General features: G+C 41.4%; 2 protein-coding genes across 3 annotated transcripts; both read left to right on the forward strand.

The window, feature by feature from the left end:
• Window positions 1-39,425: 39,425 nt before the first annotated feature.
• On the forward strand, window positions 39,426-74,081 carry ARL8B (ARF like GTPase 8B). The gene is made up of 7 exons (XM_083353205.1): window positions 39,426-39,732; window positions 61,903-61,983; window positions 63,295-63,368; window positions 67,950-68,043; window positions 68,847-68,914; window positions 69,769-69,839; window positions 71,465-74,081. Exons 1-7 carry the CDS (start codon window positions 39,610-39,612, stop codon window positions 71,512-71,514), a joined length of 561 nt encoding a protein of 186 aa, XP_083209331.1. The 5' UTR covers window positions 39,426-39,609; the 3' UTR covers window positions 71,515-74,081.
• Window positions 74,082-91,653: 17,572 nt separating this feature from the next.
• EDEM1 (ER degradation enhancing alpha-mannosidase like protein 1) lies at window positions 91,654-115,627 on the forward strand. 2 transcript variants are annotated; one of them, XR_014491159.1, is made up of 13 exons: window positions 91,654-92,222; window positions 96,917-96,989; window positions 99,422-99,525; window positions 100,915-101,086; window positions 101,527-101,710; window positions 103,306-103,480; window positions 105,697-105,817; window positions 106,997-107,167; window positions 108,087-108,160; window positions 109,223-109,319; window positions 110,609-110,794; window positions 112,314-112,495; window positions 113,237-115,627. XR_014491159.1 is itself a non-coding variant. In XM_083352219.1 (12 exons), the coding sequence occupies exons 1-12, from the start codon at window positions 91,753-91,755 to the stop codon at window positions 112,401-112,403; spliced, it is 1,917 nt and encodes a 638-aa protein (XP_083208345.1). In that variant the 5' UTR covers window positions 91,654-91,752; the 3' UTR covers window positions 112,404-115,627. The 2 variants fall into 2 exon arrangements, 1 of the variants encoding a protein (XP_083208345.1); XM_083352219.1 differs by having other exon boundaries at window positions 112,314-115,627.
• The last annotated feature ends 28,552 nt before the right edge of the window (window positions 115,628-144,179 follow it).

The raw sequence follows: 144,179 nt of genomic DNA on the forward strand, positions 1-144,179 counted from the left end.
ACTACTGCTAAAGCAATGGTAAAGTCTGATGCTTGCTGCTTGTAAGCTACTGTAGGTTATTTCTGCATTGGAAATTGTTCCACAATGAAACAGGATGTTGAAAAAACTGGCATTGATTGACTCTTCTGCTTTGTAGTCAATCTATTTCAATTAGCTTTTGCCAGTCTGGAACCATTGGGAATGAGCTGAGACACCACTCTAATCATCTGTTGGCACATCATTTAAAGGTCACCAAATGGTATGATACTATTTTTCCCCTCTTCCTCTTTGATGTACAAGTGCTTGGGAAAACAAAACAACCATTAAAAAAAGGTGAGATGCTAGATAGAAGGCCCATGAGGCATTTTAAGATGCCCTAATATGCTAGAAACCAAAAAAGGAAAAGTGTCCTTTAATATGTCCATAACCAATTCTGTCACCAGCATCCTACCATGAATGTGTAGGATTTAGTATCTACATACAACAGGTGGAAAAATGAGGAGTCAGTACCTGAAATTATAGCTTCCACAACTTTTATTGTAACAGGCAATGGGAAGAATTGTGGATGATTCAACACAGACTTCATGGAGAAGATCATTTACTTTTCGCTTGAGAAATTATATATCGGGTGATCTGAAACAGACTTCTGTCTGTGAGTCAGGGTGAATAGGTAATTGTTGTGCAAGGCATCTCCTTGGGTGAAAGCTTTGAGTTTGGGTGCCAAATCAGGCTTATCCACCTCTTTCAGTTCATCTGACACCACTTGCTGTTAGGCTGCATTGTCTTCTAAGTCACGTGGGCTATTGATGGGTTGCTGTGAATCAAAATGTACAAGGTAGCACATTTCACCAGAAGTTGCAATATATGGAAATGATTGTTCTTACCCTGAAAAGGCAAGGGGCTGAGCAGGATTACTGTTGTAATGCAAAGGCATTTGGGGATGAAACCACAGTGCCCTGACATGTTCTGGTGGTACAATGAGTTGCCAAAGTTGATTGAATTCCTGTTTTATTTGGAACAGAAGATGAAAACCATCTTAGTTATATAGGCTTTAATTATTCACAAGTAAGCTCTGCCACAAAATCCCTATTGGGAAAGGAGATGAAGAACTCCTCATGATGCATGTAAATTGTGCTAAGCTGCTAACATCTCTGGTACCCAAAATGTGTTGTACAATAGTTTCCACTGAGGAGTGGACATCCTTCTTTGTCTGATTTACAACACATATGACTTTCATTGTAGAAATTTGAAAGAAAATGATGGCTAGACCTATGGTCTAAGCAAGATAAAATACTGACCCAAGTTAACCCAACAGTAACAAAGAAAATTTCAATCCTCCAAAGAATCTTGGACATATAAGAAAACAGTCCCATTTCTACAGACCTTTTGGCTCTCTGTTAATGAACCAGATGTTTGGGGATAAATACAATAATTATTACATATTTAAAACTTGAAATTTTAAAATTGGGTTTGGAATTCAAGGTGCAGCTGTTACTGAAACCCTAAGAAGTGGGGGGTAATAAGGTTAGGGGGTCATTTGGGAAGTGTTACAAAGATTAGTGCCTGTTTTTAGGTTCAAGATGTATAATATAGTATTTTACACTTTGATAAACAAAAATTGTAGCACATCTGCTGAAATATTCCTACACAGTTATTCACTTTGATTCTTCTCCTCCTCCTCTAGGAAATTCCACATGAATCCAAATGATTCTTCCTCCATTTTACTGCTGTAATAATTCTGTACAAGAGGATAAGAGGATAAATAGCTGTTGGGGCAAAGTGAACTTCAAGCTGCAGAAGGAAATGTTATTATCCAAATCAAAGACCAAAACCTCAGTATTTATATGTACATATCAACCTAAATCATACATACATGTTTAGAATAACATTCTAAACCAAACCAAGCCTTTGCCACTATCTAAAGTCATGGCATGTTCTTGAAATTCAGACCTGCATAAATAAGTATTAGTGGGGATGGGCTTGGGCTTGTGTCAAAGAGAGAAATAACAAAACACATGGCATGGCATTGTGAGGCAAACTTGACCCTTTCCATTTGTGCATGTGACATCATGACACTGATACAAAAAGACAGAGGGTGGGTAATGATGTCATGATTAACATTTTGGCATCATTGTGGATAGTTCTGAACATCAATCTCTACATACTGTTTGATCTCCAAATAACGTCAACCCTACAGTAGCTTTTAGAGGGAGGTGAAAGATGGGGTTAAAAACAGGGCTGTTTCTGCCACAGTATCTTTACCTTTCTGTCTTACTTTTTCATACATGGCACAAAAGAGCAAACAAAATTGATAGGAGGATTAGCCTTTCCTATCCCTACACTTGACTATGAGCTAGCAGTGTGCAGCAGCAGGCAAAAAAGCTAGTAGAATCCTGGGTTGTATAAACAGAGGCATAGAATCAAGATCACACAAAGTATTAGTACCATTTTATAAAACCCTAGTAAGACCACACCGGGAATACTGCAGACAGTTTTGGTCACCATGTCACAAAAAAGACATTGAGAGTTTGGAAAAAGTCCAGAGAAGAGCAACTAAGATGATCAAAAGGCCTGGAGACTAAAACATACAAAGAACAGCTGCAGGACTTGGGTATGGCTAGTCTAAAGAAAAGGAGAAATAGGGGAGACATGATAGCAGTGTTCCAGTATTTGAGGGGCTGCCACAAAAAAGAGGGGGTCACATTATTCTCCAAAGGCCCAGAGGGCAGGACAAGAAACAATGGTTGGAAACTGATCAAAGAGAGAAGCAACCTGGAACTAAGGAAAAACTTCCTGACAGTGAGGACAATTAACCAGTGGAACAGCTTGCCTCCAGAAATCGTGTGTGCTCCATCACTGGAGATTTTTAGGAAGAGGCTAGACAGTCATTTGTCTGAGATGGTATAGGTTCTCCCGCTTGAGCAGGGGGCTGGAATAGAAGACCTCCAAGGTCACTTCCAGCTCTACTCTACTCTACTCTACTCTACTCTACTCTACTCTACTCTACTCTACTCTACTCTACTCTACTCTACTCTATTCTTCCATCTGGCTTCTGTACATCTATTTTTGAACTTGGTTTAGATGTTAACACTAGCCAGCAACTACAACAGTATTACTGTGTTTTCTGGCCTAACATTGATGGTCTCCTATCAGTGATTAATGATAAACATGGCTTAGCCTGCTGCAGGAGCATAGTAAACGAATAGATGGCTCATTTCTGAGTTATTGGAAGCAGCATATATGCTCATGAAATATGTATAGAAAATGAGTTGTGCAGACCACTTTTTGCATGCCACCTTTACATCCCTTGGCTTACCAGGTTATAAAAGAACTGTTTAAAGGTCTCTACACATCTCTTGCATTGATGTTATACTCAGCTCCTGAACTTAATTTGCTCCGTTTTTAATTAAAATGCTAAAATTACACTCACAATAAGATTGGCTCCAGTTATTATACTATAAGGAGAGCATTTGGAAATAATACATTCCAACTTGAAAGGCATTTGTTGGGTGAATAACCAGTAATGGCAGCAAATATTTGGGGCTGAATTTAATTTTTTTTGCTATAAAGTGGATTGGGTCAGAGAGTTTATAAAACCTTCCCATTTTCATTCTTGTTCCTGCAAAACTACTCTTCTGCTGCTTTTATGTCCCAAAAAGGAAGTAATTTTTGCTGAATGAAATAGTGTTTGACAAAACAAAAGAGAAAACAGGCAAAATAATGATTTTATTTACTTATTTGCTTTCATCTACTCATGATGCAAATTATTTGCATCCATTAATTCTCATGGCAAAATTAGAACAATCCACAGTAAGGTATATCAGTCCCACAGTATATCTGTGAGGGCTCTTTAAAGATCTTATTTATTTCCAAATCATGAATAATAAAGTCATTAAAAAATGTTAAAAGTTTAGAAGTGAATGTTTGTTCATGCATACATATTTTTAGATTTTTCTTAAAAGCAGATGTGGGAGTAAAGTCCATATCCCAGAAGAAAGAAGTTCAATTGTATTGATGCCACTGTACCGAATGCCATGGGTCTACTTGTTTCTAGCTGAGCTTCCTTTCAAGTAGACATCTACATAATAAATCCATGAAGATGAATTATCATATTGCTCATAGATGCCATTGAGGGAGGAATGAAAATATATCAGAACTATGTTTTCAAAGGGACGTGGTGGCTCAGTGGGTTAGGACGCTGAACTTGTCGATCAGAAGGTCGTCAGTTTGGCGGGTCAAATCCCGAGTGCCGCGTAACAGAGTGAGTGTCTGTTACTTGTCCCAGCTTCTGCCAACCTACCAGTTCGAAAGCACGTAAAAACGCAAGTAGAAAAATAGAGACCACTACGGTGGGAAGGTAACCGCGTTCCTTGTGCCTTTGGCGTCTAGTCATGCCGGCCACATGACCACGGAGATGTCCTCGGACAAGCGCTGGCTCTTTGGCTTTGAAACGGAGATGAGCACCGGCCCCTAGAGTTGGAAACGACTAGCACGCATGTGCGGGGGAACCTTTACCTTTACCTTTATGTTTTCAAAACCTTATTTTCCTTGTACAATTCAACAGGATACCATAATGGATGGTATCAAAGCCACCAAGAAGGACAGAATAACAGAGTTGGAAGGGACCTTTGAGGTCTTCTAGTCCAACCCCTTGCTCAGGCAGGAAACCCTATACCATTTCAGACAAATGGCTGTCCACTCTCTTCTTTAAAACTTCCAGTGTTGGAGCATTCACAGCTTCTGTAGGCAGGTTCTTCCATTGATTAATTGTTCTAGCTGTCAGGAAATTTCTCCTTAGTTCTAGGTTGCTTCTCTCCTTGAGAGAAGCATAAGAGAAGAGGAAATGTGTGGAAATGTCCACTGAACAATGTTCCTGCTACTTCTCCATTTAATATACTGACTTTTTGAAGAACCAGAAACTTAAAAAAAAAGTTTTAGCTAGGCCAAACAGAACACTGACCACTGCCATTGGTGCATTTTCACAACTGACGGGAACAAAAACCCTCACAAGATCATGCACACATTTCCCTCTTTTTCTCCTTCAAAACAATAGGAGGTGGCAATAAATTCTGCCAGAGATTTTTTGCATACATCTCACCCTCTTTTCAAAAGTGAAATGATCCTTCCTTTCATTGGAAATGTGTCTGATCACGACACATGCATGTTTTATCTCATGAGACAAACAGCAATGTCAGGAAGTAGTATTCGATTTCAGTTTGGAAATAGCATGGGGTAAAATGTCATCCGATAAGGGAAGGGCCAGGGGAGGGTTTCCCATAGTCGCTTTGAATGTTGATAAAACAAATTAAAGCCACATTTAACCCTGTGTTAGATCCCATCATAGATTAGTTGTGATTGGTGTGAATAAGATTTGACTTAGTTTGCAGGCTGTTTAATCAAGGAGAAAATATTCATGGGTTCTTGGGAGTTCATTTTAATGACCGTGGGAGCTGTTGTTTTCTTTTTTAAAAAAAAAAAAGCTTATTGCAGAAAAACCTGACCAATTTACAAAATAAGAACAATGATGAAGTTGCTCAAAACCTATTACTTGACCTTCAACCACAGAGAAAATGGATTTCATAAGTAACGGCTTCACTGGAAAGGGCGGTGAAGTAAAATAACCAGAAGCATAAAAGGGATGCTAAAAACTTTTGCTTCTCATGTTTTTTCTTGAATCTTGCTGTAGGAAAAATTGTGAATGTGGCATTTTATGGATTGAGGAGAGTGAATGGTGAATCAGTGCTGGTCTGGTGCTGCAGGTGCCCTCTCTGACTTGAAAGCTGGGGGATGAGGGTAGGTGTAGGTGTAGAAGCAGCCACCTGACATTTACTTCTGGATGAGTATGTGCATCCCTATGGGAATTGTGGGAACAGGTGCAGAAAGTGGAGTCGTGTATGTAGACGTTTGGATTCCTGGGAGTGGGTGGGAGTTTTCTTGGAGGAGTGCTGGCTTGGGGAGCTGGAGTTGCTCAGTGCCAAGGGCATCCCAGTAACCCAGGCTAGCTCAGATGGGTTAGTAATTGGTAGATGTTACCTCTTGGTCCAGTGATCACCCAATCCAAATTGGGCAGGGGTAGGTATTGGGATATGGGAGCAGATAGAAATATTGCAGAAGGAGATATGGTGGGAGACAAGAGATGGGCTGTTCATGGCAATCAAAGATTCTAGTACCAATTATGCATCATTGCTCCTTTTCTCTGCCCCAAAGCCTGCACATTGTACCTTCAGAGGCCAGGTTTTCAGGAATGCCAGGTCAGCTTCTAATAATACCTTCCTCCCCCATAATCTAATCAAGGATGAGGTGACCTATCTTGTGAGTAATATCAAGATAGATGCATAGGGAAGGATTGCCCTCTTAGAAAAATGTCCTTCTGGATTTTGAGTGTGCAAGGTCAGAGATGGTAGATAGTTATTTACGTAGGATATTCCTGTAATTTTCAGCTGCCCCACAGATAACATAAGGGACACTGTTAAGTTAGGCTCTAGGGATCAATTAAGATGATTGCTATTGTATCAGTCTCCCTGCTGTGTAGCAGCTTCCCTGCCTGAGGATCTTGACTCCTTGCCTGGAGTGGTGGTGGAAGTTCCCATGCTTTTCACCCTGGAGAACTTCAATCTGATTTAAATCTGCTCTCTGACCTTGGGAGACCATGATAGTGATGGATCTGACTCAACATCACTGAAAGCCTGATTCATAGTAATGGACACACACTGGATCTGGTTTTCTGTTGGGACAATGGTGATGCAGTCTGGACTTGCAAGAGATTATCATCACTGCTTCACATGGTCAGACCATTTTCTGATTGCCTTAGAATGGCCCAAAACACAGTGGCTCAGTGGTTTAAAAGGTGCCAGAGAAGGTCTATACCCCAGCAGTTCAAGCTCTCCACATTATCGAGTGAGCTCCCGTCACTTGCCTCAGCTCCTGCCAACCTAGCAGTTCGAAAGCATGTAAATGCAAGTAGATAAATTGGAACCACTTTGGTGGGAAAGTAACAGTGCTCCTTGTTTCGATCGCAGAAGAAGGTGATAGTTTTCATATCTCTTTATCACTTTCAAACGGTCATCCATATTTTTATGGATCAGATATGATAGCCCTAATTAGAGTTTCCTCAACATTTTGCAAGCCTGGAACTGTTGTTGTTGTTAGTTGCGAAGTCGTGTCCGACCCATCGCGACCCTATGGACAATGTTCCTCCAGGCCTTCCTGTCCTCTACCATCTTCTGGAGTCCATCTAAGCTCACGCCTACTGCTTCAGTGACTCCATCCAGCCACCTCATTCTCTGTCATCCCCTTCTTCTATTGCCCTCAATCTTTCCCAGCATTAGGCTCTTCTCCAGTGAGTCCTTCCTTCTCATTAGGTGGCCAAAGTATTTGAGTTTTAGCTTCAGGATCTGGCCTTCTAAAGAGCAGTCAGGGTTGATCTCCTCTAGGACTGACCGGTTTGATCGCCTTGCAGTCCAAGGAACTCGCAGGAGTCTTCTCCAGCACCATAGTTCAAAGGCTTCAATTCTTTGGCGCTCAGCCTTTCTTATGGTCCAGCTTTCACTGCCATACATTGCAACTGGGAAGACCATAGCCTTGACTATACGGATTTTTGTTGACAGGGTGATGTCTCTGCTTTTTAGTGTGCTGTCTAGATTTGCCATGGCTTTCCTCCCAAGGAGCAAGCGTCTTTTAATTTCTTGGCTACAGTCCCCATCTGCAGTGATCTTGGAGCCAAGGAAAATAAAATCTGTCACTACCTCCATTTCTTCCCCATCTATTTGCCAGGAATTGAGAGGGCCAGATGCCATGATCTTGGTTTTCTTAATGTTTAGTTTCAACCCAAGTTTTGCACTCTCCTTCTTCACCCGCAACACCAGGCTCTTTAGTTCTTCTTCACTTTCTGCCATTAGAGTGGTATCATCTGTTGATGTTTCTTCCGGCAATCTTAATTCCAACTTTTGATTCATCTAGCCCTGCCTTTCTCATGATGTGCTCTGCATATAAGTTAAATAGGCAAGGCGACAGTATACAGCCTTGCCGGACTCCTTTTGAACCAATCAGTGGTTCCGTGTCCAGTTCTCACTGTTGCTTCTTGGCCCGCATATAGATTTCTCAAGAGACAAATAAGATGGTCTGGTATGCCCATCTCTTTAAGGACTTGCCACAGTTTGTTATGATCCACAAGCCTGGAACTACTGAGAGAATAAGTGAGATCTGGTTTCTTTGTTGCTAATCTAAGTTAGGTACAGTAGCTATTCAAGTTTATTTTTCCCCCTGCTTGCCTTTGCAGACGTACAAAGCAGAAAAGTCTCAGAGACGTCTCAAAAATTTCAAAATGGCATAAATTATATGCCTTTTAGACCTGCAATCCTATGGAACCATTTTACCAAACTTGGTTTATGTGAGCATCACATCAGCATGCAATAAAATCTACAGAAAAGATTGAGATCTTTTTATAACCAGCCTTGTTTAAAAAATGAAAAACTCCCACTTTGATAAATGCAATCTGATCTCCAGACTTTGGTTTCCTGAGCCAGGCAGAGCCAGGAGAGCCATGGATGACATCATGTATTAAGGTTGAGCAATCAATTTTTGTACTGTTCACCAAGACTTTAAGCATTGTGATTGATGATTTGCATTGGTGGAGATAGAGAGACTGATTAGGGAATAGATTTGACAAGACATTCATTGTATATGGCAGACTAAATCAGTCAAAGGAAAGAAAAACCACCAAACCAAACACCAAATCCAATTCCAATGAATGTCTGGCAACCCTGACGAAGTGTGGTGAGTCTAATTGGCAGTATGTTCTGACAAGCAGGCAGGATTAGCAAGTGTAGCTGTTATGCTCACAATTCTTGCATGCAAGCACACACAATGATTCTTTAACTCTGTGTTTATATGGTACCAGCTTCCAATTGCTCTCCTTGGTATGCTGCGGGGCACAGAACTCAGCCAACTGTTGGATAATCAGAAAGTTATCTTTGATGATTGGTTGGACTCTGTTGTTACAGATTTCAATCTAGAATAAGCCAGTTATTTTGTTCTAGAACTTGAACCTGATTTCAGCAATATATAAATATAATGAAGAAATAAAGAAATAAATAGGGATGGAGAATAATAGTAGTTAGGGTCCTGGCCTAGAAACCAGGAGACTGTGAGTTCTACTCCCACCTTAGGCACAAGAAACTGGCTGGATGGCCTTGGCCCAGTTACTCTTTCTCAGTCCAAATTACCTCACAGGATTTTTAGTATGAGGAAAATAGGAAGGGGTCTTAAATACGTTTACTGCCTTGAGTTACAGGGAAAAGTAATAAAGGCAGGATAAAAAAATCAAATAATATGACAAACAAGCTATATCCCAATACAATACATATCTCCTGATTTTTTAATAGAAAGCATTGACTGAGGTGCCTAGCTCAGGAAAGCCATTTCTTAAATTATTCCAAAGTTTACAGGCAAAAAAAATCATATGGTAGGTATGGACATGCTACTTTTTGCCTTTATTTCAAAAGCTCCCTCCAAGTGATTAGTTTCAGGCTTTTAACAAGAGTTGGTGAGACTGTTATTCCTTAGCAGCATGCTGGGTGCGATAACAGGGACTAAGATAAATGAAAACAGAAAGGAGTGGCAAAGAGAAAGAGAGACAAAAGTGCAAAGAAGTGACCCTCAGTTACTTTTGTCTTAAGCCTTATCCACAGCTGGTACCATCTATTGCCAGTGCAGAGCTTTTGGGGGATTACAGTGATAATCAGGGAAAGGGATTCCCACACTTCTGCCGACAGAAGTTTCACCTGAGCAAACCCTATTATACCTTTTAATAATAATAATAATAATAACAACAACAACAACAACAACAACAACAACAACATAATAATAATAATAATAATAATAATAATAATAATAATAATAATAATAATAATAATAATAATAACAACAAAATACAAAGACCTACAAATAGAAATAAAAAGACTGTGGCAAAGGCAAGTAAGGGTAGTACCAATAGTATTAGGCGCCTTGGGTGCAATCCCAAAACAACTGGAGCACCACTTGAACACCATTGGCATTGACAAATTCGCCATTAGTCAATTGCAAAAGGCGGCCTTACTAGGAACTGCTTCCATCCTGCGATGATATCTGTAATACCATCAAACATCCACATCTGCCTATCCCAGGTCCTTGGTAAGGACTTGATAGGTAGACAAAAATGCCAAATCCAGTCTGAACATCTGGCTGACTGTGCGATGATTAATAATAATAATAATAATAATAATAATAATAATAATAATAATAATAATAATAATAATAATAAGAAGAAGAAGAAGAAGAAGAAGAAGAAGAAGAAGAAGAATCTATACACATCCAAGTAATTTATACAAATTTTCAAAGCAACTATTAAATTATATAAATATCCTCCAAGCCAGGACTGACTTGGACAGTATCAACTGGATGTAACTTCTATATTTTTGTAATTGACACTGTTGTTCATAAATATTGAACTTTAACTTCTTGCATGGTGAACTATGGGAATGAGGTTCAGTAAAAGACAAAAAGTAGATGTGGATTTGGGAGACCTGTCAACTCAAAATGTGCTTTTTTAAAATCTAGGAAATATCATTGTTTCACAAAACATACAAAGTATTCTCTGGTGGATAAACAGTGGATTATAATAATCTTCAGATAGATTTATTTGTCATCTAGAGAAGTTCAGTATTCTTGTTTGATTGACCAGAATTTGGAATGCGCTGTGCAATTACAGCTGTGCTAAGTTTGTCTTGCACTGTAGACATAAATTCCTTTACTACAATTGGAATAAAATTATGGAAATTATTGTTTCAGGAAGCTCAGCTTAATTCACGTTGCAGATATATATCTCTGGTGTATACACTTTCTGAATGGTAAGACAAAATTGAACTCTTTAAGAGTATTTCTAAGCAGCTTCACCATTGACTGGATTATCAACTGTATTATATGATCACTATTGGCAAATGAGGATTGTCTCATTTTAAAGGTCACCTGCTCTCAGGTACTTGTTTAATTTGGAAAGTATACATTGTGACCTCCAGGGAAGAAATAGTAAACTGACTACCATTTCACTAAAAGTGGAATTGAAAATTGCAATGGAATAAAGACCTGGCAAGTAGAATCTTTCCTTATAATTTGTCTCTGGACAAGGAGAGGTTTTGAGATTGCCCACAAGTGCTCCATACAGTTGCTCCTTGGGCAGAAACCACAAGATAGCGATCTGGTAGGTTTAGAGATGAGGAAAATGAGAAAAATAACCATTTTGCAGAAACTATGATTAGTGCCTTCAAAAAGAATACTGAGTTTGCATATTTCCTTTTATAAGTACCTTTATAAATTTCTTGTTAACTCCTTTATAGCTATTAGATTTTGCATCAACAGATTTTATAGCACCATATGAATTTTCTTCAATTCTTAATAAAAGTAGTTTTAAAGGACTTAATTTGATTCTGAAATAAACAGCAAAGGGATGATTAGAACTTTGGTTTTGGAAAATTGCAATTTGACTAGAGGTCCAGATGGATATGAAATAAGATTTTTAGAATTAAAAACGTCTCCACTGAATTTTCTTGTGAGAATTTGCCAGAGACCATTTGAATTCCTTCCTTCCTTCCTTGTGGGAAGCTTGCAGAGAGAAAGTCAGTGGGGAAATCAGCAGTAATTTGCAAGTCCAAGGCCAGCAGGCAAGTGAGTGACTGCTACCAGGTGGGAGAGGGAGCAAGGGATTGCTCAAGTGGCTGGGAAACTGTTATGGAACATGAAAATGACAATCATGGGAGTTAAGTAGTGGCCTAGAAGTGTTGAAGAAGGAACTAAACATCAAGATTGTTAAAAGTAAAAGAATGTAAAATTGGTTTACATGGTCAAGGTAAATATATTGTTATCACTGGTAACCTTTAATGACTTTGCTGATCAGGATTAAATGATTTGTTTTTAGATAAGATATGAGATATGTGTTGTATTTTAAAGAAAGGTGACAAGTTAATAAAATAGTTTATACTTGTGATAAAGTGGGAAGTCATTTCTGTATATATTTCTTTACTTTTTCTTAACTATATTCTTTATTTTCTTTTCTATTTTTTTCTGGACTATTTTTTCATCTTAATTGCAATTTTAATAATATTACTATTAAAAAAGAAGCATACAGCTGCATTGCAATAATATATAGAAAGGTAGAAAATGGGATTGTTTCCAAGTGACCCAAACAAATAAAACATAGCCCACCTGAAACTGAAGTGATCAGTCATGCTTTAATGAATAAGCTTCCTATTTATTTAAACTAATTTATTTCCATTCAAAACAAGCTTGCAGTGATTAAATCATCTTTATTTGAGAAAGCTAACATTGTAGCAAGGGGATACCTATATATGTGTGTGTAAAAGAATCCTATCCCCTTTTCTCATCTGGGTCATACCATCTCTTTCCCAGAGGCATTAATTTTAAAAATAATATCCTGGGTCTGGGTTGGAACTGCTCAAAGGCTCCCTGCTCTGTTCATTCATCATTTGTTACCAGCTATTGACCAGAGTTGTTGGCTTTGGATTATTACGTGAGCTGGGAGATAAGATTTGTTCAGGCACATGCTGGCTGCATTAGGCAGCACAGGAGGCCCCAGATCACGAGGAAACCACGTTTCCTACAGCGGTGGCCTGATTAGTTTTTGAGCCACTCTGAGGGAAGAGGCTGTTTTCATGAGATCACAGCTCCATCTGCTGGATGATGGGGGAGACAGAGAAGGAGAGCCCCAGAAACCATAATGTAGCATCAGGAACTCAATGGGAAAGGCAGGAATTAGAGAGGTGTAAATGTTTTTCAAGGTCTCTCATTTAATGGACAAAGAATAAACTTTTCATGTTGGTAACCTTCACCTAACATTTAACGCATGTCTGACCTGTCTTTTAAGACTGTGTCTTTCCCATTTAATAGGTAAGATACAATCCTATCAGTATTAAAAAGTTCACAGTGACATAGCATTACAGTTAAACACATATCAAACACATCTCAGAATGAATCAGTATATATATACGCATTGGAAATAACTGATATATGCCATTCCATTAAAAGCTAAACTGAAACCAACCTAGCTGGAGATCTAATCACACCACTGAGAAACCATATCTCAGTATTCCCCAGCTAACAGATAAATGCTCTGACTGGTTTAAAAAACAAGACTTATCAAAATACAGTAAACATATTTTAAAATCTACAGACAATATATAAGTCGGAGGTGTAAAAGCTCTTAGGCTGCTTTTCTTGTCTAAGTGTAAAACCTTTTATCTACACTGAATTTTATTTTGTTAGATAGGATGGAGTGTTCAAGTCTGTCAAGCTCTTTTTGAATCTGGAGCTTGTCTAAAATGAGCACCTGTCCAGCCTAGACGAGTTCGAATCACCAGGACCAGATGGATTACATCCCAAGGTTCTCAAGGAACTGGCAGATGTGATCTCAGAACCACTGAACTATATTTTTCAAAGATCCTGGAGCACTGGGGAACTACCAGAGGACTGGAAAAGAGCTGATGTAGTTCCCATCTTCAAAAAAGGAAAATAAAAATGGATCCAGGAAGTTACAAAACTATCAGCCTGAGCTCAATACCTTGGAAGATTCTGGAAAAGATAATGAAACAACGAATCAGCGAACACTTAGATGCAAACAAAGTCATTCCAAAAAGCCAACATAGGTTTGTCAAAAACAGGTCATTCCAGTCAAATCTTATTGCATTCTTTGACCAAGTGACCAAATTAGCGGATTAGAGGAATGCTGTGGATATAATTTACTTGGATCTTAGTAAGGCATTTGATAAAGTAGATCACAACCTACTACTTGATAAGATAGAAAAATGTGGGTTAGATAGCATCACCACCAGATGGATTCGTAGCTGGCTGACAGGCCGTATTCAGTGTGTGGTCCTCAATGGAACTGCATCTACATGGAGGGAAGTGTGTAATGGGGTGCCCCAAGGCTCTGTTCTGGGCCCAGTGCTCTTCAAAATCTTCATCAACGATTTGGATGAGAGGATAGATGGGGAACTCATCAAATTTGCAGACGACACCAAGCCGGCAGGAATAGCCAACACTCCATAAGACAGGCTTAAGACACAGGAGAATCTGGACAGACTTGAACACTGGGCACTATCAAAATGAAATTCAGTGGTGAAAAAAACCAAATGTACAGGTATAGTATAGGGACAAGAAAAACCAAATGTACAGGTATAGTATAGGTGGTACCTTGCTCAATAGTAGTAACTGTGAAAGGGATCTTGGAGTCCTAGTGGACAATCACTTAAATATGAGCCAGCAGTGTGCTGTAGCTGCTAAAAAAGTCAACACAGTGCTAGGCTGCAATTACAGAGGGATAGAATCAAAATCACATGAAGTATTAATAGCACTTTACAATGACTTGGTAAGGTGATACTTGGAATACTGCATCCAGTTTTGGTCACCACGATGTAAAAAAGATGTTGAGACTCTAGAAAGAGTACAGTGAAGAGCAACAAAGATGATCAGGGGACTGGAGGCTAAAACATATAAGGAATGGTTGCTGGAATTGGGTATCTCTAGTTTAATGAAGAGAAGGATGAGTGTTCCAATATCTCAGGGGCTGCCACAAAGAAGAGGGAGTCAAGCTATTCTCCAAAGTGCCTGAAGGCAGGACAAGAAGCAACAGATGGAAACTAACCAAGGAGAGAAGCAACCTAGACCTAAGAGAAACTTCCTGACAGAACAATTAACCAGTGGAACAACCTGCCTCCAGAAGCGGTGAATGCTCCAACACTGGAAATTTTTTAGAAGAGACTGGACAGCCATTTGTCTGAAATGGTATAGGGTTTCCTGCCTGAGCAGGGAGTTGGACTATATGACCTTCAAGGTCTTTTCAAACTTTATTATTATTATTATTATTATTATTATTATTATTATTATTATTATTATTAAAAATAGCTTATCTAAAGCTATCTTAAACTTGTCTAAAGCTTGTCTAAGTGGGCTAAAACATTTTGAGTTCAAAATGTCTCATGGTTGAAACAGATGTTTGAGGTTTTCAACTTGAATAGGGCTGTTTCAAACTTAGAATACTCACAGATCAAACAGTTTTCAACCCAAAACAACTGTTTTAAATTCATTTTAAATCCACTGAAATCTGAGGTCATCTCAGATGTGAAACCTATAACTGCCTCCCAACCACTTCATTTTTCAATATGTCAGGGCTGAAAGTTAGGTTAGTAATAATTATTTCTCAATCATATATGTTGTGGATACCAGGTACATGATACATTTAATATAAATTATCAAGGTGTAAAACATATATATGGCCCCACAAACAAGTAGCCAGGCTTTGAACTGCCATGTCAGCAATGGATAATCTTGAATAGGATTTGCACCTCACATGGTATCTGCTGGGACTCTCTGTATAAATGGGGCATAATATTCTCCCCTCAGTGTGACTGAGGGGGTCCCATGTCAAACTATAGATCACATCGTGACCAGCCATAGGCTGAAAACATATACCTATCCATTATATGATTTTTTCTAATATAAATGATGCTGCGCTTCAATGATTAGATGGCCTAGACATTGGTGTTTGAACATAGATTTTTTTAACATTTATATTTTATTTTGTTTTATAAATCCAGATGAAATGTTAACATATATTGCTAGTATTTGGTTGTTGTTAAGTTGTTAAGTGAATCACTGCACTTGTTAAGTTAGTAACACGGATGTTAAGTGAATCTGGCTTCCTCATTGACTTTGCTTATCAGAGGATCACTAAAAGTGATCACATGACCCCAGGATACTGCAACTGTTATAAATACATGCCAGTTGCCAAGCATGTGATCATAGGGCTGATACAATGGTCTTAAGTGTGAAAAACAGTCATAACTTTGTAACTTCGAACCGTCACTAAACAAACGGAAGCAAATGGAGGACTACCTGTACCATCAAGATAGTGTCAACTCTTGGTGACCACAAAGATAGATCTGCCTCCAGCCTGGTCCTTCAGAACTTCCAATGGTGCACTCAACGCCACTGTAATCTGAGAATTACTGCATTAATAGATTCCAGGCAAATGATGGCAAGATATAGAAACATAGAAAACTATATTTAAACCAAATTATATTGGTAGCCCAGGATTGTCAGCACTAAGTGACACTTGTTCCCTAAGAAAGGTGGGGTGGGAAGGAGAGAAACAGGACCTGCTCCATTTGCTTGCAGAGCAGTATCCCACCACAGAGTTATAACAGTGGTGCAATGTGTAACTCAGGGGTCTTCAAACTTGGCCCTTTTATTACTTGTGGACTTCAACTCCCAGAATTCCTCAGCCAGCGTGCCTGGCTGAGGAATTCTGGGAGTTGAAGTCCACAAGTCATAAAAGGGCCAAGTTTGAAGACCCCTGGTGTAACTTGAGGCTGTGGCCTAGTTTTAGAAATGGTCTCTTCACTGTGAGTGACTCAGTATTTACAGCATATTTCAGGCATATTAATAGTCCACAATGAACTAGAATGAAAACTAAATAGAGAAATATAAATGTGTTATATCATTTATAGTTCTTGGGGCCCATAAGACACTAATTTGTTGAAGCGGGTCTGTGTCTAGTCATTACCAGAAATAAGAGATTAAGAAATTTTATTTCTTTGAGTTATATTATGGACAAAAGAAGGATACAATAGTCTGAGGAGCTGAACGCAAGATTGACATGTAGATTATATTTCTGTATTCTGTAACACATTAATATTATAAGAATGAAAAAACTGTGGGTCAGGGAGGTATTGTATTTTAATTACAAATATATTATTAATTATTATTTATAATAATTATTTATAATGAATAATCACAGACTGCAGTAGCTGCTTTAGTCTTCTGCTAAAAGGAAATATAGCACTTGAAAAAATGCATTTAGTAACCATGGAAAATTAAATTAATGTAATTGTCTTCAGAGTCACAGTTTCATATATAAATACTATATAAAAATTATGTTGCAGGCAGCTAAAGATAATTCTGTAAAGTATCTGTGAATCCAGCAATTTCCTTAAAACAAAACTGAACATTTTGTCAAACCTAGAACAGAGGTACCATCTGGTGGCCACAAGGAGAAGTTGTTTTAAATGATTAGAAATACAGAAAATGATTGCACTTTGCTCAGAGAACCAGAGGTGAAGCCAGTGTGGGAAAGGACTTTGTCATATTTTTGGATAGATGTATAAATTTACATTAGGATGAAACTCTGGAGAAAGCTGTTTCTTTGTTTGGAAATGGCTGAGGTTGGGATGGCTGAATGTTTCAGAAAGAGTGCTAACAACCAGATGACTGCAAGGAATATAAATCCTCGCATCCTCCAGCATCCAGTCAGAGCTGAAGAAGCTTCTTGGATGAGAAACAAAACGTCTTGAAAGAAAAACAAGAAAGTCCAGTTGCCTTGTGGGAGAAAAAAACCCACTTTGGGACAAGTGATGGCTGCACAATGCAATTGGGAAAAAAGGCAGGAAAATTCGTGTTCTGGCCAACAACTTCCTTTCTGTATGTTTTGTTCATTGCTTTCACACGGAGAAAGAAATACCTGTAGTCGTGTGAGAAGAGTGGTTAAAACCCAACAGCACTATCAGTTGAGGAGGGAGAGAGAAATCCCATCAGCAAACGGCAAGAATCTCAATGAAAAAGTAATTGCTTACTCTGCAGCTTCATGAAAATGCTGGAGCAGTAGCCAAGCAGCCAACCAAAATTGTTAAGACTCATGCAAGCTCCATATTATTGTGGGAACAAAGGATGGTGCCATAGGTTTTAGATGCCATAGCTTCAGGTCACTAGAGTTGAGTATGGCAATACATTAGGTGAATTTAGGCTAGTTATTACCTTTTAGCCAACTTATCTCACAGGAGTTTTGTTATGAGATAATATGCCCCAATACACAGAGAGAGGACTAAAATATTTTTTTTAAAAAAGATATGTTTTCAAAAGACAAGTCCATGTTAGATAACTTGTGCCACCAGCTTATAAAGAAACCTTCAGTAAGAGTTCTCTTTTCTAAATTATTACAGCTGTGATTGTTTTAATATTCTAGTCACCTCATGATGAGATGGGTGGCAAACAAATTTAATAAATAAATAAATATTTACCAACTTCCTTGACAAAGTTTTCCTTTAAAGAAAAAAAAGCATTTAAAGAAGCATAAAAATATCCATAGGAATGGTGATTTTTTAAAAAACATTTTTTCCAAATAGCCTACCCTATTTGCATACCCTATGCAACTCAATTGTGAACCAATGGCTATCACACAATGGCAGTCACACAATTGTCATAACCTACATGATAGCAGCATTTATGAGATGATTATAATTCAGATATGAAATTGTCACTTATATGATTTACATTCATTGTTATGATCATTATTTCATAAACAGGACAATTTGTCTCTTTTTAAAAAAATCATTATGGGGAGAATATTCAACTTGGGATAAATAGCAAGCTACAAAACTTTATTAAAATCAGTTAACAATGAATCCGTTTACAGTTAAAATAGTGTTGGCCATAACCTTAGATTTCTAGCATAATTTGTGAACATAATTTATTAGCATAATTTATCCTGCAACTTTATATTAGACTGATAAAATAATAAAAATGCAAGCTCCTAATCAAAATTGCTCTCTCATTTTAAAGTTGTGACTCAAATCTTTTTTAGAGCAGAATAATTCTTGTTTGCAACTCACGAGTTAATCTGATCACTTATTTTGGAAAAGTAATTTCAAATAGAGATGCTAACTTGAGACCAAGTTCCAGTGAATTTAGTAAACTTTGTTTCTGAACAGATTTGTATAGACGTGTGCTAAATAGCTAGTCATGTATACTTATTTGTATCCATGCCCCACTTTGACTACTAACTCATAAATATTCATACAATTGCATTTTATTTTTTATTTTAGTTTACTTTAGTTTAAAAAAACTTCTTGGTAATTCTTTTTCAACTGTTGGGAAATATGTTCAAAAATGATGCTTTGAGCATTGCTAGAAACTTAAAAACAGCTTGGATCTGCAACCATAGACAACATTTATCCTGAAATTCACTCATGCATATTTAGAAGTCTAAATCAAACTTTGGTTAACTTTAAGTAAATGACAAGCAACTTGCTGCTAAAGTTTAATCCAGGGCAGTGTTTTTTCAAAACTAGGCAACTTTAAGATTTGTGGACTTCAAGTCCCAGACCAGCATATCTTGGCTCAGAGATGAGAAAGTACTCTGCACAATTTAAAGTCTGAAAAACATTGATCTACAAGATGCCACCAGGGTTTTTGTTTTGTTGTTGTTCAGTATGTGTATTTGCCTGAGCTGCTCCTCTATATAGAAATGGGCATTTTCTGACTTCTGAGGGACTTTTTTTATGGCTTTTGCAATCCCTTCAAACTGCCATTGCTTAAAACTATTGGCTTTAATATAGTGAAAAACACAGAAAAGACAGAAAACTCCTAGTCCTCATTTACCCCGTCCCTGAAATTAAAGAATGTCTATGTCTTCTATGGTTGAATATATACACACTGTACTATACTTTGAAGAATGAGCCAGAATTGTTAGGTACAATTTTAATTTATTAATTTGTATCCTGCCTTTATTATTTTTAGAAGTAACTCCAGGTGGAGAACATATCCAATACACCTTCCTCCTCCTATTTGACTGACAACAACAACTCTGTGAGGTGAGTTGGGTTGAGATAGAGTGACTGGCCCGAAGTCACCCAGCCAGCTTTCATAGTAAACCCAGCAATTGAATTCACAAGTTTCAACAAGCTTTCAACCCTGGTGCTTTAACCACTAGACGAAACTGGCTCTCATGTGTCACAGAAAGATATAGGCCATGTTTTATAAATAATGCTAGATTTGCACAATAGGATGAGTCTCAATAAGGACAAAACTGCTTTCTGGTAATTAAGTTAATGTGTAAAACTACAGAAAATAAAAATGAAATAATTTCCCCTGTAGGGTGGTGGAATCATGGAACCCCAAGGACAGGGGTAGGTAACCTTGGCTCTTTTATGACTCGTGGACTTCAACTCCCAGAATTCCTGAGTTGAAGTCCACAAGTCATAAAAGAGCCAAGGTTGCCTACCCCTGCTCTAGGATGTCAGAAATTAACAACTTCACCTCTCTAATGTAAAAGGTAAGGTGTACAGGTAGACCTTACTTACCCACTGCTTCGGTTAGTGACTGTTGGAAATTACAATGGTGAAAAAGCAAGGTTTGCTACCAGTCTTTACATTTATGAGTGTTGTGTGATCATCACTGGGCACTCTGCAACTAGTCCATATTTACAACTGTTGCAGCATCCCACGGTCATGTGATTGTCATATGTGTGCTTCCCAACTGGCTTGCCACAAGCAGAGTTAATGGAGAACACAGAAGTGAAATTGCAAGTTGCAATTTATAATTGCAACTGATTCATCTATTGATTGTGGTATTGTAAGTCCATCGCAGTCATGTGATTTTTCTTCTTAGCAACCATACCTCTTAGTGATGAAGTTGCCGATCTTAATCACACACTGCAAGTCAAGTCAATTTTGATGTTTCTTCTTGTTGTTCTTTGCATTAATCCCATCATATCACAAGGTTCATCCCCACTTTATCAGAAAAAAATATGAGCTATAAATACATGGGTCTGCTGGAGTCCATGGTTCTCACTAATTGTCCAATGACCACTACTATTGCTCCTGTATTATATATGTAAACATTCCTTTAATCAATGTATATATATGTTAACAGTACAAATAAGAAGGCATCGCCTAGCATATAAGGTAAAACCGCCTGACAGAAATACACGCGGGAACTTTGACAGCTGTCAAAGTTCCTCGCACCACGCAGGCGCCACCACTGACAGCTCGCGGCTGTCAAACGCCGGACTACGAAGAAGCCTGAGCTGTCAAAGCACCCACCGTACAGCGCAGGCGCAACCACTGACAGCTCGCGGCTGTCAAAACACCAAGACACGCGGAAGCCGGAGCTGTCAACAAAAGACGACGCGGATTGGTCCCTGCCTGACAGGGCGCCAAAATGAACACCGCTGATTGGTCCTCGCTACCAGCTGCCGGCTATAAAAGCCGGACAAGTTATTCTATGTTTGCCTTGCTCTTAATAAACCTGTTGTTGAACTAGCCTGTCGTCCCGAGTGGTCCTTCGGCTACTTCACTGGCGACGAGGATGGGATTGCTCCGGAGCTGAAGTCACAGCCGAGGAAGAGAGTTCCCGGCAAGAGCTGTCACGGTAGTTTTAACTTCCATCGGAGCAACCCAGGACCGGACGACATGGCAAACTTCGGCCGTGTGAGGGAGTTTGATACCCGCCATCCCGAGAGATGGCAATCACACCTCGGCCAAGTCGAGGGATTTCTCCTCGTCAGTAAAATCACTGACGACCGAGCAAAGGCCGCCGCTCTGCTGTACATCAGCGGGCCCCCGGTGTACGACGCAGCCGTCGGGCTGTTCAGCCCAGTGCCCATCACGGAAGTCTCCTACGCTGACCTGGTGGACCAGCTGAACAAGTACTACATGCCAGCGCGTTCAGAACTGTACTGGCGGGTGCAATTCGCACAAAAGAAACAACGGCAGGACGAGCCCGCCAACGAATTCATTGCCGGGGTCAGACACGCCGCGCGGAACTGCTCCTTCCCCGACCTGGAAGACCGCATCAGAGACCAGGTGGTGATCGGTCTGAGGGACGAGAAGCTACAGAAGAAACTGACGTCCAAACCCGACATGAACCTGGCAGAGCTGACCAGGGAGATCATGGCATATGAACACAGCCACAAGAAGAAGCCGACGAACACGACCCCAGAGACCCCCGCGACCGTCTACCAGGAAAGCGCAACCTTCAGCGACAGCGGAGAGTCAGTAGACTTCACCGATGGAGAAGCCCTACAGCGCAGGATGGAGCACCGGCAGCCGAGGAGGGGAAAAACGTCGGACCGCCGCGGATCCAGGAACCCACCACCGCCACCACCGCGTTACGAGCCACGGGCCGCCTGTGCCAGCTGCGGGGGCAACCATGCCCGAGGAAGCTGCCGTTTTAGGAACGCGAAATGCCACAACTGCGGGAAGACTGGCCACATCAAGCCGGTGTGCCGCAGCAAGGGCCGGGACAACATCAATGAGGTGGAGGCAAACCCCCCAGGTAGGCCGGCTGCCCAGGCCAGCAGAGAAACCCCACCAGGCCCCCTGGTAGAGACAATTGACAGGGTAAACAGCATAAGCTCCAAAGTTAAGATCTGGGTCAGAATTCAGGGGGTGCCCTGCCACATGGAGGTAGATTCTGGGTCAGCAGTCTCATTAATTTCGCTGACAACCTATCAGGAAATCTGTCAGAAAGGCCGAAGACAAATTCCCCTGAAACAAACTCAGGTACACCTTGCAGACTTCCAGAAAACCCCTATTCCGTTGGAAGGGAAAGCCAAGGTCCTGGTGCAGTATAAGGGGTTCAAGGGTCCCCTGGAGGTTTTAGTTACGCCAGGGAACCGTACCAACTTGATAGGGCTAAACTGGTTCACTCCACTAGGCATCGCCTTAACGGGGGTTAATACCATTCAAACACCTAGCCTAGAAGCCGTTTGCGAAAGGTACGCCGACGTTTTCGATGGCACTTTAGGGAAATATACAGGTTCCCCCATTTCCCTGCAACTAAATCCAGCAATTCAACCAATTAAAATAAGAGCTAGGAGGGTACCTTTCGCCCTTAAAGAAAAAATTGAAAACGAGCTTGACCGACTCGTGGGACTAGGGGTACTGGAACCAACAGAAGGGGGAACCTGGGAGACCCCTATTGTCACCCCAATCAAACCTAATGGCGAAGTGAGACTGTGCGCAGACTATAAAGCGACAGTCAACCTAGCCCTCAGCCCCCATGCTTACCCGGTGCCAGCGGTAAGGGACGTATTTGCTTCCATCCGCTCTGGCACCATTTTCGCCAAGCTCGATCTCACACAGGCGTATTTACAGCTGCCTGTCACAGACGACACCGCGGAAGCTCAAACTATTGTCACCCACCGCGGTGCTTTTAAAGTAAAGAGGCTACAATTCGGCATATCTGCAGCCCCGGGTATTTTTCAGGGCATCATGGAAAAGACCCTGAAGGGAATACCCGGGGTCTGCCCCTATTTCGACGATGTCCTCATCGCCGGGGAAAACGAAGCTAGTTTAGCTGACAGGTTGTCAGCTGTGCTGAGCCGGCTCAGAGAAGCCGGTCTCAAACTTAAGCGGGTGAAGTGCTCTATTGGAGTCACTTCTACAGAATTCCTAGGGTATAAAATTGATAGCCAGGGCATCCACCCCACCGCTGAAAAACTAATGGCTATTCAAACCGCACCCAGCCCTAGGAATAAGCAAGAGCTTCAATCCTTTTTGGGGCTGTTAAACTTTTACCATGCCTTCATTCCCCACAAAGCCACTATTGCAGAGCCGCTCCATAGGCTCCTAGACAAAGGTACAACTTGGTCCTGGACCAAGGAACATGAGAACAGTTTCCAATCGTTAAAAAAGCTTATCTGTCACAGCTCAACTATCACCCTTTTCAAGGAAGACACCCCAATATGCATCGCTTGCGATGCCTCTCCCTATGGAATCGGGGCTGTATTAAGTCACATATTCAAGGACGGTACACAAAGACCCATAGCTTTCTATTCACGCACTCTGACCAAAGCTGAAAGAAACTATGCACAAATTGACAGGGAAGCCCTAGCGATAGTGGCAGGGGTCAAAAAATTTCACGATTATCTGTATGGAAGACCATTTACTATATTTACAGATCACAAACCCCTGCTAGGCATATTTACTTGGAATAAAACTACTCCACAAATCCTCTCCCCGAGAATTTTAAGATGGTCAACATTTTTAGCAGCCTATTCTTATCAGCTAATACATAAACCAGGTAAAGAATTGGGCCATGCTGACTGCCTCAGCAGACTGCCCATACAAACCAGGGACTCAGACCCAGCCCCAGCCAGCGGGATTTTAGCAATCTCCCAACTTCCAGAATGCCCCCTGACTGCAAACATTATAGCCAATAATTCAACAAAAGATAAAATACTTGCCAGAGTCCTCAAATGGGCCACAACTGGGTGGCCAACTCAAAACCCACAACCCCAATTCCAACCTTATTATAACAGGAAAAATGAGATTTCAACACACAGAGGTTGCCTGCTATGGGGAAATAGGGTCATCATACCAGAGAAAAACATAGACCAAACATTGCACATTTTACATGAAGGGCACCCTGGAATTGTAAAAATGAAGGCGATGGCCAGAAGTTATGTGTGGTGGCCCGGCATAGATAAACAAATTGAACAGTATGTGGGTGGGTGTTACACCTGTCAGGAGACCAGGAATGAACCACCCCAGGCACCAATCCATAAATGGGAGACTACAAGGAACCCTTGGTCACGTATACATATAGATTTTGCAGGACCTATCCAGGGCCAAAGTTTCTTAATTGTAGTGGACAGCTATTCCAAATGGCTGGAAGTCACACCCCTTAGGAAAACAACGTCCACAGCCACTATTCAAGCCTTACGAAAAATATTCGCAACACACGGCCTACCTGATACCATAGTTTCTGACAATGGACCTCAATTCACCTCTCGTGAATTTCAGATCTTCGCTACGAGGAATTGTATTAGGCTGGTCACGTCGGCGCCGTTCCACCCATCGTCGAACAGAATGGCTGAAATTATGGTACGATACACAAAAGAAGCCTTGAAAAAATTCGTTAAAGGAAACTGGCAAAGGCGACTCAGCCAGTTCCTCTTATCACAACACACAACACCATGCTCTACAACTAGCAAATCACCAGCAGAATTAAGATGGGGGAGGAGGCTAATAACACGTCTCGACAGACTGCACCCTGACACAGCCCCAGAAGAAAAACAGCACCCCCACCCCGGCCGCAAACTCAACCCGGGTCAATTAATATGGGCACGTTCATACACAGATAAAAACAAGTGGGTCCAAGGGACAGTAATAAAACAAACAGGGCCCATCTCATACCTGGTAGCTACGCAAGCACAGGGCAACATACGCCGCCATATTGACCAGCTCAGACCCAGACAACCACCACACGCTTCTGAGCAACCACCCAGTGCCGACTTACAACCCCCACCGGAAATGCGGCCTATCCCAAACCAGGAAGCTGAGCACCAAGACGAAGAACCAGAACCAGAACACCCACCACCCCTTCGCCGCTCAACCAGGAATCGAAGACCACCCACCTACCTAAAAGACTATCAGTGGGCAGGTTCAAACATCCAAGAAGGAAGAAACGAACCAGGGGAGGGGTAAGGGGTGTATTATATATGTAAACATTCCTTTAATCAATGTATATATATGTTAACAGTACAAATAAGAAGGCATCGCCTAGCATATAAGGTAAAACCGCCTGACAGAAATACACGCGGGAACTTTGACAGCTGTCAAAGTTCCTCGCACCACGCAGGCGCCACCACTGACAGCTCGCGGCTGTCAAACGCCGGACTACGAAGAAGCCTGAGCTGTCAAAGCACCCACCGTACAGCGCAGGCGCAACCACTGACAGCTCGCGGCTGTCAAAACACCAAGACACGCGGAAGCCGGAGCTGTCAACAAAAGACGACGCGGATTGGTCCCTGCCTGACAGGGCGCCAAAATGAACACCGCTGATTGGTCCTCGCTACCAGCTGCCGGCTATAAAAGCCGGACAAGTTATTCTATGTTTGCCTTGCTCTTAATAAACCTGTTGTTGAACTAGCCTGTCGTCCCGAGTGGTCCTTCGGCTACTTCAGCTCCATTTGGCTAAACTATATTATGTGTTTATGTGGTTCACACACACACACATGCACATGTGCACATACATATACACACACACATCTGAATGGTTCCTCCTGGATGGTTGCAAATTGCAAAGAAAACTTCATCCTAACAATAGAACAAAACAAATATTTTAAAGAGGCTCATAGTCTCAAAAAAATAAGTTTACTAATAATGGATCAGCCCCTCCTGGTTCTGCAGAATTAGACTCAAGTGTTCCATGTCATTACTCGGGAGATGGCTGCATCACTGCCAACCTGAACAGAGTTGCCTAGAAAAAATGTTGAGTTCCTGGACAGGTCCTTGTAGGATCTGTAGCAACACCAAAGTGATTTGCAACTGTCTTCTTCTAGCTCAGGGTATTGTTTTTTTAAAAAAATCCCTAGTTTAGGCTATAGTTCTGCGCATACTTCTTGATGGTTTCAATATAAATAATAAACACTTCCAACTTTGCTTAGCTTTTTGAAATCAGCCAAGTTCAGCTAGGTGCCATCATTTAATGGCAGTGAGGACCTAGGACTAAAACTCACTGAAATCAGAGACACTTCTTTCTTTAATATAGAGATTTTATAATTGGATCATCATGTGAATGGGGATGCATTCCTAATTTAAATCTAATTGATATTGAGATGTATAGTCTATCCTATTGCTGCATATTCAGTGCCATTATCATCTGCAATAAAATGTATATGAACATTTTAGTATGTTTTTTTCCTAAATTCCAAACAGCCACTTATGGCCTAGTTTAGAAAATTCTGGATACAACTATTAAAGAAACTACTTGGAGATAGAGGGTTTTTTAAATATATTTTTGAACTGATCAGAATATTTGGATTAGCCTAAAGCAGTTGGCCTTTTTCATGTTTGGATTATTACCTAAAGCAGTTGGCTTTTTTCTCTCTCTCTTTTTCCTGTGAATTTACAAAACCTGATAAACTGAAAAATGAGTGCACCAAATCTTACTAAAATTACAAAAAAAAACCCAATCCCCCCCCCCCAACCTTCTTATGCACCCTCCTCTGGGACACCTAGTCCAGCAAGTCAGGGATCTATTGAAACAATGTTACAACAAGGGGAAAAAATTTCCAAAAAGAAATGCAAGCCACATTACAATTAATTCAAGAGACAATAAAGAAGAATCATAAAGAGACAAACAACTTAGTTAAGCTAAATGAGCAAATGCTTGATATAAAGACACAATTTGATGTCCATCAACAAATGATTGTTAAAAATGAACAAAGAGTTAAAAAAATGGAAGATAGATCAGAAGAAACTGATAAAATGACATGATTTGGATAACACCTGAATTAAGAATCAATATGCAGGAAACTGAGATAGAACTAGGCACTTGGACAGACCATAATCCCTTAAAAATGACATGGAAAGGGACACAGAAAAAGTTAAGATGGACTTTGAATCAATCTATATTAAAAGAGAAAGAATTTATAGCATTAGCAACAAAAGGAATGGATTTTTTTTCAAAGAAAATAAAAAAGAAAACACAACATTGCAAAATGTATGGGACATGGCCAAAACATACTTGGTGTAGCCAGTGGTGGGATTCAAATATGTGAACAACTGGTTCTCTGTGTGGATGCCACTTCCGGAAGTCCATTCTGGGCCTGGACAACAAAAAAATTGCTACTGGTTCTGCTGAAGTGGTGCAAACTGGCTGAATCCCACTTCTGGGTGTAGTTATAACTTACATGGCCAAAAAGAATAAAGAAAAAAGACAACAATGTGTGTTGTTAAGGGAAGAATTTAGAAAACTAGAACTTGAACTACAAATAAATCCACAAAAGAAAGTATGGTAGCAGCAGCTGGTGTACAACAGTAGTAGTCGGTCCCTAGTAACAGCAACCTGCTTAGGACGATGTTAGTCAGTCTCTTCATAGTAGCAACTTGCCTATGACAATGTTAGTCAATCTCTGTTAACAGCGACTTGCCTAGGGCAATGGTAATCAGTCTCTGGTGACAGCAACTTGCCTAAGACGATGGTCCCTCTCTGGAGCTCCCAGGGGCCCTCCTTTATCCACTCTCCTCTTCTCTCTTTGCCCTCACTTTATGTAATCTCCCCTTCCTTATCCCCTTTTTGCCTCCTCCAGTGGATCCTATAAAAACCCCTCTACTTACCACTAAAAGACATACCCTTAATCTGGTCAAATTCTTTCCTGGCTCTCCCTTCGCCAAGCTGGCTCCAACAAGGGAGAAGAAGTAAAACTCCCCAACCTACCCTCTCTCCCTCTCTTCGTCTGGCCTTCTTACTCTCTATCTCTTCACTCAGCTAGCTCTGGACGGCAGGCTCCATTAAGCTAAGCTCTCTCCCCTTTTTCCTCAGCTGGCTCCCCCATTCTCCCACCAAAAACTTCCCTCTGGTCTCTTTCTCTCCCGCCCTCCCATTGGCTTCCTCCTCCCTTTTCTTCCCTCCTCAGAGCCACGCCCCACCACCAGACCATAGCAGCTGCCAGAGCTCCTCATTTCCCTGCCAGATCAGCAGGGCTCCCGCAAAACTTCTCAGCCGGCCCCATTCTCACCTCAGCTCCACTACATCTACAAGATACACTAAGTTTACCATTGAAAGAGGTCTGTAACGAGCTTTTATTACAGGCCAAACTCTCAAATACATGGACAGAAGCAAATTTTACTCTGATACCAAAAGAGGATTTAGATCTGACATCGATAAAAAACTATAGACCGATATCATTATTAAATGTGGACTATAAAATCTTTACCTCAATAATAGCTGAGAGACTGAAAATATTTTTGATTGAATTTATTCACCCAAACCAAAACGGATTTCTACCAAAAAGTCAAATAAAAAATAGCTTAAGAATTATAATGGACATATTGGAATATTATGAAATGCATCCAGGGAAGCAGCTGGCATTAGTATTTCTAGATGCTCAAAAGGCATTTGCTAATGTTTCTTGGCAATTTATGACTCAACAATTAAAAATAACGGATTTTGGACAAAATTTTATAACTATGATTAAGATAATATATCATGAACAAAAGTGATTGTAAATGGAGATTATACAGAGAACTTCAACATGAGAAAAGGCACAAGACACGGATGTCCACTATCCCCATTGTTATTTAACTTTGGAAGCTTTAATTAGAAATATTAGTCAAGATTCGGAAATTAAAGGACTGGAGATAAATGGTAAAAGCTACAAATCGCAAGCATTTGCAGATGACTTGGTATTCATCTTAGAGCAGGGGTCCCCAACCCCCGGTCCGTGGACTGGCACTGGGCTGCAGCATGCCAGAAACTGGTCTGCGCAAACAAGCAAAGCCCCATCCGTGGAATGCAGGCAGTACATGAGACCACGCTCCCTCTGGTCCACGGAAAATCCTGTCTCCATGGAACTGGTCCCTGGTGCCCAAAAGGTTGGGGACCTCTATCTTAGAGGAAACTTTAGAGATGATTCCAAAATTATTGGAAAAGATAGAACAATTTGGAAAAACAGCAGGATTGAAGATAAACAGAGAAAAAAACTAAAGCGATAGTTAAAAATCTTACAGATAAAGAAAAAAAACAATTGTCAGAAAAAATAGATTTACAAATAATTAAAAAGGTTAAATATTTGGGAATATATTGGCAGCAAGATGTTCAACAATAAAAGAAGATAATTATATAAAATTACTAAATCAAATAAAACGTGACTTGGAAAAATGGAAAAATCTGCAATTGTCGATGTTAGGGAAAATTGCTATGGTGAAAATGAATATATTACCAAAAATACTTTTCTTATTCCAAACGATACCTATAAAACTAGAGAATTTTTTAAAAAAACCCTGAATTCCTTAATTTTAAAATTTATTTGACCTTTTCAACTTTCTAATTCTAGGTTACAGCAATTGGTTTTCCACTCAAGCACTACCCAGGCCCAAATATGCATAGCTTCCTAGCCCAGAGATGATAAGGCAGATGCTGCTACGTAGATTTTGCTACCTAGGTGCTGCTATATTCCTACTGAGATGAGAAAAACAAGAAAAAGGAGTTTTATAGTTATGTTTATGGTTATGTTAAAAGCAATTAAAGCCCAGTGACATAATACTAAATGGGATTGGGATGAAAGTCACAGTGATTGAACACATGAAGTCCTGTCTTATCATTTATCAAACATGTTAATATTGGCCATGTTTACTTGGAAAAAAGGACATTCACTCTTCAGTGAGTCATTTCTTTTAATACTTATATTCTGTCAACTCAGTCATGGCCCTTTTACCTAGCTTCCAAAGGAAGGAAGGCTATTTCCACTAATTCTTGCAAATTCACCATCTGAACTATTTAGATTCCAGCCAATTAGCGTAAGAATTGTAATGGTTTTTTTAAAGGATGTTTGTGTGATCTCTCTTTTTAATCCTCTATCCCCAGACCATTTTGCTTTTGTGCCATTTATTTACAAACATATAATATAGCACAAAAAGAATCAAGAGTGGTTTACATTTTGACAAAAAAGATAAAACAAGCACAGTAGACATAATCAGTGTAACCAAACCCACAGAAATCAAATTGCCATCGTCCATTGCCCCCAAAACACATAAGAATGGAGGGAGCAGGCAAGATGGACTTTTTCAAGAGGCATTCCACAGAATGGGAGTTGCCACCAAGAAGGCATGTTCCCATCATGCATGGGAGAGACTCTCAGTAACCCCTCTCATGAGAGATGCACAGGACCACTTACTGTGGAGTTCTTGGTGTTGTCTGAGCTTGGTTGCTTTTTGTTGTTTTTTTTGTAGGCACTTCATTACCAAGCCTACTAGCTATTGAATCTTATTGCTTCCTGTTAGGAACCAGACCACTGCATTTTATGTCACCTGCATTTTCAAGTTTTTTTTCCAAGCCAGCCTAAGCACAATGAGGGAATGAGTCACAGTTGTAAATGCGGCTCGGGAGGTTACACGAGGCTGGCTCCTGGCAGTTATTAATGCTTCCTTGAGTGAGGGCTGCTTCCCTGCCGCCTTGAAGGAGGCAGTGGTGAGGCCCCTTCTCAAGAAACCTGCCTTGGATCCAGCTATTCTAAATAACTTTCGTCCTGTCTCCAACCTTGGTGGAGCCTTGGTGGAGCAGTGGGCTAATGCCTCCTTAAGTAACATCAGCTGCCTGCAATTAGTGCAGGTTCGCATCCCACCAGGCTCAAGGTTGACTCAGCCTTCCATCCTTCCGAGGTAGGTAAAATGAGGACCCAGATTGTTGGGGACAATTAAGCTGACTTTGTAATAATGCTGCTTGGGGTGTTTGTGAAAGCCCTAATAAGCAGGCATATACATAGAATGAAGGCTACTGCTAAGCTTGTAAGCCGCCCTGAGTCTTCGGAGAAGGGCGGGATATAAAATGGAATTTTTTAAAAAAATAAAAAATAAACCTTCGCTTTCTTGCGAAGGTTGTTGAGAGCGTGGTGGCACGGCAGCTCCCTTTGGTCCTGGAGGAAACTGAGTATCTGGATCCATACCAATCAGGTTTCAGGCCCGGGTACAGCACGGAGACGGCATTGGTCGCGCTGGTGATCTCTGGCGGGCCCGGGATAGGGGATGTTCCTCTGTCCTGGTCCTATTGGATCTCTCTGCGGCTTTTGGTACCATCAACCATGGTATCTTGCTGCGACGTCTTGGGGGGTTGGGAGTGGGAGGCACCGTTTTACGGTGGTTCTCCTCCTACCTCTCAGGCCGTTCACAGACGGTGTTGGCAGTAGGGCAGAGGTCAACCCCGAGGCCCCTTAGTTGTGGGGTGTCCCAGGGGTTGGTCCTCTCTCCCCTCCTGTTCAACATCTATATGAAGCCACTGGGCGAGATCATCCATGGTTTCGGGGTGAGGTATCATCAATATGCTGATGATACCCAGCTTTTCATCTCCACCCCGAACCAACCCAGTGATGCCCTCGACGTGATCTCCCGCTGCCTGGAAGCGGTACGAATCTGGATGGGGAAGAACAGGCTCCAGCTCAACCCGGCCAAGACTGAGTGGCTTTACGTACCGGCATCTCGTTTAGTCCAAGAGGTTCCATCTTTGGTTATGGGAGGAGAGGTGTTACCTCCCGTTGAGAGGGTGTGCAACTTAGGTGTCCTCCTGGATACACGACTCAGTTTTGAAGAGCATATAGGAGTTGTGGCCGGGGGACATTTGCCCAGGTTCGCCTGGTGAGCCAGTTGTGCCCCTATCTGGACTGAGATGCTCTATGTATGGTCACTCATGCACTTGTTACCTCCCATATAGATTACTGCAATGCTCTCTACATGGGGCTGCCCTTGAAGACCACCCAGAGGCTCCAGCTGGTGTAGAATGCGGCCGCGCAGGTTGTGATGGGAGCATCCCAATACTCCCATATTACACCCCTCCTGCGTGAGCTGCATTGGTTACCGTTTGCCCTCCGGATGAGATTTAAGGTGCTGGTTCTTACCTTTAAAGCCCTACATGACTTAGGCCTGGGATATTTGCAGGACCGTCTGCTGCCAGGAAGGACTTCCCATCACCCGGTGCGCTCACACAGGGAGGGCCTCCTCAGGGTGCTGTTGGCCAGACAATGTTGGCTGGCGACCCCCAGGGGGAGGGCCTTCTCTGTGGGAGCGCCTGCCCTGTGGAATCAACTTCCCCTTGAGCTCCGGATGGCCCCGGACCTCTGGTCCTTTCGTCGCGGCCTTAAAACATTTCTTTTCCATCAGGCTGACCTGGACTGACGATAGGGATTTTTAAAAATGTTTTTAATATTTTATCATTGGGGCTTTAATTTAATTTTTTTGTCTTTTATTGTTGTCTTTTATTGTCTTTTATTGTTGTTAGCCGCCCTGAGTCCTTCGGGAGATAGGGCAGCATACAAGTCCCAAAAATAAATAAATAAATAAATAAATAAATGTTTCCTAGTCCAGAAAGGGTCACTGGAAACTAAGTGGAACATATGTGATCAAGACTTTCTACCTGGTGATCCAGAGGAGATTTCAGTCCAAGAGGACTCAAGTCACAGATGTCCTCCCCTCTTTTCCAAAACTAACCTCATAACTGGGATTGAGCCAGTTGGACCAGTTAAACAGGGATATTGGGTACTAGTTTGTTTGGATCCATCAGTCCTGTTTAGTTTCTCCTGACTAGGAAGCATTCAGATAATCTATTTTGTTTAGGACCCTCTTTAGCTGAAACTCCATCAGCATGTCCATAATCTTCTCCCAAAATAGGAGATTTGAGATTGAGCAGAAGTTATGTAATACAACTTGATCAAGACACTCCCTTTCAAAATAGACAACACTTCTTAAGATAGCTTTAAGCACCTCCCAAACCCAGCCACAAACACCATGTCTGGTCCTTTATAAGTTATAACTAGAAGCCAGCACGGGTTTGTCATGCCAAACCAATCTTATTTCATTATTTCATTATTTGATCAGGTGACTAAATTGGTGGATCAGCGGAATGCTGTGGATGTGGTATACTTGGACTTCAGCAAAGCATTCGACAAAATAGACCACAACCTACTTCTTGGAAAGCTTAAAAAAAGTGGGATAGCATCATCATCAGATGAATTTTTAAGTGGCTGACAAACCGCACTCAAAGAATAGTCCTTAATGGTACTACATCTACATGGAAGGAAGTAAACAGTGGGGTAGCACAAGGTTCTGTCCTAGGCCCAGTACTCTTCAACATCTTCATAAACAACCTAGATGAGGAAATAAAAGGGGAATTTATCAAATCTGCAGATGACACTAAGCTGTCAGAAATAGCCAACACCCTAGGCTCAAGATCCAAAGGGATCTTGACAGACTTGAACATTGGGCCCTATCTAACAAAATGAAATTCAATGCAGAGAAAAGTAAAGTCTTACACTTAGGCAAGAAAACCCCAAAGTACACATATCGATTGGGTGAAACCAGGCTTAATAGCAGCAACTGTGAAAGGGATTTTGGAATCTTATTGGACAATCAATTAAATATGAGTTAATAGTGTGCGGCTGCAGCCAAAAAACCCAATGCAATCCTAAGTTGCACTAACAAGGGATTCAATCAAGATCACATGAGGTACTGACTTCCGGTTTGCTGTCACAGCCACTATGGATGCTTGGAGGACGCCTCTCATCTTCTACATACAGTTTCGCATTGCTGGCCTCCCAGAAAAGGGCCGAAAAGTCACCTTGGAGAGGTAACCAGCAGGAGGGACTTTCGCAAGAATGCAGGAGAGCAGCAACTCTCTTGTTAGTGTCTACATTCCCTTCGAACTGGCAGACGAAAGACCGCCCATAGCAACATGGCCAGGCACTAGGCTGCGGACAGCTGACTTACCATCAGGCAACATTAAAGCAGTGTGGAAGAGACTGGGTGAGATCTACCTCTCTTAAATTCCAAATTTTTTTCTACCTAAGCAAGCTGATAAAGTACTTTTCCGCTCTGTGGAGAGGGAAGGGGGATTTTAGCCCTCCTTCCAGAAACATTGGCGATTGAATATAAGGGAAGATTTTAAAAACGTTGAAAAAATAATTGGATTCCAACTAGAACTTTATTTTTTTTAAACTTGTGGATTAAAAGCTTTTGATTATCTATTTTTCACTTCCTATTTTTATTTGAAAGTTTGGCTTTTTCCTCCTAAAACAGAAGAAATAATTGAAAGGAATTTCCTAAACAGTTGGTGGACATCTTGTGGCCAAACCTGAAATTGCAATCTGTTATTCTTAAAGAAACTTGGCTGACAATTTTAGAAAACGAGATAAGATTCATGTAACCTTGAACACCAGCTGTGAGAATCTTAGCTGTTTCCTATTTACTGAGGGGAAAAAAGAACTGTAAAAATTTTCAATTTAACTCATCACTATGGAAGACCAGGAACAGACTTTTACTAGGGAAGAAATGCAAAAACATATTTTTGCTATGATGAAAATAACTTGCCAGACTTACCAATTTCTTCTTACAGCTGGTGATGAAATAAGAGCTTTTGGGGGGAAAAAACTAGAAAGCATCTTAGATAAGCAAACTCAAACTTAGACTACAACTAATCAACTATCTATACAGAGCACAACAGAAAAAACTGAACAATTGAATATTTTGAGAGAAGACTTAACCGCCCAACAAGTACAGGTAAGAGAAAATTTTGAAAAAGGTCTGACAAAATGGTTGGAGGAAAAAAATCTACTATATAATTCAGAAGGAATTCGAAGATCAAAATGAGAAACAAATGGAAGAAAAGATAAACAGTCCAGGACAACTACATCAAGAGGAGAAAATAATGAGAAGATCTGATAGTTCTGCCAGACCCCTCAACCTTTCAAAAATGGCAATTGGATGGACATTTCAATATGATATAACAATACAAGAATTCTTCGATGATCCTGAAGCAAGGCCATGGAAGATGACTTGGCAAAGAAAAAAAGCTAGAATAAGACTGAAGAAGAATGGAGTGTGGACATATATAGGAGATGTAAAATAGAAGATATTTAAGGTAGGCAGGACCTGTATTTTGAATATGAGATATTGTTATGATGTGAAGATAAAGAAAAAATGTTGGCTAATTAAAACCTAGCTGTATGAACATAAATAGTTAAACTGAAATATCAAGTTGTTTATAAAGATTAAATAAAGGTGATTAAGACATATATATGTTAAGAGTGATGTAATGTAATTAGTATGTTTGGATGTAGTGATAAGAATAAAATTATAAGTTTAAATATGAGAGAGTGGTCATAAGGAAGAAGAGAGAGGATGTATTAAATGCTGAAATGGGAGAAATCTTGGTTATTGAATTTAGAATATGTGGAAACTAATGCAAATAGGAATATTACATTATATTACTAATTTGTTGATATGGAAATGAGATAGATATGTATTTGGAACACTAGATGTTGTGGGGAATTGTGACAAAGGGAATTGGGGTCAGTTAAAAATTTGGAAATGACAAATATTAAACATTTAATTTAAATACTAATGCAAAATTAAAGCTGGGAAAATTTATAAAGTTATGGATAGTTTAAAGATGGAATGTCAAAACAAATTAAATATATAAAATTATTGATAAATGTAAGAAAACTATTAAGTAGCTGATGGATAGAATGAGAAGTATATTAATTTAGACAAGAGACAGTATGTATTAAAGGAAAAAAGAGAGGAAATATTGGCTGTAATAGTTTGTACTAATATACATTTGTACGTAATGAAATTATCATAATCCAGACACCACATTGTTTTTCAAAGATATAAATGTAACATTGGAAAATTAATAAAAAGTTTATTAAAAAAAACAAGATCACATGAGGTACTAATGCCACTCTATAAAGCCTTAGTAAGACCACACCTAGAATACTGCAACCAATTTTGGTCTCCACACTATAAAAAAGATGTTGAGACTCTAGAAAAAGTGCAGAGAAGAGCAACAAAGATAATTAGGGTACCGGAGGCTAAAACATATGAAGAATGGTTAGAGGAACTGGGCATGGCTAGTCTAGTGAAGAGAAGAACCAGGGGAGACATGATAGCAGTGTTCCAATATCTGAGGGGCTGTCACAGAGAGGAGGGGTCAACCTATTTTCCAAAGCACCTGAAGGCCAGACAAGGAATAATTGATGGAACCTGATCAAGGAGAGATTCAACCTAGAACTAAGGAAAAATTTCATGACAGTGAGAACAATCAACCAAAGGAACAGAGTGCCTTCAGATGTTGTTGGTGCTTCATCATTAGAGGCTTTCAAGAAAAGACTGGACTGCCATCTGTCAGAAATGATGTAGAGACTCTTGCTTGGGCAGGGCATTGGACTAGTTGACCTATAAGGTCCCTTCCAACTATTCTATTCTGTTCTGTTCTGTTCTACTCTGCTATGCTCTGCTCTATTTAAAGACAAAAGATGGACTAATGCAGACATGTCAAATTCGCGACATCGAGCAATGTATTGGGACGGTTTTGCCATTGCCGGCAATGGGGTGGGTGCAGCTTCCAGATGACACGTCCGGCCTGCAGGCTGGCAGTTTGACACCCCTGGACTAATGGTTCCAGCCTATAGATGGTATAGCTTATATCACAGATAAACCTATCTAGTTCCTCGATTGCTACAAGATCAAAAGAATGTTGCTTTGAGTCACAGTTATTGAGTTGTTTTGCAAGATTCCCCATCTCTGAGCAAATAAGTTCTGTAAAGAATTGTAGAGGTATGTCACTGTGGCCCAATGATCAATCTTCACTTCTGTCTTTCCCAAAGTAGCATGGGCTAACTCCCACAAAGGTTGCTGAATGATAGTCTTCAGATGCAGTACAAATGTAGTAGAAGAAATGCTTTGCTGTTTCTATTGGCACAGTATATTCCTGTGTCCATATTCAGTTGATTTAATTTGTTTTCTGACACTATAGCTCTAGGTTTCAAGGAAGCCCCTGCTATCTGGCACTAAAAAGTAGCGGCTTGGGAGCAATCTCATTTAACTTCCTAGTGATTAAGAGTACAGTGGGATACATTCTTTTTTTTCTCTGGGAAAAATTTCCAAGCACCTTCAAAAAAACTCTCTGGATTCAGCTGGTTTCTTAATCCAACTATTTTGTCTATCATTCAGGCAGTTTGTATGAGAGAACAATATGCATGCATACCAGAGTGATCTGATCATGGCAAAAAATTATTCTCCATATTCTGATCACATCACCATTTTAAAGTAAACATCAAGTCTTGCATGCAATACCTTGTCTGCATAAGACCACAGAATGCTTGGCGCAAACCAGTGGTGTTTCAGTATGCATCCTAAATTAAATAAATAAAAAACACCTTAAAGGCAGAAAGTATCATGTTCTACACCAAGCACATCAAATGTGTCTACATCCTGAGATGAAACAGTGCAATCAAACAAGATAGTTAAGTTACCCCTCAATTGAATTGTTAGAAACTGGGGGAACATACGTTTTAATACTGCTAGCCAGCTGGATGGCTTTGGGCTAGTCATTTTCTCTCAGCCCTAGGAATTAAAACCACTCTGACTTACTGGCTTCGTGCTCTGAGCCATGTAACACCACCAACTTTATGAAGGCAAGATGCACTAGTGAAGGAATGCAGAAATACAGAATATGGAAAAATTATGAACAACTCACTCCCATGGAGGCATACCTCATTTATCAGCCAGAGGACTCAAATCAGGAAATCTCCACTGACACTTACACATCTGCCCAACAACTTTAACACTGAATGCTGAGAGGAAAGATAACATAAGACAAGATAAGGCAAGATAAGACAAGACAAGACAATATAAGATAACCTTTATTGTCATTTTTTACTGTGGGCACAATGTCACATATTAACAATGAAATTCTGTTGCTTGCTCTCAAAAGTGTACACATACATAACACATATATAAACATGCTATATACAACATATGTATATACCTACAACCTTACATATAAACACATATAAATATTAATCATTGTCCATCTTGAATATATAGCAGAAGAGGAAGCTTGAGAGTTCACAAGGTTAATACTGTATGAAGATATAGGAAAACATTTAATGACCCCACAAAAAAGGTGCCAGGCTTTGAACTACCAAGTCAGCAATGGACAATCCTGAATAGGATTTGCACCTCACATGGCATCTGCTGGGACTCTCTGTAAAAATGGGGCATCCTGCCTAATGTGACTGTGAGGTCCCACATCAAATCACGTGACCAGCTGTAAGCTGAGGGCATATACCAGTCCAATATCCAATTTATCTATTTATCATCTATCATCTCTCTCGATAGGTAGACAGACAGACAGACAGATAGATAGATAGATAGATATCTCAGGGGCTGCCACAAAGAAGAGGGAGCCAAGCTATTCTCCAAAGCACCTGAAAGCAGGACAAGAAGCAATGGATGGAAACTAGTCAAGGAGAGAAGCAACCTAGAACTAAGGAGAAACTTTCTGACAGTTAGAACAATTAACCAGTGGAACAACCTGCCTCCAGAAGTGGTGAATGCTCCAACACTGGAAGTTTTTAAGAAGAGACTGGACAGCCATTTGTCTGAAATGGTATAGGGTTTCCTGCCTTAGCAGGGGGTTGGACTAGATGACCTCCAAGGTCCCTTCCAACTTCTTCTTCTTCTTCTTCTTCTTATTATTATTATTATTATCCATGGATCGGAGGGGGGGGGGTTGGGGACCCCTGGCCTACACATTGGTATTTGAACATAGATCTTTTTAACATTTATGTTTTATTGCTTTTTACTAATCTAGATGAAATGTAAACAATAAGCCCTAGGAAGCAGGCAACGGCAAACCCTTTCCAAACTCTTGCCTAGAAAACTGCAGGGATTTGTCCGGGCAGTCGCCAGGAGTCAAAACTGATTCAAAGGCACGCGCGCACAAACAAAATAACATTCATCCAGAATCACCGTTTCACTTAAAATAACTTCCAAGTGAATTCTGGCTCAAATTTCTTTCTGATCCGGGGCCACGTAGGAATTGCACCCAAGCAACGCGACAAAAGAGCAGACATCTCCAACCCAGCCCTGCTCTGCCTCCAACTCTCCCCACGTCTCCTTTTGTTGCCTTATATATAAACTACCAGGTAGTAGAGAGTTACGGAAGTCATTCTGTCTGTCGGCCTCCGCCTCCGCCTCCTTAGTCTTCCACGGGTGTGGAGGCATCCCACTGCCGACAGTGGCCGCTGTGAGGCCATCCCCGAGAAAGCAGGAGGGACGGGGCCGTTCTTCTCCTACGGCCCGCCAACCCGTCATATGACCAGAAGGCGAGGAGCCAGAGGGGAACAGCTGCAGCCGCCGGAGTCGGTGTGGTGGTGACGGAGGCGAAGCGGAACGAGACAGGCGAGGCGGACGCAGGGAGAGACGGAGAGGCGGGTAGAGACGCGGCTGGGCTGCTGTCGCTACCACCATGCTGGCCTTGTTGTCTCGGCTGCTGGATTGGTTCCGGTCGCTCTTCTGGAAAGAAGAGATGGAGCTGACGCTGGTCGGGCTGCAGTATTCGGGCAAGACCACCTTCGTCAACGTCATCGCGGTGAGAGGCTTGGAAGCGGCCCCGCCCCACCTCGGCTCCTCTGCCCGGCCAGAGTTGGGGAGGGGAAGAAGGAAAGGAAGGGGGTTGCCCCCTGGACCGGTTCGCCACTTGCCCCGGAATCCAGCGGGGACCAAAAACCGGCTGATCCTCCCACCCACCCCCTTTTTTTTTTATTAAAGTGCCAAGGCAGGAGAACGTGTCCGCGAAGCTTGGGAGGGGTGAAAGCATTTGGTCTGCAAGTGCTGGCTGAATTGCTGCCTTACGATGGTGGTTTGTAATAAGTGTCACGTACGGAAATTGTCTGCAAAGAAAAAAAGATCGACCCCCCCACCCCCACCCCCCAGATCCCGAGTCTGTCCCCATGCACGATGCTCTTCTTTTCTGGGCAGCGTTGAGCTACATGGTAAATATCCGGCCCCGTGGTTTGGTGCAGGTAAAAGCTTCGTGGCGTGGGGATGCTGCTGCTGCTGCTGCCTGTAGGGACAGAGTCTTGGTCTCGGGCCTGGGTGGGGCTGAGGATGTTTTACCCAATTCTTCTTACTCAACCGCTCTTGAGAAGACCAGATTGGTATCTTGCCTGGCTGGACCGGTGTGCTTCCTACGTAGTAAGCGCTCCTTGGGATGAACAAGGTCAGGAGCTGCTCTGAATACCCTCTCGTCCTTGTAGCTGCTATCATCCGGAGAGTCTTTTGTGGGTGTGGCATCCCCAAAAGGAATCATCTTAGTGGAGGGTAGAGATTCCCAGTGTGGTGAGACAAAGGGTTAGGCTTTATTGCGCTCGGCCTTGCTTTGGAACTAGGTTTGTCTGCCTGTCCCTCTTTTGAAGAAATTGGACACCAGGTTTAGATTTGACACTTAATGCAAGATCATAGGTAGAGAATAGCCTTATTATGTAGAACAGGATATTGTGGGCACAATCAGAGAACTCAGGACTGTCCTGGAACACCGTTCATATGCCTAAAGTTGGCTACAAACATACAACGTTTATTGTACCTTTTAACCACTGCCTGTAGTCTTGCTTTCTTAAGTGAGAACTGACGCTACCTCTTGTGGAACTAGCAATCTTCTCAGAGGCAAGGTATTCCGTAACATAACAGATATTTTTCTTTGTCTTCATTTTACCTCAATGCTAATTTTCTTCTCAGACTGTATTAAAATAATTAGCTCTGCACACTTCAGATGCATATTTAGAAGTAATTCTCAGTTCAGTGGTATAACTCTCAAAAAAGTTTTGTAAGTTGCAATCTTAGATGCAAATAGAAATCCTTTGGTATGGTTTGGTTTTAGGAATATGAATCTTTCTCAGAGATACTTCGTAGCAAAAATTACAGTTGGAAAGTATGTTATAGTTTAATAGGCTTTCATCCCTACAGCTTCTTAGAACACTGCTTTACATCTATTGCTTTGATACTAGAATATGCTGTTTTGAGTTTGTTTTTATAGCATACTTAATAAAGACTGAGGGGGGTTAGTAAGATAAGAATTGGTGAGTAACATCCATGATAGTCATATGATAGAACAAAGTGGCCTCTTAAAGCAGCAACAATAGGAGGGTGGGGTCAACTGTTGAGGGAAACAGGATAGATTAAGAAATGCTTTTGCAATGGTACATGCCTCTTTAATTTAGCTGTGGAATTGATTATGCATGCTGAAATTGTTGGGACGCTGAGCTTGCCGATCAGATGGTCGGCAGTTTGGCAGGTCGAATCCCGAGTGTCCATGGGACAAAACTCATAATAGATAAAATAACAAAAATATTACCAACAATATCACTAACAGTAATATGAAATGACAATTTTTGCTTCGGTATTGTTTTATTAGAGATCTTCACCAAAATTTGTAGCAAAATACTTGAGTTAAAATATAGTAAAATTAAACTAATAAAACATGATCCTGAATATCTGGTTCTTTGATAGTTGTATTACTTTTTTGAAGCTTACAAACTAAATATGTTTAAGTGAGGTAGTTATTGAATTATAATGGTGAAGCCAAAATACCATATCAGCAATGATTTATGCTAATTTCTTACTCCAATTATTTTTGAGGGAAGGCTGTCTGTGTTAGCTTCCTTTCAAAATAATCTTCAAAGTAAACATGCCCTCTTTTAACCTTTTGTAACCTTTCAGATGAATTGTCAGCTATCTTTAACTTTGCATATGTGACTGTGTTTGTTTAGATGAAATAAAATTTTGTTTTTATTGATGAATCAAATTATTAGATTTTTTAATCAACTGAGTTGTTATTGATAACATGTTTTTTGTTTTATGAAAAGGAACTTTTCATATTAATTCAATAAAAAATAGTTTATTAGCCTAAAATTGAATAACATAAAACCAGTTGACATACAGAATTCTATGTGGAAAGTATATATATAAAAAATTAAACCTAAGTTCTTAAAGCCGAAATAGAATTCATTATAAGTGATGGATAGTTATTTGTTAATTCAATTTGTGTAGTGTTGGACTACCAAATCTCAGCATAAAAAATACAGATAACCACAAGATAACAGCATACAGAAAGACCTAATTCTTGGCTGTCATGTAACGGTGATATTGATTTTTTAAACCCCAGTTACATAGCCCTATCAGGTTATTGTTTCTTATTTTTCAGTTAATTAAAAGGCTATTAAAATGTATCTTTACAAGTCCATTGATTAGCTTTAATGATTAACTTATTTCTTAATTTATATAATGCTCCCTTCCAGGAATCAACTAAGCTCATAAGAGTCCCAAATAATTAGTTTATTTAGGTCATGACCAGTATTTTGAATGGTGTCAAGGAACACGTTGAGAATAAGCAATGTATTTAGTTGAACAAGTGAGTAATGCATTTATAACTCGGTTTGGTTACAGCGTAGTGCAGAGGTCCCCAACCTTTTGGGCACCAGGGATTGGTTCCATGGAGAGAGGTTTTTCCGTGGACCGGAGGGTACGTGGTTTTGTGTGCTGTCTGCATTCCACAGAAGGGGCTTTGTTTGTGCGGACCGGTTGCTGGCATTCCGCGGACCGGTACTGGTCCAAAGACTGGGGGTTGGGGACCCCTGGCGTGGTGGCATTGTTGTACTTTGGACCATATCTTATTGCCATGTGGTAAATGCTACATTGCTTTAGATGGTATTACAAACCTGCTTTACTTTTGTGTTGGTCTTCCATTGTTAAAACACTGTCTCTTCAATGACAGGTTTAAATTAATAATTTAACTCATAATTTGCCAAATCGTAGGCTCAGGTCTCTGTGGCATATTTTGTTCTTATACCCTTTTAATATTTATTAAATGTTAAAAGATAGTAGTAAGAATTCTTTCTTAGATTGGAGTTAACATGCATTTAATATTTTACCTTATTACTCCATTATAATACTTGTGTTGCAAGTTTTGTTTAAAAACTTAAGGTGAACATAATGACTACAAAGCTAGGTAATGCTTTCATATTTTTTTCTTTCATTTGAGATTGAAATGACTGCAATTTTATATGCCTTTTCTTTTGGGCAATAAGGTATAGGATAGCATTGTGAACTGTATATGGCATTAGAAGAGGTATATTTGTATTTATGTGAAGGCTTCATTGTAGCAAGGACCTCTCGAACAATTTTACTTGTATTAATGGTAATATAGGACCTAGACATTACAACCATTCGTTAAGTGATAGTTTGAAGTTACAACGACACTGAAAAAAATGACTTATGACCATTTGTCACACTTACAATCAGATTTCAAATGCTTGGAAGTTGGCATATATTTACGAAAGGTTGCAGTGTCCCGGGATCATGTGATTACCTTTTGTAACCTTCTGACAAGCAAAGTCAATTGGGAAGCCAGATTCACTTAACTATTGTTATTAACTTAACAACTGCAGTGATTGACTTAACAACTGTGTCAAGAAAGGTTGTAAGATGGCTCAAAATTTTCTTAGCAACTGTCTTGCTTAGCAATGGAAATTTTGGGCTACATTGTGGTTTTAAGTTGAGGACTACCTGTACTGCAAATGTTATGTACAGTGTAGTTGCTTATGCAGTCATCAGTCAAACTGGATCATGACTTATTTTCCAAGAGGATATTATAGTAGCATTACTCATGAAATATGATGTTACAAAACTGGATTTACTACAAAAGAATACCCAGCCTAAATTCAGAATACTTAATAAAGCTGAAATTATCTGTTGCAAAGCAAAGCATGCCACTCCACTTAATGTATTAAAGGAAAGGTTGCTGAGTTGTATCTGCTCTTCTAATCTTATGGAAGAATATTTCTGGTTTTTACTGGCTGCTGACATGGTCACAAATGCTGTTTTGCTAATTTATGGCTACTGGGGTTAAAGCTAGTGGACACCTTCCATGGCTGATTTTGATGTATGAAGGTTTAGCAGTGACCTTTGCTAAACCTTGCTTGTGATCTTTATTGAAAGCCTTCAGATGACTTGTGCAAAGCACAAACATATTGCAGCTCTGAATAGGAAAAGGAATGTGAAAAAACAATGAGATGACTTTTTGTAGGAATATATATATACAAGTATATCACCAGTGAAAAGGAAATTACAGCTGCATTTCAGTTGAAGTATTTGCTTGCAAATAAAGCAGTTGTTTAAGGCAATGGCAACCTCTCCCATTAAAACAATTCAATCAATCCAGATGTCACTATGTTGATTTGTGTAGCATATTGGCAATAGAGGGAGGGGTGATGAGGGAAAATGTTTCTGGTTTATCTAAACAGAGAACTTGAATTTCCTTGTGCAAGCTGATGGAAAATATTTTTCTAGGCCTAAAAATGTATCTGTTTTTGGTCATATATACTATTTTCATAGTAAGAATGATGCCAGTTTATTTATACAGTTATATAAAGCATTCACTTCCTAAAGGATTCCAGGTGGTTTGCAAAACAGAATACAGTGTTTAAAATCACCATTGATCTAGCCTAATTAAGTCAGTCCATAGATGCCATCAGTGCATCTATTCATTCTGTGCGAAACATTTTAGGGACTAGAAGGTGGAGGCATTCCATATCTCAGGTGATGAGGTGTTGGGGGAGGGGGGTGGGAAAGGAAAGCCACTGGGAAGGTGTGTCAAGGTTTCACTGCCCTTATCTCCAGGGGATGGAAACCCTTAGCATTGATTGATGATTGATTATGAGCCAAATCGTTTTAGACTCCTAGCAACCACGTAGATTTTCTCCACATCAATCCTTACCTTATTCTTTCAGGTCTCTCAATGTGCATTGATCGCCATTGTAACTCAATCCACTCATTTACTTGTTGGTCATTTCTTCTCTATCCTTCTACCTTTCCCAGCATTAGAGCCTTTTCCAGAGAGCTGGATGTTCACCTAATGCAGCGGTTCCCAACCTTTTCTATACCCTGCGCTCCTGGAACGCTTCTGATATATTCTCACAACCCCTTACAAAAGTTCAAAATAACGGCAATGAATTATGCATATAATAATTATGCATACACGCTATAATTTTGAAAACCCAAGTTTTCACACCCCCTGGAATATCGTCTTGCACCCCCAGCTTGGGAACCCCTGACCTAATGCATCCATCTTGGCTGTCAACAGTATACTCAGCAGTCTTCTCCAAATTCAGTGTTCAAAGGTGTCAATATTCTTCCTATTCTGTTTAAAGACCAACTTTTACTTCCATAAAGTATCACAGGAAATACATGGCTTATGTGATTCTGATCTTTAGCATAGTTGATATTTAAAGATTGCACGTGGTAGGATGAATCGGGGGGGGGACAGTTGGTTTTGTAGGTACCCGGATACCAAACCATGTAGTGCAGTGGCCCCCAACCTTTTGGGCACCAGGGACCAGTTCCATGGAGGGAGGTTTTTCCGCGGACTGGAGGGTGCATGGTTTTGTGCGCTGCCTGCATCTTGCGGATGGGGCCTTGCTTGTTTGTGTGGCCCGGTTGCTGGCATGCTGCGGCCCGGTACTGATCCACAGACTGGGGGTTGGGGACCCCTGATGTAGTGCTTTAAAGCAGCTCTTTGATTTGTACTGGAAACAAAACAGCAGACAACAGTTATACTGTTAAACATGCCGTGTTCATTTAGCAAATGAGCACCTCATTTTCATTCAAATGAGCATGGGAGGAAGCATCCAAGCAGCTCCTTGTAATACATGTTACAAGTCATATTACCTGTTTTCCACCTAGTCTGAATATTTAATGGTAATTTACAATGCGATAGTCATAAAAAGAAAATCACAACGAAAAGCAAAGAAGACATCCCAATGGAAAGTATATGCAAAAGATACTTAGCTTTTGTTGCTTCATGTTGCAGTTGATTCTAAGCGAGGAAGCAACTACTTATACATAATAAATACCAATGAAGTAATAAACAGTAGATCAGGCCTGATCTCACTAAGACAACAGTATTATTCCCTGAAGGCTGTTGAGTTCAAATACAGGTGGTCCTCAGTTAATGACCTTTCATTCAGTAGCCTTTTGAATATACAACTATGGTCATGTGATTGTGATTTGGAACCTTCCCTGAAAAGGAAAGTCAATGGGCAAGATAGCAGGAAGTTGGAAATCACAGCCACAGTGAGATCCTCATTTAATGTCCTATGGCAATTTGTTTAACTAAAGGTAAAGGTAAAGTTTCCACCGCACATGCGTGCTAGTTGTTTCTGACTCTAGGGGCCAGTGCTCATCTCCATTTCAAAGCCGAAGAGCCAGCGCTTGTCTGAGGACGTCTCCGTGGTCATGTGGCTGGCATGACTAGACGCCAAAGGTGCACGGAACGCTGTTACCTTCCCACTGTAGTGGTCCCTATTTTTCTACTTGCATTTTTACGTGCTTTTGAACTGCTAGGTTGGCAGAAGCTGGGACGAGTAACAGGCGCTCACTCTGTTAACGCGGCACTCGGGATTCGACCCACCAAACTGTCGACCTTCTGATCGACAAGCTCAGCGTCCTAACCCGCTGAACCACCGCGTCCCTTTTTTGTTTAACTAGGGGGATGGTAATTGGGGACTGCTTGAAATGCCAGAACTGCCATCACTAAGTAGCATGGTTTTGTGACATTGCACTTTATGCTTAGTGATGGATATTTCAGTCTCACCATTGTTAATTGAGGACTTACCTATAGTTTTAATAAATTTCCAGAAGGTGGTGAAGGAAAAAGCTATTCTTATCTCCTGTAAAGAATGCTTGTTTCAGTGTCTTATCCTGCCAGATATCTAGGTAGAAGAGAACGTCAACGATACTCTGTATATACTCTGTATATATTAGAAGGATAAAACAAGTGATCTTAAAAATACCCGTATCAACGCTGATGATACCCAACTTTTCCTTTCGACCCCAAACCACCCCAGTGATGCCCTCAACGTGATGTCCCGGTGCCTGGAGGCGGTTCGGGTCTGGATGGGGAGGAACAGACTCCAACTCAACCCCGACAAGACTGAGTGGCTTTGCATACCTTCATCCCGGGTTTATTCGGATGTTCCACCTCTGGCTATGGGGGGTGAACTATTACCCCCCGTAGATAGGGCTCGCAACTTGGGAGTCCTCCTAGATTCACGGCTCACCTTGGAAGACCATATAGGAGCTGTGACTAGGGGGGCCTTCGCCCAGGTTCGCCTGGTGCGCCAGTTGCGGCCCTATCTTAGCCGGGATGATTTGTGCACGGTCACTCATGCGCTCATGTCCTCTCGTCTGGACTACTGCAACGCTCTCTACATGGGGCTGCCCTTGAGGACCACCCGGAAGCTCCAACTGGTACAGAATGCAGCCGCGAGAGTTGTGTTGGGAGTCTCCCGATACTCCCACATTACACCGCTGCTCCGTGAGCTGCATTGGTTGCCAGTTGTCTTCCGGGTGAGATTCAAGGTACTGGTAACAGTGTTCAAAGCCCTTCATGGCATGGGGCCGGAGTACCTTAGGGAACATCTGCTGCCGGCATCAAGCTCCCTGCGCCCTGTGCGTTCCCACAGAGAGGGCCTCCTCAGGGTGCCACCGATCAGAGAATGTCGATTGGTGGCCCCCAGGGGGAGATCCTTCTCTGTGGGCGCTCCGGAGCTGTGGAACCAGCTACCGGTAGAGCTCCGGATGGCGCCCGATCTTCGCTCCTTTCGCCGCGACCTCAAGACGTTTCTGTTTGTACAAGCTGGCCTAGCCTGATGGGGATTGGTGGGATTTTTTAATTTAATTTTGTGCTTTAATTTTAACTTGGTGTTTTAGAATTTTATTCCAACTGTTTTAATATGGGCAATTATTTAATCTTGTTTTAACGTTTGTATTTAGTATTTTATTCTGCCCTGTGAACCGCCCTGAGTCCTCAGGGAGAAGGGCGGTATACAAATATTATTAAATTAAATTAAATTAAATATTAAATAATTTTGTTTCATCTGAAACTTTTCCTAATTTATTGGCTAGAAGTAGACAGAAGATCCCATTCCTTACTTTCATTTGTGTAAATGCTCATTTATTCCTTCTCTTTATTTTTCGTTGCTCAACCAAGTTACCAGTCTATTGGAGGACCACTTCTGTAATCCCATGATTATTCCAATTTCTCAGGTCTTCAAAGAGAAACTTCGTCAAAAGCTTTTTGAAATTCAGGTGTCAATAGGATTACCTCCATCTGCATGTTTTTGACACTTTCAAAGAACTTAAGCAGAACCTATCAGTGTAGAAGTCATGGTAACTCTCCTTCAACAAGGTTGCTATTCTACATGCTCCATTATTTTAACTTTCATTATATATTCCACCAGTTTGTACAATAAGCTAACTGACTTATGCTTTGTGTGGATCTTAAGCAAAAGGGGTTGAGAGAAAATCAAACCCTGGAGCACCCTGTATAGGGATACCCGAATGCTGAACCTTTCTTTCATAGGCTCCTGAAATTAACTGCTTGGGAACTAATGGAGCAGAATGGTTTTCTTCCCAGACAACACAGGAAGATATTGCAGTTGATGTTATTAAATGCCACTGAGAGAAGACCAAGCAGAGCTGGGAGTGGATTAAGTGCATCATCAGCTTAGCATCATTATGTTCCCACAAATGTTCTAAGTCCAGGTCCTCTTGAATCCTGTGACTCTTATGTGGCACCAATTTAGTATTGAACTTTACATAATTAGATTCTTGAGCAATACATCTTCTGAATTCCAACTTAATGTATGATCCTGATCCTTTGCCCCCTAACATTATGCTACCCATATTCAAATCCTGCCATTGGTTATTTGTAAGATCAACCAGTTCAGTATTTGACCTCTGTCTGGGCCTGAATCTAGACCATCAGGAGTCCAAATAATCTACTTCTTTCTGTGTTCCAGTGTGGTTTTACTCTTCCATTCAGATATGGTAAACTATAGTGTGGGCTGAGCAGCACTCAGAATATCTGATTTGCAAGGGGAGACTTTGTTAAGGCTGGTCATCAGAATAATTAATAGTATTTGTTCTTTGATTAAAAGAATTAAATGATGTAGTTTGGGAATGATATTGAAGAGCCCAGCCTATTCAGAATCTGGCCACGGGAGCAGTGGGCCAGCACTCACCCACTGCTCCACTCACACGAGCAGCACCCCAAGGGCTTCTCTTCTCTCTTGCGTGAATGGAGCTGCATGTGCACATGCGTGCACCCAGGCCTGCTGCTTGCGCCGCCCAGTTCCCTTCTTCTGGACCTCCAAGCCACCTGATGCTCCAAATGCGGAGCAGTGAGAGCAGAGGCTGAGCTGGACGAGCGTGCCCTGCTCAGCTTTGCTGACTCACCGAGGCTGCCTGCGCAGGACACCTGATCTGCTTATGGAGCGTCGGACAGCTCAGTGAATCTGAAGGAGCATGAAATTGCAACCCTAAAGGGTTCTCTTCTCTGTGTCAAAAGCTTTTGCAAATGGCCAGAAGGCTTCAGGGGAGCGATGCCGTGCTGCTTCAGGCCTTCAGTCCCTTTGCAAAGCTGTTGGTGCGGAAAAGGCGGAAGAAGTGCAAAACTGTGCCCCAAAGGCTTCCCTTGTGCATGAGTGGTTCCTTCTCCCCCGCCCCTCAGTCCGGCCACCAACCTGCAAAGGTTGGGGATCGCTGCCTTACAAGGTAATTATTGGGAGAGTGAAACTCTTATATATAAATTGTAGCTGAAATCCTCAAAACCACTGCTGAGTTTTAATGATTTGCTGATTTGTATCAGGCTTGGGAGTATTCTAATAATTCTGATAATTCATTTGTTCAATCTTTTATTTGTTGGCCAGTAAATTTTAAAAAAAACCAAACACCTCTGCTACTTAATTTTGAACCAATATGATTTTAATAAGCATATTTTACTGAATAAATATGGATAACACGCAGTATATGATATTTCTAGCAGCTTACGGTATTAACAGAGAATTGGTGAGTTCCTGATTACTGCTCGATGGTTATATGGTTATATGTTGCTTCCTGAAACAGACCATATTTGCTAGTTACCAAAGAGCAGTAGCAAAGCAGAACTGTTGCTCTCCTGGTTTTGTTTTTAAAACTTGTTGGTACACCCTCGTTGGCCCTTGTATGAATCAGAATGCTGCGTTAGAGGGATCAGGTTTCAGTTAAATATATTTCAGTCTTTGTGATTATAGGCATGAGTTTGAAAAAGTTATGGCCAAAGTGTTTCATTCTACAGATATAATTGTACATTGTGCCATCAAAGTTTAAATAAAAACCTTTCAGGGTGAATGTTTTCACAACTTTGCAGCTGCCTCCTTTGAGAAGAATATGTCCTTTAAGTATACTCTCTCAGTGCCTGTAAAGTTGTTGTCCAGCCTCAGAATGATTAATATAAATATAAGTAGGAAGAAATAGAACATGTTGCCTTTTATGAGAGTTTTACTTTACGTTACTTGTAAGTCAAGAGTATGAAGAAAGAGAAAAAAATAGCTTTAAAAACAGCAGGACTGTAGGGCACAGTCAGATAACTTTCCGTCAAAATGTATTTGCTAATTAGAGATATACTACTGAAAACGTATTTGCTAATTAGAGATACACTACTGAAAAGGATTGATGCGTGCAGGCTTTTATGAAGTACATGATGTTTATGTGGCAAAACTTTCAAGACTGCTGAACACCAATTTTGGTGTGCTTAGTCTTTGTTGGTCAAATGACATGACTCGTCAGTGCCATGAACAGCACATGTATTGGCGGCTATGCTTTGTTTTGTGCTTGCTTAATTTAAAATCTTATTTATGCATTGGTATGTTGATAGCTGAGCCGTCAGCAAGATAAATTATACTAACCTATTTTTTTTTAGGGGCGTAGGTACGGCCTCTTATGCATCATTATATGTCATTTTCAGCTAATTAAATCAGGAGATGGAGACTATCAGGAACAAGAGCAGTAATGCCTGATGGCAGTTTTTGCAAGCATTTGCATATGTGGCAGGCATAGCTGTGTTAAAATTTGATTACGCAAACATTCCAGAATTCCTTTATGATGTATGATGTCCAGATTGTGAAGATGTATAATTTCCCCTAATTTTGCAAATTTGAAGTGTATCAACATTTTCTTATGCATGCCAATATATTAAAATACAACAATCTATATGTAGCTATCAGTTGTAGCTATCAATGTTAAAATGAGGCAGCAAAAATGAATGTTTCCCTTTTTATATATCAAACGTTTGGCATATTTAAAAGCACATCAAATTGTGGAATGTGCTTAGGAAAGTAGCAATCATAACACATCATCCTCATCTGAAATCAGTTTGCAGGTCAAGAAGTCAGAGTTAAAATGGGACATGGTGAAACAGGCTGACTCAAGATTAAGGCTGTATACGCTCCCATTATTTATTCAAACTATATGCGCAATATATATTGAGGGAAGCTGGACTGGAAGAGGATAAACAGGGTTTTAAAATTAAAACAACCTGCACTATGTTAATGACATTGCCCTGGAAGCTGAAAATACAAATTAAGTGCAAGCTCTAGTAATGAAAGTCTACTCTAGGAACAGTGAAAAAATGTCCTAAGATTAAATATAAACCCAATTAATGACAACATGTACAGCAACCGACTTTAGAATGAACAATGATATTGAAATAGTAGATCCTAAAAGACAAAAGCTATCAATAGTGAAGGAACCAACAATCAACAAATAACATCACAGATTTGCACTTGGTAGAGTAGCAGTGAAGGCCTTGGAAAAGATATTCAGATATGATGTGTTTACACCTACAAATATCAGAATCATGCCGGCAGGCAATATTTTTTCCTTGGAACACTTTATGGAAGCAAAAGATGGACTTCAAGAAACAGGATAGAAAGAATATTAATTTTTGTATTGGAGAAAATTACGAGTACACCATAGATTGCCAAAAAATAAAAATAACAAACACAAACTCACACCAAAAAATTCATCATAGAACAAATCTATTCAGAGATCTCGCTGGAGACACAAATAACCAGTCACAAATTATAATACTTTGGACATCGTGTGTTGACATCTTACCTTGTGAAGTCTATAATGATGGGGAAAGTAATAGATCAGGAAAAAAGAGGATGTACTTTTACCATCATACAGACAGCTTAGCGGCTAACTCATTTTGACGACCTTGTGAAAGCTGTCCACTCCTAATCTTTTATCTGCAAAGAAAACCTCTTTATGCTGTCTTGAGCTTTTTGGACTGTAAAGGCCATAGTAGAGTATGAAGGAGTGCTGTGTTGTATGAGCTGGATTTGAAACAGAAAATGTGATTTGGAGCATGTGGGGCATTCAAGTAGTACTTGTCAAGCAACTCTTTAAAAGAAGAAGATGTCTCTTTTGTTAGGCCAGTGTGGCAGGAGCCATGGGATCCCAAGGGAAAAATACATTTGTTTTAAGAGAGGGCCAACAGTGCTTGGCATCTTTGAAGTGAAAGCACCAAGTGAGCACCCCAGGACATATTAGAGTAAATGTAAAAATGTCAGAGTATTGAATGTAAGACAGATATTTTGCAGGTAGGAGATTAAACTTCTACAAATTAGTCAGAGAAGTAGGATCTCTTCGCTATATCCCCTGCTGCAGGGTGCTGTTTATTCATAAGGGAATTCAAGGTACAGTGCAAAATGCTCAATATGATTTTTTTTAAAAAAAATACAGATCAGTTTGGACCATCTTGGGCCATCTTTTACAGCATTTCCCAGTGTTGGATCTGGAAAAATACTCCTTCATGCTAATTTCTTATGAAACTGAGAACTGATATATTTCTCCTGGAATAAATGCACTTACCTACTAATTGTTATTTGGGGAGGATGGAATATTTATGTAATATGTTTGCGTGGCGTTTATATTGCATATGAAGTGACTCTGGGTAGTGTACAACCGTAATCCCAATATGATTGGGGTGCAGTTCTTTTATATTGCAACTTTTAGGCACAGGGCAGTAAGTAGGTTTATGTAAATAAATAAATGTGCATTTTATTATTACTGTCTAGCTGAGGATATTCTGTGGCTCAAGGAACCAGAGCTAATGCATTAATTTCAGTAATTGGAATGATTCAGAAAAAAAGAGAAAGTGATGAGTTAGTGATCTTTTTGCAAATATTATATTGTGTTATATTTGGAGACCGCTTCATATAGACACCATCATAGTCTTTCGTTGTTACTGCTGTATTCTAACCGAATCTATCAGAATGATATATATACAGTCTGCTGTCTTTTAAGCTCTCTGAGCAGACAGATACAGATGTTACATTATAACATGCCCCCATGTACAACATAAGGCTTTACACGAGCTGAGGGTCTCTATTTTTCTAACTTTCTTACTACAGATAGAAAACATATATGTCTATATTTTCCTATTTTGACTATATTAGGGCTCTATCTGACTGTAAAATAATACCACGTTTCTCCGAAAGTAAGGCCTACCCTGAAAGTAAGCCCTAGCTTGATTTTTGGGGGTGGGCTTAATATAAGCCCAACCCCTAAAATAAGCCCTAGTTTGGCAGCGAGGCACATGCTTAAAAATCGAGCTAGGGTGGGGGTAGGGGTGAGGATCTGCCTCACACACCCCACACCCACATACCTTGCAGCCAGGCCTTTCCCCCTCGGCATCTTCTGCAGCCAGGCCTGCATTTCTCAGTCACAGGCCTTTCCAGAAGGCCTGTGCAGCCGAGAACTGAGCTATGGCTTCAATCCATAGCTTGGTTCTGCCAGACCTCTGCAGCCGAGGACTGAGCTATGGATTCAATCCATAGCTCGGTACTCGGCTGCATAGCCTGACTGCAAAATGCAGGCTGGAAGGCAGCTGCAGAATGAAGCTGCTCCTTCCGTCCCAGAAGAAGTGGACCTGTTGGGCAGGGCTGTCGGTGCCAGAGCTGAGTAACACATCCCCCGAAAATAAGACCTGGTGCCTCTTTGGAGGCAAAAAAACCCAACAAAAAACCTGGTCTTATTTTCGGGGAAACACGGGTATATATTTGTGAATATATATCTGTCAGTTAACTAAATGGCATGGGTCCGGGTTATTTACGGGAGCACCTTTTGCCGGCGTTAACTTCCCATCGCCCTGTGCGTTCCCACAGGGTGCCGTTGGTCAGGGAATATCAACTGGCGGCCCCCAGGGGGAGCATTCTCTGTGGGCGTGCCTGCCCTCTGGAATCAGCTTCCGGTTGAGCTCCGGATGGCTCCCGACCTTCGCTCGTTCCGCCGCAACCTGAAGACTTGGCTATTTGAACTTGCCGGCCTGGACTGAGGGATTGGGATTTTAGATTTTAAATTTTAAACAAATGTTAATTTTAGAATGTGTTCATTCTTTAGGGCTATTTGATTTAATTCTATTTTAATTTTTATACATTATGTGTTATTTATAGTGTTTTAATTGCCCTGTACACCGCCCCGAGTCCCTTCGGAGAGGGGCGGTATATAAATCTAAATAAATAAATAAATAAACTATAGTAACCATCCAACACTAGTGATGATTTAATGAGTCTTTGATTTATATAAAGGGTCTAATAGAATGTCAAATAATGTTGAATGTAAGCTAAATAAAAACTTGTTTTATTCCAGATGCCTTTATTTTAATAATCTTTTCTTGTTTTCTATATGCCTCTTGCTTGAGTGATTGGTGCCTCCTGAAATATAGGATGTGCTCCTGTATGCCGTAAGAAGGCCGTTTTAAAAACTTTATTAAGCCTTCTTTTCACCCAGAAGACTATTTAATATTTGACCCTTGGGGACATTGGTTAAGAAAGTGGTAGCACCACAGCTCAATATGCACCTGGATGACACTGATTTTCTGGACACATTTCAATTGAGGTTTGAACCGGGTGTGATACTGAGGTTGCTTGAGTTACTTTGGTGGATGTTCCTTTTATTTAAAACTAAATGCAGGAATTGTAGCCTTTAGTAGTAGTACTGCATTTCTCAGTGGTTTTCAGTACCATGAAATGGGATATCCTTTTGTATTTTCTGGCCAGATTTGATCTTGTGGATACTGCTTTGTAGTGGTTACAGTCATTTTTTTCATACCAAGAATGTGATGCTTTGGGACTGCTTGACATCTAAACATAGGTCTATGATATATTTCAGGGTTCTTATCTTCTACGCGTATCTTCTCTGTTTCTTTGCTTCATGAACTTACTGAGGAAGACCATGCAGAGTTTGAACTTGGTGCCATAAGTGTAGTGATAACACCTGGCTTTATTGTTCCTTTTAATTCTAATTTCAAAGGGGGGGGGGAATCACTACCTTTGAGTCATTGTCTGATCTGGACAGTAGGCTTCATGAGAGAGAGAGTGTATGCCTCTGAGTCAGTCTTTTCCTTGGCAAATGCCTAGACAGTTTCCTGCAGTTATCTTGGCAAGATTTCAGAAGTGGTTTGCCATTGCCTGCTTCCTCGGGCTGAGAGAGAGTGGATGGCCCAAGGTCACCAGATTGGTTTCATGCCTAAGGTGGGACTAGAACTCCAGTTTCTAGCCTGGTGCCACAACTACTACACCAAACCAGCTTACTGTATAAGAAAGTACAAGATGAATAAAATCCAGACAAAAAGGAAGGGCCATTAAAAAAAAAAACCTGAACTTTGGGAATGAAGTGAAGCTTGTTTTGGATGGAGTTATATTCCACCAGAAACAGTAAATTTATAGTCTGGGATTAGTCTTTGATTTCCACTGCTGTTGGACTTATTTGTGTTGTGGCAATGAGTGTGTTTTTAAAACTATGGTTAGTTTGCAAGCTGTGATATGAGCTTGTTGAATTTAGCAGTCATCCACAACATGGTTACAACCAGCTTTGTTTACTTCAACAGTATTGCTATAAGTGAGGTTTGCTTATTATGTTTTAGTAACATATATCACACAGCATAGCTATTTTCCAGCTTTGAGCATAACCATAGAATATTAATGTATCATCGGCCATGATATAATTCTATAATTCTCTGTATTCTAGTTTGAACTCCTAGAAGGAATTTAGAATAAGAAAGACAGATTAAACAATTTGATTTTTCACTATGCTGTCTATTGCAACTGTACCCAAATTTTGCATAAACTCATTAATGGAGGTGGCCGTTTAAGCAGGAGGGTTGTGGACTTTTTACTGAAACCACAGCTTTGTTTAGTAGCTTTACTAAATATATTGTCATACTTATATAACCGCCCATTTCATGGACAAATTACTCTGGACAATGTACAACAAGGTGATGATACCATATTCCACGTCGATGAATGATCTCACCCGGCGGTTTCATGAAGATATTAAATAGGAGTGGAGAGAATGCTGAACCCTGTAGAACGCCATGTAACAGGACCTGTTTCATTACTCTAAGCTTTTCTGTAAACCATGGAGATTAATCGGACCAATGAGAGAGGAGAGGTTGAATGACTGTGATCTGATCCAGAGGCTCAGCTGCCCTCTGGTTCCACACAATGACCAAGGTTCAGGCAAACCATCAGGAATACGCCCAGCTCTGGAAACCATCTGGGTTCATCAGTCACTTTTTTCAATGGTGAAAAAAGTAAGGTTCTACATTTAGGCAGGAAAAATCAAATGCACAGGTATAGTATAGGTGGTACCTTGCTCAATAGTAGTAACTGTGAGAGGGACCTCGGAGTCCTAGTGGACAATCACTTAAATATGAGGCAGCAGTGTGCTGCAGCTGCCAAAAAAGCCAACACAGTGCTAGGCTGCATTAACAGAGGGATAGAATCAAGATCAAGTGAAGTACTAATACCATTTTACAATGCTTTGGTAAGGCCACACCTGGAATACTGCATCCAGTTTTGGTCACCACGATGTAAAAAAGATGTTGAGACTCTAGAAAGAGTACAGAGAAGAGCAACAAAGATGATTAGGGGACTGGAGGCTAAAACATATCGGGAACGGTTGCTGGAATTGGGTATGTGTAGTTTAATGAACAGAAGGGTGAGGGGGTGACATGATAGCAGTGTTCCAATATCTCAGGGGCTACCACAAAGAAGAGGGAGTCAAGCTATTCTCCAAAGCACCTGAAAGCAGGACAAGAAGCAACGGATGGAAACTAGTCAAGGAGAGAAGCAACCTAGAACTAAGGAGAAACTTCCTGACAGTTAGAACAATTAACCAGTGGAACAACCTGCCTCCAGAGGTGGAGGTTTTTAAGAAGAGACTGGACAGCCAATTGCCTGAAATGGTATAGGGTTTCCTGCCTTAGCAGGGGGTTGGACTAGATGACCTCCAAGGTCCCTTCCAACTTCTTCTTCTTCTTCTTCTTCTTCTTCTTCTTCTTCTTCTTCTTCTTCTTCTTCTTCTTCTTCTTCTTCTTCTTCTTCTTCTTCTTCTGAGTGGACCAATCGAATACATCCAGTCTCCCTTTGCCAGGGGGCAGTGCCAGAGGATCTGGTTACTACCAGGGCAAGAACTGACCATGACATGTGAGGCACAGAATCCCCCCCCCCAAATCCAGATCATATTGCTGCTGCTCTGATGAGAAAACCCAGGGGTGGGACCACTGCTCTGGATGATCTGGGATAGACCCCCTACTAGGGATAGACCCTATAACAGCTACCTCAGAGCCTGTCCCTAGGAAAAGCTGACTGAAGTCATCCCCAGGACCACAAACCTGGGGAACTGCACTGCCAACCCTGAAACAGAGTCAAGAAGCTCAGGCAAGGACTTTGCTATGCAGCTGACAGGCTGGTACAATAGCAACAGTCCCAAAAGATTCCTATACAGCCCAACTTGAAAAACAGGGTCTCATATCCAGTAACCTGTGGAGCAGCACCCTTAAGAAAGAGCTGATGTTGCACACAAAACCCAGCTGGGCACATTTTTGAGAGGTCTGGTAATAGACACCAGGTTGGCTCTTTCATCTGTGATTAAAGAAGGCCTTTAACATTTAGCAGCAGCAGCTAAAAGCCAAGGCTTCTGAAGGTCAGCTGACCAGGAAATGGGGTTGAGTCACTTATGTGGTGATGCTATATACTGCAAAAGGTGCACATTTTATCATTTGGGTAATGATGTTATCAAGCAGCTGATATTAATCAATGCAATGATGCCATCGTCTATTTAATAGATATTTGGGGACCCTGTTACAGAATGACTGTGCTGCTAAATTGATTTGTTATTTGGGAGTGTTGTGAACTTAAGTAGGATTCAGAGCAAGAGGTAGCAAAAATGTAGAGTGAAGAATTCATTATTATTTTCCATAGTGGAAGAACGACTGAGTTGTTGTATATAGTCAGGCAACTTGTGGTTTTGGTGTTTTTTTTTGCCAATCCTATATTTGTAAATGTTTCCAAGAGTTCAGCCCGTAAGAACTTGTCTTTATCCTTGGGAATTCTAGAAATATCTTTCAGATTTGTGATTTAGCAGTACATAACTGGAATAATCAGGCTTTTTATTGTTTTGAATTTTTATTCCCTTTTTTGAAGAATGAATTATTTAAGTAACTGATAGTTAGCACTAGCTCCTGATTTATTTAAATTGAATGCATCTTGCAAGGACATGTTGACATTCTGACAAGTGGGTTCAGTCTACTAAAACAGGGCTTTTCAACCTTTTCACCCATTGTACCACTTTTAGGATATGGCAGCATGCGAGTACCACCAGTCGCCTAGCTAGGTGTCAAAAACTTGACCAAAAAAAAGGAAAAAATTGATGAAGTACAGGTATTCCTCAACATACAACAGTTTGCTTAGTGACTGTTCAAAGCGACAATGGCACTGAAAAAAGTGCCCAGCAAGACACCTGTCTGCCCGCCTGGCGGCGCTCTTCCTCCTGTCCGAGGTTTTCATTGTTCTGGGCATTTCTGTTGAGGATTGGCAGAGGGGGTGGGGTGGGGGTGTTTGGTTTTTATTTCCCCTGCCCTCTGCTGGGTGGTTGCAGAAGTTTTTGGTCACTTCACATGACCCTGGGACACTGTGACCGTCATAAATATGAATCAGTTGCCAAGCATCTGAATGTAAATCACAAGACCCTGGAGATGCTGCAACATTCCAGCTGATCGGCGCCTTTCTTCTGCACTCAGCAGAAGTGCCAGGATCAGCGCCGAGCTCCAGCTGGAGCCTGGCGCTGATCCTGGCGCTTCTGTTGAGCCCCGACAGCCCTGCAGCTCCAGCCGTCTCTCGTTCAGGCTTGTGCAGTGCTGCCACCGGTTCAGCTCATTCCCCTCCCCCGCTACCACTTTTCTAGGATGGTCGTGTACCACCTGCCAGGTGCCAATGTACCACAGGTGGTACCCGTACCACTGGTTGAAAAGCCCTGTACTAAAATACACTGAATTCAATAGAGAATATACAGTGCAGGAAAGGTTAAACCAGTTTTCTTTCCGCCCTTGACTGCAAGCTTTAGCTAGTAATATTTACAATACCCATAAAAATACTCACATGATGTCTGAAGCTGGGAAACAGCTGCTAAAGATGGGCTATCTTGTTTTGTCCCAGGAAATACTATCTATGCACGTAGTAATACTTTAGCACCCTAGTTTTCACAGTCAGCATGTTTCATATCATGAACTAAGAAACTGTAGACAGACTGCATCCCTAGGACAATGACTGCTCTGAGACTTAAATATATTCTGCTAATATTACAGAGTAGCTAACTAAGCGTTTGCCACAGGAACTGAAAGTAAGTAGTTGGACTTCCTAAGGACAAGTGTTAACCAATTGTGAACTGCACTGTGGCCTCTAAGCACCCTTTGTGCAGTTCTTAGCAGCTTCAAATTTATACTGATGGATTTCCATGAATAAAATAGAATAGAGCTGGAAGGGACCTTGGAGGTCTTCTAGTCCAGCCCCCTGCTCAAGCAGGAGAACCTATACCCTCTCAGACAAGTGACTGTCTGGCCTCTTCTTAAAAATCTCCATGATGGAGCGCCCATGATTTCTGGAGGCAGGCTGTTCCACTGGTTGATTGTCCTCACTCTCAGGAAGTTTAGAAAATATCCGATACGGTTTCCTACTATTTTTAAATGAAAAATAAGATGTGTAAATAATTGGACGGATTTCATATACCTTAGTAGCTTCTTTTAAACAATAAATAATGATACGTGCAAAAAATAGCTGTAAAATCAAAGTTCCTCCAATTTATATAATATCACGACTTCATTGTCCTACCTACTATGAAACTGAGTGGCTGGCAAAGAATTGCCCACCCATGTCATAACATACAGTCATTGTCCTCTTGCTCCATCAAGCTGTCAGTTTGTTTCACATACTAGGAATACGTGCTTCAATCTAATTGCACAGTTTTGTGATATACTGTGAATGTTTGCATTGCTATTCCATAAGATTGCCATGAGTCTTTGCTGGGATAAAAATCACACACATTTTTTTATTCCAGCAAATCCACAGACTCATGGCATCTGATGGAATAGCAATGCAAACATCTTGGTGTGGGTGTTACCGTTTAATCATCAGGGAACAGATTTCAGATATGTTTTGCCTCCTTTGGCATAGCAAGTTCCTACCCTTTTGCTTTTTGAACGGAAGAGTGAAAGTTCACTCTTTGTCAAGCCCAGCCACATCCATTCAAAGCCCCTGTGGAGTTCTAAGCTAGGCAAAAATCCTTGGGGAAAAGAAGTAGCAAAGATGCCAAGCGCCACCTTTAATAGTATTCAAGGTGGAGGAAATACTACGTAGAAGATCGAGTTTGGTGTTGCCTGCTTCTTTCCTCAGCAGATCATGAAGTACTTGCTCTAGGCAAGCTCAGCGGCAATCTAGAAAGGGGTAGGCAACCTCGGCTCTTTTATGACTCGTGGACTTCAACTCCCAGAATTCCTGAGTCAGCTATGCTGAGGGGAAAGGGAGAGTTTCCAAGATGAGCCATGCTGGCTCAGGAATTGTGGGAGTTGAAGTCCACGAGTCATAAAAGAACCGAGGTTGCCTCCCCCTTTCTAGATTGCCACTGAGCTTGCCTAGAGCAAGTACTTCATGAAGTCAAGAGAGATACCTAGGCATGTGTTTGCATTTATTGAAAATATAAGCCGCCCAGAATCACCTCGCGAGATGGACGGCAAAGAAAATTAATACGTAAATACATTTTGAAGTATGTTGTCATATTTGTCCCGTCTTAGAACCCACCGTATTGAGATAAACAGCAATAAACGCTTTAATAAAATTATAAATAACTTAAAATGTTACGTTACAGTATAATATCAGATGCAGTTTTTGAAAATTCATTTATCATATTACACAAGTGTTTCAAGCCTGGGCTCATCCTTTAGGTAAACTTTCAGGTTTTATGCTTTGGAATAATGTTGTATGACGCTGACTTTACACTTTCCCATGAAGTGCATAAGTTTTTCAGGTTCTTCCAGATGTTATTGTGTTGCCTTAGGGTGTTGGAAAGATTATCTTTTTTATGCAGATGTCCAATTAAAAAAAAAGGAACAACATGAGACATTCTAATTGGCCAGTGTTGTTTCCTAACACTTTTTGGGAAAACTATTTCACGGAGTAGCCTTCTAGATTTAATAGGGCATGCTGGGAAGCTTGAATATTTTCTATGCAATCTTTCTAAACCAACAAGATATTTTTGAGTCATTACATATGACTCTATATGTTGTTCCCTTCCCTTCCTTTTCTTTCCACCTCATAATTTTCCTGGTCTCTCTCACATGTGATATGTGCTCATTAACAGTCTGAATTGCAAAAATTAACCTTCTCTGACGGAAGAGTAAAAAAAGTAATAATGCTAAGACTTAGTGTTATAAATGTTCTCTGATCTATCCAGCAATAATCCTTGCGTCTGAAAGCAACTGACTGAAAAGATAACTCAGTTACTTGACAGATCTTATTAAAGCCTATCTCTTTTCTGTCTTCAGTCAGGCCAGTTCAGTGAAGACATGATTCCTACAGTGGGCTTTAACATGCGGAAAGTTACCAAGGGTAATGTCACAATAAAGGTACGTATCCTGCTTGCTAAGGTAATTATATTTGCTAATGAGAAAAGCACGGGAAGAGTGATGAGACTGTCTTAATATAATTATTCACTAAGTTGCGTTGAGTAAGATTAACGTAGTTCCCTGATCTGCTGTGCTCAAATATAGAAGGAAAACATTACATCTAACACTTTACTAAAATCTCAGGGGAAAACATACATTGTAGCCCTGTCTGTGAGCAACAAACTCATGTAATAACCTATAAATATGACTGCTCAAAATAAATATTTCGAGGGAAGTCTTTCAGGCTTCAGAACTATTGCACCCACCATCTTGTACCGCTGGGTTTCAAGTTCACAAGTTGTGTCCTAGGCCTGGACAGTCTCGGTATAAGAGTAGAACCAGGCTACCGAATGAGATTGTCTCTGCGAGCTTTTGCGAGCTTCTTATCCCACCATTGGTGGGAGATGAATCTAATTAAAGGCATAAGGGACGTGGTGGCTCAGTGGGTTAGGACGCTGAGCTTGTCGATCAGATGGTCGGCAGTTTGGTGGGTCAAATCCCGAGTGCTGCATAACAGAATGAGCGCCTGTTACTTGTCCCTGCTTCTGCCAACCTAGCAGTTCGAAAGCACGTAAAAATGCAAGTAGAAAAATAGGGACCACTACGGTGGGAAGGTAACAGCGTTCCGTGCGCCTTTGGCGTCTAGTCATGCCGGCCACATGACCACGGAGACGTCCTCGGACAAGCACTGGCTCTTCAGCTTTGAAATGGAGATGAGCACTGGCCCCTAGAGTCGGAAACGACTAGCACGCATGTGCGGGGGAACCTTTACCTTTACCTTTTTAGAGCAATGGCTGCAAAAGGCTACAGATGAATTTGACTAAGCACTGGCCTACAAAGTAGTAATAGCGATGGCAAAACATTTGCACTTCTTTGTTGTTATTGCAGCCATAAATTTCTGCCCACTAGACCTATTTGAGATGACCCAGTTCCTTTTGAGAAATACGGGAGTGACAGAGACCCTGTGACGTTTTGTATGGGACTCTTTGAGGATAGAAGCAAGACTGATGAAATCTATACACTCCGTAGTATCCAGTCCATGCTGAATAGGAGCTGTGCTGTTCTGCATACGGTACTTAGGGACAAGCTACCTTGTCTGCATTGTTTGGATTCTTCAGAACTTTCTAGGTCTTTATCCAGCGTGTTATATTGCAGGAGCATTAAAAGAGGTGTTTGCTTGCTCTCCCTGGCAAACAAACATTCTGAGCTATAGTGTTCGATAAGTTGCAAAATCTCCAGATATAATTCTTTTTCTTTTTCCCTCTTGAAAAGATTTGGGATATAGGAGGACAGCCACGATTCCGAAGTATGTGGGAGCGCTACTGCAGAGGAGTTAATGCTATTGTGTAAGGTTTTTTTTCCTCCTTTATTTCGGTTACTTTAAATGTTTTATTTTTCTGTTGTGTTTTGTTGCATGTTGTACTCGTCTGCTTAGAAGGAAGTCTGGACTACAAAACCATGGACTTCTCTAAACCAAGGCTTGAAAGCCTATAGGTCTCACCTAACCCCCTCCTCCTTGGTGGCCTCCGTGCCCTAATTCAGAAATTTAGTAACAAAATCTCACAAGATGATGGAATTTATTTATTTATTTGTTTCACAAAAGAAGAAGCAAAAAAAGGTACTTTAAGGCTATGCTAAGCTTAAAGGATCTAATTTACTTAAAGTTCTCCCTTCCGAAAGCACAAAATAAAAATTGTTGACCCCTTTTTGGTGATGTAATCATAATCTGCCTCTCCCTTCTGAGAAGTTGACTTTATATAGGTAGCCCTTAAGCTATGATCAGCAACTGTTTAAAATTATGGTGGAGCTGAATGAAGGGAGCTTATGACCAGTTCCATGAAGTTTCAGCCATCTCAGTGTCATCCCTGCCATCACATGATTAAGATCTGGGTGCTCAGGCTCTGGCTGGCTATTACAACATTAGAGCAAGTCATGGGCACACGACCATTTGTGACCTTCTTTGCTAGCTTCCAATTGGAATTGGATTGGAATTTTAAATTTTTAGAATGTGATTTATTTGTTGGGGCTAATTTAATTTAATTTATTTTTAACTTTGTATATTGTGTTTTAACTGCCCTGTACACCGCCCCGAGTCCTTCGGGAGAAGGGCGGTATATAAATCCAATAAAATAAAATAAATAAATAAATAAATAAAGTCAATGGGGAAGCCAGCAAGTCACTTCTGCTACTTTTTCTCCTGAGAAACCCGCTACAGAGTATTAGACCCACTACACCTGGACCCACTTGTGTAGAGCTTCAGCATCCCCTCTCCTGCTTGCCTGAATGCCATGCTGCATACCTATCTACTGTCCCAATGCTTGCCTCTGGGTTTTGCTGGCCCATTGCACACTCCCCAGCATCCTCCAACCATCACTGGCCTGCCCGTTCTCCTTTTCTGGGACTCTTTCTGCCTCTTCCTGCTTAACTACACACACACACATAATCCTGGGATTATGACAGCTAAACTATGTGTTCCTGTGACAACCACTTTACACTTTGCTTAATGACAGTTGTCACTGACAGTGGTCCCAAATACCAGGACAGTGATTCTGAAGACAGTGATCTTGGCTTAATGACAGTGATCCCAAATGCCATCATAACCCAAGAACTACCAATATGTCTCCCTCCCAGCAAAAAGGGTGCTTTGCGCCTGCTGGAAATGCTAAATGCTTCTATCTCAATAGAATGAAACAAGGCTTGAGATTAAATTTAAGATTGAGGTTGCAAAAATCCAGATGACCATTAAATGGTGGCAAAGAGATTCAGAATCCTTTGCTGCCATCTAGTGGTCATCAAATTTTTGCAGCTCAGACCTAGTAACACTAACTGGCAGCACTTGGTAATCTCAAATTCTGCTTCACAAATGTGAGACCTTCAAGGTTTTCTAAAAGAATGAGCTTAAGGGCATGATGGTGAAGTTTAACACGATGAATATAGGATTCTAATTTCATGTTTTATAAAAAAAACATGCATAGCCGTTTAGAAAGATAAAAAATAAACTAAACTGCAATATAGTTTATTTATTTTCTGTCTTTCTAAACTACTATGCTCCCTAAGGACTTGAGATTTATAGCATAATGACATGACAGGATTCCAAACAAGTTAAAATAGAGTATTACAAAACTGAAGTTATTACCGTATATACTTGAGTATAAGCCGAATTTTTCAGCCCACTTTTTGGGCTGAAAAATTCCACTTCGGCTTATACTCCAGTCAACAAAAAACTTACCGAGGACTTGTGCGCGGCCAAGGCTTTGGTGCTTCCGGGATCGCGCGCACCTCTCCCAAGCCACCGCCATCCGGAGACCTGCCGAAGTTTGGGGAGGTTTGGGGAGGTGCGCGCGCACCTCCCCAAACCTCCCCAAACGTCGGCAGGTCTCCGGACCTCCGCGCCTTGCCTGCCTGCTTCTTTCTGCAGCGGAAAGAAGCAGGCAGGCAGGGCGCGGAGGAACGGAGACCTGCCGACGTTTGGGGAGGTTTGGGCGCCTCCCCAAACCTCCCCAAACGTCGGCAGGTCTCTGTTCCTCCTGCCGACGTTTGGGGAGGTTTGGGCGCCTCCCCAAACCTCGGCAGGTCTCCGTTCCTCCGCGCAGACCTGCCGACGTTTGGGGAGGTGTGGGCGCCTCCCCAAACCTCCCCAAACGTCGGCAGGTCTCCGGACCTCCGCGCCCTGCCTGCCTGCTTCTTTCCGTTCCTCCTGCCGACGTTTGGGGAGGTTTGGGCGCCTCCCCAAACCTCCCCAAACGTCGGCAGGTCTGCGCGGAGGAACGGAGACCTGCCGACGTTTGGGGAGGCGCCCAAACCTCCCCAAACGTCGGCAGGAGGAATGAAGACCTGCCGACGTTTGGGGAGGTTTGGGGAGGCGCCCAAACCTCCCCAAACGTCGGCAGGAGGAACGGAGACCTGCCGACGTTTGGGGAGGTTTGGGGAGGCGCCCACACCTCCCCAAACGTCGGCAGGTCTGCGCGGAGGAACGGAGACCTGCCGAGGTTTGGGGAGGCGCCCAAACCTCCCCAAACGTCGGCAGGAGGAACGGAGACCTGCCGACGTTTGGGGAGGTTTGGGGAGGCGCCCAAACCTCCCCAAACGTCGGCAGGTCTCCGTTCCTCCGCGCCCTGCCTGCCTGCTTCTTTCCGCTGCAGAAAGAAGCAGGCAGGCAAGGCGCGGAGGTCCGGAGACCTGCCGACGTTTGGGGAGGTTTGGGGAGGTGCGCGCGCACCTCCCCAAACCTCCCCAAACTTTGGCAGGTCTCCGGACGGCGGCGGCTTGGGAGAGGTGCACGCGATCCTGGAAGCACCGAAGCCTCGGCCGCGCGCAAGTCCTCGGTAAGCTCCGGGCGGTCACTTGCTTCGCGTCTCCTGAGGGAAGGGGGGCGACTGGAGCGGGCGTGTTTCCTCGCCTGCTGGGCGCCGCGATTTGCCCGGGGAACGCGCGGGCCCCGAATGGCAGTGTGGAGCGAGGAAGCGGACAGCTAGGGCTTCCCCGAGAGCCGCGGCCACACAGGGTATTCCTGTGTATTCAGGCTTGCAAAATGGCGGATCGAGCCTCTGCTGGCGGCAGAGGCTTGCAGAACGGCGGATCGGCTTATACTCGAGTCAATAACTTTTTCCAGTTTTTGGGGGTGAAATTGGGGGTCTCGGCTTATACTCGAGTCGGCTTATACTCAAGTATATACGGTATTAAGTAATGAAAGCTTGGAATGTATCTTACGGTTGGGAAGTGGAGAATGTTAGCCGAAGATTTGTTGCTGCTGTTACTTGTATTACTCTATCAGTAATATTCTGACTGTAAATACTTCAGTAATATGGCTCTGTAATTTACATAAGTTTACATTATAGTTGGATGATGTCCATTTAAATGAAAATGTTTTTAATGGTTGCAGTTATAAGTGAAAACTTGGAATTCACTATTATGGAATACTTAATATGGCTTAGAAGCCATATTGGAACTCTATGGTGACACAGAATACAGATAGTCCTTGACTTCTGACTGTGATTCAGTCCAGAAGTATGGTTATAAGTTGTTATGGTTGTTAAGTGGGTCAACACATGACTGAATCTAATTTTATGACAGTTTTTGTGGTGGTCGTTAAGTGAATCCACTTCATACATTGGGTGTCTTTTGCCTAAAACAAGCAAAAAATATCTAAAATCACTGTCATATGACTGTTGACCATAATGTTCAGCTGATTCCCAAACGCCAAAAAACAATTACATAACCACAGAGGGGAGTGTCTGTTGTAACTTCAAAATTGTGTTGTAAGTAGCTCTTGGGGAGGTCTGCCATAATTTCAGATGATCATTAAGTAACCAGTTATAAGTGGAGTACTTCCTATAGAATCAAAATGTTGAAACTATGTTACAGAAACAGGTATCGACGTATTTTAAGCACAGCATAGGGAAATATTTAGGGAATACTGATCCTAAAGATGATCAATTGTACCATTTTCAAATTTGACTTGTTTTCTTAACTTCCCCTCAGTTACTATGAAGAAGAATTCTGAAAAGCTGCAACATATTTTAATATAATTTTAGCTATAACCTAAGGCTTTGATGAGTGTGGTGGGATCACTAAATAGGTTTTTAGTCACTAGATGAGATTGGCTTGCAATTTTCTGATACCTTTTGTAATATTTAGTTGAAATCCCTAGTTCAGGGGTCTCCAACTCCCAGTCTGTGCACTGGCACCAGTCGCGGCATGCCAGAACAGGTGAAGCCCCATCTGTGGGATGCAGTAAGCATGCAAAACCATATGCCTTTCAGTCCATGGAAAAGCCTTTCTCCACAGAACCGGTCCCTGGTGCCCAAAAGGTTGGGGGCCTCTGCCCTAGTTATTTCAGATTCTTTTTGGAAGGGAATGTTGGTAATATTGCTAGACTGGTGTACCTTGCCTTGCACAAACTGGTTCAAACTGATTCTTTTTAATAGCTATATGGTAGATGCTGCTGATCGTGAAAAAATAGAAGCTTCTAGAAATGAGTTGCACAATCTTCTAGACAAACCACAGCTACAAGGAATTCCTGTGAGTAGTGGACATGTTAGTCCTGCCTGAAAATTTTTGAAGAAATTGATAAGAAAACGTGTTTGAAATTATTTGTTTAGAAAATAATTACATTGTCTGTGGACACTTTTTCTTGAAATTTGATATACTGCTAGTTAAGTGCATCTTTCGTCAGGTAAATCATTCTCTGATTCTTATGTTTATTTTTTTAGGTTTTGTTAATATAATGCAAGTTGAAAAAGGTCTACTAAAACAGCGGTCCCCAATCTTTCCAGCTCAGCAGAGGCGGGGGGAGGGGGGAAGAGAGGGGATGGTTTCACACATGAACATGCACATGTGTGCACTCACCACTTCCGAGGCCCGGTTCCAAACGGGTTGCAGCCCAGTACTGGGATGCGAACCAGGGGTTGGGGACCCCTGTTCTAAAAGCTTCCATAGCAATAGACCATAGAAATAAACTGTAGACCAATGTACAAGTTGCTAAAGGAATGATTGATTTAAAACATCTTGAGGCACTGGGTAAATTATTAAGCAGGACAAGAATATCTTGTTTCACAAGACAAAGTAAAGAGCTTTGGACTATCAGTGCAAAAAAAAAGACTGAGCTGAAATGATTAACAATTGGCTAATTATTTCGACTTGTACTATTCAATTTCTCATCTACTTCCTTTTGAAATGGTTTTCCCTGCAGCTTCTGCAAATTTAGTTCCTTAATATTTCCTCTATGCGTCACAAAAGATTGATTCTTGTGGAAATGAAATTCAACTGCTTCCTTCCTTAAAAAAAAGTAAATGCTAAAATCAGTACATATTTCCTGTTCTCAGGTTCTAGTACTTGGAAACAAAAGAGACCTTGCTAATGCACTGGATGAGAAGCAGCTTATTGAAAAAATGTGAGTAAGCAAGCATATTTTATGGTTTGTTTTTTGTTTTTCTTTTAAAAAAAGTTTTAGACTGGTGTGTCCAGCCTTGGCAATTTTAAGACTTGTGGACTTCAACTCCCAGAATTCCATGCTGGCTGGTGAATTCTGGAAGTTGACGTGCACAAGCCTTAAAAGTTGCCAAGGTTGGACACTCCTGTTTTAGACATTAATTTTGTATTAGCCCCGCTCATACGACACAATAGAACACACAGTTATTTTTTATAGACTTTTTTTCTCTGATTCAGAAGTCACGTGGCCAATTGATTCAGAATACCACCTCTCTGGCTTAATCACAGTGTGCAATCATGTCTCGATTTGGGTTAGATGTTAAATCAAACTGCAGGGTGGCTTAGAATGGGTAGAAAGCACTCTCATTAATCTGGGATTCTTTCTTGGAGGGTTGCGTTTTGAGGGCATAAGAAGCATGGAATTCGCAGAACAATACTTTTTTTTCCTTTTTTTGCAATATGGGTAGTAGGAAGAAATGAGATCACGTGATAATTTGCTATTTTTTTCAGCCATACAAGGGCCTTTGGAATATTGTCTAACCGTGGTAAATATGGGTATGTCTGGTATACATCACAGAATTGTTTTTAAATAAAGAACAGTCTATTTGCAGGTCTATAAAATGATCTGTACCCGAGCTTTATAAAAGTGGATTGTTTTAATTATATTGATGTGCAAATTTGCCTGCTGTCATAGGAGAAAGTTTCCAATAAATTGCCTTTAATTAATTCATATTTTAACGTGAATCACATTTGTGTCAAGTTTAATAGGATGCTGCTATCAAATTTTCACCAAATTATGAGTTGCTTCTTTTCCAGGAACCTAGCTGCTATTCAAGACAGAGAAATTTGCTGCTACTCCATTTCTTGCAAAGAAAAGGACAATATAGGTAATAGCAAAATCAATAATGTTGACTTTGGAGTACACAGTGTGTTTCCCATGGCCACCACAGTTCAAAAAGGGCAATGGCCAATTGAAACAAATTTAAAGGAAGGCTACTAAAATGGTGTACCATACTGAAAACCCAAGTCTTTGAGTAACAGCTAAAGCAGCCGCTCCCAACCTTTTCTACTGTATGCCCTGCACACCTAGAACGCTTCTGATATATTCTCGCACCCCTTACAAAAGTTCAAAACAAGGGCAATGGAATTATGTATATACACTATAATTGTGAAAACTTATAGTTTTTGCACCCCCTGGAATATTGTCTTGCACCCCCAAGGGGTGCGAGCACCCCTGGTTGGGAACCCCTGAGTTAAAGGATCTGGATATGTTTACTATACAGAAATATGATTCAGTGGAGATACAATAGCTGTGTTCATATATCTGAAAGGTTTTCACAAGATGAGGGGATGAATTTATTCTGTGTTGCCAAGCAACTAGTAGAATTAAAGAAAGGTTCAGGCTATCCAGTGGAACAGGCTGCTACGTGAAGTTATGAGTTTTTCTTTGTAAGGTACCTTCGAACAAGGCTGGATTGTCATCTGTGAAAGAGGCTGCATAGATGGCCACCCCTCTTGTAATAAAATCTGGGCAGGTTCTAAACAAAAATAAAAAACACATCCTATTTAAATACATTAAAATCAAAACGCTGGTGCTATTTTTGAATTTTAAATCAGTGTCATCTGGGTGGCAAAATATACAAATTTTGTATAAAATGAGACTGATGTGAAAACCACCATTTTGCGAGCATTATAAAAACAGGTTTGCTATTTATGACACCTAAATTTGTATTCTGGAACAGAAAGCATATTTAAAAATATGTCTTTAAAGAGTTCTTAAAAAATAAAAATATATCTTTAAAGATCCTTTTAGAATTTATGAAAACAGCTCCCTTGTGTTTACAAAGTTTCTAAGGTTATGATTCAAGAAATTCATACTACAAAAGGAATGTATTAAAATCTGTACAACATGCTTTCTAGTCCAGTTAAATGCAAGGCAAGATCCATATGCACTAAAGGGTTATTTAAATTTATATACAGTATTTTTTTCTTTTACAAGAATCTGATTTGCTTGCATACGTATCTTTTAATGAAATGTCTAACAGTTGATAGCAAGTCTTGCTTTGTGAGGAAAAAACCCGATTGACTGTGACAATGGATCTTGTTAAATCAAAGAATCAATTAAATGTTTAGATATGCTTTTCATAGAATAACACCTACTGACTAAAGAATTTGAATTAGCACTTGGGTAGCCTTGTTCCCTACATTGAAGTTCATTTTTAATTTAAAAAACAACAACAAACTAGTAATGCAGTAGGAACAAATGTCGAATGAACTGAAATTACTGAAGCTGTTCAAATAACTGCCACAGACTTTTAACAAGCTTCAGAAATATTTTCATTATTGATTCAGCCACACAGAAGATACTTCTCCTTGCTATCTTACAATGGATGTTTCTGGAATCTGGAAGAAAATGTATTTATGTACACTCCAGTCTAAATGCTGATTTTTAAGGATGATTAGGTACAGCAATTACCTTGAAAACCAATTGCCGTATTTTCCTTTTTCTTAGATATCACACTTCAGTGGCTTATTCAGCACTCAAAGTCTCGAAGAAGCTGAAAATGTTCACCTAGCTGCTCATTTGGCCATATTCTCAATTGTCTACTCCCTCCGTGATGAATTGTTATCCAGGATATCCCTCCTGTGTCCAAGGAATTGCCTTTTTTCACAGTTCATGCCTCCATATGCACTGCTGAATGACTTATAATCCTACTTCTGTCAAAGAGTTGGCTAGAGTTGTCATAAGTCGTGCAAATGTTTTTTATTCATTTCATCTAGACAGTGGCAGTGGGTACCTCTTCTTCAGATTCCCCCCTCCCCACCTCTGGTCTTCCTGATCCAGATTTTTATATTAGATTTTCTGCACAATTATTTCATTCTTGTATGTAGCTGCTCATTGGAAATGCTGGCACGTGGCAGCACAGGGATTAGGTCAGCTCTTATTATAAAGCTTTTCCAAGCACTGTTTAAATGGGATACTGTACTAATTTTTCTTCCCAGATGCATGTGATGTATATTGTAAAAAAGATTTCAAAGGAAAGTGCGAAGCACTAAAATTAAATCACTAAATTATCATAAATTCTCAAATTGTATTTCTCCCAATGAATAAAAAATTCAGGTTGTCGACTTTTTTTTTGTACTGTGCAGGGCATTGCTAATTTCTTTACATTTGCTAAAGTTGTTTTAAGTGGAGCAAGGAATAAAATATTTCAAAATCAGCCTCTCAAAAAATTGAACGTATAAGCAGATGTAATGTTGAATTAGATGGAACAGTCACAATTTTCTTCTAGAAATGCTTTACTCAGACTACAGCTGCATGACATTCTGGATGTCATATTAATGTCCAGCACAAAAATATGTGTCACTGTCTAGCTTATTCCTCTATTAATGGAGTAGTTGTGCACAGTTTTACTTGGTGCTAAATACCTAGGCTATTGTGACAACACTAGGTTTGCCTGCTTCTCACTGTGTAATCATGTATAAAGTTCATAGGCTATGAAACATTAAATTGTGTCTTGAAGCACAATGTAATTTATGAAGTGATTCTCTATCTCAATTAGCTTCTGCAGCATAGAGGTTATTTGAGCTGGAAAAATTAACACTACTTTCATATCTACATTCTTGGTAGTGTCAATATCTAAACCGATTTGTCAAAGCTGAAGTTGCTGATGCAGTAACGTTGAGGTAGGCTACAGTATGCAAATACATGATATAGGTGTTTGTTGCTCCTCACTGTAATATTATTTTAAGGAACACCTATGTGTATTTAAATGCTGTTTAGAGCCCTTGTTTAATATATGTTTGATGCATCCATAGGCACCTTCTTAATGTGCTTGTTCAAGTACAAATTGTTTCTCAAAAATGAACATTTTATATTGGATCAAGTACTGCTATTAGCTATAGTATGTTTTCTTTTGTTACCTGCATGCATTACAAAACTCCTCTCGCCTTATATAGATATTCTGTTATTTTCAAGGACTCTTTGCCAAAAGGCATAGATGGTACCTTTACAATAATACATGAAATGTTTGTATAAGCCTGTTGTAGTTCTGTCATAGATCATCTGGAGCAAGTAAAATGAGAAGCTACAGTAGCAGCAAATCTAGTTTACTTTAAAGTGTGCTTAAAGCATTACAAGTGTAATGTACAAATACTGTACTATTTTTTTGCCGTAATGATTGGACTGAGGTTACAAATGTAAAGATGTGCCCCTACACAATCAATTTTGAGTTATAACTGCCATGGCCTTATTGTTCCCGTAGAAATACCTGCACTGTTGCAACACAGAAGTACTGCCCCCATTTACAAATTGAGCTTGCATTCTTAACCTCTCTATGCTTCAGTAAAATCCTATATTATTGGTGCTGTGGAAAAGGTTCACTGACTCCCTGTTATGTACGTAGCTCACTATGGACTGCTGTACTTGACAAAAGCAGTTCTGCTTGTGCCTAAAAAAAAAATAAGGAAATTGAATTAGAACCTGTCAACCTTTCCTGCAGAAGCTAAATTATTGTTTAGGTAACTGCCCTTTTGCTGAATTCAACATATTTGGGATTTTAGTGTATACCACACAGCTTTCAGTGTTTTGACGTCCCCAAACCACTATCAACTTTTTAATCTTGCATTAATCTTGGCATGTGAACAACTTACACATTTATGAAATTCTGTAAATATGTGAATTTTTTTATTTAGGTGGAATGCATTTTGTTTGTTTACTGCTATTTAGCTTTATCCAATAAACTTTAAGTTTTCAGGGTCATGTTGATATTTATATAACTTGACTCCTCAAGAACTGTTGTCTAGTTGAAATATGTAAGAGTACAGATCTACTCCAGTTATTTCACTGAAACTTGAGTGTATGCTTTATATACTACAAGTAGCTGAAGTGCCTGAATTAGAGACCATATTCTCTCCATTGTGTATTCTAAATTTAGAACACATGAACCAGTTTTGGTGTAATGGTTAAAGGTCCTGAGTTTACTTCTGCCTTAGGTATGAAATCAGCTAGTTGTCTTTGGGCCAGTCACTCTCTCAGCCTTAGGAAGAAGGCATGGGCAAGTGACTCTTAAAATCTTATCAAGAAAAGTGCAGGAATCAAGATTGGCATGAAGGCCAACAGAAAAAAATATATAGCAGTTATCTATCTTATTTAATAAAAACGTTTTCTGTACATTTTATTTTTGGAAAAACATTGCTTACCCACCAAGTGCTTAAAACTAAGGTAGAAAAATGGAAGGCTTTAGAATACTTTCAAGCCTATTATATATTATTTCAACTCTCTCAAAAGAGCAAAATCACCAGAAAAGGAAGTAAAAAGATTAGGGCTCCAACTGCTTCCAGCATAGACCTTTGGCATGTTTCCTTCAAATTAATGCATTGGTCCTGAGATAAGTATTTTACCAAACTTGCTTAGAACTTCTTTCAGTTTAACCATTCTAGCATAATGTGACGGAATCCCCCCCATCATAAAATGTGTGTGTGTGTGTGTAACAGAATTGATTTATTTTATTATATTCTAATTAAAGTGGAATAGATAAGTGATAGTATTAGCTGGAGGGACGCGGTGGCTTAGTGGGTTAGGACGCTGAGCTTGTCGATCAGAAGATTGGCAGTTTGGTGGGTCGAATCCCGAGTGCCGCGTAACAGACTGAGCGCCTGTTACTCGTCCCAGCTTCTGCCAACCTAGCAGTTCAAAAGCACATAAAAATGCAAGTAGAAAAATAGGGACCACTACGGTGGGAAGGTAACAGCGCTCCGTGCGCCTTTGCTGTCTAGTCATGCCAGCCACATGACCACAGAGACGTCCTCGGACAAGCGCTGGCTCTTCGGCTTTGAAACAGAGATGAGCACCGGCCCCTAGAGTTGGAAACGACTAGCACGCATGTGCGGGGGAAACTTTACCTTTACCTTAGTATTAGCTGACTTTCACTTAAACATAAGGCCTGCTCCTCTTACAGCAACTATTTCTTGCAGGGGCCAATCCAGTATCTTTGGGACAGAGACATACATACCTCTGTACTGTCATGGTTCCCCTAACTGTTGATGAATGCAGTTCCAGTACTCTTGCTGTAACACTTAATCTTTAAGATCAATAGCCCTTGAGATATGTCTTCCATGAATTTATCTAATCCTTCCCCCAGCCATCCAAGTTAGTAGCCACTATATCTTGTAATGAATTCCACATGTTTTGTTCCAGAATGCTTTCCAATCAGCTTCACTGAATAGTTACTAGTTGCCATGGGTTGAGATAACAGGGAACACTCTGTCCACTTTCTGTATGCTACAAATGACTTATCCACCTCATTGTGTCTCTTGCCCCACTCCTGTTTTGGTTTGCATGCCTGTTTTGCTGTTACCCTTTTAGATGTAGAGCCTAGAACAGGGGTCTCCAAACTTGGCAGCTTTAATTCAATTCCCAGAATTCCTCAGCCAGCATGGCTGACTTAGGAATTCTGGGAGTTGAAGTCCATGAGTCATAAAAGAGCCGAGGTTGCCCACCCCTGCTGTGGTAGCTGTCTCTCCAATCCAATTTATTTTGATCAAAGATCAGACACTTATCAGTATGTTTCTCTGGAAAAAAGCATTTTAATACCAAAGATTAAAAAAATTGCCTAAAGGACATATTGTTCATTGCAGCTTGAAGTTGGTTGTTTGCAGATATTGACAGCAGGCTTACAAAAGCTTATAATATGTATGGCAAATATGTTCTTATCACATGTTTCAGAGATTTGTAAACATTTTCTGACGATTCCAAGCATGAATTTGCCATTTTCATGTCTGCCACACATGGAGTCCCATCTACATTGATCCATCCACCGTGAACCTGTGGTTGCTGTCCCCATCATCATGGTGTGAATTTGGCAGTGGGTGTTTTTTCTCAAATTATTTCAGTTTCTTTGATTTAAAACAGAACTGCATTTACCGTAAGGTTCACCCCTTGTTTTAAACAAAGCCCCAACAATTATTTTTACCATCTGAATAGTTTAGTATCATCCACAAACTTTGATAAGCCTACTAATAAAAAAATCCGATTATCATAAACGTGATTGCAGGGATGCATCAAATTCGTGTAAAGTCACGTACAAACTTATGCAATTGGATTCCTATTGTATATACTCCTGTTACTTGCATATAGATAGTTCTTGAGTTTTGATGACAAACAAGTCCTGCAATTGTAGTTATAAGTTGTAATGGTCATAAAGAGAGTGTGTGATCAGATGTGATTTTATGATGTGTTTTTTTTCAGAGATTGTTAAGCAAATGCGGCCGTCATTAAGTGAATGCAACAGTCATTAAGTAAATCCATTGTTTCTAATGGGGCAGTTTTTGCCAGAAACCAGAAGTAAATACTGGTTTCTGGCAAAACTATTGTAAAATCATTGGTCAAATAACCATGAGGCACTACAAATTACCATAAATGTGGGCTGGTTGCCAAGCACCCAAAATGTTGTGATCATGGGGAGATGAAACGGACATCAGAACTTTGAAATCAGGTCCTAAGTAGCTTTTTTGGGGGTGGGCTTGTTGTAACTTCAAATAGTTGCTAAGCAACTGTCTTAAGTTGAGGACTATCTACACAATATACCGTATATCAAGCTCAACGTATAGCCATACATACTCACATTTCTCAGATATCCTTTGCTTCCTAGGAAGCCAAAATTTTTACCTTGATTATATAAGGTTCTTTTCTTGGGAAGGAGGATTTACCTCTGATAGTTATGTTCTAAGTCTCTACGTTATATGGCTTTCCTAATCCCAGCACTGATTTCTACAAAGCTGCACAGAAGTGTCAGAGGGTTTTAATGAAATTAACTCTTCTCTGTGCTTTGTCATCCTATAGCGTTCTGTGTATTTGAGCTGAAAATACTGAAACATGATGCTGTTTTGAGAATAGACACATGATTTTGAGGCAGGCATTTCCCCTAAATTTAGCAGGTTCTGGTTAGTATGCACAGTGAGCTTGTGTCTTAATACATCTTTGATATAACATAGCTGTAACCTCTCAGATTCGGGCGGCAGTTGCATGTTTCACCTACAGAACTCATTAAACTCTGAAAAAACCATGTTTAATAAATCTATTGTAACAGATCTTACATGGTTTATTATAGGATCTCATTAGAATGTGCAAAGTGGTATATAGAGTTTCCTATAGTATACTATAGTTTAGTATAAGGTGGCCTAGACCAGCCGTCCCCAACCTTTCTGGCACCAGGGACTGATTTTTTTAGAAGTCAATTTTTCCACAGGCCGGGGGCGGGATAGTTTCACATGCAATCTAGATCCCATGCATGCTCGCCAATTCCACGGACCAGTTCCTAACAGTCCATGGACCGATACCCGGTTCGCAGCCTGGGGATTGGGACCCCCCTGGCCTAGGCCACCTTTAGAGGCAGATTTACATAATGTATGTTGCAATTGTGTGATATGGAGGTGACCCTCAGATATCTATCTATCTATCTATCTATCTATCTATCTATCTATCTATCTATCTATCTATCTATCTATCTATCTATCTAGTGTACATGCTTTCCCCTCATCTCATTATCCAAAGTAACTGTGGGTGGTGTACCATATAATAAAGACACAATAAAAAACATTAAAAATGATTAGCTAAAACCAAGTGCTTAAGTTATTTGTGTAAAAGTTTTATTATCTCACAATTGGGAAATAAAAATAAAATTGGGGACAATTGTGTATGCTAATGTTATTAAAGCCTAAACTTTCTGGGTAATTTTTTCTTAATTTTCTTTTTTTTTATTGAAAAGTTTTATCATACATTTTATCTTTAACAATCCCCCCTACCCCTCCCCTATCCCTCCCTCCCTACCCCTCCCCCCTCCCCTCCCCCCCCGACTTCCCAGAGCTAAGTACAAGGTATAAAAAACAAAAAAAGAATCATAAACAACCATATGCTAACAACCATAAACTCTAAAATCTATCACTCTCTAGCTCATATAGGATAACTACAAACACTATTAATATAGAATATATAAAAAAACAGAAAAAAAAGAAAGGAAGACTTATTCAAATGCTACATGAAACTTCTTAGTCCCATATTTGTTCTGGATATACTCAATCCATTCCTCTTAACAGTTTAATAGCCTCCTTAGACTTCACATCCTCTGAATTCAAAATCAAAGCCTTTTCTTTTTCCTTTATTTCATTCTCCAATTCTTTCCTCCTAGCTTCCACAGCACATCTATGTTTATTGTTCATATATATCAATACCCCTCTCATATAGGCCTTGCTAGCATCCCAAACCATGTCCATAGAGGTGCCCTTATTCATATTAATTTCAAAAAAATCCTTCATCCGCTGTTTACATTCTTCCACATTTCTCTGGTTTCTAAACAAATTCTCATTTACGCGCCACGAGCGCCTATCTCTATTCTCCTTATTAATCTCTAGCCAAACTGGGCTATGATCAGAAATAGTTCTTGCACATATCTTCACCTTCTTAATCCTTGAAAAAAAGTCATTAGTCAACAAAATAAAATCGATCCTGGAAAAAGATTAATGTCTGTCAGAAAAAAAAAGTATAATCCTTTTCATGCGAATGTCTCTCACGCCAAATATCTCGCAGTTCCAAGTCATCCTTCATTTCAAAAAAGGATTTAGCAGTCTAGCATGACTTGGGACGCGCTTAAAAGCTCCAACCTTGTCCATCTGTACATCCAAAACACCATTCCAATCCCCCATAAAAATAAAAGATTTATAATCCAACTGGGTAAGCTTTGTATGAAATAAACTAAAAAAGTCAGCTTGTTGTTGATTAGGAGCATATAATCCAACTAAAAGCGTCTTTTTACCTTCTAGCAGCAACTCTATCATAACGTATCTTCCATGCTTATCTGCTTCAATTAAGTCCGCTGTTAAAGCACTTTTAACATAAACAACCACTCCATTTTTCTTATTCATTACAGAAGCAACAAATTGCGTGCCCAACCTTGAGATCGATAAATACTTTGGTCCACAACCCTAATATGCGTTTCTTGCAAACATATAACATCTATCTTGAATTGTTTTAAATATTGAAAAACTTTCTTCCTCTTCTGTGGTGAATTTAATCCATTAACGTTCCAAGTTAAAAATTTAATTGCCATGCATATCATCCCAAAGCTCTTGGAGCACTGCTTTAATAGGACTATCTTTTTTAGGCCGTGCTCCTCCCACTGCTTGGCTGTAAGTACATTTTGGAAATTCCATAGACTTCTGCTGATCTTGTTCTTTTATTTTTTTTTGATCGTTTTAAAGCAGCACACGTCACCCTCTGCTCTCTAGGATCATCCAAAGAAGTTGTAGCTTGGTCTCCTCCAGCACCATTCTCCTCTATCTGTCCATCTTCAGCCTCTTGATGTTCTCCTTCTCCAGATCCCTTTGCAGCTTCCAGAAGTGATAGTGGGGTTGCTTTTAAAACGTTATTGTAAAAATCACGCGCCTGCATCACAGTGGCCAAACGGTACCTTTTACCTTCATGCATCACCATCAACCCAACTGGAATCTCCCATCTGAACCTTATATCTCGTTGCTTGAGCTCTTGCACTAAAAATATAAAATCCTTCCTTCTCCTTAAAATCTTTGGAGGAATTTCTTTTAGAACCAAAACTTATTGATCAGCAATCACAACTTTAGTATCATAGGCAGCTTGAATAACTTCATCTCTAATTTCCCTCTTTGCAAAATAAACCACCACATCTCTAGGTAGCTTTCTCTATCTAGCAATCCATGAATTCACACGAAACACTTTATCCATGCCTCCCTTTATTTCAGATGCTGGCTGACTCAATACTACTTCCAGAGCCTCAGAAATCAGCTGCTTTAGGTCTTCCTTAATATTCTCTTTTAAACCTCTGATTCTAACAGCATACTGCATCTGGTAATATTGAGCAAGACTCAGTTCTCTGTCCATTTTGTCTCTTAAATCTTCATTCTCCAGTACTTTTGCTTCTAATATGGCATTCTTTTGAGTCAAATCTTCCACTTTTTCATCCAAATCTTCCACACATTCAGCCACTCTATACACTGAAGACAAAATGTCTACCTTCATCACTCTGAACTTCTCTTCCATCCTCTCTTCTATTCTCTCCTCCAATTTCTCCAATTTGTCCTCCATCTTTGCAAATTTATCACCCATTGATTCCAGAATTACCTGGGCATGTTTTTCAAGAGCATCTTGTAAATCCTTCGGTGTCAATACATCAGGAGGAAGCAACGCTTGCAATAATGACTGTTGCACCGGAGAGGTTCCAGCACTCCGAAGAGTTTTTGGGGGAGGTTTAGCCGCCATCTTTACTTTCACTTACTACGCACTTTCACTTTTAAATTTATAAAGTCCATTAAGCTAGAAAGCAGCAATAAAAGTCCTCTTCACCTTTTCCTCCTGTACCGCTCTGCCTGCTCCTTTTATTCCATGGTCTTTCCTTCTGGCAGGGGTGGTCGCAAACGCCTGGCTCCGCTCCAGAAATCACGGAGCAGAGATGCTGACCAGCTGGGAGCGACCCAGGCTACGGGGGAGTTCGATCCTTCAGCCGCCCAAGCTTTAAGCTCAGGCGGCCCCGGAGAACTCAACCCCTACCTGGGGCCTCACCCCCTCCTCTTCTCCCGAGGAGGGGGCTTCAAATCCACCCGAACAGCTGATCGGCGCTGTTTCGGGTGGAAACAACACAGCTGAGCCGCGGGCAGCCCGAAAGGGCTGTCTCCGGCGCCGCGGCGCCACCGGAAGCCTTAATTTTCATACCAATGTTGCAGAACAAGCATAAAATAAGCTGTAAAGTACTCCACAAATCAAATGCTGGGGAAGTGAAACAAAATAACCAGTACTACTTTGGGTGTTGACTGAAAATCGGGAACTGCTACAATACCATTGAATCTTAAGCAATGGCACAGTATCATGAGTGATGTGACAAATATTGCTGAGAAATCTAGTAGAAACAGGTCATCCTCCACTTTACAGTATATATAGAGAATCCATCAGGTCAACCAAGTGATTTCCATCCAGAACAAAGTCAGAAACCTAAGCAGGAAGGGAGCAATTTTATTCAAAGAAAACTATGGAATATTAATTTGTGATATATTTGTTTGTACTTTTGGCTTTGTGGAACAATGATTTGTGCTTTGTATATGATATTTTGTAGATAGCAGAAGCTGGTATCATGCATTTATGTAATATAATATGAGCAATGAAATTAAGGTAGACTTGTACATCACATTAACAAGGGAAACAAAATAAGCATTCAGGGAATAAATCTGTAATTAGAATATAGAATACTAAGGCTGGAAGGGACCTTGGAAGTCCTTTATCCAACCCCCTCCTTGAGTAGGAGACCTCATATTCTTTAGAATCTGCCCGGAGTCACCTTGTGGAAGAGATAAATAAAATAAAAAAGGAGCAATCTTTATTCCCAGTTTGACCAAGTGACAAAACTAGTGGACCAAAGGAATGCTGTAGATATAATTTACTTGGACTTCAGTAAGGCATTTGATAAAGTAGATCACAACCTACTACTTGATAAGATAGAAAAATGTGGGTTAGATAGCATCACCACCAGATGGATTCGTAGCTGGTCATGTGGTTCTCAATGGAACTGCATCTAAATGGAGGGAAGTATGCAGTGGGGTACCCCAAGGCTCTGTTTTGGGCCTAGTACTCTTCAACATTTTCATCAGTGATTTAGATAAGAGGATAGATGGAGAACTCATCAAATTTGCAGACAACACCAAGCTGGCAGGAATAGCCAATACTCCAGAAGATAGGCTTAAGATACAGGAGGATCTGGACAGACTCGAACACTGGGCACTATCTAAACAAAATGAAATTCAATTGTGAAAAAAGTAAGGTTCTACATTTAGGCAGGAAAAATCAAATGCACAGGTATAGTATAGGTGGTACCTTGCTCAATAGTAGTAACTGTGAAAGACATCTCGGAGTCCTAGTGGACAATCACTTAAATATGAGCCAGCAATGTGCTGCAGCTGCCAAAAAAGCCAACACAGTGCTAGGCTGCATTAACAGAGGGATAGAATCAAGATCATGTGAAGTACTAATACCACTTTACAATGCCTTGGTAAGGCCACACCTGGAATACTGCATCCAGTTTTGGTCACTACGATGTAAAAAAGATGTCGAGACTCTAGAAAGAGTACAGAGAAGAGCAACAAAGATGATTGGGGGACTGGAGGCTAAAACATATAGGGAACGGTTGCTGGAATTGGGTATGTGTAGTTTAACGAAGAGAAGGGTGAGGGGTGACATGATAGCAGTGTTCCAGTATCTCAGGGGCTGCCACAAAGAAGAGGGAGTCAAGCTATTCTCCAAAGCACCTGAAAGCAGGACAAGAAACAATGGATAGAAACTAGTTAAGGAGAGAAGCAACCTAGAACTAAGGAGAAACTTCCTGACAGTTAGAACAATTAACCAGTGGAACAACCTGCCTCCAGAAGTGGTGAATGCTCCAACACTGGAAGTTTTTAAGAAGAGACTGGACAGCCATTTGTCTGAAATGGTATAGGGTTTCCTGCCTGAGCAGTGGGTTGGACTAGATGACCTCCAAGGTCCCTTCCAACTTCTTCTTCTTCTTCTTCTTCTTCTTCTTCTTCTTCTTCTTCTTCTTCTTCTTCTTCTTCTTCTTCTTCTTCTTCTTCTTCTTCTTCTTCTTCTTCATTATTATTATTATTATTATTATTATTATTATTATTATTAATTATTATTATTATTATTATTATTATTATTATTATTACCACTGTTATACAAAGCATTGGGTTTTTAAAATATTTATTGTTTTATCATAAAAAATAAAATATAAAACAGTAAAACAAACACAATGAAATAAAAGCATACATTCACCCCTTCTTCTTAGCAGATTTAGGACAATCTTAATGAGCACAATCTAATACTATTGGACCTAATGACACCGAATATAAAGGCTTTCCATCATACCAACCATCTTTGTACAGTAATTTGCTACTAATATAATCTGGTATATTGTCTCCAAAATCAACACATCCTTTTCCAACCAACTTGCAAGAATTGTCAGTAGTTCTAATATTGAGGGTTTACTTTCTTCCCTTATAAGGGTTTCATACCTATTATTGCTTATGATATTTTGTTTAGTGTGTGAATTTTTTTTGCTTTATCATTGCCTTTTTAAAAAAGCAATAGAGTGGTCAAGGGAAATTGAAAAAGAACATAACTGTAGCTCATAAACCACAAGAGGTCTCGTGCTATTAAATATAAATGTTTAACTGAAATAATGTGACTTTCTTAATTCAAAAATTATTCTTCTTAAAAACGAATGCTGCTGAATTTCATAGCAGAAAAGCTAAATGCAAATTGTCTTAAGTACTCTCAACATTAAAAAATACACCTTCCAAAAAAGAACCTCAGGAAATAGGTGAGTTATATTATTCTTGTAAATTACAAGAAGTTCTGGTTATTTTCTGAAGGTAAATGCATATATGTCCTTCAACAGTAAATAAACTGCAGAACTTCAGAGCAATTTCATAACCTATCTGATTAACTGATGAAAAATAGATACTTCTCACAGCACTGTACCTGGGCATGTTGGGAGTACTCAAGATAACAGAGAACTGCTTCATTTAATTACTTTCTCCCCACCAAAGTCCTGGTATGCTGCCTCATTATTGTGCATGGTGTATTAGGTTGGTATTCCTGTGAGGGATAAACAGAGAACATTGGTCCCCAAGACAGGAAGGCCATCTCCGTTAAAATAAGAGGGCACCCAATATTAGGCATTATATATAGTATAGGAAGGTGTGGTAAATCATAGATATATTTATCAAGATCAAGTGATTATATAGACAGCCATTAAAACATAAGATGCTAAATTCAAAGGACCTTTGTAAAAGCAGAGAAGATGGAAACAGATATGGAACAATATGGAAAGTCTTCCAAAAGATCTGTAACCTCAGAAGGTTGCTATTGTGTAGTGGGTTCTGGACCGCATGGAAGACAGCAGGCAGATGAGTACAGCAACAGCTCTTTATTGTGGGTAGGACTGTACTGAACAAAGGGGGTTATCTGTACCCCTTATATACCTTGCCAGGTACACTCTTGGCCAATCCGTTCATCTGAATCTCCCGCCGAAAGCTAATCAGCCAATACGGTAATGGTACAGCACCACCTGGTGGTATTTGCTGAGCTGCTGCTTAAACCCCATACATAACACCCCTTCCCCCTTAAAAGAACAAACAATATATTTAATACAAAACATCATGCATAATTTTTTCCTGCAGTTACAATGGTTAATGGCAAATCATGACTTGACTCAAGGCCTGTCCCCCCCTCAAGATTGTACATAGTCTGCGAGATAGGCAGGTGGCCTGTGAGCCCTGGATGACCGCCTCAGAGTTTGCCATTCATCCGGGACAGCAGAGTCAGTGGTTGAGTCTTGGCTCAGTGTTCCTGGTTGACCCATCCCAGGGTCAGCCCTTGCAACCACGCTGTCGTGATGGTCCTGGGCCTGTTGTTGTAAGGACCGGCTCTCCTCCCATCCTGTTGTTGTCAGTTGTTGGGGTTGATCGATCCATGACCTTTCAGGAACCCGCTTCCTGATTTGATCTATGTGTTGTCTGATCTGACGGTCCCCCTCCACCCCTACAATGTAGGACAAGGGCCCAGTTCTGTCAACCACCACCCCTGGAATCCATGCATGTCCCGGCCCATAGTTCTGTGCCCAAACCAGGTCATTGGTGAGAAGTTCTCTAGAGGGCTTGGGTTGCTCAGTCTCCACAGCCACTCTGTCGGCGTGTAGTCTGTCCAATTTGGTAATGAGGCGCCTGCCCCAACGAAGTTCCGCTGGGCTCTTCCCCGTGGCTGTGCAAGGTGTGTTGTGTTATGCTAACAGGAATTGTGCCAACCTTTGATGCCAGTAGCCACTGATGATGCGCCTCAATGCGTCCTTGGTTGTTCGTACCATGCGTTCTGCTAATCCGTTGGTCGACGGGTGGAAAGGCGCAGCTGTGACATGCCTAATCAAGTTGGCCCTGGTGAATGTCTGGAATTCAGCAGAGGTGAATTGAGGCCCATTGTCTGAGACCAATACGTCAGGGAGGCCGTGTGTGGCAGAGTCCCCTGAGCACTTGGATAGTTTTGGCCATAGTCATGCTATTGACTGGAATCACCTCTAGCCATTTGGAATGGCTGTCTACCACCACTAGGAACAGCTGTCCTTGGAAAGGACCAGCATAATCAATGTGGACTCTGGACCAGGGTGTGTGTGTAGCCTACCATTTGTGTACAGGTGCATGGGGCATCTCTGGTCTGGACCTTTGGCAGTCATAGCAACTATTAACCTGTTCCTCTATGGCCTTATCTAGACCTGGCCACCACAGGTAGCTCCTAGCTAACGCTTTCATCCTGACTATTCCCAGGTGTCCTTCGTGTAGTGACTTTATGACTTTGTTTCTCAGTGTCTCAGGAATAATGACCCTACTTCCCCACAAAAGGCATCCTTTGTGAGCAGACAGTTCGTGTCTTCTATTGAAGTAAGCCTGGAATTCCGGGCCTGGACTCTTTTCTTGCCACCCCGTGACTACCCAAGACTGAACTCTGGACAGGATTCTGTCTGCTGTTGTTTCAGCGACTATGTCTTTTGCCTGTAAGGGGCACTCGGGTAGGTCCTGGATGGTCAGGCGCCAGATCAGGTTCTGAATTTGCTAAGGGTAACCTGCTTAAGCCGTCTGCGTGGTCCATATCTTTACCTGGTTTGTGAACCAGTTTGTAAGTGCATGCAGATAGGAATATGGACCACCTGAGCATCCTAGGTGACAGAATTTGAGGGGTTTGTTTGTCTGTTGTGAACAACCCCAATAAAAGCTTATGATCCGTGAATATGGTGAAATCCCTGCCATAAAGGGAGTCATGGAATTTTTTGACCCCGGCCACTATAGCCAGGGCTTCCTTGTCAATCTGGGCATAATTCCTTTCTGCCCCTGACAACGTATGGGAGTAGTATGCAATGGGCACCTGTTCCCTGTTCATCTCTAAGTGGCTCAGTACTGCGCCCACTCCATAGGGAGATGCATCGCAAGCAATGCAAATGAGCTTTGACTCTATGAAGTGGGTGACAGAGGAATTACTAGATAGTAGTTCCTTTAGGTTTTTAAAATTCTTGTCGTGGACCTTGGTCCAGTTGCATGCAGCTTGCTTGTCTAGGAGCCTGTGCAGAGGCTCAGCGATGGCTGCCTTGTGTGGGAGGAATGAATGGTAAAAATTCAGGAGCCCCAGGAATGCTTGCAGTTCCCCCTTGTTTTGGGGGGTAGGGGCCATTTTGATTGCCTTTACCTTGGATTCTGCAGGGTGGATTCCCTTGGCATCAATCCTGAATACAGGAATTCTGTGGATGCCACCCCAATGCTACACTTTTCTTTTTTGAGTTTGAGCCCTGCAAAGCGGAACCTACTTAAAACAGCCTGCAGTCTCTCAGCCAATACCTCCTCAGAGCTTCCAGCAATGAGGACATCAATAAAGTAAGGGCACACTCCCGGAATGCCCTTTAGAGTCTTCTCCATCACCTGCTGAAAAATTCCTGGAGCTACAGAGACATCGAACTGCAAATGTTTAACTCTGAAAGCTCCTCTGTGCATTGGAACCAGTTACCCGTAGAGCTCAGGACTGCCCCTGATTTTCGTTCGTTCCGCCGGGACCTGAACACCTGGCTCTTTGAGCTTTCCGGCCAGGACTGATAATTTTAATTTTAACTTATTGTAATTGGGTTTTAATTGGAGCTATAGGCGTTTTATATTTTACTCAAGGATAATTTAATTATTTTAATTGTTATTAACTTTTTGTATTTGTAGTGTTATTTTAATTACCTTGTGAACCGCCCTGAGTCCCATGGGAGAAGGGCAGTATATAAGTTCAATAAATAAATAAATAAATAAATAAATAAATAAATAAATAAATACTATGGTTTGAGCGTCTGCCGTCTCCCTGGTAACTGGGAGCTGCTGGTACGCCTGCACGAGATCCAGCTTCACAAAGATGGCGCCACCCTGGAGAGAGGCAAGGATGTGGCTGACCGTCGGAACCGGGTAAGCATGCGGATTAAGGGCCCGGTTCACTGAGCACTTATAGTCAGCACAGATCCTCACCTCCCCGTTAGCCTTTAGTGGGGTAACTATAGGGGTCTCCCACTCTCCCCCTTCTACTGGCTCTAACACCCCTTGCTCCACTAGCCTATGTAATTCGTTCTCAATTTTGTGTTTGAGAGTGAAGGGAACTCTCCGGGGTTTAATTCTAACGAGCATGATGTTGGGGTTCAGTTTGAATTTAATGGGTGGCCCGGTGTGCCTTCCTAACTTGCCATCAAATACGTTTGCGAACATTTTGCAGACAGATTCGAGGCTCTTGGCCTGGGTGCTATGGATCCCAGAGATCCCTATGCCCAGAGCCCCAAACCAGTCCAGCCCCACTAGGCTAGTCCTCCGGCCCTTGACTACTAGGACATCCAAGTGCCCACGGAACTCCCTGAACCCCACTGACAGGGTGGCCTCCCCCTTAATTTTAACGGGTGCATTTTGGAAATCAGTTAGTTTAAGATTGGTCAGTCTTAATTGTGCCCACCGCTTGCTCCGGCCGCATACTAGTTTAAATGTCTGGTAAGAAATTATAGACACGGCGGACCTGGAGTCGAGCTCCATCTTGCAAGGCACGCCTTGCAATTAGACCTCTAATTTAATTTTGGGTGTGAGCAACCGATGGACCCCAGTGTGGGACACGGTTCTCAGACTCACGAAGGAATTGGAGGTGGTGACTAGGGGTTTCCTGGTACCTTTCTGTGACGCATCCTCATTCCGGGAACGACTCCAACAGACCACTGCGATGTGGCCTGTTTTTCCACAGACCCGGCACTTAGCCAAACGGAATCTGCAGGCTGCCCTTGCATGGTTCCCTCCGCAGCCGGCACACTTGGGACTGGTTGCTCCGCCTCCAGAGGTAGTCTTGGCGCCGTTCCCTCCGGTGTATTTTTGTGATGGCGTTGGTTGCCGATGCGCCCCTTGGTCTCCGCGCTGTTGGATTTGTCGATTGTCCGGCCTCCAGTGTACCGCGTCAATTTCAGCTGCTTCGTCTTTGTCTGATCTGCCATACATAGCTTAGCATACATTGCTAAGCACATTTAATTTGTGCTTAGATTGTAAGCCGCCCTGAGTCTTCGGAGAAGGGCGGGATATAAATGGGATTAAAATAAATAAATAAATAAATTAAATAAATACATAGCGCTCTCATGGTGGACTGATCCCCCAAAGTTGCTGCTGGGTCGGTGAGTGGTCTGTCCTGAGTCGCTGGCCACCTCGTATGCCAGGACCTCGTCCAGAACCTCTTGCAGGCTCATTTTAGGCTTCGTGAGCAATTTCTGTCGCAGCCGCTGCTCGCTTAGACCGAAAATGATCCGGTCGCGAAGCCTCTCTTCTAAATTGGGAAACTTACAGAGATGGGCGGCCTGCCGCACAGCTGCTATAAAGTCGGCCGTCGGTTCACCGGGTAACTGGATCCGCTGGACGAACCAGAAATGCCAGAACATTTTGGACCTCTGTAGTATAAAATGCTTGTTTAGTTTGGCCATGAGATCGCTATAGGAAGTGGTTCCGATATAGCTGTCGGTGAGCACAACCCAACGGCTATATCGTAAACGGCAGGCCCGCTGATGCACAGTAGAGCCGCCGCTTTCAAACAGTCTTCGGTGATCCGGTTGACCAGCAGGTATCCCTCGACCTGGCCCAGATGCGATTCCTAGTGTTCAGGATGGCTAACGTCAAATTCCCGGATCTGACTGAGTTTAGCCATGCTGTGCCCAGTCCTGTGGATGCTGCTTCGGTAGAATGAAATCAGAGGAAGATACTCCTTTTCTAGTGACTTCAGCTAGTGATTTCAGCTAGTGATTTCAGCTCAGAGTGAAGCAGCATTCCACCTTTGTCGCCACTATTGTGTAGTGGGTTCTGGACTGCATGGAAGACAGCAGGCAGATGAGTACAGCAACAGCTCTTTATTGTGGGTAGGACTGTACTGAACAAAGGGGGTTACCTGTACCCCTTATATACCTTGCCAGGTACGCTCTTGGCCAATCCATTCATCTGAATCTCCCGCTGAAAGCTAACCAGCCAATACACTAACGGTACAACGCCACCTGGTGGTATTTGCTGAGCTGCTGTTTAAACCCCATACATAACAGTTGCAATCTCAAATAGGTTTTCTAAAAAATAGCAATGGACAGATAGAACTGATTGCAAAAAGATCAAAGATGGATGGAAGGAGTATACTGAAATTCTGTAAGGTACAGATGCCAATATCTAGGATACCTTAGAACAGTGGTTCTTAACCTTTTCTTCACCACAGACCCTTTTGTGACCACCAAGACTTAACTCAATATTTAAATCATAACATTTTTTCAAGTGTTTGTGGACCCTCTGTGACACTGCCCCCCACCCCCAGGGTTCCACCTTAGAAGATATTACCTCCTTACAAGAACCTCTACTGTTAGAAAATGAATTTATGCCACTCATTACAAGGTCAGAAGGCTACAGGAACTAATGTAATACCGCAGAAATATGTCAAGCAACAGAAGATCAATAAAGATTCTAATCAAGCTTTGCCAATATATCTGGATTATGACACAGTGCCCAGCAGATTGGAAGAGGTCAGTCTAATATAAATACAAGGAAACTTATCAGAGGATGCAAACTCTCATGCAGTACATCATCTTTTATTTCACATGGTAGCAAAATAATGTTTATGGTCATCAAAAGCACATTAGAGCCCTCCATGGAAATAGAAATGCCAGGTGCTCAAGCCAGTTTTAGAAAAGGCAGAGATATTAGTGCGGAAGTACACTAGATAATTTGAAACTAAACATTAAGAAAACCCAAGATCATGGCATCTAGCCCTCTTAATTCCTGGCAAATAGATGGGGAAGAAATGGAGGTAGTGACAGATTTTATTTTCCTGGGCTCCAAGATCACCACAGACGGGGACTGCAGCCAAGAAATTAAAAGACACTTGCTCCTGGGGAGGAAAGCCATGGCAAATCTAGACAGCACACTAAAAAGCAGAGACATCACCCTTCCAACAAAAGTGCGTATAGTCAAGGCTATGGTCTTTCCAGTTGCAATGTATGGCTTTGAAAGTTGGACGATAAGAAAGGCTGAGCGCCAAAGAATTGAAGCCTTTGAAGTATGGTGCTGGAGAAGACTCCTGCGAGTCCCTTGGACTGCAAGGCGATCAAACCGGTCAGTCCTAGAGGAGATCAACCCTGACTGCTCTTTAGAAGGCCAGATCCTGAAATTGAAACTCAAATACTTTGGCCACCTAATGAGAAGGAAGGACTCGCTGGAGAAGAGCCTAATGCTGGGAAAGGTTGAGGGCAAGAGAAGAAGGGGATGACAGAGAATGAGATGACTGGATTGAGTCACTGAAGCAGTAGGAGTGAGCCTAAATGGACTCCAGCAGATGGTAGAGGACAGGAAGGCCTGGAGGAACGTTGTCCATGGGGTCACAATGGGTCGGACACGACTTCGCAACACCACACTAGACAATACAGGAAGTCAAAAGGATACTCCAAATTATTTAATTAATTATAGACAAGTCTTTGATTGCGTGTCACCACATCAAGGTGCAGTATGTCCTTGGAAAAATGGGAATCCTGAAACATTTCATTGTCCTCATGAAAATTCTATACACAAAGGCAGAAGACACCGTCAGGGGTCTTCAAACTTGGCCCTTTTATGACTTGTGGACTTCAACTCCCAGAATTCCTCAGCCAGGCACGCTGGTTTAGGAATTCTGGGAGTTGAAGTCCACAAGTCATAAAAGGGCCAAGTTTGAAGACGCACTGGTCTACATGGACGAAGAGGATGAACTCAATTATTAAAGTGATGGATGCACCGTCCTAAAACCTGAAGGGTCAAATTAGGAATACATCATCCAGAAGAAATTACCCACATGGTCGGCAGCGACTTGATGGCAACCAATCAAAAATCGATTACTGCAAGTGAAAACACAGAAATCAAGGAAATAGACAGCAAAGCCTTCAGCTGGCGCCAAGAATTTTGAGGGGAGGACACATAAACTCTCTTTCCCATTAGCCCAGGGGTCTTCAAACTTGGCCCTTTTATGACTTGTGGACTTCAACTCCCAGAATTCCTCAGCCAGCTTTGCTGGGAGTTGAAGTCCACAAGTCATAAAAGGGCCAAGTTTGAAGACCCCTGTATTAGCCGGTCAGCTACACTACAAACCACGCCTCCCGGTGACCCAGCGGCTGAAAGGCCAACCAATCCCCAAGTTCGCAAATAGGCTTGCGCTATCGCTCCGCCCAGAAGCTAACCCCGTTCTTTCTGATTGGCTAAACCGGGCCGGGGGGGGGCAAAAAAAATCGCAGCGTGCCACATCACTCTTTCTCGGCTGAAGCCCTTCCCTCGCCGTCAACGGCGACGAACACCTTTACGCTGACGTCACTTTCCTCCGTCCGCTCTTCGCTGGGGAAGTTTGGGAAGGCGAATCCCAAGACGTTCTCCGTGAAGTGTCACAATGCTTCCTTTCTGCTCTGCCCACCCCCACCCCCACCACCCCCCCCTCCCCGTCCGCCCGTCACACCCTGCGCTCTTAAAGGAAACGCGTCACTCTTCGGACCGAGGAGGAGTCGGAGGCGGCGTCGCGCGGCTTCGCTTTCGGGCCCCCGCCCGCCCTTGCCCAGGCGCGGAGCGTTCCGAGCACAACTTCCGCGAGAAGTATGCGCGCGAGAGGAGGAGAGCGCGGCGGCTGCGGCGGCTGCGACTCCTCCGACCATGCAATGGCGGTCCTTGGTGTTGGCGCTGCTGGCCCTGAGACTGGCTGGGCAAGCCCTCCTGTGGCTGGCGGGGCCCAGCTTCGGCTTCTACCAGCAGCGCCTCCGGGCTTTTTCCTGCGGCGGCCCGGCCAAGGAAGGAGACTCCTCCGGCTCGCGGTGCCTCAAAGCCCCTCACTGGGCCTCTTTCTTGGGACGACTTTGGGGAGGCGATAGCGGAGGCGGCGGCGGCGGCGGGAGAGAGAGCCGCAACCCCGCCGCTGCTGCTTCCTCGTCGTCCCGCCGCAGTGGCCACGACGAGTACGAGCAACGCTACAACCGGGCTTTCCCCCTTCAGCTCCGGGCTCAGTTGCGCGACGCCGCCCGCAGCATGTTCTCGTTCGGCTACGACAACTACATGGCCCACGCTTTCCCTCAGGACGAGCTGAACCCCATCGACTGCCGCGGCCGCGGGCCCGACCGAGCTGACCCGTAAGTTGCCAGGCCGGGCTCGGAGGGCTCGGAGCGGCCGAGAGGGGGTGAAAGTTGCCGCCGTGGCTCTCGCCGTCCCCTCAGCCCGGCTGTGGTTCAGGACGTGGGATGTGGGTTGGCGAGGAGAGGGTGGGAAAAAAACAACAACCAGGCATTAGGTTGGCGTCCTTAAGGGAGGTAGCTGCTTTGCCTTTTCAGAAGTTAAATGGGCCGTGAGCGTCTGCGATACGGTGATTTAAGGCAGCGTTTCCCAACCTTAGGAACTTGAAGATGCGTGGACTTCAACTCCCAGAATTCCCCAGCCAGCTATGCTGGCTGGGGAATTCTGGGAGTTGAAGTCCACGCATCTTCAAGTTCCTAAGGTTGGGAAACGCTGATTTAAGGATTTGGCTGGAGAAAGAAAGATAATTACTAGCCAGTTGATTACGGGGTGATGCCTGAGAGGTACGTCGAAAGTACATTTTCAAAAGATAAAAGAAGAGCTTTTATCCTTTGGATTCAGCCCTCGCAGTGCCTTGCTGTGTTTCCAGTTCATTGCTCTTCGTTGTGTACACGGGGACAATTAAACGCCACAAATATACCCCGATTCAAGAGGCTGACAATAAAAAATAAAAGTCCCCAGTAATACGTGTGAAGGTAGTGCGAGACTGCAAGATTGGCCGGGTACGAACAGGTGAAAGAGTCGAATCGTGATAGTAATAGTAAAGTATGATTATCGTTTGCTGAAGTCTTACCGCTTCTTTTGAAGCTGCGCGTGGAAGGATTTAGTAGAGGGTGACAACCATGGTTTAGCGCAGTCGCTTTCAAATACCTTTTCTGTTTAGATTTGTATAGTTCGGTGTATGAATTATGTTGAATTTGGTGATCATGTTTTGCATGTTGTTTATACTTCTAAAGATCTTTGACCTTCTTGAAAATTGCATAAGCATTGCTTCATTCCTCCCAAGAGGAATCTTTCTCAGGCGTAAATACTAAGCTTACTTGCTTTGAAAGTATTAATAATTTCTATGTATGCCTGTCTCTGGCAGCCACATGTATCAACCTCAAATTGCTTCTGAATGGTTGCATGTGAATGTTGTGGTGCACTTTCTAGATTAACAAATCTGAGGGGACATGTCTCATTATGTATACTTTTGGGCAAGTTGCTTTAGAAGTCAGTTTTATGATATCTTAAAAATAGTGTATTGTTTTCTGATTAATGCCAACCTAAGAATATAATAAAAAGCCTGATGGATAATTCTTCCATCTAACCTTCTCATAGAATTGCTATCCATAGTAATAAATAATATTTTGGGGAGCAATAGGCCATTCTTTGTGTAGTTCTCAACAATTGGCATTGATATTGGGGGGAGAGAGTATGTTTATGTGTATAAAATCCATCATAACCAGCAGGGCACTTAGAATAATTCTATGCAGCATTGATGATTTAAGTAGTTGACAGTTGGTGTGTCCATTTTAACAGCTGTTCCTATGAGAGTACATTCATAGAAATCATTTGTTAGAACTGCTGAATTAAAGCAAACTTCTAGAAAATGTATATTGCCCTAATGAAAAATAGCTATGGATAGTTGCTAGATCAATATAGGCTTATTTTCCATGACTATGTAATCCTTTTTAAAGTGATCACACTTTGCAGTATTAAGATTCTGTAGTTTAACAGGACATAGTGTGATTGTTTTTGACAATTGTGAATACCTCTGTACTTCATTGTATGCTTCTAAAATTTGCTAGATGACATATGAAAATAGGGCATTCTTTTTTTACATATTTTTTTACCCATACTACCTTTTTCTCTACTTTTTGTGGCTCTAAAATCTTTTTTCCTAATCTTGGTGATTAACATTGCATACAATATTTCAAATGCAGTTGCATATTTCATGCATACTATTATTAAAGTGCATAAAATATTGGCAGCCTTTTTAGTGTCCTTTTTAATGTTCCCTATATAGAATTTATATAGACAGTTGCCCCAATAGTTTCCATTGAGCTATGTAACACATTCTTAAGGAACTTTCGTCAACTTGGTCCTTGTAAGAATATTTATAATGTTAATTTTTTGCTTCCATATGCATTCCATTTTATTTTGTGACAATGATCTTCATTGCCATTTTATTTGAAATATTCTTCTGAAACCAGTTGCGTTATCTTTTGCATTTAGTAATCCTAAAACATTAAATCACCAAACGTAGTCATCTCACTATTCATCCTTAACTCCAGAAATGATTCATGAAGAGCTTAAAAAGAACTGGACCCAATACAGGCTATTGATAAATACTAGTTGTCTTTATCTATTAAAAAACCAAACGTACAGCTGTTTCTGCTTTTTCCTTCCTGATTGTTTAAGCCAGGAGTCCCCAACCTGTGGCCCACTAATGGGCTGTGGCCTAATTGCCACTGGGCCACGTGAGTGGCCGGCTGGTGCCTGTGTGTGCATGGCCCTATTCCCGCAAGCAACGCTGCCTTGTGGGTGTTCACAGCCCCACTCGTGTGATCATCATTGGGGATATTTGGGGCCTTACTTGTGCAAGGATCATTGTGGCCCTCTGCGATCCCACTCACGTGTCACAGGTATTTGTAGATCCACTCGTGACCGTTGCCAGAAACATAAGTGCTTACACACACGCACACACACCTGTGCCTGCCCCACCCACAAAGTCATCCCCTTCTCCCCCAGATCTGGGCCACCAACCTGAAAAGATTGGGGAACTCTGATTTAAGCTATGAGTTCTCAGATTGCTACAGATTTTGAATAGTTTCTAAATAGAAAATATTGGAAAATGGCAATTTTTCTAATAAAATTTTTTAATGGAAATAATATATCTGGAATCAATTGTCATTGGTAACTGACACATATGGTTACATATAGAAATAATAAATGCGAGGTTGACTTTCAGATTTGATCTGAACAAAGATTCTTTGAGCATATGGAAAGCTATTCATTCAGATTTATACATTTTTGTAGTGGACTTAATGTATCTTTATGGGAAAATATTCAATTTAAAATTCTTCAAAAATTTGGCTGTTTATTGGAGGTGGGTTTTGTCACTATAAATTTAAACTTTTATTAGAAATAAAGTAATATAATGTGATGTTGGCGTTCTCCGTGCTATTCTTTTAGAAATTTTAATTGTGGCTACCGTATTTTCAAACATGTGCCATTAAGAAGTATAGTTCTCTTGATTTCTGTAATCATTCTTTCCAAATAGCCTAGATTAATCTGCTTATACAAGTAGTGTAGTTAGTATAACACATTAGGCAGATTGTGTGTGTGTGAATGTAATGATATATGCTGAATAGGGAAATATATTGTATAATCTCAAATTTTAACAGATTAGGTTTATATAATGTTGACATGTTTCTTTTAACAGTGTTTCTGGTCTTAGGTTGTTAGAATAATGAAACAATAAAGTAAATACTAAAATTTTCTAAATAGCAAACTGCCATTTTGGTTATTTTTTCTATGTATGTATAACATCCCCAGTTCATGGATGACTGTTTTTTTTTAAAGGGCAGATGTTCTTTCTATATTTTTTCATAGAATTACCACTGATTAATTGTATCTCCATTTTTTTCATCATAGGTAGACTACTATAATTAATTATAGACCATTTGGTTAAACCCAGGGAAATAAGTTCCATTTCTTGAAAAAGAGAACATTTAACTATGATCTCTACATAGCGTTGTTTATAGATATTTTTTCTGCAAAACAGTTATTTCTAATCATTAATATTCTAAAAAGAAAGTGTTTGCTGTATTAAAATAATCAATGAGGCTTTTTGCAAGAAAATAATAATTGATATCAGGGCTGTATGGTATTTACAGCAATTTTTCCTTTACAAAATTTATTTACCAGGGACAACAGCTTTTCTTTCTGTCATTTATAGCACTTCCTGCAGCTCCATGCTTGAGCAATTACATAAATATTTCATATTTTCAAAAATCATGCAATGTGCTGTATAATATGGGGCCTAGTTAAGAACAGTACGCAAAAAGTCTTAGGTCAGTTTGTAGAGAAAAAATATACGTGTTTAGAGAGCTTAGCATGCATTTTAAAAGGAACTCTTTATTTTAAAATAATAAGATGCCATTTGAGCTGAGTAATGGTTTGTTGCTTCAGATATTGCTACAGCAAAAAGATGCTTTATGGATCCCTGTGCTTTAAGATGAGTCAAATTTGAGTTCACTTTTTCCATAAGTCATATTAGCTAAAATCACCTTGTCTAGTGTTCAATACTTAATATACTGGGCTACATTAGTTGTGACATAAATAATAGATTATTGTTTAAAATATCATTAGTATCCAGTTTCTAAAATTAGCCTTGGTGAATCTGCTTTAATTCACTTGAATACTGGTTTTAATCATAATTAAAACTTCAGTGGAAATAAGTCCCAGCTACTTTGGTCTCAAAGTTTCATGAATATACAATTCCAAACATAGTTTATCTACAAAGTAAATAAAGGTGGGATAAAAATCAAATAAATAATAAACTATGAAAGTGTTAATGTTAAGTTTAAGCTATGTAGCTGTAGCTGCAATCTTTTATGCCCTTATCTAAGAATATTTCCCTTATAATTCTTTGGGATGTTCTTCCAGTTAATGGTGTGTGGAATTAGGCAATATCACTTAAAAGTTACCTAAGTGAATTAAGTCTTTTTAAATCTGATTGAACTAACTCTAATGAAATTTATTACAGTTCAAATCTGAATATCAATGATGTCCTGGGAAACTACTCGCTTACTCTGATTGATGCATTGGATACCCTAGCAGTGAGTTAAATCTATTTTTTTAATTACTGAAAGGAAAAACAAGTACTATCAGAAAAATATATATCAAATTTCACAAAAATTACCTTCATTAACACAGGGCCTAATTCCTCAGTTTTATCATATCGGGAATTGTGTAGTCTTATTTTTTAAAACTAGTCATGGCTATAGAATATTTTTCTGGGCCAATATTGACAACAGTCCTGATCTTGCAAGGTTATGAGAAGATCTCTTTCTTTAGCCTGTAATAGGGAGGGGTTTTTTGTTGTTGTTCATTCATGTTTGGCTTGGGAAGTAGGCTTAAGCAAGAAAAGATTCTTTTCTGCATGCCACAGATTTAAGGAATGGAGACGTTTGTAGCAACCACAAATATTTACAATTAAAAAGTTTTGGCACAGAGTCCCAAAGGTGCTTTTTTCACAAGGCAACTGGACTTCCTTATTTTTCTTTAAAGATGTTTCACTTCTCATCCAAGAAGCTTCTTCAGCTCTTCAAAGAAAAACAAGAAAGTACAGTTGCCTTGTGAAAAAGCACCTTTAGGATAACTATGAGCTGTATGACTGATAATCTCCATAGACTTGGCACAGAGGTACTGTTATTATTATTAGGTAGTTTTATACTTTAATATATTATTTTTCTACCTCATGTTATCTTAAGGTCCTTGCTAGCAGTGGTAGGGGAGAAATTATTTCAGTTCATATTTTAAGATAAAGCTAATCAGTTTATATTTACCAAACTATACATAGACTAGCCACATTTAGTATTTTACATTAATAGATTTGTGATGGAGCTATATGAACAAAGGTATATACCAAAATATTCATCATAAAGAAATGTGTAGTTGTAACAGCAAAACTATGCAGGTGGCTCTTTGTATTTGTGGTTCCATGCCCCATGACTTTGTTTATCTATAATTGCTAAAAAGACACCATATTTTGGAAATTGTGGTAAAAGTTTTCAGTTATTTGCAGTTTTGCTTGTTGTTTTTTGTAACAAGCTTCCAACGTTTGAGGGACTCCTAACAGAGAAGAGGGAGTCAACCTATTCTCCAAAGCATCTGAGGGTAGGAGAGGAATAATGGATGGGAACTTTATCAAAGAGAGATCCAACCTAGAATTAAGGAGAAATTTCCTAAAAGTAAAAACAATCAGTGGAACAGCTTGCCTCCAGACGTTGTGGGTACTCCATCACTGGAGGTTTTAAAAAGGAGATTGGACAGCCAATTGTCCAGAATTAATTAGGGTCTCCTGCTTAAAGAGGGAGTTGGACTAGAAGATGTCCAAGGTCCCTTCCAATCTATTATGTAATTCTTTGCATGTACTGTATATGAAATACATTTCTTCAGGGTTTGTTTCATCATCTGTGGTTCTTTGGCTGGAATAAAACCACAAATAAGAAAACATTTAATTATTAAAGGTAATGTTTGTAGAAACATTAGGAAAAATATCACACAAAGTTCATATTTTAGGGCAAATGTTTATAACTGCATAATTTTTGTAGTGTGGACTATTTAAAAAAAACCCATAATGATGCAGAAATTGAATTGGGGTAACTGGGAAAGTGAATTAATATTGACAGATTTGTCCAGCTCTTCAATTAAATCATGTTGAAATCATTAATTTTATTGCAAGCTGATTGTTGCTAGTAAGCACAGTCTGTTCTAGCTGTGTGCCTATAACTAAATATTTTTAGCATGTTATTTTTTTTAGAAATATGCATTTAATCTTGCTTTCTCCCCCTCTCTCCCTCTCCCTGCCTCTTTCACCTTCCCCTTCTCTTCTGTTGCTAGTTAAAAGTTAAACAAAACAGTTTTAGTAAATTAACACTTGATTCCTCTGTTATTTTGTTTTAACCCAGTGGGTCCACTATTATCTATAACAATATCATAAAAAGACTTTGTAGAAAATCTTGATAATAGAAATATAGATTGTCCTCGACTTATGACCAGTTGTTTAATGACCATTCAAAGTTATTGTGGAAACAAAAAAGTTACTTATGATACATTCTTGAAGTTACAACGGCTGCATCACCCCCTCCCCATACACACAGAGTTGTATGAATGCATTCCAAGCGCTTCACAACCAGTTCACATTTATGACTGGTTGCAACATCCCATTTAGGTGCCATTTTCCACCGAAAAACAATCCGTTGGATAAAGCTGGATTAGAATTTAGTACCCCATGGTTTGCTTAATCCTGGAATTTGCTTAATGGTCATGTGATTCCTTTTATTGCCACCATAAAATAGAGTCCTATGATGTGGTGACTTAACAACCAAAATTCTGGGCTTAATTGTGGTCATAAGATGTGGGTTGCTTGTATATTTATATGACATTAATTGCAGATACTTAAGTTTATTTTTAAAATTTAACAAAGATTTTGGTATAAAAATATGTGGAAAGTTTTTTCAGATCTTCTTTTTTGTTTTTCTTAAAGGTAATGGGAAATTCTTCAGAATTTCGGAAAGCAGTGAAGCTTGTGATAGACACAGTAACATTTGACACAGATTCAACTGTCCAAGTCTTTGAGGCAACAATTAGGTAGGATGTTGCAGAAATTTGATAGCACTGAATGTGAATAATACATTCAAGGAACTCCAAAACAATTTATTCTGTCTGCTCTCTTACTGATGAGATTCACATGATCAGTGTCATAAAATGATGATAAATGTAAATCAATTCATATGGTTTAATAACTGGCTTATAATAATTTATAAATTATAATGTAAGACTAGTTCTTTCAATGCAGCTGCTCGTCAAAATCATAATAAAGTGTTGCTCTCCTATTTGGCTCAGTGTTCTCCAATAAGATGGTTCAACCTGGCAACTATGAAATGCAGGATTAAGGGACAAAGTCAGAACTTTATGATTAAGAAACACTTAAACTTGTTTTGAATGGATTTAAATCTCCAGGAATGCATGAATCATATTCCTAAGTACTGAAGGACCTTGCTGATACTCTGCCTGAACTTTTATTAATCTTTGAGAAACCTTGGAGAATGAGCAAGGGCAATGTAATTCTTTGATAAGGAAACTGGAGAAAGATTCTTGTAGATGAAATAACCTGGGCCAGGTTTATTAGGAAGGCTTTAAACTGAATCCTGTAAAGCAGAGGTCTTCAAACTCGGCCCTTTTATGACTCATGGACTTCAACTCCCAGAATTTCTCAGCCAGGCATGCTGGCTGAGGAATTCTGGGAGTTGAAGTCCATGAGTCATAAAAGGGCCGAGTTTGAAGACCCCTGCTGTAAAGGATAGAAGTAGAAACCCTGAGACGTGCACCACAGATAAACACTTTTTATGTTACAGAAGTAGAAAGCTGAAATGTCATTTTTAAACCTTTTCCACAAAAAAGGTAAAGTAAAAAAGAACACAGACTCATAAACCATTAACTGTGAATGGTACAATTTGTAAGACCAAATAATAAAAGGGGAGAGAAATTACACTGTATGATAAAAATATTGATTCCTGGAAATACGCATTAATGAACCTGTAATGCTGTCAAGAGCGTTTACATTACAAATAAGAGCAACTAATATAAGCAATACTGTATTGTGTCTCTTATCACTTTCCCATCCAAGAAGAAATGAATTCTTACAAAACCAACTTGCCGTTCTTTCAAAAAGCTATCTTTTGTAGGAATGGGAGACTTTAATTGTTCTGACAAGTTAGATCCAGTTCTATCAAACATTATCTTTCTAGGAGATTCTTGATTTGTTGATGCTCCTTCAGAGGTTGGAGAACTTTTTGGTTGTTTCTATTGCTTTATTATGCTTTTCTGCCTTTTAAGAAAATCTTATTGCTGCTTTGAGATCTGCGGATACAGACTTAAGTACTTTGTCTTACTGCTAATATGTGATCATAATTCTGTTGCTATAATATACACATATATTGTCTCATTTAAAATAATAACTGCTATGATTTCTTTTAGGGTTTTGGGAAGCCTGCTTTCAGCCCACATAATAATTACAGATACCAGACAGCCTTTTGGTGATATGACTATTAAGGGATATGATGATGAACTGTTGCATATGGCTCATGACTTGGCAGTAAGGTTATTACCTGCTTTTGAGAATACCAAAACTGGAATTCCTTATCCAAGGGTATGTATAGAACAATTGCCAATTTTCAGGCAAAGGAAATTCAGTCTTTTAACCCAAGGTGTAACATGTTAAATATTGGAATTTAACTTTGTCTTTAAAAGATGTTCTCTGTGTATACTTTTTGCTCTTAGCGTATCTACAAGCTTGAGCTGAATATACATACCACTGCCATTTTTTAAATAAATTTTGGAAAGCAGATTCTGTAGTAGATATGCTGAATGAGCTCCTGTTTCCTCAAGGATTTCAGCGTTCTGGTTTCTTGATGGCGAAATACTGACATGCTCTAGATATCCCTTTAAGATAATTTCCCTGTGGAATATGATGCAAGTTTGTGACAGAGCACTGATGAAACCTCTGTCACTAATTTTGAAACTTGCAAAAGAGTAATCGAGCTGCTTATTCCTTAGTAAGCTTGCTTATAAACTTTCATATCTTTGCAGGTGAACTTAAGGACAGGAGTTCCTTCTGGGAGCAATAATGAGACTTGTACTGCAGGGGCTGGATCATTACTGGTGGAATTTGGAATTCTTAGTCGGCTTCTTGGGGATTCAACTTTTGAGTGGGTTGCCCGTCGAGCTGTAAAAGCCCTTTGGAACTTAAGGAGCAATGACACTGGATTATTAGGTACTTATTTTTCCCCCTTGGGATATCATTTTTTGGTTTGTATTCTTGTTCTGATAGCTGATCCTCTGAATTCATATCGATATGAGAATGGAAACTTTCACCATTGAATTAACTAGATCTCTAGGCATTTCCAGTTATTTGGGAATATTTAACCATTACAGCATGTGCTTTCCTTAATCTTATCATTTATATTAGGTTTCAAATAGTTCTAATCAAATGGAACTTCTAATCAAGTGGAACAAGTTCATTCCTGTGATTTGTACTTTCCATTTATTGGAGGAGTTTTGGTGCTGTATTTGAGAGTAATTTAGGTACACCTGAAATCCAGCATGCACTCTTCTTTTTTTAAAGCTCCAGAATAGTAAAAAAAAAAAGACTGATACTGTGGCAACCATTTCTGGAACATTACAGAAATATATTTGTAGATTCTTAGAACGTGTATGTGTACTTGTTTGAATTGTGAGCCAATATGGTTATTAAGACTGAATCTGATGTTTTTACGAGTCTAATCTTTTCTAGAAAAATTAGATGAGTATCCATTATTTACAAAGGTAAGATAAAATGTTTATATTTAGATATAGTTCATATGTTTATTTTATTTTATTTTATTTTAATTCCATTTATATCCCGCCCTTCTCCGAAGACTCAGGGGCGGCTTACAAGCTTAGCAGTAGCCTTCATTCTATGTATATGCCTGCTTGTTAGGGCTTTCACACACACACACACACACACACACACACACACACACACCCCAAGCGGCATTATTACAAAGTCAGCTTAATTGCCCCCAACAATCTGGGTCCTCATTTTACCTACCTCGGAAGGATGGAAGGCTGAGTCAACCTTGAGCCTGGTGGGATGCGAACCTGCACTGTTGTGTGGACATTGAAAAAATATAAGTTCATATTGCAGTATTGGATACTTTAAAACATAGCATAGCTGAAAAATAACTCAAATGAGTCAACTTCTTTCTCTTATTTGACTTTTGTTGTTGAGAGGCATATGTAAGTAAATAGACTTCAAAAATTAATTTTTATACCTTATGCTAAAGCCTACAAATTTCAAGATTTCTCTGTTTTTGTTGGAAATTTGAATTCAGAAAGAATCCTTGTTAGAATACATGCTTTTGAATACATTTGAATACTGAGTGATTAAGCAGCAGAAAATTCCATGAAAGTGAAAAATATTCTCAACCTACTTGTCTTGGATTCAGAGTTTGTTAATGCTAACAAATCTTCAATATGGTACTTCAAAGTAAACGATGTATTTATTACAGGGTATGATTTGTACTTTTTCATATGTGTGTAACCTGGTTTATACTATTGAGTTTTATTATGTGCTGATCTTCGATGGCAATAAAAATATAATTACTTTTAGAAATACACAGGGTAGGAAATCCTCTTAAACTGTATCTAGAAAATAAGGAAACATGTGAAACAGTGAGAGAATGGTTTTTATCTCTTAAACACATTTAACTAGCAGTATGCCAGATGAGAATTGTCTTTTTATGCTCTCTTGAGACCTGTTTAACTGGATTATGATTCAGATATGTGCATTTACATTTAAATAATATTTGCCTTTCTCTTACTTCATAGGTAATGTTGTGAATATTCAAACTGGCCATTGGGTAGGAAAACAAAGTGGCTTAGGAGCAGGCTTAGATTCCTTCTATGAGTATCTTTTGAAATCGTACATCCTCTTTGGAGAAAAAGAAGATTTAGAGATGTTCAATGATGCTTATCGAAGTATTCAGAACCACTTAAGGCGCGGGTATGTGAATTATGCTATTTTAAAGTTATTAAAACACTGTTTAGAGAGCCAGACTGATGCAGTAGCTAAGGCATCAAGACTGGAAACTGGGAGACCATGCATTCTAGTCCTGCCTTAGGTACGAATCCAACTGGGTGGCTTTGAGCTAGTCACTCACCTTTGGAAGAAGATAATTGCAAACAACATGCAAAAATCTTGCCAAGAGAACTGTGAGAACTAGTCAAGTTACTAAGAACCAACAATAATGATTTGATGGCAATAAATAAGTCACTACTGAGTGACAGAAAATATGAAATGGATTGATTCCTTCATGTTATAGATAGACCTTCAGTTAACATTTTGTTCAGTGGACCAAAGATAAAGTGATACTGACTGAATGGTACTTATATCTAGTCTCCAAAATTACAGATGTTGCAGCACTCCAGTGGTCACATGATCAAAATTTAGCTGCTTGGCAGCTGCCCACACTTGACAACCACAAAAGCGCTTCAGTTCTGCCTCCCCTGTCCATCACGCCCCCATCTGTGCCCTTTTGGTCCCAACAATCTGTGGCTCCTGCCACCGTGTACTCTTCTGAGCCCAATGATCTTTGTCATCTTCTTGCTCCCACTATCGACAGGATGGCCATCATGATGTTTTGCAAGGCAGCTGCTGGCCGCCCAAGTCTTTCTTCTTGGTGGTTTCCTCAAAAGATCTCGGGGGGGGGGGAAAGACCTCATGACCTACCACTGCCTTGTTAAGGGCCAGATTAGGCATATCCCATCAGGAGCAGGAATAAGAAGCTGGCAAACGTCAGCTGGAGTGGTGGAGTCCAAGGCAGCTGGGAACTTGGAAATGGTGTGGGCGGCTGTAACTGGGCCAGGTTGGGGCTTCTTGAGGTGGCTGCAGCTTCAAACCATGTGACACTGAACCAGACTGAGTTGTCTGCAGTTCCATGCCATGCTGCTTGGCTAGGTTGGTGCAGTTGCAGCTTCAGGTGTCTCAGAGGCTTCTGGCAGGAGCCAAGAAACCGCTGAGCTTCAGCATGGCAAACAGTCCAAGAACTGTGTGATTCTGGACCGGTTTGCCTTCTTGCAAAGGGTGGTGGTGGTGGTTGTGGGGAGAAAAGGCAGTTGAGAGAGTTGCAGGGGAGGCAGTCCCTCAACTTGTAAGAACCAAAGTTCAGGTTGGGAGGGATCAAGCCAGGGACAGCTTGGACTGGGGTAGAATTGGGCTAGTTATGCCAGGATTGCTGTCTCAGAGTGATGCAATCACAAGACATTGAGGTTTATTATATTGCTTAGCAATGAAAATTCTGGTCCCAATTGCTGTGCTAACTCAAGCATTATTTGTATATTACTTCAATCTTGGTTTCTGAAGAAAATGTATATATTTTAGAATATTTTTTTTAAAAAAATTGTGAGTTAACGTTTCCTCCCAAATCATATTTTTTTTGGCCTTGCCTCTTATTGACATTACTTCCCTACAGTTTTCATAGACATATTGCATTATATATGTAATAAAATGTAGCCCTCAGTCAGATAAAATTGTCCATACTATCTATATACTTAGGCGGTGTACTAATAAGGGTACTTATAATATTTAGTAAGTGTACTAATGTTTGTTGGGCTTTTAATTTTTCGCAATATTTTTTTGCCCTATATCAGGTTACAGTTAAGGTACATCTCTTGGGTTGGAATGGTAGTAGATACCATTATACTGTATCTGTAGTGCAACATAAACTTTGATTTTAATGATGCTCAATATTTATTACAATTTTTGATAAAATCCTTGTATTGAGTGGTACAGAATTAAAAGAAATACCATTTGATAACTTCTTCAAACTATTATATATGTATGCTTGTTGATATAGTGCCTTGGGTTAGGACTTGATGTCCAGTTACCCAGTTTTCAGAATGGAAATTTGATACCTGTTAGGACTATTAATTACACTAATCACAATAATAGCAATTTAACTGACTATCAAATGATTCTGGGTGGCTCACAAGAATCAAAGAAATTATAGTCAAAATAATAAAACATAAAAGATGACAATAAAAGGTAGCACTCACAATGAACTGAGGTCTCTCATTCCTCCTGGGTGATATCTGGGTAATGCTATCTGTAAAGATTGCATGCCATTTGATCATAGGAACTAAAGTTACGGATAATTCAAATAATTATTCCTTGCTTGCTCTCAAATATTAATATGAAACACTGCACATCATTTTTCATAGGAGGGAAGCCTGCAATGAAGGTGAAGGAGACCCACCTCTTTACGTTAACGTTAATATGTTTAGTGGCCAACTAATGAACACCTGGATTGATTCTCTTCAAGCTTTTTTTCCTGGACTTCAGGTATTCTTTCTGTGGTGGAGAGAAAATAGGAAAATTGAAATATATGTATGGCAGTACATCAAGAATTCCCAATTGGTATGGAAGTGGCTGGGGATTGATTAGAATAGACTAAAAGCTTGTGTGGGAAAGAGAATCAGAAGCCCATTCCCTTACCTACGGTACTACTTCAAAGTCCTAGTTGTCCCTTGGGAATGTCCCACCAAATTCTTTAACTTTGGGGATGTTCCCACCAATGCAAATAAATCATGTTATTGCTTTGTTTATTTACATAAAGAAAACAGCATAGTGGATGTCTCAGAGTGTCTGATGGGTACAGTGGTGTTTTCTTGCTTTAGGATGAGATAATTTCTGAGTCACAAGAGTATTGTGCATTCCATCTTAATAAAATCAGCAACTATTAAATGTAATGTATTTATTTATTTATTTATTTTATTTTATTGGATTTGTATACTGCCCTATTCCCGTAGGACTCAGGGCGGTTTACAGGGCAGTTAAAACCATGAATACAAAAAATTAAAAACAATTAAAACAATTAAATTAAATTCAAGCCCCAAGAGTAAATCTAAAACCCAGTTAAATTAACCCCACAGTCTGGACCAAACAGATCGAAGAGCCAAGTTTTCAGGTCCCGGCGAAATGAGCGAAGGTCGGGGGCAGTCCTAAGTTCTGTGGGTAGTTGGTTCCATAGGGCAGGCGCACCCACAGAGAACGCCCTTCCCCTGGGAATAACCCGCCGGCATTCATTAACCGGCGGTACCCTGAGAAGGCCCTCCCTGTGGGGGTGCACAGGATGATGGGAAGATGATGCCGGCAGCAGGTGTTCCCTTAGATAGTCCGGACCCAAGCCATTTAGGGCTTTATCGGTCATTACCAGCACCTTGAATCTCACCCGGAGGGCAACCGGAAGCCAATGTAGCTCACGGAGAAGAGGTGTTACACGGGAGTATCGAGAAGCTCCCATCAAAACTCGTGCGGCTGAATTCTGCACCAGTTGAAGCCTTCGGGTGGTCCTCAAGGACAGCCCCATGTAGAGGGCATTGCAGTAGTCTAACCGGGAGGTCACGAGCGCATGAGTGACTGTACGTAGAGCATCTCGGTCCAGATAGGGACGCAACTGGTGCACCAGGCGAATCTGGGCAAAAAAAAAAGTAGAGTTTTATTTTTGTCATTTTGCTTCAGGTTTTAATAGGTGATGTAGAAGATGCCATTTGCCTTCATGCATTTTATTATGCAATATGGAAACGATATGGTGCTCTTCCAGAGAGATACAATTGGCAATTACAAGCACCCGATGTTCTCTTTTATCCTCTAAGGCCTGAATTAGTAGAATCTACATATCTCCTGTATCAGGTATTTAACTTTTTTTTAAAAAAAACTTGATTTTGAAATATAGTAAGTCCTTCATTAGATATAAAAGTCTGGATTAATTTTTTTCTGCTGAGATGTGACCTTTTGCACATTTTAGAATTGGTTGTCGGCTGCTGTTTTTTTTTTTTAAAAAATAAGGACTCAAGTCTTTGTTAGATCAGAGTAGACCAACATTTGAAAATGGTGTGTAGAGAATTAGAAAGCTAATTGTAGAAATTTCAGCATGAAGCCTTTCTGTACTGTTAGCTCTGTGATTTTTGGATTAGACCCCTATCCTTCCTGGTTACTGATAGTTGCTAGGGCAGTGACTGGAGGCTAGAGGTGGCTGGGGCAAATATATCCTTGAGTTAAGGGGGTTGCCCTAACCTACTACCCTAAAATAGGAGGTAATGTAGATACTCAAGTACGTGGCCCAACTATGTTGAATAATTGTCAACAAGTGTCCACTCTTTTTCTTTTTTTTTAGGGAAGATTGCTGAGCAGATTACAGAAAGTCCTGGATTAGATGGATTATTTTTAGTTGAGATTCAGGCATGGATGTGAAGCTGAAACCATATTCTTTTGAACTAGGGCAGTGTGAATGATACCACTATATCCTTTTGAACGCCCTTGAACTGAAAGGGTTGGAAGTGGGTAGCATTCTTTTGCCAAAGATGTTCCAGTGAATCATTTTGGATGCTGTGTTATGTTATTGTTTATAATCAGTTTGTGCAGTTTTCTTGCTGCTTTGAACAGTCTGCACTTCGAATCATTTGGTGATATTCAGTTCTGGCCTTGATTGCATTAGTTCAGATAGCTTGCACAGCCAAAATCAAGCTTCATTTCTTCATTTCTTTTATTTTTTAATGTTACTCTTATCATATAGCACTGTTTCTTACATTTATTTCCTTTCTTTCATTAGGCCACAAGGAACCCTTTTTATCTTCATGTAGGAATGGATATTCTTCAGAGTCTGGAGAAATATACTAAAGCAAAGTAAGTTTTCATTATAAATTACTAAATCCATACAAAACTGAACTGTGTTGCCGTGCTATAATTCAAACAAATATGCCTTCTTAATGTGGACCTAAAAATTGAGGTTGAAATCCCATTTGTGCTTACATAAAATAAGTCCTATTAATTTAGTATTGAGTGAATTTGTGCTTACATAAAATAAGTCCTATTTAATATTGAGTGAATATGTAGAATTTCGTAAGCGTTTTATTAGAAACACTAATAGAGCTTGGAAGTGTCTTTTCAAATAGTTCTAATCATATAGCTATTCATTTATTGATTGTATTTTGTTTTGTCTAGTCAACATACCTGAGGCAACTTGAATGTATATAATAGATCAGGTGCATTGATTAGATTTTCCAGCTGTAACTTTGTGGCTAACTTTGGGCCCTTGGAAATAACTCTGGCTAGAAGTAGTTCACATGGCTGAGTAGGCTATTGCTATAAATTGCTTTTGAAGCTGAGGAGAGTTCCATGAAAAGTTTAATTTGAAAACTTTTGTGAAAAAAAGTGTTTGAAGAAGAAATATTTAGTCATACAGTACATAAACCAGTTTTTTCAGTTCTGATCTTCACCTCATAGGAAATAATTCTTCCTTTTAAAAATGTTGAATATAACATGTAAATCTAGCAAACAGTACGTCCCAACACTAGGTTCCTGAACTATTAGGGTTGTTTGGAGGTACTTCAGATGCCTACATTTCACCAGAGAATATGAAGTTTTGTGAGATTTTTGTTCATTTTTTCCCAACTTGGCTAGAAAGTGTTGCTGCCATATACAGTTGGATTTCTAGGAGAAACAAAAAGATGTTGCAGTTGTTGCAGTATCTTTATTCTCAAAAGAGGAAATAATTCTGTTTCTTTTCTTTGTTGCTGTTGAATCTCAAGTCTGACTTTGTAAAATTATAGATTCAGAGGTAACTGAAGAAAAACTACGCCACTCAAATTGCATAAAATGACCAGCTTATTTCCTTAGACTTTTGCTATGTTTAAAATTATGATTGAAGCTAAAAAGGGGATGAAAATATTCAATTCTGTTTTTCAGATGTGGTTATGCTACTCTTCACCATGTTATAGAGAAATCCAAAGAAGATCGGATGGAGAGTTTTTTTCTCAGTGAAACATGTAAATATTTGTTTTTGGTATGTATCTTTATAGAAGCACTTTTTCTTTAAAACACACTTTATTTACTAGAACTGCAATTTGTAACATTTTTGTTGTAGTAAAATAAAGTCCAATATTTCTATGTATTTTAAATATGTCGTTGTTAAGATGTTAAACCAAGAATGTGCATCGTAAGTACTTTTAAGGGAACTTTGCCGTGATGTACACTATTACTTGATGTAGTCCCTCCATTCAACAACCAGTGATCTACACAACTGATCAATGCCCTGTGCATCCCATATCTGAAACTGTATCCCAATTGCAGAGGATCCAGATAATTTGTTTTCTACAAGACCTCAACACCTGCCCTCTACCCATTTTCTCATTTTCTCTAGAACCTTTCCTAAAAAGGGAAGGTTGACATGGTTGAATAGAGAGATAACTCTTCAAATAGGGGCATACCTTCTAACAAATCCAGCAATCACAACATCCTTCCTGCCTGAAAAAAACGCAGAGTACAAGGATCCAAGTGGCTAAGATCACAATGGAGAATTCTCTTCATCAGGTTCCTTGAAACCTGGTCACCTCACGATTCTGCCTGAATTACTTACTTGACTTAGAATTATACTAACAATAATAATATGATAATGCTACAACATACCTCTTAAAGAATATACATCAAGTAATAGCGTATATCTATATTTAGATTACTCCATAACACTTGACCCAATATCGGCACTACCTCTAGTGTTACTTAATGTTTTTATAAAACCTCTTGGAAAAGTAAACTGTTTATTTGGGAGTGAGGTCCCATGAATATGAAGATATCTATATCTATTTTAAGCTTAACAGGAGTTGCTAAGCTTATTCTGCCCCAGAGGCTGTAAAGTTCTGGGATGGGACAAACCATGCTGCAGCGGAATCCCAATAACAGCACAAACTGCTTGTTTGCCTAGAAAACAGCTAGTTGTAACAAACAGAGAACAGGAAATGGCTTTGAAAATAGATAGTTTTAGTACCTTCTCTCTCCCTGGGGAATATGCTGGCTCCTGTATTATGCATTGCATCTGCAGCCCTATCTTTTCACAGAGCAACCAAAAAATCTTTGAAAGAACATTTGGAGGTAAAGAGCCATTTTGTATATTGTTTTTAACTCCAGTGTTATTTTTTTAAATGATGATGATGATGATGATGATGATGTTACTTATGAGGTTTTGATCTCCTACAGTCTCTGGAGTGAAGTGAGATATAAATATTGAAAAATAAATAATATTATTGTCACACTTGGAGTATTACATTTATATATTCTGAAATTCTTAAATTTCAGCTATTTGATGAAGAAAATCCTGTGCACAAATCAGGCAATAAGTACATGTTTACCACAGAAGGACACATAGTATCACTGGATAAGCGCCTTCGTGTTTCAGTAGGGCAAAATACCTCCCCTGAGGAGCAGAAGAAACCTGGAAAGATTAAGTCCAATGAACTAAAAGTAAACAACTCCATCTCTAATGTAAGTATAGGCCAGTATCTTACATACTTTGAATCTAGAAATTTGGTACAGCAGTTGTCTGACAAACTCTTTAATAGGCTTAAATGTATTCTCTCTCTGCCATTGATCGTGCCAGAAACAGTGTGAAAGAGTTAGGATTAGAAAGAACAGGATAATAAAATCACAAATTGATGGAATTGTGAGGATATACTTAAAACCTAGTTCTTCACAGAATTAATACACTGGATCACCTAGTGCTCTATCTTTATGTGTACTATATGTGGTTTAGTGCTTAGACATCAACCAGAAGCTCATTGGTTGACTTGGAGCTAATCATTCTAACCCACTTCACGAGGTAGTTATTGTAGGAAACGCTACATATTCTGCCTTGATTTTGTGAATAAAAAGGTGCAACTTCTCCCAAGGTGTGTTAAATAAGTTATATGAATTAATATTGCTTACTGTCCTAAGCAGGTTTTCCATTAGTTTAGTATACAAATTCAACATTGTGCATGTTTTGAGATTATTTAAGATTCTGGATACACAGCAGCCTTTCGCTCTTTTTAAAGAGACCCAAATTTTTTCACACTTATGGAAATTTGCAAAAAGAGGCTGCTTTAATGAATAGCAAAGAAGAAGAGTATTTGCATGAAGGGGGAAGTACTCCTTTGGAATCATTCTTAAAGCGTGCACAGTTTCAACATTTCCAATATTATTTCCACTTGAAATACCTGCAGTATTCATATTCATGGGGCAATTGATGGGGCAGTCTGAGCTACACAATCCTATCCTGAGGACTGTAGTTGCGTCTCCAGTTTTTGATTGCAAGATTGAAAGGGAGGCACTGTATTTTCTCCCTCTCTCTCTTTATTTTCATTAGTTAATTTTCAGTTACTATTCTTTTCTTTCACATTTTTGGGAAGTTCAGCTCTCAATACAGTGCTCAAAATGCTAAAGCAATTTTTCCCCTGACTAAAGTTAATATCTTAATGTAGGTACAAGAAATGCATTCAGCTATTTTCTAGTTGGTTTTTAAATATAATTTTTGTTTAGCAAAGTGGGGAACACATACACTTTTCAGGAGAGAATATCTGTACAAGGGTACGTATAAAGCAGATTAGTCAGGATGATATTGTATTCAACCAAATACATCCATGTTTGTCTATTTTCTTTCTGTATTGCTATATAACTAATAAGCAGTACAGGTATGTAGAATTGATTATTTGCTCTAGATCATTTCAATTAAATAACATTTATTCCTTGTGAAAGTCAGAATAATTCATTTTGCATTGTTTCAAATGTAAACCTTTCAGTATTGTGGACTATTTCCCTGATCGTATTTCTAAAGATGCAGGTTTCTAACCTGAAAATGTAAAATATCTGCACTTTTGTAAGTTTTGGACACAAAACCTAGTGACAAGCAATACTTGAGCGTCTTGACTTTTTTAGGTAGATTCTTTTTCGATAAGATGGTTTTGCCAAAGTGAACTTTAGAAAATGTGAATATCTCCAATTTCAACTTAAAAATATCTATTTACAGTGTAACAGAGTACCAGATGAGAGAAGATACCTGCTGCCTTTGAAGAGCATTTATATGAGACAGATAGATCAGATGGTGGGTTTGATCTGAATAGCTGTGAAATAATCCTAAGAAGATGCAAGACAACATCTCAATTCAAAGATTATGATCCTCTTGAACTACAAGGCTAACAGCAAATGCAGGTGCTGAATTCGTCACTCATTGGAATGAGAGTTTGATCTCATGTTGAAAAAGAGCATTCCATGTTAGACTGCAGTTATTGTAACTGAAATGGAGTAAAAACATGGCATAATGCAAACTAAGATCTCATGCATCAAGCTTCAGAGCTCATATTGCTGATAGTTAAAATTAAGGTTGCTTTAGTGGCTTGCACCTGAAATGGCACCTTGCTATCACTTATTTGTCTCCCGAAAGAGAACAGTGGGGAAAAAAATGCAATTTAAAATATATTTCTTTTTTAAAAAAAAATGGTGGTCAGAGGAAGAAAAGGGAACGTGCAATTGCTTCCACCAAGTTGAAAGGTTTCACAAGCAATAAATAGTACTAATTATTGCTCAGGTAGGAAAATGGCTATAGGTTCTGGTTTACCTAAAATATTTTGCTGACTATATTATAATTGGAAGTGCAGCTTGCATACCAGCCAAATTATTGCAGAACTATGTTCAGGACTAACATCATATTGGTTGATGTTGCAAACAGTGTTCTTAATTTGAATTGCACATCTAAGGGTGTATGGAGTTTACTAGTTTCTGAAACCGGTATTTTTCGTTTTCTTTTTTTCTTTTCATGTGCCTTCTGGTAGATAAAAAATGCAAAAAAAAGGCATTCAGTTTTGCTCACTGAGTGGCCTTGTGTTCCTGATTTGAAGAGTCTTGCTATGTTTTTATGTTTTGTATTTATCTATTCTTTCATGCCTTTTCTAGAAATCAATCTGAATTAATACAAAATTGAAGTATTCACATTCCATGCAGTCTGAATATGCAAGCTATTAGAACTAGTGCCTTGTGACTTTATGACTCAGAACAGAACTGAAGAGCTTAGCTCAGTCTTTCCTAAAGTAATTTTAAATTCATTGTATTCTGAAACTTAATTAGCTTCAGAAAGAACATTTGGGAGTTGTGTACTTTTCAGACTCATTTTGAACTGAGTATTTTACATATGGTTGTAACCTTTACTCTGGACAAGTATTTTTAATTTGGAGGACATGAAGAGGAACCAATTCTGTAAGAGGTTCTAACCTTTAATTTCAACTTTAATAATTTTGACAAGTTTTCATTTGTCTGAAGGTGATTGTATTGGTGAGTCATTTTTAAGAAGGTTGGGCCGAAAGAACCAAAATGTCTGTAGCCACAGGTTTTATGTATTTCTGAGGAGTAAAATATCTCATGTTCTCCATCAACATCCCCAAATTATTCTTAGTGGCTAGGAGAGTTAAAAGTATCTACCTTTGTACAATTATAGAACACAGTTTTAACATTCTTGAGGATTATCTCTTGGTAGACTGAAGCATGATTACTGTTATTTCTCATCAAAGGATAAAGTTGGCTTAAATTCCTAATCAGAAGCAAGATCACTTAGATCACAACTTAAATATTCTGCAATATGTAAATATTCTTTTTACTGCATAATGCAATTTTATTCCCTATAAAGTATGTTTTGTGTTATAAATCACATTTTAAATTAATCAGATAACATTGCAAATAATTAGGCTTTGCTAAATCTCCTTGGCAAAGAATAAATCTCAGGGATCTTAAAGTAGGGTTCTGTTTGCCTAATAGATTTTGTTTGTCCCTAAAAGTTCTTTTCCTGTTTCACAATTGCTAGGTTTTTTTAAAGTAGGCAGATCAGATTCAGATCAGAACAGTCTCTGTGACTGAGCCTAGATCTAAATTGTTTCCCTCTTTCCCTAGAATGTTTGACTTAAGTACTGATTTAGAAGCCAAACAACATTTTTGTGGTATATCCAAAATGTATTAGGACATTGTAGTTGGTAAAAGTAGAGAGATCATTAATAAGTTATTCAGTATCAGCAGGTCTGCTAATCATACAGAATTGAACATTCTAACAATAGCTGCATTGGTAGAAGGAGTATCCAGTCCTCAGAAGGTTAGATTCCTTTAGAACCATGGCCTTTTAAAGTAGGAAAATTCAAGGTATCTCATTCTTTATATTTACTTAGTAGATTTCTCAGCTTTATCAAAGTGGACTCCATCCCTATTATCTCTCTGTTTTTGACTTGAGCAGTTGAGTATGTAGGAAATAAGGTCTTAATGCTTCCTTGGTTTGAGGAATGGATTTGATGAACCATAATAAGCACTTGGTATGTAGGGGAAAAATGCAAGCCAAAGCAATTTGGTTTACTGCTGTAATCATGTTGTCTAGCCATGTAACTTCTTGCAACAAAACCACATTAACGTGTATGAGGATAAACCTCTTCTGTTCAAGTTGCTTTGCTACACCACCTTTCAAAGTTTGTGCCTACTAAAATGTTAAGTATCCAAATTTAAATTATTTATTTTTTAAAAGTAAAGTAATAATTTGAGGTGTAGGTTTTTTTAAAAAAGAACAACAAAAATAAAAGCTTAAGGTTTGTTTTAGTCAGGTTACTAAAGTTCAAAGTTCTGAAGTTTATGGCACTAACACAACCAGGTGTACCTCAGGAAAAGTGCTAAAATTGATTGAATCAACATAATTCCTTTTGATAAGGATGAACGTAGAAATTGATGAAGTTGTATCTGTAGAGTAGCAGTGGGAATTTGTTGGATTTGTTGACTTTAATTCCCATCAGTCTAGGCAGCATATCCAATAGTGAAGAGTGATGGGAACTGCCGTCCAGTTATTTCTGGAGAGCTACATACTACACTATTTTTGAAGTTGATTTCTGACTCTACCCCTGTGTTGTAATAATTTCAGGTGGGTACATGACAAATTGATCTAAAGTTCTTAAAACTGAAGAGGTTATAGAGAGCCAAACTCAAATTTTGAAGTGAAAAATTTGAAACACTCAGTTTTATTTTATAAAATCCATGTTTAATTCATGAAAAATAAGTTTACCATTCTATTGCAAAATTAATGTTAAGGCCAAATCTAACATATTCAGGTAATTTGCCAAGTCATAATTTCAGGCTGAATTTTTTACTATAATGTGCAATATGAATTTTTCTAGCCTAATATGGCATTGTTATAACATGTATGTAATAGTATGGGAGTTAAGATTGATTTTTTTAAAAAAAAAAAAGACTGTTCTGGAAATTGTGAAGATTTAAAAATGAACAAATTTTACATATAATTTGTATTAAAGGATTATTTCTTAACTTGCTGGTGTCTGTCATTTCTGAATAGTTATAGACACTAAAATGTTCTAAATTATATTGCAGGGAATAGGAACTTGTTTTTCATATCATTAGATAAACATGAAGCCCACGTAAAAGAACTACTTGAGCCTGTATACAGTTTTGTCCTGGGCAGGCTTTTTCCTTTAAACAAGAATTCCCCATAGGCTTTGATTTCACATCATAGTTTAAGAACAGTATGAAATATAAATAAAATTCTTGTAAAGGGAAATATGCCAACTGTGTTCTCATTTGTTTGCATACAGTTTTAAGCTTGCTAATAGTCAGGTGCTGCAAGATTGATAGGGAAATGTATTAACCCTAGATCTTAAGAGCCAAGAGCTAGTGTATGTTCATGGATTGTGATTTTCTTATATTAAAAGGAAATTAAATATTTAAATGTTTAATATATTTAATATAAAGGGATGCGGTGGCTCAGTGGGTTAGGACTCTGAGCTTGTCGATCAGAAGGTCGGCAGTTTGGTGGGTCGAATCCCAAGTGCCGCGTAGCAGAGTGAGTGCCTGTTACTCGTCCCAGCTTCTGCCAACCTAGCAGTTCGAAAGCACGTAAAAATGCAAGTAGAAAAATAGGGACCACTACGGTGGGAAGGTAACAGCGTTCCGTGCGCCTTTGGCGCCTAGTCATGCCAGCCACGTGACCACGGAGACGTCCTCGGACAAGCGCTGGCTCTTCGGCTTTGAAATGGAGATGAGCACCGGCCCCTAGAGTCGGAAATGACTAGCACGCACGTGCGGGGGAACCTTTACCTTTACCTATATTTAATATATTATTTAAATATTAAAATCAAGGATGAGAACTGTGAGGGGCATAAGTACCATAAAAGAACAAAGCTCTTCAGCTGTAACATATGCTAATTGTGACTTAAATATTAACTGACAGTATGAAAGCTGTTGTTAAGGAGAATTCATACATTCTACTACATTATAGAAAACTGGGTAATATGCATTTAGTGGGTGGAAATCTCATTTGCCTCAAACAGTTGAGAGGAAGACCAAAGGCAGAAGAAATCCAGTCTTTTTACAATCTTAACACGTGGCATTGGATTTGGTTTATTATTTACATGCTTAACTTCTATAGAAAGTATGAAGTAGTCAAATACTTGTGTTTACTATTGTTCCTTGTACGTATGATTCTTAACCACTAGAGGTCATCCTGGCTGCACTGAATTTTTGAAAAGTCCAATACTGAAACACTTTAATCAGTAGGCAAGAGAACCAATTGACCAGTCTTTGATTGAACAAGGATGATAAGAGAAAACAGTTTACATCTGTGCACAAATTATCCTTAGTGTAGTTTGATATATGTAAGACAATTAGGGGACAAACTTATCAAATTTCATGGGGGGAAAGAATAGTAATTAGAGCATTGCCATTAGAGCAGTGCCATTAAATTTATCAGAAAAGAGAGAAATTCAACATTTCCTGAGGATGAAGCATACTGTTACCAATGTTGCTATCACAAGCTTGTTTTTTTTTCCTGTTCGAGCCAATGACATTTGGGGCAGTGGGGCTGGCAGGCTGAGAGGTATTCTTCATACTGACGGATTTTCTTCCTCTTTCAAACATTAGAACTGGGAGCTCCATTCTCCCCACCACCACTATTTTGCATTTCTACTGAGAGTCACTGTTCCTTCCCTGTACAAGAAGGGAACGGCAGAGTAGATGACCTCCAAGGTCCCTTCCAACTTATTACTTTCCATTTTTTTCTGCTTTTTTAAAATTGCTCCTTTTATCTGCTTTTACACACACACACACACCAGTATTTGTATTTCGTTTTAATTCAAGAATAAAAAAGGAATATTCCAAGGAAAGAGAAGGCCACACTGGAACAAGAGTTGAGAGGCCTGCTGCTTCTACTGACCTATAGACCAGGGCTTTTCAACCAGTGGTACGGGTATCACCTGTGGTACATTGGCACCTGGCAGGTGGTACGCGGCCATCCTAGAAAAGGAGCGGGGGAGGGGAATGAGCTGAACTGGTGACAGCACTGCACAAGCCTGAGCGAGAGATGGCTGGAGCTGCAGGGCTGTCGGGGCTCAGGGGAAGTGCCAGGATCAGCATCAGGCTCCAGCTGGAGCTCGGCACTGATCCTGGCGCTTCTGAGCCCAGAAGAAGCGCCAATCAGCTGGAATGTTGCAGCATCTCCAGGGTCTTGTGATTTACATTCAGATGCTTGGCAACTGAGTCATAGTTATGATGGTCACAGTGTCCCAGTGTCATGTGAAGTGACCAAAACCTGCTGCCCCCCCCCCCCCCCCCGCTGCCAATCCTCAAAAGAAATGCTCACAACAATGAAAACCTTGGACAGGAGGAAGAGCGCCACCAGGTAGGCAGGCAGGTGTCTTGCTTGGCTGTGGCTTGGGGGGCACTAAGCAAACTGTTGTAAGTTGAGGACTACCTGTACTTCATAACTTTTTTCCTTTTTTTTTTGGTCATCAAGTTTTTGACACCTTGCTAGGCGACTGGTGGTACTTGGATGTTGCCATATCCTAAAAGTGGTACAATGGGTGAAAAGGTTGAAAAGCCCTGCTATAGACTATGTCTTCAGGCATTATCAGTCATTCATAGAAACAATTTTATAAAGACAATAGTAAAACAAACTCCTATTGAACAAGTGTCAAAACCATGAGAACAGAACAATTGAAACATTCATTTTACTTCTTTGTTTTTCTAAAAAAACCCAGGTATCAAGTCTGTAAATAAAAATAAAAACAAAAAAGGAAAAAAAAATGATGTAATTATAAAGAGAAATATAAACATTTCAAAAGGTTCTTAATATGTGGCCAATATTTTTTACACAGGATACTTTGTTATTTTGTTTCATTTTCTGCCTAAAATTGTCCTTTGTCTCCCATTTTGAAAATTTGGCCTAGCTCAGGGGTGTCAAACTCAATTTCATTAAGGGCCGCATCAGCATTGCAGTTGCCCTCAGGGGGCCGAGTGGGTGTGGCCTGGGTGGGCGTGGCTAAAGTGTGTATGGCCTACTGGGTGAGCATGGCCAGCTCTACTTCGTTGGCATCAAGGGTGCCTATGGGGGCCTGGGCAGGAGTGGGACAGATCTGAGGGTCTCTGGCAGGAGGAGGGTCTCTGGGCCAGGGCCAAGGCAGTGGGGGCCGTTCCCTCACTGTTTCCAGGATGGTTTCGCGGGCCACATGAAACCACTTCACGGGCCGGATCTGGCCCCCGGGCCTTGTGTTTGACATGTCTGGCCTAGCTGGAAGTAACAAAAAGGTATTTCAATGGTTTCTACCTTGATCTTCCAAAAAGAGGCAATCATTCTGTGCTGACGCTCCATACGCTATGTATCTAGGGGAAAGAAATACAATTTTGTCAGAACAGAATTTAAACTGCAGAAAAGTTCAGACCACTTTAAAGACAGAGATGTGCATAGCTTCACTTTCCTCATGGCCGATAGCTGCAGAAATGACAGATCCACTGCCTGACAAATGAGAAGACAAATGAGGAATATTGGCTAGGAAGCACTACTTCAAGAGATAACGTCTATAATATTGCTGTCAGCCTGATTTATTGTTATGTTTCAGTTCAAGAATTTTTAGCCTTGCCCAAAACAAGATGGATCATCAGAACAGTTTTATTGCTGCCTATAACAGATGCCAGTCTCTCTCTCTCCCTCCCTCCCTCCCTCCCTCTCTCTCTCCCTCCCTCCCTCCCTCCCTCCCTCCCTCCCTCCCTCCCTCTCTCTCTCTCTCTCATAATGACTAAGTTACCCTAAATCAGGCAAGAGACAAGGCAATGTTTCTCAACCTTGGCACTTTTAAGATGTAAATTTCAGTTCCCAGCTCCCATGTCTGGCTGGGGAGTCTGGGAGTTGAAATCCACACATCTTAAAGTTGCCAAGGTTGAGAAACACTGACTCAGAGGCTTATTATATATAAAAGGAAATAACATTTCTTACTGTTTTGACAATAATCTATAGTAAGTGCTTAAAGTTATGAATGGAGGTGCCTTTCTAAAACCAACCAAATGTTTTCATGCCAAGATTTTTCTTGAATAATGGCACACCCCCCTTAAAAACCTGCAAGGGCTTTCAAAAACAAAAGGGGGGAATGGAAATGAAGTCAGCATGGGCTGATTTGCACAGACAGAGGCAGAGCAAGATGAGACAACTGAATGAAGAGAGTCTCCTAAACAGAAATGCAAATGGCATACCACAAACATTTATTAAAATGGAACATGTTGCTTCAATTTAGGTAAGACAGTTGTTATGTAACACAGATAAAACCAAGAGCCTTCAGATACCTCAAAGGCAAGCTCATTTATTGTGGCATTGATTTTCCTGAGCAAGATGCATGCTAGTTATCTGTAACTGGTAAAGAGGACAACTGGGTTATACAAGCAATCTAGGTTGAATTATACAAGCAATCTAAATCATGTATTTCAGCCAGAAATATAGCAACTAGATAATACTCAAAACTTCTAGAACAGGTGTGTCAAACTGCCGGCCCGTGGGCTGGATGCATCATCCGGAAGCCGTGCCCATCCCATTGCTGGCAATGGCAAAACTGTCCTGATACATTGTGCGACGTCATGTGACATCGTGAGTTTGACATGTCTGTACTAGAATATAGAGCCAATTTGGTGTAGTGATTAAGGCACCAAACTAGAAACCAGAAGGCTGTGAATTCTAGTCCTGTCTTAGGCACAAAGCCAGTAGGGACCAGCCATTTTTTTTCCAGCCTAGGAAGGAGGCATTGGCAAACCACTTCCAAATCCTGCCCCAAAACTGCAGTGACTAATACTCACCCAAAGGCTAAAAAAAAAAGTAAGAAAACTTCCATTGTAAAAGGTGACAGTCTTGGCTAAGGAGTATCACATATCAGAAAAAAAACAATTGAGTTGTTATTGATTTATTCCATTTATACAGCCACCTATTCAACTTGGTTTTGTCAGCAGGCTTGGGAATTGCCTGGAAATAGGATGCCTGTGAAATGACTATATTTCATGTAAGATCTTGAAAGCACTCTCCCATGGTTTTAGTTATATTGATATTTTAATTTAATCAATTCTAAAATGTTATTTTAGTTTTCTATTTTTATTGTATACTGCCCAGAGTCAGACTTTTCAGATAGGTAACTATATAAATTTGACAAATATATAAAAATAAATAAGTGATAAAAAAAATCAACAGACCTCATTCATGTGTGAACTTACCCTTTGTGACCATGCCTTCTTCAATGATGGTTGATTCTGTTGCGGTGCTGAGATATAGAGGGTTGCCATAATATAAAACTGAATGCAGTTAATATTTCATAAACATGGTAACTTACATGCTTCATATTAATAATTCATGAAAAATGTCATGTTGGAATGCATTTTCTCTAGAAATTAACAATAGTAGGGTAAATTTGATCTTAAACCAGTGGTAAACAACCTGTGGTGGGATTCAAATACCAAAAAAAAAACAATTCTCTTATTGGATGCAGGCCTGGGCTTCCAAGGCCTAGAACGGACTTCTGGAACTGGCATCCACACATTCTGGTGGGCTGTTCTTGGCCTGGGAGGCCTACCCCAGACCTCCGAGGCCTAGACTGGACTTCCAGAAGCATTGTGCATTAAGCCGATTCTCCAAACTCAGCAAAATTTAGCTACCGGTTCTGCCAAATCGGTGTGAACCAGCTGAATCCCACCACTGGCCTAGTGTGATTAAGGTATACTGATTATGATGTTAGACTGGGATTGGAGTGGAATAGACACTATTCTTTCATTGCAAGTTATAACTCAGGTTTAAAGAGCAAATATAAATTGTATGTGAATATCTAGTACGAAAACATATCTACATATCTAGTATGAAAACCCATTTGTACTTGCTAATTAGAGGTCAGTCCTCAGTTAAAACAATATCATACAGCAGCATTTCACTTTCAATGTGCAAGAAGCTCTTTTTCTTATCATAGTTGATAGCAAATATTAGTGATTTTATCAGATATCTATATGTCCTTACTGTGCATTCATTTTATTCAAGGAACACTCAAAATAATAGACAGGGATAGCAGAGAAAACCTTCAAACTGTATAACACTTGTAAAAGTGTTTCAGAAAGTAAGGAGAAGTTTCAGATCAACAACTTGAGAGAAAAACCACCCGTTTACAGAACTATTTAGTTTAAGTGCCTGGTTTCCAACACCCAGGTGTCCATCAAAGGATTTGTATTAGAACCAACAATTGCTATCTACACGATGATCTTTACAGCAATTGAGTAATATCTGTGGTTTTTCTCAAAAGGGCAGATACCAAGGATCACCCAATACAGATGTTTTGCTGGTCAAAACCAGAACACTAGTCTAAAGCAGCTATGAAACTTCAGCATTTTAATTATAAATACCAAAACTGAAACTATTCAATTGTCGTTTAGATTTCTCAAAGGTAGTTTAAGAGTTTCCTGCCCCCCCCCTATTTTTAAAAGGCTAAGATTATCAAAAGAATAAAGAAAATCTATTATTGGGAAACGCTATGATTACTTGCGAGATCCTAATCACTGTGGGTTCTTTGGTGCTCTCTGAGCTTGGTGGTTTACCTGCAGATGTTTCTAGTTGCTACCACTGTTGCTAGCACTGATGATATCGCCTAGTTTGCTAATGAAACATCTTCAAGAAAACCACCAAGCTCAGAGAGCACCAAGAAACCCACAGCTCAGCCTGAGCTATAAATAGTCTCTTCTTTTGGTATCCTAATCACTGCACTGCCTAACTACAATGGCAAGCTACATACTGTAATTATGGGCAAGTGGTTACATTGGATGACTAGATACATCCAATATGGCAATCATTTTGGGAAATGTCAGGCTTCTTTCCAAAGAAGCCAATTTTGTGGGCATGGCTGTGACATCTCCAAATTTTATAAGTATGCCCAATCCCCAAAAGATTACTATCATTGCTTTTCTATAGCCCACTACTTACTTTATTTTATTTTAATAAGACTGCTTCCTGTTGTGAAAAAGCCCTGTATTCTTATGAAGTTCAATAGTTCTCCTTCAAATATTTTTACTACCTTAATACAGGCAAAATCTCTTTTTAGTTGGACACACACACACACACACACACACCTGAACAAAAAATAATATAGCGAACAAATAATCTAATAAAATACCGTATATACTTGAGTATAAGCCGACTCGAGTATAAGCCGAGACCCCCAATTTTACCCCAAAAAACTGGTAAAAGTTATTGACTCGAGTATAAGCCGAGGCTGGGAAATGCAGCAGCTGGAGGCTGGATCCCCCGAAAGACGTCTCTGCTGAGATGAGAGAACGGGGTGGCAAGCCGCCGAGAGAATGGGGCGGTGGAGTGCTCTGCCGAGAGAATGGGGCGGCTTGCTGTTCTCTCGGTGCAGCACGGCAGAGGCTGGATCTTGCGAAAGAAGTCTCCGCTGAGCGAGAGAATGAGGCGTCTCAGCGCCCATTTTCTCGGCGAAGACTTCTTTCGGGGGATGCAGCTTCTGCCGCCCCTTTCTCTCAGCTGCCCAGTGGAACAGCTTGCCACCAGAAATCAAGAGTGCTCCATCACTGGAGGTTTTTAAGAAGAGACTGGACATTCACCTGTCTGAGATGGTATCGGTCAGTGGTGGCGAAACTTTTAGAGACCGAGTGCCCAAACCGCAAGCCAAAACCCACTTGTTTATCACAAAGTGCCAAGGCAGCATCGGCATTCTGGTGCCCTCGGGGGAGGGGACAGGGAGGCGCCTCTGAGTGCCGCCTCTGGCACGAAAAAAAGGGGGAGCAAAAAATGGGCCACCGTACCGCAAGGCACAAAAATGCCAACCGCCACGCCGCAGGGTGCAGATACAAGGCATCGCACCACGTGAGAACGGGGCTGGGCTAGTGAGTATCACGCAGGCACTAGCCCCGCCCCCTTTGCAGCATGTGCCTGCTCGTGGCCCCGTGCGCGCATGCACGCATGTAAAATGCTTCCCCCTCCCTTTTCTTCCAGTCCACCAACCGACAAGGACCTGCTGCTGGCAGCGGTGGTGGCGCACGTGCCAACAGAGAGGGCTCTGAGTGCCACCTCTGGCAGGCGTGCCATAGGTTCACCACCACTGGTATAGGTCTTCCTGCTTGAGCAAGGGGCTAGACTAGAAGACCTCCAAGGTCCCTTCCAGCTCTATTCTATTCTATTCTATTCTATTCCATTCACTTTCTATATTTCTATTCTATTCTATTCTATTCTATTCTATTCTATTCTATTCTATTCTATTCTATTCTATTCTATTCTATTCTATTCTATTCTATTCTATTCTATTCTATTCCATTCACTTTCTATATTTCTATTCTATTCTATTCTATTCTATTCTATTCTATTCTATTCTATTCCATTCACTTTCTATATTTCTATTCTATTCTATTCTATTCTATTCTATTCTATTCTATTCTATTCTATTCTATTCTATTCTATTCTATTCACTTTCTATATTTCTATTCTATTCTATTCTATTCCATTCACTTTCTATATTTCTTTTCTATTCTATTCTATTCTATTCTATTCTATTCTGTTCTGTTCTGTTCTGTTCTACGTTCTGTTCCATTCCATTCCATATTTTCTATTCCATTCTGTTCCACTGTCAGAGCCCATCGGAGGCAACCCAGTCAGCCCAAACAGGAGTTACACTAAGGCTATGCAGCCTCTCCTCTCAACCTGAACCCCTCCTTACCTTTCCTTTTATCTGCATCCTATTTTTAACTGCCGGCTCTGCCCTGCCCTATTTTGTCCTTGAGCACTCGTGAGCTCATCAAGAACAGAAGGTAACCGTGGGGTGAAAGGCAGGGCAAGATCTGCAAGATCCCCATTTGCATTTGACTTTGCCATCCCATCTGGTTCGAGATAACACACCACACACACACACACACACACACACAGAGAGAGAGAGAGAGAGAGAGAGAGAGAGAGAGAGAGAGAGGGAGGGGATGAGGATGAGGATGAGGAAGAGGATGAGGATGAACGAATTTTGCAGCTGCTTCTTTAAAAGCTCTCTTCTCTCAGGGATGCCCGAGATAGTGAATTGCAAGCAGAAATGAATTTCTCCTTCCGTTTCTGATCCGCGCAAACACCCAAGCGTGAACGCCATCACCTGATAGCTTGGGTGCCTGTTCAATTTGTTAGAGAGAGAGAGAGAGAGAGAGGGGGGGGGGCCTTTCTGTTTGTTTGTTTTACCACGAGTTGACAGTTGGGCAGAAACCAGAGGGGGGAAAAAAGAATTTCGGGCTTCGTGGGAACCGAGGAAGCAAAACAAGATGCAAAGTCTAAAATCTATAGGCTCATAAACCACCCCGGTTTCTTGAAACAAACCGGGATTTCTCTACCCCAACCTTGAAACCATGGATCGAGTGAATCTCTTTACCGAAGAATGTGATGAAGGGGAGAAGGTGAGTCTTCGCTGAGAAAATCTCAGCGCCCATTTTCTCGGCGAAGACTTCTTTCGGGGGATGCAGCTTCTGCCGCCCCTTTCTGTCAGCTGCCCAGCTGAGAGAAGGGGGTGACAGAGGCTGGATCCCCCGAAACAAGTCTCCGCTGAGACGAGAGAACAAGGTGTTTCTTTCTCCCCCCCCGCTTTTGCCGCTTTTGTGTGTGCGTGTGTGTGTGTCCCATCTGCAAAGCTTCCGAGGAAGGAGAAGCAGGATACTGGTTGGGGGGGAGCGGCAAAAGCGGGGGGGGGGGGAGAGAGAAACGGCTCCGCCTTTGGTTCCCCCTCCTAAAGCACAGGGGCGCTAGAGAAAGTTTGGAGTTGGGTAAGGAAGGGCAAAATTCAGGAAGAAAAGCGGGGCGGCGGGCGAACGGGAGACCTGTACAAGGGGGAAGGGGAACTCTCTGCTTTGTGTGTGTGTGTGTGTGTGTGTGTGTGTGTGTGTGTGTGTGTCCCATCTGCAAAGCTGCCGAGGAAGGAGAAGCGGGATACTGGTTGGGTGGAGGAGGCAGTGGCGGCGGCAGAGGCGGCCGCAGCACCGGCAGTCTTCCGCTTTTGCCGCTTTTGTGTGTGCGTGTGTGTGTGTGGCCCATCTGCAAAGCTGCCGAGGAAGGAGAAATGGAGGAGGCAGTGGCGGCGGCGGAGGCGGCCGCAGCACCGGCAGCCTTCCGCTTTTGCCGCTTTTGTGTGTCTTTGTGTGTCTCCTTCCTCGGCAGCTTTGCAGATGGGACACACACACACGCACACACAAAAGCGGCAAAAGCGGAAGGCTGCCGGTGCTGCGGCTGCCTCCGCCGCCACTGCCTCCTCCACTTCTCCTTCCTCGGCAGCTTTGCAGATGGGCCACACACACACACACACACACACAAAGCAGAGAGTTCCCCTTCCCCCTTGTACAGGTCTCCCGTTTGCCTGCCGCCCCGCTTTTCTTCCTGAATTTTGCGCTTCCTTACCCAACTCCAAACTTTCTCTAGCGCCCCTGTGCTTTAGGAGGGGGAACCAAAGGCGGAGCCGTTTCTCTTTCCCCCCCCCCCGCTTTTGCCGCTCCCCCCCCAACCAGTATCCTGCTTCTCCTTCCTCGGCAGCTTTGCAGATGGGACACACACACACACACACACACACACACACACACACACACACAGCAGAGAGTTCCCCTTCCCCCTTGTACAGGTCTCCCGTTCGCCCGCCGCCCCGCTTTTCTTCCTGAATTTTGCCCTTCCTTACCCAACTCCAAACTTTCTCTAGCGCCCCTGTGCTTTAGGAGGGGGAACCAAAGGCGGAGCCGTTTCTCTTCCCCCCCCGCTTTTGCCGCTCCCCCCCCAACCAGTATCCTGCTTCTCCTTCCTCGGCAGCTTTGCAGATGGGACACACACACACACACACACACACACACACACACACAAAGCAGAGAGTTCCCCTTCCCCCTTGTACAGGTCTCCCGTTTGCCTGCCGCCCCGCTTTTCTTCCTGAATTTTGCCCTTCCTTACCCAATTCCAAACTTTCTCTAGCGCCCCTGTGCTTTAGGAGGGGGAACCAAAGGCGGAGCCGTTTCTCTCCCCCCCCCCCGCTTTTGCCGCTCCCCCACCCAACCAGTATCCCACTTCTCCTTCCTCGGCAGCTTTGCAGATGGGCCACACACGCACACACACACACACACACACAAAGCAGAGAGTTCCCCTTCCCCCTTGTACAGGTCTCCCGTTTGCCTGCCGCCCCGCTTTTCTTCCTGAATTTTGCGCTTCCTTACCCAACTCCAAACTTTCTCTAGCGCCCCTGTGCTTTAGGAGGGGGAACCAAAGGCGGAGCCGTTTCTCTTTCCCCCCCCCCGCTTTTGCCGCTCCCCCCCCAACCAGTATCCTGCTTCTCCTTCCTCGGCAGCTTTGCAGATGGGCCACACACACACACACACAAAGCAGAGAGTTCCCCTTCCCCCTTGTACAGGTCTCCCGTTTGCCTGCCGCCCCGCTTTTCTTCCTGAATTTTGCCCTTCCTTACCCAACTCCAAACTTTCTCTAGCGCCCCTGTGCTTTAGGAGGGGGAACCAAAGGCGGAGCCGTTTCTCTCTCCCCCCCCGCTTTTGCCGCTCCCCCCCAAACCAGTATCCCGCTTCTCCTTCCTCGGAAGCTTTGCAGATGGGTTACACACACACACACAAGCCCAGCGGCCAGACTGCGCTGCCTCCCCAAGGGCTCCTAATGGCTTGCTGCCCCGCGTGACACCGCTGGCTGACGCTAGCTCGTCTCTCTCTCTCTCTTCTTTCCTCCCTCCCTCGGTCTCCCCCTCCCCCTTTTCCGGCTCAGCCCCACGTCACCAGGAGACCAAAACGGGGACATCATGGCAGAGCAGAGGAGACACAGGAAGCGGATCCAGGTACCGGGCTGGCTTATCTCCTCCCTCTTTTTGCAACCGCTCTGCGGGATGACTTTCCCTTTTCCTTCTGGCTCACCCCCCCTCCCCCGCCCGGTCACCCTTCCCTCCCTCCTCCCCCTCCGCCTCCTCCGAGGCCGCCGCCAGTCAGCATCTCTCCTACCGTTTTTGCGGCTTTTCCGTCGCCCCCGCCGCCGCTCCCCCTTCCCCGCAGAGCCGGCCGCATCCAGCGCCTTCTTCCTCTGGAGGGAAGCACCGAAGCCTCGGCCGTGCGCAAGTCCTCGGTAAAAATTTTTTGTTGACTGGAGTATAAGCCGAAGTGGAGTTTTTCAGCCCAAAAAGTGGGCTGAAAAATTCGGCTTATACTCAAGTATATACGGTATTCAGTTATAATACAAAAGACACAAAAGAAAACCAGCATCCCCAAAATCTTCCCAAGAATTGAGAGTAAATGGCTCAAGCCCAGCCAGTTGGCTCAGTGCTGGGTAACCTTGAGCCATTTATTCTCTCTCAATTCTGGGGAAGATTTCGGGCATGCTGGTTTTCTTTTGTGTCTTTTGTATTATAACTGAATATTTCATTAGATTATCTGTGGCACGAGAAATCACTCCTGGTTTCTAGCCTGGTGCCTTAACCACTAATTAAACCAGCTCTTATTACATATGTATTTAACAACAATATATCAAATTACACCAGAGATCTATCTAGGTTTTCTCCCCTGCAAACAGCATTAATTTCACAAATGGTATTAATCTTTCTCTCGAAATGATTGCAACCCACAAAGGCCACACAAAGACAAACTGACCTAAGCCAAGCCCTAGTACTTGAAAACCATACAGAGTCCTCGCTTTGTAATATTTTGTGGTGATGTTACCTTTTAATCTGGTTTACTGTTTCCTAGGCAACAGTTTAAGAAGTGGTCTACCATTGCCGCCTTCTTAGGGCTGAAAGGGAATGACTGGCTCACAATCCCCTAGTAGGGCTTGCCTGTTCCTAGTCCAGCAACTTAACCACAAACCATTGCTTTAAAGAAGATTTTAGGCATATTTCTGTTTAAAGACCAAGTAGGCAATATTCACTATGATGGTTTTGAACATCACACTCGTCATTTACATTTGTTTCTTCCTGGTTCTCAAGACTGACAGTGAGTGATAATGCCATTACTGTCATCTTAAAAATCAGGTGACAGTTTTATTGCAGTAGTGAGCATGGGCCATTACTAGATTTGTCAGAATCATATTTTACATTCCCTCATTAATAAAATCCAGGAGTGTAACTCTGGTTTTAAATTAGGGAAAAGACCCACATTTATAACTGCTCTCTTCTTCATCATTCTTTGTGAATCACTACTGCTAATTTATCGGAGCTAAAACTCTCTAGAAAATGCTTTGTGGGAAGGAGGCCAAAGCCTATCCCCCTCCGAATGTCACCTTTCCTCTGTTTCCTACCTGACCTTCCGATGAACTCCAGACCATAAGACAAAAGATTACTTAAGCCAATTTAAAGCTTGGCTGAAACTGACAATGCACTTCTAACATAAACGAAATTGGCAAAATGCATCAACTTAACCAAATAAGAAAATCCTCTCAAGTGATTAAAAGTTCCCCTTTCCAATAATCGATTTCCTCACAAAAGCCCTTCTCCAGGTCATCACTTTGAGTACAAAAGATAAAGATCATAAACTCTGCAGGACATCAAGTTGCAGCAGACCTAGTGTACTGTTCAGGAATCTGGAGAAGAGAAGCTGAGTTCTCCAGCTTTCTAGAAACCATAGACTAACTTCTTCTGTAAAAGAAATCACCTCAAAACCATAATGTCAAGTTTCCAACCTATGGTCGTTGACATCTGCTAACGTTGAATGTTATTGCTTGACACATAATTTATGGCCCCCTTCAACAGCTAGACATTATTAGCACTCTCCCTGTGTCTTGCCTTTGAGTAAACGTCTTCTCTGCTTCAAGTAACTGTCCTGTTTTTGTTTTTCTTTCAGTGCCAGTTTTGAATGGATCAAGATTTTCTTCTAACAGTCCCTCTCTTTGACCTCTGTTCTAACACCTTAATCATGTAACTGTCCTTTACTTCTGCTTCTATTTTTACTCTGATCTAGTTTACAATCTATCTTCCACCACCATGCGCTCCCACAGGGAGGGTCTGCTCAGGGTTCCGCCGGTGAGAGATTGCCGGCGGGTGACACCCAGGGATAGGGCCTTCTCAGTGGGAGCGCCTGCCCTCTGGAACCAGCTGCCGGTGGAGCTGAGAACTGCCCCCGACCTCCGATCATTCCGCCGGGGCCTGAAGACCTGGCTCTTTGAGCTCTCGGGCCCAGGCTGAGGAGAAATTTTTAACTGGGGTTTTTAAGTGTACAGGGTCAATTTAATATTTTTTAATTTGGTTTTTAACTTTTGTATGTTGGTTTTTTTAATTCCCTGTAAACCGCCCTGAGTCCTCAGGGAAAGGGCGGTATATAAATGTAACTAAATAAATAAATAAATAAATATATCTATATGTGTGTGTGATTCCCACATAAAATTGTATCCTTTACTAGAGATTGCAGTCTACAAAGACTTGTGACACAAAATGGTTAGTTTGTTTTTCCTGCAACAGCTTAATATGGCTTCTGGTTGGAAAAAGCCTTCCTGTGCTTGATTGGGCAGGATTAGGTTCTCTGCATATAGTACTGGTAACTGACCTGAATCTGAATGTATGGTCTCAACCCAGCAGGGAGCCTCTTATTGTGCCCCGCACTCCAATCTTTTGCTCTCTACAACCCTGTTATTTATACCTTATCTGCGGCTGTCCCCCGGTCATGTGCCAGGCAAAGATACTAAAGCCAAATAGAAATAGTCTGATTAAATATTATGAGATATTGCTGGGTTTCAGGACTTGAGAAATGAAAGTGATATTAAAAATGTTTTATTCATAACAAGGAAACTACTGCTTTCCTCTTGAGTTGACACATGGCTATTATTTCCTGAGGCTTGCTCTACCTATGTCTATTTTGTTAGTGACACAACACGTACTAGAGTTTCTCTAACCTCACATATAATTTCGAAATTCAGATCCAGCCATGAAGAAAAAGAGACTTTGTTAGCACAGAATGATCCAAAATAAATACAACTTCAATTTCATGGCTGACCTGAGTGGTAATTTAATACTGGTGCTTTCTCTAACCGAATGCACATTTATTACTCTGAATTCCTAGCTGTTAGCAAAATTAGTTCAAGCACTCATCTGTTGGTTAGATGGATTGATGTAAAATAAAAAAAGGTTAAGTTAAATCCTTAAGAGACTTCTCTTTGTGGCTATAAAAGTAAAAATTAATGAAAGCCCCCCAGGATTTAAAAAGCTGTGATAATTTTTGCTTTAGATCTCCACCAGCTATCTTTATAGATTAGAAAAATAGTTTATGTAATCTCAAGTTTTAGGAGAAATATGATCCTGATTCTTGCATTTTATATAGATAGCATAGATAATGAAAAAATATACACTCTCTGGGTTATATTTTCAATTAGTTTTAGCATAGTTCACTTTAAGATAGTTTGGTTTTCTGGCAGTGACAGTTTTTTCTCTATAGAAACTTCAAAGCTGGCCAATGGGCAAATAATACATTTGCATATGTCTAAATGAATTAATGTACATTTTTGATTTATCTGGATGGTTTTTAACTCCTCAGGTCTTTAAGGCTTCTGAATAGGTTTTTCTCCCATCCTTTATAAAAATAATTTACCTTATTTTAGTGGGAATTAAGTAGATTAGTATAAGAGAACCAGTCTGGTGCAGTGGTTAAGGCATCAGGTTAAAAACCAGGAAACTATTCCCATCTTAGTCATTAAAGTCAGCAGGCTCACAGGGTTGTTGTGGGGAGTCTTAGGTATGTTTGGTCCCTGAGTTATTTATTTAAAAAATAACAAAGGTGAGATAAAAAAAACTAAAAATAAAGGTTACATTATACAATGGAGTCAAGCAAAGAATTGTAGAATCATTAATTAAACTGAAAGAGCTGAAAACTGACACGTTGGTAGAACTTAAAGAAAAGCTAATCAGGTTTGAAATGGGATAATATTTAAGTAGAAATCACAAAGGAACTCTATAATTGTTAACTAGATGGGAAAGTAAAAAAAAATAATCTGAAGAAAGTAGTAGCAAATTAATTTTGTACGAATGCCAAGAAAACTATTTGGACCAATCAACTGTTCACCAGGAATTGAATTTGGAAGATTTGAAAGGGGCTCCTTATGCCATGAAGTTGATTCCTCTTCTGAGCATAGGAAATTTATAGAATCCCACTGATTATATCTAGTTGGATATTGCCTCTGTTATATCTTCGGTTCTTTAGGCATTAAGAAAGACGAAGTGTTGAAACAGCAAACAAGTTTATTAACTCAGAACAAAAGCAGCCCTAATGACTGCTGCCCAGCTATTTATACGGTTAGCCTCTAGGCAGTGACCAATAGGTTTAAAGTAACAATTTCCCGCCCAGAACCTAATTATCAGCCTGGAGACAGCAAGTCTGGCTTTGAGTAACAGCAACCGTTACATAACACAGAAATCTAGGTCAGACATTAACCAAGTGATCAGACATTAAGCAAGTGATTTAAAACAGTTATGGCCAATACATTGCACCCCTTTCCCCTAGATAGCTCAAACTCTCAATTGTTTAACATAGTCTTGCAGATAATTAGGCGGCCTTCTTGGCCATTCAGAATGTCTAAGTGTTGCAGGGATCTTCCGGTCTACCTGCTTGCCTGCCAGGCTGGGTTGGCCAGGACTCTGAAGTGTATTGGAGTCGGGTTGACTCAAGTCCCTTTGGCTGGCCAGTCCCGGTCAGCCCAAACCAAAGTCCAATCATGCAGCAAAGTCTGCAGGGCTGTCTCTCAGCTCATTATACCAGTCCTGTTCAGTGGGTACAGTTTGTGTGTCTGGAGGAGACTCTTCTATAGCCATTCCCCCATTCCCTAGAGGGAGAGTTCTCAGAGCATGCAAACCCCTCTGTAGGACTGTTGTGCAGGGCCTGTGTGCAGCCCTCTTGAGAGTCCTGAGCCAGCGGTTTGTACGAGAGTGGTCCTGACACCTTAACAACCATAAAGCCCCTTGCCCATAATTCCAGGTCCAAACCCAGTCACCAACTTGCAAACTTCTGTGCAGAGTCCGAAGCAACTCGGTCGGGGTGTAGCCTGTCCAGCTTGTTGATCAAGCGTTGGCCCCATCGGAGCTTGGCTGGGCTCCTTCCCGTGGCAGTGCAGAGCATTGTGTGCTGGCAGATCAGGAAACCAGCCAGTCTGTGGTGCCAATCCCCTGTGATGATCCATTTCAGGGATTCCTTGGTTGTGCAGACCATGCGAACTTGGCCGTTCGATGCCGGGTGAAAGGGAGCTGACGTGTGCCTTATGAGATTTGCCCTGAGGAAGGACTGGAATTCTGAAGCAGTGCACTCAGCCCCATTGTCTGAGACTAAGACATCTGGAAGCCCGTGTGTTGCAAAGATTCTGTGTAGTTCCTGGATTGTCCTGGCAGTAGTCATAGTGGGAACTGGTGCAACCTCTAACCATTTAAAGTGGCTATCGACCACTATTAAAAACAGCTGTCCCTGAAAGGGCCTAGCAAAATCGATGTGGATTCTTGACCACGGTGTGTGAGTGTCCTCCCATTGGTTGACAGAGGCCTGTGGCATCTCTGGTCTGGATTGCCGGCAGGTGTAGCAACCATGTACTTGGGCCTCAATAGCTTTATCTAGCCCTGGCCACCAAAGGTAGCTCCTTGCCAGTGCCTTCATCCAGATTATTCCTGGATGGCCCTCGTGCAGACTCAAGGACTGAGTCTTAAAGAGCTGGGGACTATGACCCTACTTCCCCAAAGAATACACCCTTTATGAGCTGAAAGCTCATCTCTGCTTATGAAGAAACTTTGAAATTCTGGCCCTGGACATTTGTTCAACCAACCTGTGTGCACCCAATTTAACACGTGGCTAAGCATTTTGTCAGCTGCTGTCCCAGCAGCTATGTCTCCACTATGGAGGGGAGACTCCAGCAAACCCTGAATAGCCAGGATGCATGCAGCCAGAGCTGGATCTGGCTCTATGTGTGGCAGGGGCAGTCTGCTAAGGCCATCTGCATGGCCCATTTCTTTGCCCGGTTTGTGAATCAGCCTGTAGCTGTAGGCTGAAAGCAATATAGACCACCTCAGCATTCGAGGAGACAGAATCTGAGGTGTCTGTTTTGTGGTGAACAATCCTAGAAAAGGCTTGTGGTCTGTAAAGACATGAATTGGTGGCCATACAAGTAGTCATGGAACTTTTTAACCCCGACCACAATGGCCAAGGCATCCTTGTCAATTTGCACGTAATTGCGCTCTGCGGATGACAGGGTCCTAGAATAATAGGTGATGGGATATTGTTTCCCATCAGCTGACAAATGGCTTAACACAGCCCCATGCAGACTGGCAGCTTCTTGTTAAAATGAGTGAGTACAGAGTTTGAGGACAGCAGTGATTTGAGTGCCTGGAAACTTCTTTCATGGACATTGGTCAACTGCCACTGAGCCTTTTTGTCTAAGAGCCAGTGTAATGGCTCTGCCAATGTGGCCTTATGTGGGAGGAATGCTTGATAAAAATTAAGAAGGCCCAAGAAAGCCTGAAGCTCTCCCTTGGACTTCGGACTTGGGGCCTGCTGAATTACTTTTAGCTTTGAATCTGCAGGATGAATGCCATTGGCATCAATGCGGAACCCCAGGAACTCAGTTGACTCTACCCCAATCTTGCACTTTTCTTTTTTTAATTTAAGTCCCACTGAGTGGAACCGCTGAAGGACAGCTCTAAGCCGTTCAGCCAGTACCTCTACAGATTCCCCGGCAATGAGTACATCATTGAAGTAGGGGCAGACCCCTGGAATGCCCTTGAGTGTGCGCTCAATTACTCCCTGGAAAATCCCTGTGCTACACTCACCCCAAACTGTAGGCGCTTGAACTTGAAGGCCCCTGATGGGTGACAATGGTTTGGGCAGCTACTGTGGCCTCATCCACCAGCAGCTGTTGGTAGGCCTGTGCCAAATCTAATTTGGCAAACACACGGCCTCCTTGTAATGATGCCAAAATATGGATGACAACTGGCCTTGGGTACACGTGCTGTTGAAGTGCCCGGTTAATGCTACACTTATAGGCAGCACGTATGCATACTTCTCCCTTGGTGTTAAGTGGCATTACTATGGGGGTCTCCTACATCCCACTGTCTATGGGCTACAATACCCCCTGACTGACCAGCTTGTCCAGCAATGCATTGATATTGGGTTTTAAAGCAAAAGGCACTCAACAAGGCTTGATCTGTATTGGCATTACCAGGGGATCAAGCTTGAAGTCTGTCGGAGGACCCTTGTACTCCCCTAGGCTTGAACTGAAAATATCCATGAACTCTTGGCAGACAGAAGACAAGTCTGCCACTTGTGTTCTGTGAATGCCGGTTACTTGAATGCCCAATGCATCAAACCAATTGAGCTCTATGAGGCCCGTGTGTTGGCCTTCCACCACTACATCTAGTGGGTCTGCAAACCCCTTGAAATACACCAGTGGCTTTGACTGCCACTCAGGAGTTTTTGAAGTCTGTGAGCAGTAGATTAGATGGCCGAAGTTTGACCCATCTGTTGCTGCAGTTGCATATGTGCCTGAATGTTCCTATTGAGATGATGGACATGGCTGAGCCTGTGTCCAGTTCCATTTTGCATGGAACTCCCTGAAGCTTGACCTGAAGTTGAAGCTTCTGTTTAAGGGGACGATGGGCACCAGTGAGGAACATGCTCCTCCGGCTAGAGCAGAAACCTATTCAGTGTTGCCCCAGGGCCCTGGTACCTCTCCTGGCTGGGTCTTCCTGTAGAAGTTCCCTCTAGTGACCTTGGCAGATGGTGGCAATGTGGCCTGGTTTGCCACAGGCCCGGCACATGACTGTTCAGAATCTGCATTCCATGCATTGATGGCAGCCTCCGCAGCCCATGCCTCTAAGGAATGGAACTGCCTTCTCAGTTGGCCGCAGTTCCTTCTCCTGGTGCTTTTGTAGCTTGTTGACTTCGTAGTCTGAGTAGGTGTCTTCCATCCATTCTGCTTCCTTGTGGTGGATGGCTTTGGTGCTTGAAGTGCTTTTGGAGGGCCACAGCGCTTTAACAGCTCCTCCGGCAACTTCGTCCACCATGACCTCCTTCAAGGCCTCCTGTAGCAAGAAAGTGTCCTTGGTGAACAGTTTTTGTTGGAGCTCTTGGTTCCAGAGTCCACAGACTAAATGGTCTCTTAGTCTCTCCTCCAAATCTGCAAAATTGCAGAGTCAGGATGCTTGATGAAGAGTGGTGATGAATTCTGTAGCAGACTCACCGGGCTGTTGCTCCCATTGCTCAAAAGCGTGCCTCCATGCTATGATGGATAATTTGGGCTCGAAGTGGTCTCAGAGCTTTTTCTTCAAGTCCACATAGGTGATGGACTTGAGTGGCATTGGTGCAACCAGGTTCTCGGCAATGTTGAAGGTGGTGGGGCTGCACACGCAGAGGAGGGTTGTGGCCTTCAGCCCATCTTTGCTGACCTGGTTGGCACAGAGGAAATTTTTGATGCGGGAAAATTAGGATGCCCATCTCTCTGGGTGTGTGTCATCGAATTCTTCGAGTTTGCCTACTTTTGCCACGGTGAGTTGCTTGCATTTCTTGTTGCTCACGTTGCCTTGTGCTGCTGGCTTCTGCGTAGGCCCTAGGATGGATCCTTAGGGCGAGGTGGTCTCCAGCATGTTTTGCTGGCAGACCGGGGGGGGGGGAAACATGGTCCCTGCTCTGTGCTAGCCTCAGCCCCTAATGACTTCAGACTCTTACGATGAAGCAACACATCCCACCTTCGTCACCACCATTATATATTCGGTTCTTTAGGCATTAAGCGAGATGAAGTGTTGAAACAGCAAACAAGTTTATTAACTCAGAACAGAAGCAGCCCTAATGGCTGCTGTGCAGCTATTTATACGGTTAGCCTCTAGGCAATGACCAATAGGTTTAAAGTAACAGTTTCCCTCCCGGAACCTAATTATCAGCCTGGAGACTGCAAGTCTGGCTTTGAGTAACAGCAACCGTTACATAACACAGAAATCTAGGTCAGACATTAACCAAGTGATCAGACATTAAGCAAGTGATTTAAAACAGTTATGGCCAATACATTGCACCCCTTTCCCCTAGATAGCTCAAACTCTCAATTGTTTAACATAGTCTTGCAGATAATTAGGCGGCCTTCTTGGCCATTCAGAATGTCTAAGTGTTGCAGGGATCTTCCGGTCTACCTGCTTGCCTGCCAGGCTGGGTTGGCCAGGACTCTGAAGTGTATTGGAGTCGGGTTGACTCAAGTCCCTTTGGCTGGCCAGTCCCGGTCAGCCCAAACCAAAGTCCAATCATGCAGCAAAGTCTGCAGGGCTGTCTCTCAGCTCATTATACCAGTCCTGTTCAGTGGGTACAGTTTGTGTGTCTGGAGGAGACTCTTCTATAGCCATTCCCCCATTCCCTAGAGGGAGAGTTCTCAGAGCATGCAAACCCCTCTGTAGGACTGTTGTGCAGGGCCTGTGTGCAGCCCTCTTGAGAGTCCTGAGCCAGCGGTTTGTACGAGAGTGGTCCTGACACCTTAACAACCATAAAGCCCCTTGCCCATAATTCCAGGTCCAAACCCAGTCACCAACTTGCAAACTTCTGTGCAGAGTCCGAAGCAACTCGGTCGGGGTGTAGCCTGTCCAGCTTGTTGATCAAGCGTTGGCCCCATCGGAGCTTGGCTGGGCTCCTTCCCGTGGCAGTGCAGAGCATTGTGTGCTGGCAGATCAGGAAACCAGCCAGTCTGTGGTGCCAATCCCCTGTGATGATCCATTTCAGGGATTCCTTGGTTGTGCAGACCATGCGAACTTGGCCGTTCGATGCCGGGTGAAAGGGAGCTGACGTGTGCCTTATGAGATTTGCCCTGAGGAAGGACTGGAATTCTGAAGCAGTGCACTCAGCCCCATTGTCTGAGACTAAGACATCTGGAAGCCCGTGTGTTGCAAAGATTCTGTGTAGTTCCTGGATTGTCCTGGCAGTAGTCATAGTGGGAACTGGTGCAACCTCTAACCATTTAAAGTGGCTATCGACCACTATTAAAAACAGCTGTCCCTGAAAGGGCCTAGCAAAATCGATGTGGATTCTTGACCACGGTGTGTGAGTGTCCTCCCATTGGTTGACAGAGGCCTGTGGCATCTCTGGTCTGGATTGCCGGCAGGTGTAGCAACCATGTACTTGGGCCTCAATAGCTTTATCTAGCCCTGGCCACCAAAGGTAGCTCCTTGCCAGTGCCTTCATCCAGATTATTCCTGGATGGCCCTCGTGCAGACTCAAGGACTGAGTCTTAAAGAGCTGGGGACTATGACCCTACTTCCCCAAAGAATACACCCTTTATGAGCTGAAAGCTCATCTCTGCTTATGAAGAAACTTTGAAATTCTGGCCCTGGACATTTGTTCAACCAACCTGTGTGCACCCAATTTAACACGTGGCTAAGCATTTTGTCAGCTGCTGTCCCAGCAGCTATGTCTCCACTATGGAGGGGAGACTCCAGCAAACCCTGAATAGCCAGGATGCATGCAGCCAGAGCTGGATCTGGCTCTATGTGTGGCAGGGGCAGTCTGCTAAGGCCATCTGCATGGCCCATTTCTTTGCCCGGTTTGTGAATCAGCCTGTAGCTGTAGGCTGAAAGCAATATAGACCACCTCAGCATTCGAGGAGACAGAATCTGAGGTGTCTGTTTTGTGGTGAACAATCCTAGAAAAGGCTTGTGGTCTGTAAAGACATGAATTGGTGGCCATACAAGTAGTCATGGAACTTTTTAACCCCGACCACAATGGCCAAGGCATCCTTGTCAATTTGCACGTAATTGCGCTCTGCGGATGACAGGGTCCTAGAATAATAGGTGATGGGATATTGTTTCCCATCAGCTGACAAATGGCTTAACACAGCCCCATGCAGACTGGCAGCTTCTTGTTAAAATGAGTGAGTACAGAGTTTGAGGACAGCAGTGATTTGAGTGCCTGGAAACTTCTTTCATGGACATTGGTCAACTGCCACTGAGCCTTTTTGTCTAAGAGCCAGTGTAATGGCTCTGCCAATGTGGCCTTATGTGGGAGGAATGCTTGATAAAAATTAAGAAGGCCCAAGAAAGCCTGAAGCTCTCCCTTGGACTTCGGACTTGGGGCCTGCTGAATTACTTTTAGCTTTGAATCTGCAGGATGAATGCCATTGGCATCAATGCGGAACCCCAAGAACTCAGTTGACTCTACCCCAATCTTGCACTTTTCTTTTTTTAATTTAAGTCCCACTGAGTGGAACCGCTGAAGGACAGCTCTAAGCCGTTCAGCCAGTACCTCTACAGATTCCCCGGCAATGAGTACATCATTGAAGTAGGGGCAGACCCCTGGAATGCCCTTGAGTGTGCGCTCAATTACTCCCTGGAAAATCCCTGTGCTACACTCACCCCAAACTGTAGGCGCTTGAACTTGAAGGCCCCTGATGGGTGACAATGGTTTGGGCAGCTACTGTGGCCTCATCCACCAGCAGCTGTTGGTAGGCCTGTGCCAAATCTAATTTGGCAAACACACGGCCTCCTTGTAATGATGCCAAAATATGGATGACAACTGGCCTTGGGTACACGTGCTGTTGAAGTGCCCGGTTAATGCTACACTTATAGGCAGCACGTATGCATACTTCTCCCTTGGTGTTAAGTGGCATTACTATGGGGGTCTCCTACATCCCACTGTCTATGGGCTACAATACCCCCTGACTGACCAGCTTGTCCAGCAATGCATTGATATTGGGTTTTAAAGCAAAAGGCACTCAACAAGGCTTGATCTGTATTGGCATTACCAGGGGATCAAGCTTGAAGTCTGTCGGAGGACCCTTGTACTCCCCTAGGCTTGAACTGAAAATATCCATGAACTCTTGGCAGACAGAAGACAAGTCTGCCACTTGTGTTCTGTGAATGCCGGTTACTTGAATGCCCAATGCATCAAACCAATTGAGCTCTATGAGGCCCGTGTGTTGGCCTTCCACCACTACATCTAGTGGGTCTGCAAACCCCTTGAAATACACCAGTGGCTTTGACTGCCACTCAGGAGTTTTTGAAGTCTGTGAGCAGTAGATTAGATGGCCGAAGTTTGACCCATCTGTTGCTGCAGTTGCATATGTGCCTGAATGTTCCTATTGAGATGATGGACATGGCTGAGCCTGTGTCCAGTTCCATTTTGCATGGAACTCCCTGAAGCTTGACCTGAAGTTGAAGCTTCTGTTTAAGGGGACGATGGGCACCAGTGAGGAACATGCTCCTCCGGCTAGAGCAGAAACCTATTCAGTGTTGCCCCAGGGCCCTGGTACCTCTCCTGGCTGGGTCTTCCTGTAGAAGTTCCCTCTAGTGACCTTGGCAGATGGTGGCAATGTGGCCTGGTTTGCCACAGGCCCGGCACATGACTGTTCAGAATCTGCATTCCATGCATTGATGGCAGCCTCCGCAGCCCATGCCTCTAAGGAATGGAACTGCCTTCTCAGTTGGCCGCAGTTCCTTCTCCTGGTGCTTTTGTAGCTTGTTGACTTCGTAGTCTGAGTAGGTGTCTTCCATCCATTCTGCTTCCTTGTGGTGGATGGCTTTGGTGCTTGAAGTGCTTTTGGAGGGCCACAGCGCTTTAACAGCTCCTCCGGCAACTTCGTCCACCATGACCTCCTTCAAGGCCTCCTGTAGCAAGAAAGTGTCCTTGGTGAACAGTTTTTGTTGGAGCTCTTGGTTCCAGAGTCCACAGACTAAATGGTCTCTTAGTCTCTCCTCCAAATCTGCAAAATTGCAGAGTCAGGATGCTTGATGAAGAGTGGTGATGAATTCTGTAGCAGACTCACCGGGCTGTTGCTCCCATTGCTCAAAAGCGTGCCTCCATGCTATGATGGATAATTTGGGCTCGAAGTGGTCTCAGAGCTTTTTCTTCAAGTCCACATAGGTGATGGACTTGAGTGGCATTGGTGCAACCAGGTTCTCGGCAATGTTGAAGGTGGTGGGGCTGCACACGCAGAGGAGGGTTGTGGCCTTCAGCCCATCTTTGCTGACCTGGTTGGCACAGAGGAAATTTTTGATGCGGGAAAATTAGGATGCCCATCTCTCTGGGTGTGTGTCATCGAATTCTTCGAGTTTGCCTACTTTTGCCACGGTGAGTTGCTTGCATTTCTTGTTGCTCACGTTGCCTTGTGCTGCTGGCTTCTGCGTAGGCCCTAGGATGGATCCTTAGGGCGAGGTGGTCTCCAGCATGTTTTGCTGGCAGACCGGGGGGGGGGGGGGAAACATGGTCCCTGCTCTGTGCTAGCCTCAGCCCCTAATGACTTCAGACTCTTACGATGAAGCAACACATCCCACCTTCGTCACCACCATTATATATTCGGTTCTTTAGGCATTAAGCGAGATGAAGTGTTGAAACAGCAAACAAGTTTATTAACTCAGAACAGAAGCAGCCCTAATGGCTGCTGTGCAGCTATTTATACGGTTAGCCTCTAGGCAATGACCAATAGGTTTAAAGTAACAGTTTCCCTCCCGGAACCTAATTATCAGCCTGGAGACTGCAAGTCTGGCTTTGAGTAACAGCAACCGTTACATAACACAGAAATCTAGGTCAGACATTAACCAAGTGATCAGACATTAAGCAAGTGATTTAAAACAGTTATGGCCAATACATTGCACCCCTTTCCCCTAGATAGCTCAAACTCTCAATTGTTTAACATAGTCTTGCAGATAATTAGGCGGCCTTCTTGGCCATTCAGAATGTCTAAGTGTTGCAGGGATCTTCCGGTCTACCTGCTTGCCTGCCAGGCTGGGTTGGCCAGGACTCTGAAGTGTATTGGAGTCGGGTTGACTCAAGTCCCTTTGGCTGGCCAGTCCCGGTCAGCCCAAACCAAAGTCCAATCATGCAGCAAAGTCTGCAGGGCTGTCTCTCAGCTCATTATACCAGTCCTGTTCAGTGGGTACAGTTTGTGTGTCTGGAGGAGACTCTTCTATAGCCATTCCCCCATTCCCTAGAGGGAGAGTTCTCAGAGCATGCAAACCCCTCTGTAGGACTGTTGTGCAGGGCCTGTGTGCAGCCCTCTTGAGAGTCCTGAGCCAGCGGTTTGTACGAGAGTGGTCCTGACACCTTAACAACCATAAAGCCCCTTGCCCATAATTCCAGGTCCAAACCCAGTCACCAACTTGCAAACTTCTGTGCAGAGTCCGAAGCAACTCGGTCGGGGTGTAGCCTGTCCAGCTTGTTGATCAAGCGTTGGCCCCATCGGAGCTTGGCTGGGCTCCTTCCCGTGGCAGTGCAGAGCATTGTGTGCTGGCAGATCAGGAAACCAGCCAGTCTGTGGTGCCAATCCCCTGTGATGATCCATTTCAGGGATTCCTTGGTTGTGCAGACCATGCGAACTTGGCCGTTCGATGCCGGGTGAAAGGGAGCTGACGTGTGCCTTATGAGATTTGCCCTGAGGAAGGACTGGAATTCTGAAGCAGTGCACTCAGCCCCATTGTCTGAGACTAAGACATCTGGAAGCCCGTGTGTTGCAAAGATTCTGTGTAGTTCCTGGATTGTCCTGGCAGTAGTCATAGTGGGAACTGGTGCAACCTCTAACCATTTAAAGTGGCTATCGACCACTATTAAAAACAGCTGTCCCTGAAAGGGCCTAGCAAAATCGATGTGGATTCTTGACCACGGTGTGTGAGTGTCCTCCCATTGGTTGACAGAGGCCTGTGGCATCTCTGGTCTGGATTGCCGGCAGGTGTAGCAACCATGTACTTGGGCCTCAATAGCTTTATCTAGCCCTGGCCACCAAAGGTAGCTCCTTGCCAGTGCCTTCATCCAGATTATTCCTGGATGGCCCTCGTGCAGACTCAAGGACTGAGTCTTAAAGAGCTGGGGACTATGACCCTACTTCCCCAAAGAATACACCCTTTATGAGCTGAAAGCTCATCTCTGCTTATGAAGAAACTTTGAAATTCTGGCCCTGGACATTTGTTCAACCAACCTGTGTGCACCCAATTTAACACGTGGCTAAGCATTTTGTCAGCTGCTGTCCCAGCAGCTATGTCTCCACTATGGAGGGGAGACTCCAGCAAACCCTGAATAGCCAGGATGCATGCAGCCAGAGCTGGATCTGGCTCTATGTGTGGCAGGGGCAGTCTGCTAAGGCCATCTGCATGGCCCATTTCTTTGCCCGGTTTGTGAATCAGCCTGTAGCTGTAGGCTGAAAGCAATATAGACCACCTCAGCATTCGAGGAGACAGAATCTGAGGTGTCTGTTTTGTGGTGAACAATCCTAGAAAAGGCTTGTGGTCTGTAAAGACATGAATTGGTGGCCATACAAGTAGTCATGGAACTTTTTAACCCCGACCACAATGGCCAAGGCATCCTTGTCAATTTGCACGTAATTGCGCTCTGCGGATGACAGGGTCCTAGAATAATAGGTGATGGGATATTGTTTCCCATCAGCTGACAAATGGCTTAACACAGCCCCATGCAGACTGGCAGCTTCTTGTTAAAATGAGTGAGTACAGAGTTTGAGGACAGCAGTGATTTGAGTGCCTGGAAACTTCTTTCATGGACATTGGTCAACTGCCACTGAGCCTTTTTGTCTAAGAGCCAGTGTAATGGCTCTGCCAATGTGGCCTTATGTGGGAGGAATGCTTGATAAAAATTAAGAAGGCCCAAGAAAGCCTGAAGCTCTCCCTTGGACTTCGGACTTGGGGCCTGCTGAATTACTTTTAGCTTTGAATCTGCAGGATGAATGCCATTGGCATCAATGCGGAACCCCAAGAACTCAGTTGACTCTACCCCAATCTTGCACTTTTCTTTTTTTAATTTAAGTCCCACTGAGTGGAACCGCTGAAGGACAGCTCTAAGCCGTTCAGCCAGTACCTCTACAGATTCCCCGGCAATGAGTACATCATTGAAGTAGGGGCAGACCCCTGGAATGCCCTTGAGTGTGCGCTCAATTACTCCCTGGAAAATCCCTGTGCTACACTCACCCCAAACTGTAGGCGCTTGAACTTGAAGGCCCCTGATGGGTGACAATGGTTTGGGCAGCTACTGTGGCCTCATCCACCAGCAGCTGTTGGTAGGCCTGTGCCAAATCTAATTTGGCAAACACACGGCCTCCTTGTAATGATGCCAAAATATGGATGACAACTGGCCTTGGGTACACGTGCTGTTGAAGTGCCCGGTTAATGCTACACTTATAGGCAGCACGTATGCATACTTCTCCCTTGGTGTTAAGTGGCATTACTATGGGGGTCTCCTACATCCCACTGTCTATGGGCTACAATACCCCCTGACTGACCAGCTTGTCCAGCAATGCATTGATATTGGGTTTTAAAGCAAAAGGCACTCAACAAGGCTTGATCTGTATTGGCATTACCAGGGGATCAAGCTTGAAGTCTGTCGGAGGACCCTTGTACTCCCCTAGGCTTGAACTGAAAATATCCATGAACTCTTGGCAGACAGAAGACAAGTCTGCCACTTGTGTTCTGTGAATGCCGGTTACTTGAATGCCCAATGCATCAAACCAATTGAGCTCTATGAGGCCCGTGTGTTGGCCTTCCACCACTACATCTAGTGGGTCTGCAAACCCCTTGAAATACACCAGTGGCTTTGACTGCCACTCAGGAGTTTTTGAAGTCTGTGAGCAGTAGATTAGATGGCCGAAGTTTGACCCATC

The sequence above is a fragment of the Vipera ursinii genome (genome assembly GCF_947247035.1).
Source record: "Vipera ursinii genome assembly, chromosome: 2".
NCBI classification, from domain to species: Eukaryota; Metazoa; Chordata; class Lepidosauria; order Squamata; family Viperidae; genus Vipera; species Vipera ursinii.

Coding starts and splice junctions, on each gene's coding strand:
- ARL8B (XM_083353205.1), top strand. CDS start 39,610: ATGCTGGCCTTGTTGTCTCGGCTGCTGGATTGGTTCCGGTCGCTCTTC. Junction 63,369..67,949: donor AGAGGAGTTAATGCTATTGT/GTAAGGTTTTTT, acceptor TCTTTTTAATAG/CTATATGGTAGATGCTGCTG. Junction 68,915..69,768: donor AAGCAGCTTATTGAAAAAAT/GTGAGTAAGCAA, acceptor CTTCTTTTCCAG/GAACCTAGCTGCTATTCAAG.
- EDEM1 (XM_083352219.1), top strand. CDS start 91,753: ATGCAATGGCGGTCCTTGGTGTTGGCGCTGCTGGCCCTGAGACTGGCT. Junction 92,223..96,916: donor GGGCCCGACCGAGCTGACCC/GTAAGTTGCCAG, acceptor AATTTATTACAG/TTCAAATCTGAATATCAATG. Junction 101,711..103,305: donor CAATGACACTGGATTATTAG/GTACTTATTTTT, acceptor CTTACTTCATAG/GTAATGTTGTGAATATTCAA.